The 128,609-nt window shown below is 38.9% G+C and overlaps 1 protein-coding gene across 1 annotated transcript; it reads right to left on the bottom strand.

The window, feature by feature from the left end:
- Positions 1-15,321: 15,321 nt before the first annotated feature.
- PAPSS1 (3'-phosphoadenosine 5'-phosphosulfate synthase 1) lies at positions 15,322-119,581 on the bottom strand. Its single transcript, XM_010373211.2, has 12 exons — positions 119,323-119,581; positions 100,043-100,157; positions 92,337-92,572; positions 85,618-85,756; positions 80,880-80,998; positions 64,407-64,520; positions 61,342-61,453; positions 59,119-59,324; positions 57,917-58,052; positions 49,235-49,503; positions 33,003-33,232; positions 15,322-16,042 (listed from the first exon to the last, which is right to left on the bottom strand). The coding sequence occupies exons 1-12, from the start codon at positions 119,380-119,382 to the stop codon at positions 15,904-15,906; spliced, it is 1,875 nt and encodes a 624-aa protein (XP_010371513.1). The 5' UTR covers positions 119,383-119,581; the 3' UTR covers positions 15,322-15,903.
- Positions 119,582-128,609: the final 9,028 nt, after the last annotated feature.

A 128,609-nucleotide genomic window follows, 5' to 3' on the forward strand; every position in this document is an offset into this window, starting at 1 on the left:
ATGCAATAATTAGCCGGGTGTGGTGGCAGGTGCCTGTAGTTTTGGCTACTTGGGAGGCTGAGGTAGGAGTGTATCTTGAATCCAGGAGGCAGAGGTTGCAGTGAGCCGAGATTGCACCATTGCACTCCAGCCTGGGTGACAGAGCGAGACTCTGTCTCAAAAAGAAAAAAAGCCATCCAGCAGAATGACTCCTTATCCCTAGACAACCTACCACTTCCTGGTCCCTTAATTGCTTCTGATAAAAAAATAAAATACAGTGTGCAGTAAGCTTTTAGTCAAAACACAACATCATCAGTGGAGACCGAAAGCCTGCTGCTGTTTGTGGTTGCTGATGTTTAACAGCCCAAACAGGTTTTCTGGTAATGCTACCATGCTGCTTAGTTACCCTGAACACATTATTTTTTCACTGCATTCACGGTATCTCATATTTTTTACTGTTAAGTACTGCGTGTGAACAAGTGTAAGAAAATTATTGCTTTTTAGTAGCACATAAATTCAGAGTCAGGAATGATGGTGATGCCAAACAGCATAGATTATTTACATAGGTGGCTGAGATTGTGATACTTTTGCTTTCTGATAGTACAATGTATGCAAACTTGGTTTATGCAAAAAAGTATGTAAAATATTGGATAAAATTACCTTCAGGCTATGTGTGTAGGTGTGTATAAATCATAAATGAATTTCGTGTTTAGACTTGAGTCCCATCTCCAAGATATCTCATTAAGTGTATGCAAATATTCCAAAATCCAAAATCCAGAACAGTATGCATTTTACATAAGGGTTACTAAACCTGTATTATCAAATAGTTTGAAAACCCATTATAACTCTTTATTTGAAATGTGTTTTTAAATAGACAAAAAAATTACTTGTCAATTTTTTAAGTTTTGGTATGAGAAAAGTGGTATGGGACACAGACGCATTGTTTGGCAGTAAAATCATGGAACAACGGGAACATTTGCAAACATCCAATTTTAAAATGCTTTGTTCATAGCAGGAGTTGCTTTTGAAAAGCAATTACTTTTACATTCATTGTTAAAACATTACTTTAAACTTAGGGGATGGATTAAGTGTGTTTATATTTTCAAAAAACGTCTGTTGGATAGCATACTACTGACAGCCACTTGTCATCACAGAAAAGAACAGAAAATCTGGAACACTTGTCTTTTCATTTAAAAAGATGCAAATTATACATCTCTAAGTTAATTATTCAGTACTTTGCCATGATAAATGCAGAGAAACTTTTATGGTAATAAAGATTTCCACGATCGCTTCCCGTCTCATTGCAACATCTACTGTTTTATTTCGTTTTCATAAAACTAAGTGCATCCACACAGTCTGTATCACAAAGAGGGCAATATATCAGGATAGGATTGTCGTAAATGAATGAGTGGGGCAGGGCACTGTCAAGCCCACTGCTTGGTGTGATTCTCACTTGTAATAAAGCAAATAAACGACCACAAAATATCTCCTTCCTTCTATCCTTTGCAATGTGACTTTGCAGCTCCTTTCAAAGAGAGAAATTATTTCCCCTTCCCTTGAATCTGGGGTAGCCTTGTGCCTTACTTTGGCCAATGGAGCATGGCAGAAGCACCACAGAGTCCGTTTCAAACGTGGGCCACTAGACTCTTTGTCTGCTTCTGCTCTAGATTGTGGAACTCTGCCACCAGGTGATCAAGCATGGGCTTCTTAGAAATATGAATCCCCAGAGCACTCCTTCAGAGATTCTGATTCATTGGGTCCAGGGATTTATACTTTTATCAAGCACCAGAAGTAATTCTGATTCAGGAGGTCTTCAGATAATACCTCAAAAAAACACTGCAAACCTGGATTATGGAGTGGACTCAACTCCAAGCATATTATCAGAATCAGAAAATACATATGAACTAGGGTTCACTCAGAGCAGCCTAAACTCAGTGGTAAGGTTGCATCAGTGTATGCTCCTGGTGCATGTAGGGAGTATCCCACACTGTGACAATATTGATGCAACAAATAGAAGGAGGACCTCCAGAGAAGAGGAAAAGAAGGGCCCCTGAAGGTTTCCCTGTGTGTCAACTTTGCAGGATTCCTGAGCTTGACTTCAGTTCTGATTTTGTCTTTTGCTAACTTCATGATCTTGGATAATTCCCCTAACCTCTCTAAGCTTTAGCCTTCCTATCTATAAAGTGGGAATTCTAACTGTGTCATAAGTTTATTGCAAGAAGAAAATGAGGTAAGTTACAGAAAGCACTTAATACAGAACCTGGCATACAGAAGGTGCTAACTATTTATTATTCATGTTTCATTATGATATTGTTATCCTTAAAAACCTACTCCTCTTAGAATGTGAAGAAATAAGAATGCTTTTGCACTGTTGGTGGGAGTGTAAATTAGTTCAACCATTGTGGAAGACAGTGCAGGGATTCCTCAAGGATCTAGAATTAGAATTACCATGTGACCTGGCAATCCCATTACTGGGTATATACCCAAAGGATTATAAATCATGCTGCTATAAAGACCCATGCACTCGTATGTTTATTGCGGCACTATTCACAATAGCAAAGACTTGGAACCAACCCAAATGTCCATCAATGACAGACTGGATTAAGAAAATGTGGCACAGATACACCATGGAATACTATGCAGCCATAAAAAGGGATGAGTTAATGTCCTTTGCAGGGACATGGATGAAGCTGGAAACCATCATTCTCAGCAAACTATCACAAGGACAGAAACCAAACATCACATGTTCTCACTCATAGGTGGGAATTGAACAATGAGATCACTTGGACACAGGGCAGGGAACATCACACACTGGGGCCTGTCAGGGGGCTGGGGGAGGGATAGCATTAGGAGAAACACCTAATGTAAATGATGAGTTGATGGGTGCAGCAAACCAACATGGTACATGTATAGCTATGTATCAAACCTGCACGTTGTGCACATGTACCCTAGAACTTAAAGTATATTAAAAAATAAAGTTGAGGTTTTCCCATTAATTTAAAAAAACATCTACTCCTCTCAAAGGGCTAATTTGCATTTCTGGACATCTCCAAATCCCTCAATGGAAGCCTGTCTCACATATAGTCAGACTCTGAAATCAGCCACATCTTGGTTCCTGTCCTCAACTCCACCACATGTGACTTCAAGCAAGTCACTTATAAATCTCAGTGTTTTCATCTGTAAAACAGGGACAACAATATTACCTTACACCATAGGGTTGCGAAGATTAGAAGAGTTAATGTTCAATACCTCACACACTGCAACCCACAGCAAATATTAGCAATTAGCATTATTTCCTCAGGGCTATTCTCCATAAATTCTGAAATCCAAATCAAGAAAATGCACTTGCAGGTTTACAAGAAGCAACCCAGAAATTCAATGGTAAGGTCGCATCACTGTATGCTGTTAGCGCAGGTAGGGAGAATCCCTCAGTGTGATAAGATTGGTGGAACAATTAGAAAGAGGGCCTCCAGAGAAGGAGGAAAGAAGAGTCCCTAGAGTTTTCCTGAGGCACAGACCCTAAAAACAGAACTATCTGGTGTTTGGAGCTGCAAGAAGAAGAATAAATTTGCTTTTGTGGGACTCATGTTGCCAGAAGCTCATCTGTGAGTGAATAATGAAGTTGAGATGTACGTGGTCACCAAAAACAGCCAAACAAACACACAAAAAAAACAGGTCAGGGCTTTGAGGCCCAGGAAGTAATTTAGGAAGATAATAAAGGCATCCTCCCATCTCTATCACCTCTTTTACTACCTAAACCAGACCCTCCTAACCCATGGCCTACAAAAGTGCAGGACTTTCAACTGGTCCCTCTGCATCTTGCTCTTCTGTTCCTTAGCTCCACTCAGCACACCAAAACCCAAATTATTTACTGAAAACCCCACTTGCCTCACACCATACTCCTGGGTAAAAACCTACAGAGGGCTGGGTGTGGTAGTTCGTGCCTGTAATCCCTGCACTTTGGGAGGCTGAGGAAGGTGGATCACTTGATGTCAGGGGTTCGATACTAGCCTGGCCAACATGGTGAAACCCTGTCTCTACTAAAAATACAAAAATTAGCTGGGTGTGGGGGCAGGCGCCTGTAATCCCAGCTACTTGGGAGGCTGAGGCAGGAGGATCGCTTGAACCTGAGAGGCAGAGGTCGCAGTAAACTGAGATCACGCCATTCCACTCCAGCCTGGGCAACAATAGCGAAACCAAACTCCATCTTAAAAAACAAACAAACAAAAAACCCTACAGAGGCCACTCCTATTGGGTCTGATGTTAATACTTCATTCTTACATAGTAGGCTTCACCCTGCTGCTGTGTCCATGAAATTCTTCTCATTACAGTCATAATACAGTAGTCCCCCTTTATCCAAGAGAGATACATTCCAGCACCCCCACAGTGGATTCCTGAAACCTTAGGTAGTACCAAACCCTACATATACTATGTTTTTTTCCCCTACACATACATACCTATGATAAGGTTTAATTACGATTAAGTTAATCACAATGAGATCACTTGGACTCGGGAAGGGGAACATCACACACCCGGGCCTATCATGGGGAGGGGGGAGGGGGGAGGGATTGCATTGGGAGTTATACCTGATATAAATGACGAATTGATGGGTGCTGACGAGTTGATGGGTGCAGCACACCAACATGGCACAAGTATACATGTATAACAAACCTGCACGTTATGCACATGTGCCCTAGAACTTAAAGTATAATAATAATAATAAAAAAGATTAAGTTAATCTGACACAACACATAGCTGTCTATCAGAACACATTTCTGTTTACGTTTTCCATCCACAAATTGAAGGCCTTTTCCATTTTAACTAAGCACTTATCGCTTGCTATTTGAGGTGCCACAGCAAAACTAGCACTACACTACCATGACATAGATCTGGTAACTGAGAGGACTGCAAAGGGGCAGGTAGGGTATGCAAGATCAACACACTGGCCAAAGGGATGATGCATGTCCCAGGCAGGATGGAGCAGGATGGCGTGAGATTTCATCCCAATACTTGGAACAGTGTGCAATTTAAAACAGATGAATTATTCATTTCTGGAATTTTCCGTTTAATATTTTCAGACCATGGGTAACTGAAAATGTGGAAAACAAAACTATGGATAAGGAGGGATTACTGTAGGCTTCCAACTGCCAGAAGCAGGGGGAGGGTGATACTCTCCTGAACATTCTTGTAGTCCAAGTTAGAAGACAAATGTAGCAAAATTCCCCAGACCTTCACATGTTAGGTCTGATTTAATTGCATTCTAGCCAACGCTAAACAAGATTTTTTAGGTTGTTTTAATTTTGCATTCAGAATAAATCTGCCATAGCTGAACATTTTCCCATGTTGGCTTTTTCACTGGTTGTATTTTATTCTTTTTTAAAATATTTTTCTTTTATGACTTACAAATCATTTCCCATATTCTGATTTCTTATAATAAGATTTTCTCTAACCTTTTAAAATCTATTTCATTTTTAAATACGTTCTCAGAACCAGAAGTCTTGGTTCTCTTAAAGGGTCACTTGCTTGGGTAGAGCTAGGATTCTGACTTCCAACCTCCCATAGTCATGCCTGTGGCTCACTTCAATATTGGAATCTTCCACAAATTATTTTTGGCAACCAAAGAGGGAATGAACTGTGTCTAATGGCAAAGGGATGCCAGCCCCGTGAAGTGTGGCAGGGTTGCCTTGCATTCCTCAGAGCTTGAAGAAAAGTTGAGAAAAAAAAAAATGCTAACATTTAAAAGCTTACCTCAAGGCCTCTGATAAGGAGCATGTTTCTGAGACTGAAGTGTTCCTGTCTTTCATATTTTATAACCTTGCCGTTGCAGCAGGAGAGCCATGGAGAAAGAGAGATGGAAGCACGGAGAATGGGAGATTGGCTTGGCCCTGAAAGGAAAATGCCCGCAGTGTTACTTGTTTTCCCACGTTTTCCAGTTCAGCTGAGAGTACAAAAGAAGCCTACAACACGTGAGACTACATGGGCCTTCCCCTTAGTGTCGGAGGGGCTCGTAAGGTAGGATCAACTTTGGGGAAATCTGGAGCTGTCTATAGAAACCTCATGATGTCTGCTAACTTAAAGCCCTGTTTAATTGATTATGAGACTTTCAGCTAAGGAGCCTGAGCTCTCTGGAAAGTGTTCTGTCAATTCCTGCAAAAGCCTTGCATCAAGCAAACTATAAATCCTTAGAGGTAACATGGAAGGAAAAATAACATTAAAAATATTCTTACTGCTATTGTTAGTGGTGGTCTTATTCTGTTCTAAGATTATATGGGCTCTTAGGAACTTCAGGAATTCCTGAGAATTATTTGTGGGAAAGCAAACATTTTTAAGCCTCACTAACAAAGGAGAAACAATTTATCAGAGCCCTAGTTCAGGAGGGGACCATCTTTGTTCTACCCCTGGCTTTAGCTGAAAAGACCGTGTTTACTCTCAACTTAAATATTCTCAAAATGTCCGAGGGATCAGGGCTTTATTCTTTGATTCTAAATAATAACTTCTCCATAAAATCCTCACTTCTGGAGCTGATAGTCAAGTCCAAATCTTATTAAAGTCTTCATTCGGAATGCATATCCAAATAAAAACATATGATAACTTTTCAAAAATTTATCTCAGATTTTATGTCACCAAATATTAAATTTTAGGGTGCATAAGAATGACACAAAGCACATATTTAAAAAGCATATTCCTGGCTTCAATTCAGAAATACCAACCCAGGTGAATTTAATATAAATGGGCCAAGGCCACAATTTGAAAAACATGTCTTTAGACTTTTCTCAGTTAAATACAACCAAACAGAAATTGCTAAATGACATCCATCATGTCTTGTTACACAGCTTGCTGAGGAAGCATTCTTGAGTCTGCCTACCAGACAGAAAAAAAAAAAAAAAAAAGGAATTCTTTTATGGTTAGCAGTGTCCACTCTCTTTTATGAGGAAAATAAAAGCCTCCACCCAAACAAAATTCCATTTAGGTCTCTTGGCCCAAACTTGTCCCGTGGCCTCTGATAGCCACCACAGGGCCTGAGAACGCTGGTAACAAAGCTGTCATGATTAGTCCCAGTGATCATGACCCAACACTAGGGCTTACTATGTTGCCAACCTCAACAGAATCAGGATCCTGTCTATAAAGAACATGAAATAAACACTAGGTAACTCCTAGTGTCTACCTGAAAAGGGAAGAAAGCAAATAAATGTTGAATATCTACTATTATACACGGAAAATTCTGGAATAGGTACTTTCACAGTTTAAAAAATCTCATTTAACAAAACATTATAGATACTATAAATACAGTGCCTGTAAACGGAGCCCTTTGCTTTTGTCATATCTTGTCTGATGATTTTCTAAAAAGATTACCTTTAAAAGTTTCTATTTAATGTAATTGTAATCACTCAAAACTGAGTTTTCAAGTGTGTCTCTAAGCTGTATTATACTATAGTTTTCTGTATTGAGGTCCTTTGTTCTGTTTTGGTTGTTTCAGGCAGCAAGAGAAAAATTTTTATGCAAACTTTGGGCATAATATGTTTAATCCATTTGAGATATTAATAAAAGGAACCAAATCCCTTCCCTATTTTCCCAAAGACAAAAATATTTTTAAAACCCTAAGACCTCAAATATAGCTATTATGTGGTATACGGTGATTTCCCTGAGAGATTGGGACATTAAAATTTTTCTTTTGTTCTCAATTTTTAAAAGGAAACTAAATGCAAAAAAAAAAAAAAATACTAATACAATGCACAAGACACCAATTAAAACATGGGAATCAAGAAGCACAAAGGTGAATGTTCTCATAGGAACCTCGGATCATGTACCCTGTTTCTATGCATGATCTGGGTGTTTCTGCGGATAAACCTGACATTCTGTTTGTTTGTTTTGTTTTGTTTTTTAAGATAGAGTTTCGTTCTTGTTACCCAGGCTGACGTGCAGTGACATGATCTCGGCTCACTGCAACCTCTGCCTCCTGGGTTCGAGCAATTCTCCTACCTCAGTCGCCCAAGTAGCTGGGATTGCAGGCACCCACCACCATGCCCAGCTAATTTTTTGTATTTTTAGTAGAGATGGAGTTTTATCATGTTGGCCAGGCTGGTCTCGAACCCCTGACCTCAGGTGATCCACCCATCTCAGCCTCCCAAAGTGCAGGGATTACAGGCATGAGTCACCATGCCCTGCCTAACCTGACATTCTGGTCATGAACCCTTGTAAATCTGTAACTGCCTGGACAGTCATCATATGTTTAGAGGTGAAAACAACTACTAGAATAATTGCTTATTAAACTTTGTATTTATTTTTATTCTCTGCATTGTATCTATAAACAATATAATTATCTGCATTTTTTTTCCTCTGCATTGTATCTTAAAGCAATATATTTACCTGTATTTACAAGTCTTTAGTTTCCATTACCAGAATTGGGTTGATGGATCGACACAGTGCTAAAAAACTGATCTAGGCTGGGCGCGGAGGCTCACACCTGTAATGCCAGCACTTTCGGAGGCCAAGGCAGGTGGATCACAAGGTCAGGAGTTCAAGACCAGCCTGGCCAACATGGTGAAACCCTGTCTCTACTAAAAATACAAAAATTAGCTGAGCGTGGTGATACGTGTCTGTAATCCCATCTACTTGGGAGGTTGGGGTTGGAGAATCGCTTGAACCCTGGGAGGCGAAGGTTACAGTGAGCACACCAGCCTGGGTGACAGAGCAAGACTCCATCTCAAATAAATAAATAAATATAAAAATTCTAATCTATTCAGTAAACAGATCAGTCCACAAGGCCCCAAAATGAGTCAGACTGAATGTGTGACACTTAACTGAATTGTTTAGACATTTTATAGTCGTAGACATCCAATCTCACTCCTAGAATAGGAGGCAATTGAACAAGCATCACACAGATTTCTTTGACTTTGAGGGGTTAAATCTGCTGGAGAGTTTTGGTCTCTTCCCTTTGTCATCTCCCCCTACCCTCCTTCTTCCCTCCAAGTCAGAGAAGGGAACAGAAAGGCACAATATACAAACTAAACATTATATGTAATGCTATGTTCCCCAAGTCTGTCCCCTTCTTTTAGGTGGAAACTCTGATGTGCGAACCCCATGATGTAGAACTAATTCTTGGTTTGGAGCAGGGGTTGGCAAACTTTTTCTGTAAAGGGTTAAAGAGTAAATATTTTCAGCTTTTCAGGCTGTAAGATCTCTGTCCTAAACTCCTCACCTCTTCTGTTGGATCATGAAAGCAGCCACAGATAAAACATAAACAAATTGGCATAGCTATGTTGCAATAAAACTTTATTTACAGAATCAGGCAGTGAGCCAGGTCATTTGCCGACTGCTGGTCTACAGAACTCTAGCTAGTTTATTTTTTCTCATTGTATTAAGGATATATTCTATTTTAGAGTTCAGTAATTCAATGCTAATTTTTAAAAATATACACGGTTGCCTGATTCCAGTTTATTTCTTGACACTACTATTCTAATTAATCTATCAGGCATTCTTCTAATTGTAAAACTTCTAGCTCCAATTTCAGATTCCTTTAATTTTCTTTACCTTTATCACAACCCAAATTTCCGCAGTCTTCATCTGCTGATGAGTACAATCCCAGCTGAGTTAGAACACATTAGCCTTATTACTTGCTTTAATTAGTGTAAGGTATCAGAAAAAGGTATCCCAAAATATGCCACTTTGGCATAAAAATTATTTTGAGTTGGAGGCATATGAGAATCAACAGATGTAGAAAGAAGTCTTCCTGGAACTTTCCACATCCAACTAAAGCAGACAATTCTGAGAAGCGAGAACTGCCATGAATGTCCTCGCCTTGATGGCCAAGGAGATGGAAGGTCTGCACCAAGGTGGGCCTGAACAAACAAACCTTACTCCATTTGTTTCTCCCACATATTCACCCTCCCTCTATTTGCCACTTGTCTTAGTCCATTTTGTGCTGCTATAACAGAATACCTGAGGGTAGATAATTTATAACGAACAGAGATCTGTTTCTTACGGTTCTAGAGGCTAGAAAGTCCAAGATTGAAGGACTGACATCTGGAGAGGGTCTTCTTGTGGCATTATCCCATCCCAGAAGGTAGAAACACAAGTGGGCACTTTTGTGAGAAAGAGAAGGGGGCTGAACTCAATCTTTTATCAGGTACCTACTTTCAAGATAACACACTCCTGCATGCAGCAGTATTAATCCATGTCTGAGAGCAGAGCCCTCATGTCCTAATCACCTGTTAGGATGCTACCTTTAAACACTGTTGCCTTGGAGATTAAGTTTCCAACACATGAACTTTGGGAGGCAAATTCAAACCACAGCACCACCTTTGAAAGCCTGAAACCCTTTTTCTTTGTTTTGTTTCTTTACCAATTTTTGTTTTGTTTCGTATTTTTTTGTTTTTTTTTTTCATTAAAATGTTATTGGCCGGGCACAGTGGCTCACACCTGTAATTCCAGCACTTTGGGAGTCTGAGGTAGATGGATTACCTGAGGTTAAGAGTTTGATACCAGCCTGGCCAACATAGTGAAACTCAGTCTCTACTGAAAATAAAAAAATTTATCTGGGTGGCATGCACCTGTAGTCCCAAGCTACTAGGGAGGCTGAGGCAGGAAAACTACTTGAACCTGGGAGGTTGAGGTTACAATGAGCTGAGATCGGCCCCATCTCAAAAATAAATACAAATAAAACAAAAGATGCTATCTAAACCAAATTCTAGCCTTTCTTTCAACTACTCTTCAAGAGGTTTCTGCCTTGCTGTGCACTGCATCCATTAATAAACTGGTTTTCTCTTGTTAACTTTTTTTTGGTCTAATTTATAGGGCCCTCACCAGAGAACATGAGTAGATGGAGCATATTTTTTGTCCCCTACAAAAGCTATTGCTGTATAACAAAGCAATCCAAAACTCAGTGTCTTAAGGCAACTACGTAATATCTTTTCGTGAGTCGTTGGGTCAGATGGTTTAAATATCTCTTCACTTTTTCATCATAACGTTCTCACCAGTTCTTGGTATTTATCATTCCAAATGAACTAATAAAATAATATCCTCTAATTCCCAAAATAAATCATTGAGATTTTAATTGCAATTTCCCCATTTATTTTAGAAAGACTGACGTTTTTATGATATTGTTTTTTCACCTAAAACCATGATACACCCTTCCATTTCTTCAGACCTTGTTTTCTGTCTTTTCCTAAAATTTTACAGTTGTATTCAAACAGGCCCTGTTTTTTTTTCTTAATTTTGCTCATAAGCATTTTACAAGTTGCATGGCTATCATTGGGGCATTTTCATTTGTAGTCAATTATTGTTAATACAGAGAATTTTGATTTTTATACATTTATCTTATGCCGACCCTCTTTACTAAAGTCAAATTTAAGTTTTAAATTTCCCTTTCTACAAAATTATATTGTACTTTTCATTTTTCTTTCAATTCTCGATTTAGAACTCTTGTTTCTTCTTACTCTTTTCTTACTATTCCTTACCATGTGCCCAGTGTTGTTACAAGCATTAAATAAAATAGCATATGCCAAGCACTTTGCACAATGGCTGGCGAAAAGAGCAGTAAGCACTCAGTAAATGTTAGCCATTATTAAGAATTTGCTGTTTATTCAAGATGAATTTAAACTTTATGCTATACTTTGGTCATCATCCTAGTCATAGTCATGAGATCTTTTGACTACATGAAGTGGGAAAAAAAAATATATGTGTGGAAAACTCTGGGAAACAGTATACAATTCTATTTCATATTCCCATATTCCTAATACCTGTTAATATCCAGACTATACAAATAATGAGCTAACACATGAAGTACCATTTATAGTTAGTTCAATTCTAAAGATTAAATGTAAGATTTTATGCTTTGATGAGAAGTATCAAATTGAATTTTTTATATGAAAATTATAATGCTTATGAAATGCAGCTTTAATATAACCAATGAACACAATTAAAGCAGACCTTCCTAATTAAATATAACGTTGAGAATAATCTATGTTTCTAATTCTGATATTCCACTACCTATGTTGAAAGACACTTGATTCTGCTTTCCCAAAGTGTTTTAAAATTTTTTTTCTACTACATTTGAATTTATCTATGCTTGCTTTAGACAAATGTTTCCACTTTTCTGCTTTTTCCCCTTGTAAAAATACACTTTAAAAAAAAATCTAAGAAACACAAGAGAAGTTGGACACAAGGAAAAAGAAGTGCGGCTGAACCAAGAATACTGTGTTTTGACTGCCTTTGGATTTGTATCTACCATGTATCACTACAGTCATGTGCAGCATAAGGATGTTTCAGTAAACAACAGACTACATTCCTAGACCGACTACATACCTACAGAGGGTAGTCCCATAAGATCGTAATGCTGTATTTTTACTGTACCATTTCTATGTTTACATATACAAATACTTACCATTGTACTACAACCGCCTATAGTATTCAGCACAGTAACATGCTGTTCAGGTTTGTAGCCTAGGAGCAACAGACTATACCATATAGCCTAGGTGTGTAGTAGGCTGCATCATCTACGATTAAGTCAACTCTATGATGTTTGCACAATGACAACATCACCTTAGGGCACATTTCTCAGAATGTATCCCTGTCATTAGTCACTTGGCTCAATGGGCTAGAGAGTGGTACTATGAAGCAAAGATTCCAAGGTCTAGTCTTGTCAATTTTAGTATCACTGTATTTCTTGGCCAAAAGACTGTATTTTAAAAGTAAATAAATATTAATAAAAGCAACAGTTCTTGAATGCAATATTTCATTTAATTCCTGACTATAACTTTTGCTTCACAAACAAGGAAACTGAGGCCCAATAAAGCTGAAAGTCAAAAACCAAGGAGGAATTAGTGGTTTGACTTCAGAATCTGAATTCTTAATCACAAAACTATACTCTCTTAAACTTTTGTCTTCTGTTTTACCAAAACATTTTCTCCTAGGTAACTAAACTTTTAACTGATTTCTTACTCAAAATTCTTTATTGCTACGATGCAGTAGAAAAGAAAAGCGCATTTTCTGAGGACAAAGTTTGCACTGTGCACCTGGAAAAGCCACAGAGATGATTTAGGGTATCTGAAGAGAGAAATTTCCGAGCAGCAAAGCATTCAAGAGGTGACTTGGGTGCTGTTAAGAGCATTCCATTTTAAAATGCAAAATTCTTCTGCATTTTTCAGCAATTCTGTAAAATACCTAGTAGCCTTCCCATGAATTCTCTTGCTGCCTAAATTATCTGGAGTAAGTTTCTATCATTTGCTACCAAGAACCCTGATCATAACAGGTGGCACGTGAAAAAAAAAAAAAAAAGTGTACTTTTCATAAAATTCTTGATACTGCTATCAATTGGGTGTTGCTGAAAAGATATCCAAAAATGTGGATGCGACTTTGGAACTGGGTAACAGGCAGAGGTTGGAACAGTTTGGATGGCTCAGAAGAAGACACCAAAATGTGGGAAAGTTTAGAATCTCTTACAAGATTGTTGAATGGCTTTGACAAAAATGCTGATACTGATAAGGTCCAGGCTGAGGTGATCTCAGATGGAGATGAGGAACTTGTTGGGAACTGGAGCAAAGGTGACTCTTGTTATGTTTTAGCAAAGAGACTGGTGGCATTTCGCCCCTACCCTAAGAGATTTGTGGAACTTTGGACTTGAGAGAGATGATTTAGGGTGAGAGAGATGATTTAGGGTATCTGGAGGGAGAAATTTCTAAGCAGCAAAGCATTCAAACAGTGACGTGGGTGCTGTTAAGAGCATTCCATTTTAAAAGGAAAACAGAGCATAAAAGTTCAGAAAAATTGCAGCCTGACGATGCAGTAGAAAAGAAAAGCGCATTTTTTGAGGACAAAGCTTGCACTGTGCACCTGGAAAAGCCACAGACGGTCTTAAAGCCAGTCAGTTAAAGAAGCCAGGTGGTGGCTATACCCCGCAAAGTCACAGGTGCAGATCTGCCCAAGACTCTGGAAAACTATTTCTTGCATCAGCATGACCTGGAGTCAAATAAGATGATTTTGGAGCTTTAAAATTTGACTGCCCCGCTGGATTTTGGACTTACATGGGCCCTGTAACCCTTGTTTTGGCCAATTTCTCCCATTTGGAACAGCTGTATTTACCCAATACCTGTACCCCCATTGTATCTAGGAATAACTATCTTGCTTTTGATTTTACAGGCTCACAGGTGTAAGGAACTTGCCTTGTCTCAGATGAGACTTTGGACTGTGGACTTTTGGGTTAATGCTGCAATGAGTAAAGACTTGGGGGACTGTTGAGAAGTCATGATTGGTTTTGAAATGTGAGGACATGAGATTTGGAGGGGCCGGGGCAGAGTGATACGGTTTGGCTCTGTGTCCCCACCCAAATCTCATCTTGAATTGTACTCCCATAATTCCCACGTGTTGTGGGAGGGACCTGGTGGGAGATAATTTAAATCATGGGGGCGGTTTCCCCCATACTGTTCTCATGGTAGTGAATAAGTCTCACGAGATCTGACGGTTTTATCAGGGGTTTCCACTTTTGCGTCTTCCCCATTTTCTCTTGCTGCCAACCATGTAAGAAGTGCATTTCACCTCCCACCATGATTCTGAGGCTTCCCCAGTCATGTGGAACTGTAAGCCCAATCAAACCTTTTTTCCTTCCCAGTCTCAGGTGCGTCTTTAATCAGCAGCGTGAAAATGGACTAATACAAGAAACGTATCCCTACTCCCCAATTCCAAATATAGAGAACAGAATGGCAACTTTGGTACTTACTCACAACTCATGGTCACCAATATTCCCAGTCTACTTGTCTTCCTATACCCACAGAAGTCTGCATTTCCTAACCCTCCTTACATGTGAGTGGGGCCGTGTGAACTGTTTTGCACGATGAACTAGCAGGTGATGTGTGTCACTTCTGATTCAAAACACTGAAGAGTTGGTGTGTAATTTTTATGCTCTTTCCCTCTAAAACCTCTTTTTGACATAGGAACATAAGGTGGGAGAATTTCACCCTGAATGACTAAGGTGAACAGAATGTCAACCTGTATAATCAAATGGCACAAATTTAGAGATGTGTTTCTACAGCATAGTTTTTCCTAAAGCAGTATGTACCCATCTATGTTCCAAATCCTTGGAAACTGTTATACAGGTGTTTTAAGAATATTAGAGAAATATTCAAAGAAACTTTTTTTTGGATGGACTAAGACTGCCTCATTATTTTCCCACTTAAATAATGGAACATAGGCTCCTGCTGTCAAAAATTTCACCGTAATACAGTATTCGAAACTAAGTATTGGATTTCAGTAATAAAAGATGCCTGCATTTTCCCTCTTCCATCAGAAACTTTTTCACAAGGAGGAAAGGGTATGTGGAAAAAAGCAATATAAAATGTATCACATAAGTAAGAAGCCAAAAAATTAATTTTATTGAGTAAAGTTCATTCAGAGCTTACACAGATCATAAGAATACTTTAGATTATAACAGCTGAAAAGATCAATAGCTGACTGGAAAGAAGAAAGGAGGCAGTTTCTATTTTCAATGTAGAAAAAAAAATCTAATTGCTACAGATGTCTTGTAAAATCCTCAAAACAAGGTCTAGCCAAGTTTATTGTTTGGTAATTTTTTCTTTTTTCAAGAGGAAAAAAAGCAAGATTCAATGTGTGTACTACTGGTTACAACTAATACAACAGCTTGAAAAAATCATGAGACAGAAGCATAAATATAATATAAAACGACAAAATTTTAAAATTGTATTGTAGGAATATAACTATAATAAGTGGAAAAGATACATTAAAACCATCAGCGTGTTACACTTGTTCAAAACAGAACTCACAAGGCAGACCAAAACTGATGCAAGTTAAGGAAAATGGTCTGTTTTTAGGAAGCATGTCCAGACAGACAACACAAAGAAATGCCAACAGAGACTATGTGGTCCCCTCTTGTTACTAGTAACGTGTGAAAGGTGGAGTGACTGGGTTAACAGCCTAAGCTTTCTCCAAGGATTTGTAGTATTCCATCAGTACAGTCCAAGCCTTGGGAGCCATGAAACCTTCAGGTGGTTTCTGGCCTTCTCGAGCAAGTTTGCGCATTCGTGTTCCTGAAATAAATTCAAAGTCTTCATGGCTAAAGGAGAGGAAAAAAAGAAAATTATTTCATAATTTTAGAAACTTAGATTTTTAAAAAGCATTTGTTCCTTCTGTTCATATTAGATAAGCTTAATGAAAAAAAATACTGAACATAGTACTTGTGAATATAAATCTGATTTCATATTTGTCACTGAACAAAAAACACCACGCTATTGAATATTACCAATTTTTAGAAACCAGAAAAAAAAAAAGTATGGAAATTTTTATTAAGACCATTGTAGAGTCACACGAAATTGTAAGAAATAATATAGCCAGTCACCACTGTACCCTTCATCCAGTTTCCTCCCAAGGGTAACATCTTGCAAAATAACAGCATATCACAGCCAGGGTATCAGTGTGGAAACAATCTACCAATCTGACTCAGACTTTCCTAATTTTACTTGTACTCATTTCTCTTATACACTTAATACTATATTACTTTATCACATGTGTAGGTTCATGTAGCTGCCACAGTGAAGTTACAGAACACTTCCAAAACCACGCCCATCCCACGGGTTGCCCTTTTATAGTCATACCTGCATCGCCCCTCTGCCCTCTCCTCCCCAGCTCCTGGCAGTCACTAATCTAGAATTAGATTTTTTTTTTTTCTCAAGAAAACACTAAATCTAATTTAGCTAGCACAAATTGAAAACTTTAAAGGAAGTTACAACCTGAAAGGCTAAATTAATGCTGAAATATTAAGAGTAAAATTGAATTTTTTTTTTTTTCTGGAACAGCAAGTAAATAGCAATAATCAATACTATTTAATTGACAAGACACAACAGAGGTAGCATTGATAGTTTTTCTCATCTTCACACATACAAAATCACACAATAGCCCTCAAATCACTAAGCACAGAGCACGTATAGGTATGGCATATATTGATTACCTTAAATTCATCCTCTTCTTTCAAACATGGGAATCAACCTGGATGGCCAACTATGACTCAGCAAGCATTCAGAATTGCCCAGGTCACCAGATCATGAGCCTGTTTACTTCTAGTTGGCAGTTCTATGTTCCTTCCTCTCTTCATTATTTATAGACTTAACCTGAGAACTCAGTGCAATCATAAACTACCAACTGGCCCTGGCTTCTGGAGGTATGCCAAGTATGTTTTAACTAATAATCACACTTCTACAAACCTAAAAGGAAATAATTAGAGGCAGACAAATATTATGCCTAAGACAGCTATGTGAAAGTCATTTTACAATAGCAAAATACTATAAATAACCTAAAGGCCAAAAGATCCTAAATAAGTTACAGTACAGTCCTGAGTAGAATATTACATAGTCATTAAAGTAAGGATGGGATAAGATGCTCATGATGTGATTAATGATAAATAAAATAAAATAACCAGGACACAAAACTATATATAAACATTGCTATGAACTCATAGGTGGAACCTTAGGGAAGTAATTAGAATTAAATGAGGCGAAAAGGGTGGGCCCCCCATGATGGGATTAATCCCCTTATAAGAAAACAAAGAGACAGGAGATTCTTGCTCTTTCCTCTACGTGAGGGCACAGCAAGAAGGCAGCCATCCACAACCAGGAAAAAGGGTCCTCACCAGACACTGCATCTGCTGGCACCTTGATCTTGGACTTCCCAACCTCTAGAACTGTGAGAAATAAATGTTTGTCATCTAAGCCTTCCAGGTTATGGTATTTTTTTATAGCAGCCTGAACTCAGACAAGTATCACTGCTATAATAGAGAAAAGAGAGAGAGAGAGAGAGAGAGAGAATGAATGAGCACATAAAGAAACATACCCTATGTACTCATTGTTGGGGTTTAAAAAAAAGAAGAAATATGCCCAAATGTTAACAGTGGTTATCTCTGGGAAGTGGTCTTACAAGTGCTTTTTATTCTGTTCATGTTTTCTGCAGTTTTCTACAATGATCATTTTATCAATTATTAATATTATCAAAATCAAACAAAAATATCAATTATTATCAATAATTTTATAATGAGTAAAAACTTATTTTAAAAATCTCTATCCAGGCCGGGCACGGTGGCTCAAGCCTGTAATCCCAGCACTTTGGGAGGCCGAGACGGGCGGATCACGAGGTCAGGAGATCGAGACCATCCTGGCTAACACGGTGAAACCTCGTCTCTACTAAAAAAATACAAAAAATTAGCCGGGCAAGATGGCGGGCGCCTGTAGTCCCAGCTACTCGGGAGACTGAGGCGAGAGAATGGCGTAAACCCGGGAGGCGGAGCTTGCAGTGAGCTGAGATCCGGCCACTGCACTCCAGCCTGGGCGACAGAGCGAGACTCCGTCTCAAAAAAAAAAAAAAAAAAAAAAAATCTCTATCCAAAGTGATCATTCTGGCCCCACAACAATTATAATGGCTATTAACACACCTGTAAATGACAGACATTAGCAGTAAAAAATATATCTGAATGGTGCTAGGGACATCAAATATATTCATAGTCAATAAATATTAACTAACCAGTGATAAGGTGGTTTATTTATCTAAGTAGGAGCTCAGTAAATATTTGGTGAAATATGAAAGGATAAATAGGTACATGTATAGGAAAATGTATTGGTTCAATATAGCACCATTCATAGCCCTCAGTGAGTGACTAATCTTTATACTGTGGCAAAAAGGGGAATTTAGCTTTACTGAATACTGTGGTCAACTTGTGCCACTCCTTTGTTTTTTGAAAGACATTAATGTTTTATTCAAATGTAACAAATTAAGAATGGGTCCTAGAAGTGGGTGGCAGAGGGTCTTAAGACAAAAAACTAACATGCATTAAGATGGGATAGGAGTGCTGATATAAATAAGTGAACACATAAATACATAATATAAGAAATGTCAGTTACTGAAGTTTGGGCTACTTCTTCATTCCCTTTTATTAAATCTGGACTATTCATATTAGAAGTTTCAGCATGCCCTTCATAATGATCTCATCAATAATCCTCTTCAGATCTGTCTTCTCTCTGACCTCACTCACCTCCACACTAGTCAGCTTTCCACCATCTTCCTTATCACAGTTCACTGAGTCTAGCTATGAGCTTGTGGGCTATCCGCTCACTAAGGTGGGCTCTAGAACAAGAAAGAAGTGTTATTATTTCCTTAGTGATCTAGGTGGTATATCAAGCTTCTGGTTTCTTCTGTTTGACGTTTGTTATCTGTGTGCTCAATGACTCAACTGCTCATAGGGTTTATATGAGTCTTGGGCTTTTTTATTTTTTTTTTTTTTTAACACCAGTCTCCAAGCATCTCCTGTACCTGACCTACCCCTCTGCCTGATCACTGTTGTCAGTTCGTACAATCAACTTGACACTTGGTTCCTGGTCTAGTTCTACCTCTTAGCTTCACTACTGGCTCCAATTCTGGCCTTTCCAACTTCCCAGTGAGGAACCAGGATTTTAACAAATGCTCCACTCCCCTTTGAAACATGTCTAAGAGTTTTATTCTGGAATGCTATACATATATAATATGAATATAAACTAGTGTGACTCATTTAATCAGTCACAAGAAAAATCAATGTCGGTGTTTTATAATCTCCTTCCTAACTATTAAGCAGAAAGGTACTACTACTTTAATTCAGATATGTGACATCCTCCCCTAGTCATCCTGTCTATTCTTCCTATTCCCTGCATTACCAGGAAGTAGACATACACATTCAACTCAGTATTTCAACTCTCATCTTCTTAGGTAAAACACACTTTACATGTCTACACCAAATTATTGAAGATGATGGATAAAAGGAAAGATTAACAGATATTGCTTCAAAACAAGATGGTTTGATTCAGAGAGTTTGTAAACGTAGGGAGTATCTCCCACCTCTATCCTATTCAATGTGCAAGAAATGTCAAGTCAACCATGATATACAGGCCCATGCAGATGGGCTAGTTACTATAGTTCAAAATAAAGTAAACTATCATCTTTATATTACATAAAGGACTATGACTTAAGGGGAGAAAAACAAAGTTACCGCATGTGAAATGAGCCTAGGAAAATAAGCAAGGCTACGAGAGAAGAGATTTCAAAAACAATCAGGAGAGCTGGAGTTAGAAACAATTTGTAAGTGTATCAAAACTAAAACAAAAACTGAGTTTGAGAAAATGGAGAAGCTCTCCAAAGAAAGAAAACTCACCAAAAGGCAAAGCATTTGTCAAAAAGGTAGAAAGAGAACCAAGATGATTATATGCAGTCATGGAAGAAGGGAAACTTAAAAATGGTAAGGTCACAGAGGGCTTAGGAAGATGACCACAGTAGGGAACAAAATACTGAATTTACAAATCAGAATTTAAATCTTCCTTAATAGAGGAGTTTTAATAGATGATGAAAGAAAGAGATGGAGCAGTGAAATGGCAGAGATACACAATGGAGTTAAGATGTGATTTTTTTTTTTTTTTTAAAGGAAACCAGAGAAGGCTTAACAAGTTATATAGGCAGGAGAAAATAAGTGGCAAGAATGAGAAAGGGGAGGAGGATGAGCGCCAGGAAAAGAAGTAAGAGAAACATAGGTTGGAGAAGGAAGGTCAGGATGAAGACACAGGGAGAGGGTCTTTGACAAGGAGGAGGGTCAGGAGTGATGAAAAGAAGAAAGAGAAGGTGGGGGCAGGATGGAGAGAGAGAGAGAGAGAAATGATTTGGTGTTAGAAAAAGATGTGGTGGTTAATGCAAGACGGTCTTAATTTTCTCAATAAAGATGTCAGGTTGCCTTCTGAGGGTGTGGAGAATCTGCGTGTGAATGAATATATAAAATAATCCATCAATGCAGTTAGTTGACTTTATCACCAGGCCAGAGAGGTTACATCTCAGGACAAGACTTAGCGAGCAGAGCCTAGACAGGAAGTTAAGGGAGTTGAGTAGCTATGGAGGGGGTCCAGATAGCTTTTCAACTATATCCAAAAATGCTTGCTCTAGCCAGATGTAAAATTAAAAACTGGCTTGGTCAAGAATAATTTAACAAAATACTGACTGAACGTGTTTCAGTTCCGTAGGAGGTTCACTTATCGGCTCCCTAAATAAAACTTCATTTTGAAAAATTATGATGCTAGAGCTTTCCGGTCATATACATTTTAAACTCTGGTTTCAAAAAAGAAAAACTTATCACTTGCATAAAGTGCTTGTTCTTGAAGGCAAAGAAAAAGAAGACAGCAGCTTGTTGGATGGCTCTGCCTAACTTTTTGGAAAAAAACCAGACCAATTAAAGTCCTTTCTTTCCCCAGAATGCCAAACTGTCTGAAATCCAGAAGTCTGCTTGCATTCCTTCTGAAATTGCAATTTTAAACCAAGGTCCCTGGGTACCTCTTGTCCTGAAGCTATTTCACACTCCATCTGCCCTGCATGCCACAAGCATTTGTTCATCACACGAAATGGGAGTTTCCGCTTCCACATGGTGGTGGTTCCACTCCACCCTGGCTACGGAAAACACATTTTCCTCTGCCTCATACTTACATTTCTATCTCTGTCACATAAGGATTTTAACTTTTTATCAGAATGTAGGTTCAAGGAGTTGACTCAAGAGTCACCATAATCAAATCATATTTTTCACAAGTACATCTTCATTCAAATGGACATTATTTTACAGAAATAACTAAATTAAAAAAAAAAAAAAACTGAAGAATTTCTGGAATGGGCTAAAATTATCTCTGAACTTCACCTGTGAGTGATCAGGAATCTGCCAGTAGCAGGAAAGGCTACTAAATATGGGACCTTAGGTTTTCACTACAAATAAATTCTAATTTGGGCCATTTCATTATACTAGTTAACCAATCTTCTATGGCACCTGGAAAAAGGAATACAAGGATGTTTGCTTTTTTCCTTCTCAAAACCACTTGGTTACAGATTCTTATAATCTACAGCAGACAGAATGCTAGCTCTTAAAAGAGAAGAGGTTAGAACAGCAAGGAGGGGAAAAAAAAACCCAAATGAGCAGAATATGTGAAACCCTTCATAACATACTAACCACATGTGGCCAGCATCTTGACTAACTCCAAAGTGGAAATGACTCTCAGCCACTTGTTGAAGATTTTAAATCTTTACAACCATCTGCTGTTTCTCACTCCACATACATGGCCATCACAGCCACCATTACAAGTTGCTCACATGGACAAGAGCTAGGGTCAGCAGATGGCCCTTCATGTGTATCTTTTCAAGGTTCATATTCAATTAGACCAGCTTTTTAAAAGTGCTAGCTAGGCAACAAGCAATTCAGAGAAGCAAAAGGGAATTTCTTCTTTGATAGGACGAAAAATAATAGTGGTAACTTGTAAGTGAATCTGTTTTGAGTCTAATTAACTTTTTAATCTAACTTGAAAGTGGGTTACATCAAACATAGTATACATCAAAACACTAAGCATTCTTAAGACTGGGGTTAAAAATGCTCTTCAAAATCAGATAAACATTTACAGCTTTCTTTTTAGGGACTAAAAAGCACTGTTTGATATCATACATGATGAATTTAACAATTTTTATTTTCAAACCAAAGACCAACTGAAAGACATGAAAAATTGAATTATCTAAAATCTAATTAATAAAAGCCACTCATTTGTCATGTTTTCCTCCCCACACTCCAGTCTTCTAAATAAAGGCTAGAGTGCAGCACCTATTAAATATTCAGCCAAATAATGGACTTCCAGGGCTGTCCTAAAGTGTACTGCAAAATCAACTCAATTTCTCAGCAGAGATGATTTTTGCCATCCTCTTCCCCTTCCCCAGGGCAAACATCCTACAATGCATAGGACAGCCTCTCCAGAACAAAGCATTATCTGGCCCAAAAGGCCAATACTCCTGAGATTGAGAAACCCTGCTAATGGGTATAATAAGAAAGCAAGCTTGGGTTGATAGTTTTATAAAATATAAATCACACCCTCGCCCTAAAGGGGCAGAAAAGAAAAAAGAAATCTCAAAGTCACAGAAAAAAAGAAAAGCAGGTAACAGAACAAAACATCACTATATAAGACATAGAGCTTTATAGTTATTTCCTCCTAGACCTCTTTACGTCAAGAAAGAAGGTCAATGATTGGACACAGCTCAGGTCTATAGCCTAAGGCAACATCATGTCCAGATCTCAGCGGCATGTGATGGTACAGATACAGAAAAACTATACTCTGTGTTTTTAAGAGGAGTGGGAAGAAATGGGACAAGGAGATGGATGCTACCTGCCCACAGTGATACCTAAGGACATGAGTGTGTGATAAGGAAGCCTCTTCCAGAGTAGGGGGGAGCCTTCATAAACTTCTTTATTCAACTACAACCAGTGAGACTTACGGCATAGTATGGTACCAGATACTGACAAAGAGCCATTAAAATGATTACAAAGAACTTCTAGTAGCATGGAACGATGCTCATGAAAAGTAAATTAAAAAGCAGGACACAAAACTCTATTATATTATAAACTCAACTATGCACAACTGTGTTAGATGAATGTATAAAGAGAATAAAAGCAAACCACACAGAAAGTATTGGTGACATAGGTGTTATTTTTCTCTTTTTAAATGCTCTCATAATTTTTCTCAAACATATTTTCAATTGGTTGACCTCTTAGGAGGCACTTATCCCATTTACCCCTTATTCACCCAAGAATGCCCTGAAATCAGGGCACCCCACTTAGCCACAAAGAAGAAACTTTCTAGGAAGAGAGGCTTTTCAGAGTGAGCACAAATGACTGGGACCTATTTTCCTTCCACTGGAGGACAAGGGCACCTGTATGGGGAGACCTGGACTGCTCTACATAAGCACTAGGGAAAATACTCTTTCGGGAACCGTCTCATTTGCTCTTTTTACTTTTTTTTTGGTACTGATACTTTACAAGAGTGGTCAAACCTGGTCAGGGCTTTAGAGAGAGAGAAAATGACCTTTGTCCTGTTTTGGGTTCAAAGCTACTTTGGCTTCCTGGCATTTAAAAAAATGTCTTCAACGTAGTCGATTCCAGCTCATCAGAATTCTACACTGGGGGCAAAGCCCAAGAGTACTGCTCTGTTTCAATTGCTGTTTACTGCTCCATGCATATCTCCCCTTCTCCCTCCCTTCTTTCTCCCAGATACTATGGTTGATTAAAAGCAGCATATGGGTATTGCTGGGTTTTATACCAAAAATACCATAATAACATCTCTCTAATGGTGTCATCTATCATTCCTAGTATTAACCACTAAGGGGAAAAAAATCACTTTTATTTTATTTCCAGAAAATGTAAGCTTCTCACCTCTCTAGAATGGTTTCAAAAGAGGGGCTACTGAAAGGATAAAACAAATAATGCATATTTCCATGTCATCTGTTTCATTACTGATTAAAGAAAGTTTGCCATCTTCTATTGTTAGATAAAATATTCTAAAGAGAGCAAAATACACAAAATCTTTTATTAACTGCTTTATGAAATGTAGAAGCAGACTCTTGCCATCCAAACACGTTTGGAATCAAAAGATCTGCTGTACAGAAAACTTAAAATTGTACACAATAACGATGGTGTGTGAAACACGAACTCTTCACTAATTCCATCACACTTTTATACCTACAGTTCTTTCCATTAAAACTCTCTACCCATTACCTGTGGAATTACAAAGGAGGATACTGAACTAAATTGGTTGTCTGTTTTGAAATGGGGGAGGTGAGTAGATTTATGTATTTGATAAGAAAAAACAAAACAGCCTTCATTTAATATAACAATTATACTACAAGTCCTACTGACTGTGCCTCCTGAAGATGCTTCGACGTCAAGCCACTTCCTTCAATCTGCCCACTGCAACCCACCCATATGATACAGATACATGCTTACACACTCACCTCTCTGTCTTTCTTTCTCTTTTCTAAACTCCTAGGTCACTTTTATAACTTTTATGTTCCATGTGGATACTTTCACACTTGTCCTTGGTTTTACAAACACTACAAGTATAGTCATTTTGTAATCTGTATCTGGTAATTCTAACATGAAGTCTCTGCAGGTCTGCTTCTGCTGACTACAGTTTTCATTTTTTTCTTGCTTATGGTACTTTGTTTCCTTGTATCCTTTGTCATTTTTGACTAAAACTGTTCATTAAGTATATATAAATATTTATAGGAGTAAGCCGAGACCTAGGATGCTGATGTGCTGCTCTGAGAAGAGTTTATGTTTGCTTCTGCTGAATGCTTAGAGGCCTGCCTAGTCAAGAACCACAAAAAACTAACTTCATGACTTGAGGGTTTTTTGTTTGTTTTAGTATCACCCAGGTAATATAAGTTTGGTCCATATGAGGAGAGATTCCAGCTTTCGAGCTTAAAGCAGAATGTCCTGCTCACAGTCTCCTAGAACAGGGGAAGGAATCGGGTCCACTTCAGGTTCTCCCTTACACTTAATTAAGGTAGGAGGGAGTCTCAACTGAATGGGAGTGTCTCCTGTTGGGCCCTCCACCTTGATCATGACCAGAGTTGTATTTTCTGTTCCCATCCATACTCTGAGGTATTGAAAATCAATACTCTCAAGTTTGCTAGGTTTACCAGGGCAAAAGCAGCTTCAACGCTCAGCTTATCTGACTTTTCAGCATTCACTTACTGGTTTTGGCCTCACAGTTCTTATCACCATCTTATCAGATCCACAATACTTTTATGAAAATGTTTTATTTAATTCAGCATTTTTAATTTCTTCAGAAAGGCAATCTGTAAATCTAACCTACCTCTTTACCAGAAACCTGAATTTTTTATAACCAATCCACAGTCACACCACCATCTTTTAAAAATTCTTATCAACTCCAGCTCCTACCTTTCAAGAACTGCCTTATCTGGGCCCCGAATATCTCATCATCCTCCTTTGACTCTGTTCTACCTCACTCAGTTCAACCCTCTATGATCCTTCTCACCCAGGACCTTGACATGCACAGATCCTTTTGTCCAGAATACTATTATTCCCTTCTTCATCAAAGGAGTGCCAACTCATCTTCTGGAGCTCAGCACAAACATCACTTACTCCAGGAACCTATCCCCGGTACCTCAGACTTACTCAAACAAGTGCTGAGTTTCCCACAGTCCTCTGCCAAGTACTTATCATCCTTAATTGTGTGGTCAGTGGTTTACTATCTGTCTTCTTTCCTAAAATTTGAGTTCCATAAGGGCGATGACAATATCAACCTGTTTCCAACTATAGTGCCTACAACCTAGCAATGGCTTGCAAATAGTAAAGGCTCCATAAGAAGTTAATAAATGAATAATGCAAAGTGAAGTCAAAGTTTTTACTAATTTCAATAGAATATATTGACCTCAATACAAGATCCAGTATATATAAAATAATTTGATTTTCAAAAGTATACATAGTTATACTATACCTAATTATAATTCAAACGCATACTAGAAGACAACATGATAAGAGTTTAAATTAGGTCTTATCTATTAATAATCATGAAGCAACTCCCCACAATAAAGTATGTGCAAAATTGACAAATACAGGATGAGACTCATTGGTAAATTCGTGCAGTTATAGTCAGACTCTATATGTATTCAGAAGAAACATCAAAATTAATAAAAACAAAGCATTTTATGAATTAACAGAAAAGACAGTTTCCCAATACTCTAACAGAAATACTTGTGTATTGCAAAGACTGTGGCAAGAAAGGGAAAGGAAAGAATTCACACAAGAAACATTTCAGTGGTCAACTTGATAAGACTTGGCTATGAAGAGTGAGGGAAAAGGATAAAGGACTTGAAGGTTCTATATAGTGCGAATAAGAAGTAACTAAAGAAATGCAGGATTTGGGGATATTATGAGGGTAAAGGTAAAGCTGGTTTTGGTCATTTTAAGGAATGGTCAAAGAAGAAATAAATTTATAAAGAAATCAAAGAAGCAAGAAATTTAAGTAGAAATGTTCACTAGTGTGGCAGGCAGAATTCTAACATGGCCCCAATGACCTTTGCCCCCAGTGTTATTACTATCCCATGTTATCGCATCGCAAAAGAGATTTTGCATATACAATTAAAGTTACTCATCAGTTGACCTTAAGATAGCAAAATTATCTGGGTGGCCCTAAGCTAATCACTCAAATTTTCCTGTCTTGTAGCAGAAGGAAAGTCAGAGAGATCTGAGGCATGACAGGGATGCAACATGAGGCAGGATCTACTGCTGAGAGGGAGGGGTCCACAAAAAAAGACCAAAAGTGTCCTCTAGGAGCAGACAGCAATCCTCAGCCAATAGCCAGTAAGAAGATAAGGACTTCAGTTCTGTAACTAGAAGGAACTGAACTCTGCTAATAACAAGGTTCAACTTGACAGTGGATTCTTTTCAGAGCCTTCAGATAAGAACCCAACCTGGTCTGAGAACCCTGTCAAGCACACCCAGTCTTCTGCCCTAAAGAACTATGCATGAGGTAATAAAGGGGTGTTATTTTAAGTGGTGCTTTGTTACACAACAACAAAAAACTAATACGACTGGGAAACACTGATGTACAGGTTTAAAAATCACCCCCACAGAAACCACAGGAACAGATGAGCTCTCCCATGGAAAGTATATCTGAAAAAGCCTTGAAAGATGCCTACAGTCAGAGTGTTTTTTAAAAATGACACTAATAGTACATGATTTAAAGTACACTCTGGCATCAAACACACGAAAGAAATACTGTATTGAAAATGTGGAAATAACCAGACAACAGGCATTTATGTCCACCTACCCATTCATTTACAAATTTCCACAAGGCACTCTCACTCGTGTGTACTCTGTCTGCTTTTTGAGTTTACTATTTCACTAATCTGAATAATTCTGTATCTATCTACCCTAATACAAAGACTTACTTTATAATAGAGGAAAAAAATATAAATAAGATAATTGAATTACCTCTAAAAGTTTATTTGCAATATCTGAAAGAATGAGCTTTAATCTTGTAGTCCTAAAACTAAATTTCCTTTAGTCCCTATTACAACTAATTTGAACCTCCTTAACTTTCTAAATATAAACAGATGATTTTTGTCATAATTCCTATCAACAATGTTTTGCCTGAAATCTTCATGAAGTTTGTTTCTTTTCTCCTAAGCCTTGTCTTACATTGGTATTTAATCAAATAAAAAACAAAACAAATTAATTAATTACATAAAAGCTGGTGCTAAGTAACATCCATTAATCAAACAAAAGACAACCTCATCTGTGCATAATTAATAACTGTTTTCTCACTACATCAAAGGCTATCGCCTTTCCACAAAATTTTAATCACTTTCCAACATATTACCATCAACTTAATTACTTTTGAACACAAACACAAAAAGTTAGAAAACTAAGGCAGTTTTAAAGCTTCCCCAGTTATTACTTATTAAGATTTGGTAACCCCCAAAAGATTCCAAGAAAATGAGCCACTCATGCAACTAATATAGAATTCATCTTTGGAAAATCTTATGAGAACTGATGTAATTATTTAGCTTCTGAATGATTAAAAGAGAAACTTAAAGCAATACTACACAGTTATTTAACCAAATATCAAAGTTATCAAAGGCTTACCAGCACATCAGTCAACTACATACAGATGGGGTTTAGGGTCCTGCGTATGATTAAACCAACTGATCATGCAGAGACCACAGTAATGAAACATTTCGGCACAAGAAGTGTAAAGAAAAGCTCTACTCTTTTTAGTTTGGTTTTGTTTTCATAACTCATCAAAATGGAAATTCACCTAAGTTTTAAGCATTTAGCCACTAGCAGAATAATTTTCTCTCTTCTTTCTCTCCCTTGCCACTATATTAGCAACTTAAGGAAGTTAATCCTAACTCTCAGAACAAGATTGTGTTCATAATCCCTTATACAAAAACTAAATAAATTTTATGCTAGGTGAGAAGCAAAAGGTTTCTGGGCCCAGCAATTCACTTGACATTGTATGTTTTATAGATCTGTAGGAAGGCACTTCTACCCTTTTTTAGTGATTTTAGGGTAGGCAGCTTTTAAAAGAACTACAAATGATAAGGCCTCTCCTCAGACTAAGTAAATCAGAATTTTTGACAATGGCCTACCATAAAAGGGCAGAACTGTACCCAAAACTTTTTTACTTCCCTTAATAATCAATTTATATTTTAAAGTTTTAATCACCTTTTGTGGTAAAACAGTTCAAAGTTTACTATAATTTCTTTTCATTCTTTTTTTTTTTCTTAAAAAACTTTTAAGGCATCCTTTGGTAGAAAAGGTCCATTGGTAGAAAAAATCCTTTTACAACTCTCAGCACATCACTTTTACAGTTGCACTTTTTAGACAGTGAAATCATACTAGGTGTACATATATAGTATATATGCACATACATATATATATTTCTTTTAAAAGCAAAAAAACTCCACATGATTTAGAACTATTTCTAAATGTTTACAAACCTAATTTGGTACAAGGGTAAAAATGTTCTAGTTTGTTGCAAATTTTTCTCTTGGTGTGGTTCAGAAGTATACCAGAATCTGGGCCACATTTCAGATCTTCAGAAAATATAAACTAGAATACCTCCAGTCTTGAATTATATAGGGAACAGTCAGGAGTCCTTTTACACTTGCCTGCCCCAGTTATGAAAGCCTTTTCTGTTCATTCACTCTCATAAGACTTTCCTGTATTTTAGCTACAGTTCACCTCTCAGAAAAGTCGGCTATCATCTAAAAGTATGCACTGTCTCCAGAATTATTTCTGTCATTAATGAGAAACCTAACGTCCCCCAATCTCCACTGGTAATAATAGTACTTCTTTCTCCAGACAACTTATCATTTATTTCAAATAAATCAAATGACAACAAACTTTACATCCATTTTAGAAACCAGAGAATGTTGTTTTAATTTTTTAAAGGTTTCTTTGTCTCTTCTGTCTCCACTATTACAAAATGAGCCACACAATGAGGACACAGGGTCTGGGCTGCATTATTCCTAAATGGGGAACCAACTATGAAGTACCACGGCAAAGGATGGCAGCTTTCAGATTAATGGTTACTAGGCCATAGTCAATTTCCAATTAGTACATGTCAGTAGAGCTGACACTGATAAAAATGTACATTAAAAAAATTACTTGTTTTGCTTGCTGAATTATGTTTGCTTGCTGAATGTGGATTGTGATTTGTACTAAAAGAGCAGGTATACTAAATAAAGGTCAAGCACAAAACAATCCATATGTACAAGTACCTACTAAGGTATAAAAATGACTAGGTCCTCTAGATAATGCAAAGAGCTATACATTTTGGGCTAAGAGGGAATCATCCTGTCCACTGCCTTTATTCCAGAGACATGGAAACAGGGCAGAGAAGACAGGACTCTCAAGTTACATAGCAAGGACAGGGCTACCTACCTGTCACACTACCACTTTAAACTTGCAGAGTGTACTACCTATAGATGAAAGTTAATACAATTCTGTCAGTCAAAGAGAGACAGATACAACGGGTCTCCAAAAGGTTCATGGAAAATGTTCATTATGAAAAAAAACTATGCATGGATTTCAATTTTTCACCAAAATAAACTCACACTAACTGATTATACCATGTCTGAACAGGATCTAATTTGAGGCACTAGGAAGGGTAAGACACCAGTTTGAAAAGAGCCCCTATCAGGGCAATATGAATTCTGCTAAAACTGAAGCAAGAACAAACACCAACTTTATGGTGAAGCTTGGGTAAAAGAATGGTGAAATCACTGATGCTTCAGGAAAAGTTTATGGGGATAATATCCCAAAGAAATCAGCAGTTTACATTTTAAGAAGAGACAAAATGATGTTGGAGATGATGCCCATAGTGGCACACCACATAAATTTTCAAGGAAGAAGTTAATCTTGTCCATGCCCAAGACCAACAATTAACAGTAGAAACAAAAGCCAACACCATAGACATCTCGATTGGTGTGGCTTACACGATTCTGACTGTAAAATTAAAGTTAAATTCAAGTTAAAGTTAAAATTAAAATTAAAGTTAAGCAAACTTTCCACTTGACTGGTGCCAAACCCAGATCAGGTGCAGACAAGAGCAAAGCTGCCAATGGACATTTTAAACAAGTGGGATCAAGATCCTGGTAAGAACTGAGGGAGGAGACCAAACGTGGCTTTACGAGTACAATCCTGAAAATAAAGCACAACCAAGCAATGACTACCAAGAGGCAGAAGTGGTCCAGTCGAAGTAAAAGTGAACCAGTCAAGAGCAAAGGTCGTGGAAACAGTTTTTTGGGATGCTCAAGGCATTTTGCTTGTTGAGAGGGCCAAAGAACAACAACATCTACTTATTATGAGAATGTTGTGAGAAAGTCAGCCAAAGCTTTAGCGGAAAAATGCCCAGGAAAGCTTCACCAGAGTCCTTCTCCACCATGGCAATGCTCCTGCTCATTCGTCTCATCAAACAAGGGCAATTTTACAGGAATTTCAATGGGACACTATTAGGCATCCACCTCTAAGGTCCTAATTTGGCTCTTTCTGGCTTCATTTCCTAATCTTAAAAAATCTTTAAGGGGCACCCATTTTTCTTCAGTCAAAAAAGACTACATTGACATGGTTAAATTCCCAGGACACTTGGTTCTTTTTTATCCTTAGTCTCCAGATCTCCAGATACCCTCCTCCTTCAGTAATGGATTAAATGACTGGTATCATCACTCACAAAAGTGTCCTGATCTTGATGTAGCTTATGTTGAGAAATAAAGTTTACATTTTTTAGTTGTATGTTTTAATTTCATTTTCCACAAACTTTTTGAAGTCCCCTCACGTATGTCTGATATAGTTTGGCTCTGTGTCCCCACCCAAATTCCATCTTGAACTGTAATCCCCACGCAGGGGAGGAACCTAGTGGAAGGTGATTACATTATGGGGGCAGTTTCCCCCATGCTGTTCTCATGATAGTGAGTTCCCATGTATCTGATGGTTTAGAAGTGTGGCGCTTCCCCGCTTTGTTCTCTTTCCTGTGGCCATGTAAATTGTGCTTTGCTTCCCCTTTACCTCCCCAGCCATGCAGAACTGTTACTCAATTAAACCTCTTTTCTTTATAAATTATCCAGTCTCATGTAGTTTTTTATAATACTGTGAAAATGGACAAATACAATGTTCAATACTACCAATAATTTGTACTAAAAGCTTGGGGTTTTTTGTTCTTCCTAAGATCTCTGAAGACAGAAGTTGTGCTATTAATGATTAAGAGCACAGACTCTACAATCAGACTGCCTGGCTTCATATGCTAAGCTACCATTTACTAGTCCTGTGACCTTATACAAGCTATTTGGCCTTTGTATGCCTCAGGATACTCACCTATAAAATGGAGGTAACAGTACCTACTTTAGAGATTGTTATAGAAAATACAAGTTGAGCACCCCAATCCACACTCCAAAATACTCCAAAATCTGAAAATTTTTGAGCACCAACAGGACAAAAGTGGAAAATTCCATCTCTGACACCTTTGCTTTCTGATGGCTCAATGTACACAAATTGTTTCATGCACAAAATTATGTAAAATACTGTATAAAATGACCTCCAGGCTATAAATATAAGGGTATATTTGAAACATAAATGAATTTCATGTTTAGAATTGAGTCCCATCCCCAAGGTACCTCATTCAAATATTCAAATATTCCAAAATCTGAAGGAATTCAAAATCAAAACCACTTCTGGCCCCAGGCATTTCATACAAGAGATACACAACCTGTAAACAATTTAATACTCATAAATAACTAGGACATTGCCTGTCACATAGTGATTGCACAAATATTAGCTAAACTCTCTCTCCATACATAGATTCCCTGGGCTTACCAGACTAATCATCACTAAGTCCTCAAACTACTTATGCTCAGTAAGCTACAGCAGACACAGTAGGCAGAGAAATAACAATACTGTCCTTACAGACTTCAAAACAAAATTCCTGAAACCATGAAACTAGATTCAAGTTTTATTTCTACTTCTAATTTCCAGAATATTGGGAAATTAGTTTTCTGGGTTTACCTTTCTCTGACATGGGTACAACAAAGCCTGTCATCAGTACAGTTGTAAAGATCAGACAACAAGCTAAATCCCTGGGTACAGCTAGACCACAAAGTACTTCAAAGATTTGTACAGAGAATGTAAGACTTACTGTTCAGAGTCATAGTAGTCCATACGCTTCTTTTTCTTGTTGTAAGCTGCAACTCGAAAGGGAACTATTTCCAAAGTGATTAAACCAGGGGCCATCGTCAGCACTTTGGCACCATGACTTGGCTCATAAAGATCCTTCCCTGTTTCTGGATGAGGCATGCCAGCAGGGTCTCGTCCAACAATGTAAAAGTTGGCTCCTGCAACCATCCGTGCTCTGCAATGCCACTGGACCTAGAATAAAAGTTTCATTTTGGATAACTTTGCTTTTATGACTATGTACTTAGAAGTAGTAAGTGGATAATAAATGCATATGCTTTTTACATAATCATTATCAGTAGGAAATCTCAACAAATTTAGATGTATCATCATGTGAAGCCAGAAACAAAACTAACAAAAAACAGTAACAAATCTCCCCCAAACCAAAAGATTAAAACATAAATATTTATGGATATATATGTATATATATTTATGTATTACTTATATGTAAATCTACATGTGTCTAGATGTTTGATTTTACACAACTACCAGATGCCATTTATACAGCTCAAAATCTAATCTCTGAGGTTAGAAGTCAGGATAATGGCTGATCCCTGGAGGGAGGCAACTGCAAGGAGCTTCTGGAATCATGGTAACGCTCTGTTTCTTGATCCAGTATCTGGGTTCTGGTAATTAGGGTGTGCTCACTGTAAAAGTTGAGATATATACACACTTATAATTTACGAACTTTTCTGTATATTACACTTTAACAGGTTAAGAAAAAAAACCCTGTTGGATAAAAAAGACAGGTAAGTACTTACAAAAACTCGTACTGAGAAAATCATATAGCTAATATATAACTAATCTTGTAACATATGCCCAATACTAGCTAAAAAAAAAAAAAAGATTGGTTGTGAGTAAACGGCCATGCTGCATCCAAAACTAGCCTTGAAGCCTCTAGTTTCAGACCTAGTAAGACCTATTATTAAAAAACCAAAATTAGTCTAACACCTAGAATAATGAAACCTCAGAACTTAAAGTGACAGTAAAAGATCATCTCTAGTTCAACAGTCTCCTTAAGATTTGAAGAAAGTGAAGGTTACGTGACTGGTCAATAAAGTTTAGGATAAACTCAGGCCTAGAAATTTGGTCTTAGCTCCCTTTCAGTGTAAGGCTCTATTATTTAGTAATTTATAAAACCATCACTGTTCCATATTAAAATAAGGTATAAATGATGACTACTACACATAAATAACCAAATCATCTTTTATGGTTTTGTTTTCATTTTATGTCTCCCGATAATTTCCTGCATACCAGGTACTTATCTATTTACCAACATAGTTTAGAAAGTGCAACAGTAAGAGGGCAATTCCATACCTCACACCTGAATTGTTGACCCTGAGGGGTTTCAACTTTTTCAGTTGTTTCTACTGATGTTTGCCGGCATGTTTTCAAACAGCATGCTTACACTGTTTTGACTGTTTAATTTTACATAGTACATAACATAGACCTTATTTTCACCTCACTTAGATTTCCTACCACATTTGAGTATTTAATGAGGTTCTTATTCTCCAACAGGTACAGTGATATCAACATTTTTGGTGAAATCAATATTCATCTGTAAAGTGAGGATTATAATAGTATTTATCTCATAGAAGTTTTAAGAAAATAAATGAAACGTGAGGGCTTAGAATAACACCTGGCACACAGTAAGCATAAAATAAATGTTAGCCACTATTGTCTCTTTTAATTCCCTTTTTGTACAACTGTTTTTCCTAAAGATTGCCTTGATTTTTTTCCACTTGCGTAGTTTTCCCAGGTTTCTGTGTACCTTGCTCTAACCTTCTTCATGAGCACAGTTTAACATAATTCCCATGTTCCTTGCAGTGTGGCCATATGACTGAGTACTGACCAAAGGAATGACTACCAAAGTGATATGCAGTTCTTCCAATTGTAGCCCATTAAAAAGCCCCCAGGCACTTTCCTAGTTCTTAGAACGAGGAAGGAACTATCATAGTTCTGAATGAACAATACGGCAAACTATGATGCTGACAGATGTTTGTTCCATATGTGTGTGTGTGTGTGTGTGTGTGTGTGTGTGTGTGTGTGTGTGTGTGTATGCTACTACTTCTTCCACCCACCCTCAGATTCAGCTCTTCACAACAATTCTGATCACTCCCCTAAGTCCCTACACAGTAGACAGACATATGACCTCTCAGTTCAGACTCCTGTAATCAACAGATCAATCAGAATTTTATCTTCAATTAATTGCTCTGCAACTCCACTTAAATGGAAAATCTTTTCTGCCTCATGCAAATTAGAAGTTACTTATATGGAGTTAAATTAAAAGGGCAGTTTAAGTTCTCTGAACTTCAGTAAAACCTAATTTGCCTGTTAAATATCTATGTCTATCATTCAAGTACCCAAAGGTCAATAATCTGGAAATGTTTGACTTAGTTTTAATATATAAGGAAGCTCAGATAATTTAACCTAATTCCTTTTGTCCTTTTAAAATCAGAGAGGAAACTGAAGCTCAGAAAAATTAAGCACCTTACCGGGGGGTAGAACATTATTGGTGGCAGTGGCCAGTTCTAATTTCTAGTCTTGTACAATTACTAGAAAATTTAATTGCTTCTTTGATTTCCTCTAGAGGTTATATGAGTAAATTAAAACCACGAGTCAACAATCTCTTGCAGGTGACCTGAATGATTTTCATTTACATTTTACTGAATGGTTCTCCAATGAGAATACTTTTAAATTTTGAATAAACATGAATAAACAGAACACATGAAGCTCTTCCAAGAATACCTGTTGTGAGTCAACTTATAACCTACTGAAAAGTTACTATACTTTGTAGTCACAAGAATGTAAGTCAGCTTTCATCAATGGTATATCTGGTTAAGAATACAGACCTTAAGAGTCAGGCTATCCTAGATTTGAGTCCTAGCTTTGCCCCTTACTGACTGAGTGTCCTTAAGTAAGTTCCTTACATAAATGCAGTCTTTTAATTTATAAAAATGAGAATAATGCTTAACACCAAAGGTTAATAGAATATTTGAAAGCACTCAAGATAGCACCTGGCCCTCAAGAAAAACGGCCACACACACGGATGCTGTTACTATTATTCAGTGAAACATTTCCTGTGAAACTCAGCTGAATGAATTGCTTCCTAACCAGAGTTTCTAAAGAAAATTCACTCTCTGAAAAAGATGACATGCTGCCTATAAAATGGACACTGAGAACCAGTGAGAGTTTCCTGCAGTTATCTCCCTGACAGACTTAGGTCAAGATGTATTATTTTCTGTTGTTGTTGTTGTTGTTGTTGTTGTTAGTTTCCATTCTTCTGAGATTCCCCATCCATAGAACTATGTATTTTTTTAAAAGGCATTAATGCTCTTATTCCAACAGCATCATCTCAGGTATGTCTTTAGTAACAGTTTTTACTCTAGATTATAAATCACATTTTGCTGCTGCTTCTAGTAATTCGCTATTGTATGCTTCCAGTAATTTGTTATTGTATGCTGGACTTGTGGACATTTAAGGAGTCTGAATTGTATTGTTTTCCTTCAGAGTGTGAAGACTTGATTTTAGCAGGCAGGTTATTTACAGGCACTTCTTCTGTTTTTGAGGCTTGGCATTAGACCCTGTGGGGCAGGTCTAGTCTAGCCTTCTGTGTCATCAATCTTTCGCCTCTCAATTCCAAATCCACCCTCAGTACCTATTCTGTAATAATGGATTAAACTCCTTTAAGCATTTTCCCTTTACAGTGAGCATAGCATTAAGGTCTATCAGTTCAGGACTTTAGAAAGACACTGTAGAAGAAAGGGAGTTCTCTTCCTGGTCTTGATAAGCTGCATTTTGCTTTCTTGTTCCTGCTGTATAATCTGTCAGTGGCGCTGTGTATGGGAATATCTGGCGGCACTCTATTCCAGCAGCAAGCACAATGCACACAGTTCTTCACCGATCTCAAAGCCATGGTCTGAGCCCAGTGACCACTTCACTGTGGCCCTCCTAATGCAGACACTAGTGCACTCTTGTTGCCCCTCCACTCCTGTAAATACTCAGCATGTCTGCTTCAGCAGCTCCAAAATCTCTGCTTCCTTAGCTCAACAGGACCACTGTCCTCTACTTGGGTTCCAACTGGAAATTGTCTCCAGGCAGAGAACCAGGGTAAAGATGGGGTCTATTTTGTGTGTTTTCCATCTCTCAGGGATCATTTTCCTGCACTGCCTATTTTCCAATTCTTTTAAACAAGCGTTTTACATACTTAATTTTATTACCATTTTCAGCAAGAGGGCAAGTCCAATGTATGAGGGCAAAGCCAAGTATCAGTTACTCCATCATAACCATGGCAGAACTCAAATATATTTTGAAAGAGGCGGCAGCGGCATTTTTGTAGATAGATCAGGAATGGAGAATAACAGAAAGAGAGGAGTCAATGATGATTCCAAGATTTTTCAAAGTACAGTAATCAACTTAGATGGGGAGGGGCTATAAATAAAGCAGATATGAAAGGGGTAAAATGAGGCAGTTAACATTTTAAATAAGTTTGAACTATTTGATAATTCAAGTCTCAGGTGGCTGGATATATGGGTTTGAAGTTTAGAAAAGAGATGTGAATAAGAGATAAGATACTTAAGCAAAATAAGCAATAGAGGAAGTATTTAAAGCCAGGAGATGAGACAAGATCATCACAAGGGTAGTATACAGAGAACAGAATCATCATATTGAGATGTAGGACATGAAGAGATCTGATTATTTTCTTAAGAAAAAGGATAGCCAAAAACCATGCAATTTTAACACTTTAGCTACACATTATCAAATCACTTCCCCCAAAAGGTGATAACTGTCAAATAACTTGCAGATCATTTCAGTTTTATCACTCAGAGTGTGACAGTGTAAACTGATACAATCTTTTTTAAAAATAATTTTATGTTACCATTTCAAGTTGGATATTTGCATTTCACAGGATCCAGAAATTCCATTCCTAGAAGAAACTTTGCTCACATGCACAAAAACAATATAAAACAAAAATAGCACACACCCAATAAAAAGGAAATAACATAAATACTTAACAATGGGAAACAGATAAATTGTGGTATATTTTCAGAATGAAATACTATGTCACATATATGACATATATGTTATACAGAAGGCACATGAATCTTAGTAACATAAGTGTACCCATAAGTGCCATAAGCAATGAAAGCAAGTCCCAAAACACAATATAAAGTTGGAAGCAAGTAAAGTGAAACAATATATCATTTAAGCATATGTACATGAAATAAAACTGCGTGTATGTGTGTAAAGATAAGGGAAAAAATACAAAATTCAGGACAGAGATTACTTGGGCGGTGGGGGGCAGTGGATGATGGAAATGGCAGTGTAAGAATGGGATTGGTAGGAGTACCTGTTAGACATAAGTCATATTTATCAGGTTAGCAGCAATTCTATGTTGTTCATAATATAGTCTGTTTACTGGTTTTGAGACAGGGTCTCACTTTGTCACCCAGGCTGGTGTGCAGTGGTACAAAAATGGTTTATTGCAGGTTCAGCCTCCTAGGCTCGGCAATCCTCCCACCTCAGCCTCCCAAGTAGCTGGGACCACAGGGATGAGCCACCATGCCTGGCTATCTTTTTATTTTTTGTAGAGACAAGGTCTTGCCGTGTTCCCCAGGCTAGTCTCAAACTCCTGTGCTGAAATGACCCTCCCACCTCAGCCTCCCAAAGTACTGGGATTACAGGTGTGAGCCACCATGCCTGGCCATTAAATAGTTTTTAAAAATAACAAATACATACATCATCAAAATTAAAAAGAGTAATTAATTCAGAGGCTAATGACAAGGCATCATGTACCACAGATGATGATTAATCCAATTCTGTGCATTTGAGGTCCATTCAAGATATTTTTAGGAAGTAATATTAATTTACATTCCTACCATGTTTTACTTTTTCCAAGTAAATGGGGCAACATTTTATTAAGCTTCAAATTTACCAACATAATTAACAAGATATGTTATCTACACATCATTTAAAATAAACGCAAACAAAGAAATACATTTCTTAAAACGTAGTTCATATTTTACCTAATTTGGTGCATAGGGTTCCTAACTCACACTGCTTAAATGTATTCCAAAGTATATGAACCATAAGATTTTGTATACATTACACAAGTTGGAAAAAAAAATTAAAAGCTGGCTAAATTTAAGAAAAATATTCACAAGATCCAAAATTTCTACACTATTTTAGACATATATATATATTTGAGACGGGGTCTCGCTCTGTCACCCAGGCTGGAGTGCGGTGACATAATCTCGGGTCACTGCAAGCTCCGCCTCCCAGGTTCAAACCATTCTCCTGCCTCAGCCTCCACAGTAGCTGGGACTAAGGAACCCGCCACCACGCCCAGCTAATTTCTTTGTATTTTTAGTAGAGATGGGGGTTTCACCATGTCAGCCAGGATGGTCTCGATCTCCTGGCCTCGTGATTCGCCCGCCTCGGCCTCCCAAAGTGCTGGGATTACAGACGTGAGCCACCGCGCCCAGCCTATTCTAGATATATTTTTAAAGTTTTTCTAAAATGTTTTATTTTTCCTTCTTTTTTATATTCTATTGGCGTTGCCTAAACCATGGATACACTTCCTTAGATAGACTTCATCAATTTCCAGTTCCTTGACCAGAGAAACCTACTGTCTGAAAAAGACATGCTCCCTAAAGATGACTGCTAAAAACAAAAAGTGAGAGACAGGGAAAAAAAATCTAAACTTTCATACTGTATTTTATTCCCAAGCATTAATATGGTATACACTTGCTGATGTTTATTTACTAGGGTACAGTTTAAAATAAACAAAAGAATTAAAGGGAAAAATATCTCCACAAATATGATTCTTTTTGTCATCAACAAAGCCAAGAAGATGCTCATCCAACATGTCAATTCAATGACCTCTACATTTAAAAGCAGGCCAATAATTAAAGGAAACAGGTGGAACAAATAAGGACTGTTTTCCTCTACATACTTCCAATCTCCTACAAACTGTTTTTTATGATAAAGTGAGGCAATTATAGGAAACAAAAAGGAGAAACAATAGGAGGTGACCAGTGAGTTAACATTTTAAAAATAAAACCACTAACATAAATTTATATGCTGGTAATAACCCTACAGAAAGAATAATCTACATGCTGGGACCATGAAACTAAAAAATTACATAATAAACATTACTTTATAAAGACTTTAAAATATTCTTATCACCCAAAGTAGCACAACAGTTGCATTTTCTGGAAGCTGTGGTATTTCATGGACTTGGTGACATAGGTACACAGAGACCCCGGCTTAGTAAGTGTGCTTCTCTATTTATCTTGTCAGTCACAAACTTTCAAGCTTCCAGCATTTCAAAGTCAATGACAAAGCAGGTGTGAGTGCACAGTGATTACCTTTTTAAACAGTATTACACTACTTTGCTCTGCTTATGTGAAAGAAAACTGGGTATAAGACATCTGAAAGGCAAGATTTTGATAATATGTCAAAAACCCCAAGCAATTTCAATTCCAGAAATATTGTGAGGCAAATATGCAAAAAGGTTCACTTTAGGATTCATTACAGGTTGTCAAAAGACAGAAACTAAACCAAAGATCCTTCAATTGGGTGTTGTTATTGAATTAAATTTCCAAACAGCAGGGAACTGTGCCATGATTTCAAAAAAGATCAATATTTAAATTAACATAAGAAGATATTTATAATATAGGAAGTTTAAGAAGCAGTTTTACAATACAAAATACATAATAGAAACGTTGTGGAGAAACGAAACAAACATTCTAGGCCTTGATCTCTATCACAATCATCATGCCCCAGAGAATCTGATTTTGGAAAATCATTCGCTGAATTCGCTTACTAGTGAAACGACAGCAGAAGCATGCAACTCAAGCAAGAGGAGGAATGAGAGTGATGAGAAGTATGGATTCTAAGAGACCAAACGGGTAACACTCTGGAGTGTAAGGCAGGGCTTACACTCTGGAAACAGAATAATGACATCCCCAGTGTGGACCTGATTCACGACGTGGTACAAAATTTCCACACTGCCTTATTCGAGAAAATGAAAAAGCAGGGGAGGCCAGGAGGACCAAATTCAAATAAATAATACTTAGGTTCAACAATTATCTCATTTCACCTTTAGATAGGGTTTGAGAATTGTCTTATCAAAATGGAAGGCAGAATATGGGTTACTAAAAATAAATAACTATAATTAAAATAAACAGATATTTGTCTCAAAATTTCCTTCCCAAAGACATTTGTGGAACTAAGGTTTACTCAAATTTTTACTTAATTTCCATAGTGTGAGTCATACCAGTAAGAATTAGTTAAGTTTACTATCCAATAGTGAGAATAATAGGAAAGTAGTTTCTGATCCAAATTATAGTCAATGCTTTAAAAAATTTATCTATGAAAATTTTAATTCTATAATGGCTTCTCCTTGCCATCCTTCATAGGTTAAAATACCACATGACTAATAAGTCAATGATTGCTGATAGATAAGAACCTCAGTTACATATCTCCACACACAACATTTATAATATAAAATCCTTCAGAGTTAGAATTGTTCTAGATTCATCCCAATATGGCATGTTATTGAGAAGAGTTTCTTAACCTTTTAATTCATGCCCCTTTTTATAAACCTGATGTTTATATACATTCCAAATCCATTTGAAAATAGTGTCTATCACTTATCTCCCCAATTCCAAACCTGGCAAAGACTTTGGTAAATTTTATTTTCAGTAGTTTCTAAAACAAAAACAAATTAAAAACCTACTCTTCAAATTTAAAGTTACATTATAAAATTATAAAATGGACTATACCACTTACATATACCACTACCACTAAACCATTCTCTCCCCACACCTAACGGTTGAGAAATTTCACTGTTCCAGAAATCTGGCAGATTAGATATATGACATTTTCAATTTTTCTGAATTAAAAATACTGAGAATGAATTGAACAATTAAATTTTAAGTCCTACTTAAGTAGTTTTTTTTTATATCTTCACACCAAAATCTGCATTTATTTAAGTGTAATAAATTTTATTAAAGTCAACATTCTCTAAGGCCAACTTTATATACTCAAAGGGTTTATAAAAGAACATCAGGCACAGAAACTTTTTTTTAGTAAATGTTTGAATATTATTTTCTAGACTGTCAAAAATGTATTTGTTTTAATGCTATAAAAATTCCTTAGGAAGTCAAATGCATTATCTAATTTTGCTGTGTAAAAAATCTATACCTTAATTAATCTGATGAGTTCCATATTAAAATATCCCTAATCTTGGTTGTACATTATCTAGCATTAATACATTTTCTTGAAATTCCCAAATCATAATGGCCTGCCTCTTGATTCTCAAGAGATTGGAATTATTTTAAACTCTTCAAGCTGACTGGGAGAATCTAGACAGGCAAGTGAAAGGCAAGGCTCATCCTCCCAGCATATAGATTCCTGATACTGTGGCTTTTGGTCTTCTTTGTACTAATACAACTGATATTCTAAGTGCCTCTATTAAGTTCTATTACTCTGTATTGATACTGAACAGTTGCCTCATGAGAGTCACATTTCTAGTTTGCAAAGCAAAAATTATGAAAGGTACTTAAATGTTTCATTCTTCATCTTGTAGGAGAGAATTAAACATACAAAAACTCTCAAACAATTTTAAGGGCTGAAAGGGAGTCTAGATTATGGAGTCTGAATTATTCATTTTGTATATGAGGTCCAATACAAGACATACAGAATTTCTCCCAAATTTCCTTTATCTTTAAGGATAATGTCTCAATCTCCAAAAAGATATAATACCTCAAATGTAAGAGCTGCATTTTTTTCAGAACAATCAGCAACCAAACTAATTTTATTCTTGGAAGTGACGTTGCCCTGGCTGAGCCCAGATCCCCAGTCAGGTGAGGACAGTATCAGCCCTCCCAGAGTGGGGGCTCAAAGTACAGACAGCAAGCCCAGAAACGCTCAGCCTCCGCCTCTTCTTCCTGCTCCTCAAACCCAGGGGCCCTCAAGAGGCTCTCTGCCCTCCCACTGATTATTATTCTAAGAAAACAGAGGAAGGCAACCATGGTGATAAGGCACTGGAAAATATTTCATGAGGTCCTTCATTGGGGAGAAGAGGAAATTAAACTAGGTAACAATCAACAAGCTCTTCCTAATATGCCAGTCACTGTACAAAATGTTTTATAAATATTATTTAATGTTTAAAGCAAATCAATAAGGTAGTTATTATTCCTGTTCTACAAATAAGAAAACAGGGACTTGGAGAATTCAAATAACATATCCTAGCTGCAAAATGAACTAGTGAAGGACCAAGTCTTTGGACCTGGGTCTGTGCAATCCCAAAACCCACACATTCCTATTCATAATGAGCTACTGACACTGTGTCAAGGACACTTAGGGAGGAAGCTGTATAGATTACCTAGCTGGGACATCAGGAAAACCCGAAAAATCAGACTAACAGACAAATCTGAATTTGATACTGCTTTAGCAAGAAACAAGAAAGAACAAATTCTGAACTGAAACTCTATTAAGAGAAAAAAAAAATGACATTTTTTTCCCTATGAAAAGCAACCTATAACACCTGCAAAATCTGATGTTTCCTAATGAAATAAGTTCAGTTCTCAAGACATAGATAAGCTAAAAGTATATAAAATAGACTACAGGAATCCCCAAAATTACTTTCAAAGTAAATCAACACACTCTAAATGCATTTGTGTTACAGGCCCACAATTGCTTATCCAAACTTCTGAAATCTAAAAACCCAGTTTTGTAACTCACTTGGTAGCAAAACCTGATCAAAACTGAGGAAGTTTCAGTCAGCCCTTTTGCCGATCCTATTTGTGAGAAAAATCATTCACTTCGCTACAGGAATATTAATGTGCTTTAATATGGGGGTACCATCCCAGACCCATCAGGAGAAATAAGTAATACATAATCCTAAAGATTTTGGAAGAGATTGTGAATGATATCATACTACTCAAGAAATTTTGGAACAAGATAAATGAGAAGACAAAATTATCAAAGACCCCCAAAGAGAGTCAAAGGTACAAGTAAAACTTAGGTGTCTATGGCTTGTATAATTAGACTCAGATCTCAAGAAGTAACATCAGTTGCTAGAGCTCTTGGAAGTGTGTAGAGGGAAGAACAAGTTTATATCCTAACAGATACCCTACTCATTGCTCCAAATACTGGTGTAAAGCATGGACTAATTAAACAAGCACACTGGCATCCATGTCATAGTATGTTCTACTGTCCCTGGTGAAGGGTATCCACTCGCTTACACAGAATCAGTTTCTTTTAAAGAATCATTTAACAGTGCATGGGTAATTTTCATGGCAAAGGATAATCTCTACCTCCAACTTCATTTCCCCCCAAATTCAACTGGTAATCCTCATTAAAACTTCATAAACCGAGGGTATATCTGTTTGTAACATATATCCACATTCTCAAAAACATCTTACCTTTGACACTTTCATGTCACAGGTCTTAGAAAGCATTATTTATCCTTCACAAAAATGGACTTAGTATTTAGTGAGATGAGACAAACAGAATTTCCTACATAGTCAATTAATACCTCACAAAGACAAAATGTGTATCTATAACACCATTTTAGCATTAGAAAGTTAACACTTCCTCCACATCCTCGCCTCCTCCATTCCTGAAATGGAATTTAAGATTCAAGCCATAAAATCTTTACAGACTGGAAAATCAGGAACATCCTGTTGATAACCAAATAGGCTTAACAGCTGCTCATGGTTCTGAAAAGCATTTGTGCTAAGGAAACAAATCTGGTACTAATGCCTTCTAAATGACCTACAGAAAACGATTAAAGGAAGAGTCATTGTTTTTATTTTATTATTATTAGCTGGCAAATAAGCATTACTGACAGACTTTTTCCTGATGTCACTGGAAAAGCTACAAAAATGAGGGTGTTTTCTTTATTACAAAAAAATTCTTCACTTATGGCTGCAAATAAGCCAAATAAGTCAAATATACAAGTTAGGTCCTTGAGAAAAAGAGACACTTTTCCTAAGTAGCGCAATCCAACAGCCTAAATACTGCCAGTCTAAAAACATTAAAACACTTCATGGTCTGAAATATTAAGATGTTTACTAGAATTTCTAAAGCTTATTCTTCACAAATTCAGCAGTTAAAAAACCACCTTTTGCTCAGGCATCAGAGCTGGGCCTTCCTGAAAAGAACCACATCTCTTACGCTCACAATTCACACTCCGGACAAGAGATGTAGAGGCAGACACAGCTTTAACGTGCCTCTTAGTCTCCCTAGAAAACCTGGGAGCTCTGTAGGCACCCAGAACAACTAACTTCTTGGCCTTCCCTCCAAATGCCAAAGCCCAAAGTTACTTTGAGGATTCTTGGCAGCAAGGAGCCCTAGAAGGAAAAAAAAAACAGGCCCAAGTTTCAGTCCCAGTTCTGCGTTTCTCCTAGACAGATACTAACTAGTCAGGCTCCTCTGAGCCCTCTAAGCCCTGACCTTTGGTGTCCATCCTTATCAGGCCTGCATTGCCCAACTGTAGCAAAAATCTTGCCAAGTTTGTTTATTGAGAATCCTCTGTTCTCAGTATCTGCTCACCCTCATTATCTGATCAAATTCCTTATCTTCCACCCACTTCCCAGGTATCTGATGATCCTGGCCTGCCTTCAGCAAGAATCCCACTTATCCCAGAATCCCCTGCTTCCAATGTTTCCTCTCAGTAATTTTCCATTCACTTACCTCCACCCTGTCCTTGGCTATCAATCCTCACCTGTCTATGCTGTATTCAGAGTTGAGCCCAGTTCTATACTGAGGTCTTTATTCTCCTGTTGCAATACTTCCTGAATAAAGTTCTGTTTTTATTACTTTAATCACTGTACAGCTCTGGTCTTCTTTTACATACTACAGTTAAGTCACTTAGCCTCTCTGTGCTTCAGTAATCTCACTGGTAAAACAAGAATAAAACCTTCCTCACCAAGTTGTGGGGTAACCTAATGCATGCAAAGCAGCTATTCAGTGAGTGACACATGCATAGGCACTCATAAAATGGGTATTTTCAATTTCTTTATATTAGCTTTATACATTATTAAACACCAAAGGATATCGCAAATCAGGGCTAGGACACACGCTCGGACATGAAACCTGTTAGGCAGTAGTAGGTCATCCCAGGCTCCCTGTCATAATCAAACTCTAGGACTTCATAGACTTATGAAGCAGCCTGGAGATATAGACAGTTCCTTGGATGTGGGGCCAGAATCCTAGAAATGCTGAGAATTTGCAGCAAAGTAGTTTTTTAAAGGAAGCCAATTATATCAATTGCCACATATTGTCATGAGCCAGGCAATGTGTTAAATGATTTACATTGATCCTATTTGCTCCTCTCAACAACAGAAATATAGGCAGATAATAGCAATATCACGAGTCAGGTACTGTAAGAATACAAAGATTAAGAATACATATTATACAAAGAATAACAACCCACACCTCCAGGCTCTGAAAAAAAAATAAGTTTGTTTGGAGATTCCACCTCTAACGAATGTTGCTAGGGCCATCCTAACTCACTATTTTGGAACTCTTATAGGATATTATAAGAATTTATTTCTAGTCTTTTCAAAAAAGATGTGGCTACACATTTTTAAAAATATCTTAATGTTATATAATAATATTACAAATTATGTGAAATTATAGTACATAGCTCTGGAGCCAGATTACTTAGGTTCAGATTTTATCTCTACCATTTACTACTACTATGTGATCTCGAACACAGTTTAACCTCCCTACTTCAGGTTCCTCAGCTGTGAATTGTGAATAACAATAGTACCTACCCTCTTATAAGGATTAATCCTTATAACATAAGTTATAAAACCTAACATAAAACTTAAAACAAATAACTTACATAAGTTATACATTAACTAGCAATCTTTATAAGGATTTAGTTAACATATGTAAAGCATTCAGAATATTGTCTGAAAAATACAAAAAGAAATCAATAAAATATGGACTATCATTATATTCTATTTCTCAATCCTTTATAACTACAATGCATTTACTAAGACTCCATTTCAGTGAAACTGGTTCAATGAGGACATTTTTTGAGGCTGGTTAAGAAATAGGAAAAGTATTACAGAGTGCTTGGCTAAGTAATCAGGACTAAAGGACCAAAATGGCTAAAATGAAAAGGATACTCAAGTACTGATGAGGCAATACACTGCTGATGGGAGTGTAAACTGGTACAACCACATCAAAAAACTGACTGGCAGAATCTACTAACACTGAACAAATACATATCCCAGGACCTGGCAATTCTCCTCCCTGGTATAACCAACAGAAATGTCCACAAAAACACATGCACTAAAATCTTCACGCCAGCACTATTCTTAAGAGCAAAAATCTGTAAAGTGCCCAAATGCCCATCAACAATATTGGGTATAATCACACAACGAAACACCACACAGCCCCAAGAATGAACAATCTGCCACTAATTACATAACAATAGAGGTGAGTTTCACAAGCACAATGTAAAGTGAAAGAAGCCAGACACAAAAGAGCATATGTGGTATGATTTGAATTACAGAAATATTAAAAACCAGCTGGACTTAATGCTGTGATGCAATACTCAGGCCTTCTGCAGGAAGGGAGTGGGCTCTCCAGGTTCTCGGCTGCCAGCAGACAACCAGCAGCTGTCACCCCACTCAGAAATTGCTTCTATTGAAAGGAGAAGCAGCACCCAAAGGTAAGCCCCCTCCCATGGGCAGCCAACCCCTGGAAACACTGAGGTATAATGCCTATTTCCCATGCAACTTTGCACATCTCTGAAGGGCCTTTCCAGAGCTCCCCATGGACTCAACTAAAGCCTCCACTGAGACTGACCTGTAGCTCGACCTCCCCCTCTACAAAATCCTGCTCCCTTCCTTTCTCTTCCCTTCCAGAGGTGTTGATCCCAAGAGTTCTCCCTAAGAGACTTCCTGAACTCTCACCTCACTCTCAGAGTCTCCTCCCAGAGTATCCAATCTTAAACACAAGCTAATTGGGCCTATGATGTTAATGTAAGGGTACTGATGACTCCTATGGGGAGGACAAGTAGTGAACAGAAAGGGGCAAGAAGAAAAACTTCTGGGTGTCGATAAAATTTTTTTTTAATCTGGAAGCCGATTATATGCCGCTGTTTCAATGGGAAAAATTCATTTACTTGCATCTATGAAAGACGTGCTTTTTCTTTTAATACGTCTGCAACTCAAATCATATATACTTTTTCATATATACTTTCTCGTGTGTGTGTGTGTGTGTGTGTGTGTGTATATATATACTTCAATGTGAAGTTAAAAGAAAATAAGACAAATTACGAACTGATCAGAATGGGACAGAATCTTAAAGAACCCTTAGTCCTACCTATACCACTTACTGTGCACTTAAACATAGTCTAGAGAGGTCTCAAGAAGTCTAATGTGAGATTACAAACCACCTGGTGGCAACCCAGGCCCAGAACTGTGCCTGGACTGCTCAACAACAGTCTTGTATTATTTCCACTAGACCATGCTCTTGCGGGTAGTGAGCAGAGTTGAATCTGAGGCCAGGGAAGGAGTTGCTGCAGCTAGCATACTGATACGGTTCAGGACACACTACTCCAAAATACGGCACCTTGGCATTGGAGAAAACAGCAGAAAAAACCAAGCCACTCTCACCTTTCCCTAAGGCAGTCATAAAATGTAGCAGATCTTCCCCTGAAGTAGGTCAAAAGACCCTCATTCCAGAGGTGCCCATCCTATACCTAGAGGAAAGGAATGTGCCTATCTCTGAAAACGCAAGGACATAGAGAAGAATATAAACAAACAGGCTTTGCCCAGCTCCCCTCTTTAACAAAGACCTAGAACTTTGATAATGGGACAAGATCAGTGTTGTTGTTGTGTCTGCAATGTGGCCAGCAGTTACAAGAGGAGCTTGTGGCATAACTTCCCAAACACACCCAGCCCTGTCTGCAGGGAACATCCCCTCCTTCACAACCGGCACTAAGACCCACAAGAGCAAGTGAAACCTCTCCCCACCTTTCCCTTCTCAAGGCTGTCCCTAACATCCAGAGAACATCCCCAATGAGCAGGAGAGGATGTCATGTATGCTAAATGTTTGGAACAGGCCTACACAGCAGAGAAAAAGCAATTGGATGGTGACACTAGCTGTGTTAGTAAGAGTGGCTTTAACACCGCTGCAGTGAAAATCTTACAAGCAGTTTACCTCTGTTGGTCCGGCATACATCATGGGAGATGGGAAGATGGCCACCACAGTCGTCTCAGGATTCAGAACTCCTTCCTCCAACACTGCAGCATGCTGCTTCATACGCCACATCAAAGGAACGTCGTCATCCTTTGTCCAGCCACCCAGAGGGTGGAGGAGGAGGACGGGGCGCCGGTAGCCCCTCTCTAGAAGTTGCTTATGGGTATCCTGCATTAACAGGGCATGTCCATTGTGCACTGGGTTACGTAATTGAAATGCAAAGACAGCATCTGAAAAGAGAATTTCCAGAGTTAAGAATAGCACGCTTCTAACAGATTACCTTCCAAAAGATACGCAATTTTTCTTAAAACTTGATACTTAGGATTAAGCAAACATATGCAAACTCAGAAATCAGAAAACTGGTAAAAAAAAAAAAAAAAAAATGTACTGCTTTGACCATTTACTCCAGGATAACATGACCTATACTTCTACTATACAATATTAAGTAAATCATACTTATCTGAGGATATGTAATATAGCAATCATGGATTTATAAGAATTACTTTCTTGCATTCATGGGAAATGAGAGCAATCATCAGACTTTCTGGTGCTAACACCCTGGATCCACTGCTTACCACAGATATAAATTTTTGGTCTGTGCCTCAGTTACCCATCAGATCAATCCCTCCAAAGGACCTAAGATAATGCTTTACTAAGGGAGACAGAAAGGTAGAGACACATATTTGTAGTTTCAAAAATTTACTTACTGTCCAAACATGCTCACTTACGATTACTCTGCTTGACTAGAACCATATTTTGTTTTATGATCAAAGGTCTGAATTCTAGATTATAGTTTAGCAACAACAATATCCCTTAAAACAATGAAAACTACTAGACAAATGAAACTGGTTAACTCCTTATCTCCTGCTTACAACCCTGGCTTCATTCCTACCTGGTGCTTGCTAGCAGGAGACCTTTCTAATCCGGTTAGAGGAGCTCTGTATTTCGCCGCCCTCACAATACCTGACAAAGCATCATGCCATGCTGATCCAAGGTCGACTCAGAGAGAGGAACAGCCTCTCTCCTCTAACAATCTGTAAGCCAAAATAGTACATTTCCTCCAATTTATTCTCAATTCTGACCCTCTTCTGTTACCATAACAAAAAGGTATCACAGGAAGACTGTGGCATCCTACTTAACTGGGATTTTTTGTTTTTGTTTTGTCACATCATGTAAAATCCAAGATTTACAGCATGATCACTACTCTTGGAAGTTCCTCACGTTACCTTTATACATGAACAGAACAGGGCTGGTTTTCACAAAGGAAATAGCTGATATGACATTAGGTACAAAAAACAGAAAAGTCTTGTTATACAAGCATTTAAAATTATTTTGCTTTGGGATGGGAGGAGGGAAATAGACCTCACATTTTTCTATCCTTCTCAATGTACTTCAAATTTTGTTTTACATATGGATCTTACATTTTTCTATCCTTCTCAAAGGATATAGACCTAACATTTTTCTATCCTTCTCAATGTACTTCAAATTTTGTTTTACATATGGACATAAAAGATCCCAAAATATCCCTTTTGACCACTAGAACTACAGAAACACACACGTACACCCCTCTTCATTTTGTCCTTTTTTTTTTTTTTTTTTGTAGGACCATCGTTTGGTCCTACAAACAATGACTACCCAGTGGCAAGAAGCAAAACAAAAGCCCAAATTTTACGTTCTAAATACCATTCCCCACTTAAATAAACCAGAGTTCCTTGGCAAATGGCAGCTTTTAGAGCTGGGGCAAGGAAAGTACAACATGAGCTGGAACACCTTTTTGTACCACTAAGAAGGGAAGTGCTCAAAAAATAATGGGGACATCTCATGAAGGCTCATCTGATAGACCACAGTCTACACACTAGTGAATAAAGCCACACTATGACAACAGCAAGGACAGGCACCGCCCTCCCCGTCAAGCCCCTCCCAACTCTGCTCTCAGGTGCCTGAGGTCACTGAGCACAGCCCTAGGTACTAGTGATTTACAAACTGTGTCTTCTGACCAGAACTCTACCCAAACTCAGACTACTCTCTCCTCAACCGCCTCTTAGTGCTGCACAGGCACCTCACCAGCAATTCACCATTACCCACCTCAGAGGCTCAGTTTCCTTTCTTGCCCTGTCCTCCACATGTAATGAGTCCCTTCTGTTCCCTACATCTCATTTGCAGCACACTAATTACCAGCACACTCAGCCTTCCTCATCTCTTCACAAGATCTGTCTTCAAACAGGTCTTCTTCCCCTACCCAACTTTACACAACAGCCAGTGACAGGGAAGAAACCCACCAGGGACAGGATGCAAATGCAGTTGGAGACATGCTGAGCCTGAGGAAGTAGCGAAATTGGCCTGCCCTCCAGGGGCTTGCAGTCTAGTCAGAGCAGGGGAGCACAGACGTTACCTAAAAGAGTAAATACACGTTAAAAGGAATATAGTTCCTTCAACTCCGGCAGGACATGACAAGACTCCTTCACTTATTCCTCCACACTATTACCACAAGACTGGTGACAGCACTACCACAGTGTGGAGGAGAGAGTGAGGGAAGGAAAGAATGGGTATCTTCACCTATACATGAGACTGCTGGACTGGATTCATTGATTCAACCAATTCCTTCCTGTTTCATCAAGACTGAGGATGAAACGTGAGCCAAATTCAAACGGCACTTTCCTGATTTAAGTGGTCCTTACCTCTCTACTGACTGACATAAAAATCTACACCACTTAAGGCCTTCTAACTGTGGCACCAACCTTTTATATCTCATCTGCCTCTCTATGCATTTTTTAAAGTAAAAACCATGAAACCCAATAAAATTTGATGAGAAAATCATCCATAAACACACTGTCCTGAAACCATGGTCTTTTGTTTTGTGCAATCTTCCAGTTTTTCTCTTTGTTGCACACATTTTTACACAGCTATAATCAAACATATGACACGACTATTCCGCTTGGCCATTCTGGTCTAACCACCTGTTTCTGACATCTTGTGGTTCTCTTGGAGTCACAAGGCTTACTGCTGGGCCCTATGAAATTCCTTCTTGACAGACTCATTCAGGAAGCTTACCCCCACACCTGGGTTCAATTACTGCACACATACAGATGGCTTCTCTTAGCCACATCTCTTAAGTCCTTCCTTCCGGTTCACCGGACAGACGCATTACAAAAACTATTTCAATATACATTACATTGCTCATTACCTCCTTCTTTCCCTCAATTCTTCTACCTTTCCTATTACTGTCACATCTCAAGCCAAATTTGGGTCTGGTCCCCAAAGCCTATTCCTTCTCCTGTACTGCATGTCTACGTGAAGGAACTTCCCAGTAGAGCAAGTTCTCTCCCTTTCCTCTGGATTTCCTATCATCTAGTCCAGGAGCCAACACACTAAAGGAAACAAGTGAAGTCTGATCCCTTTCCTTCCAGCAGGTAGAAGAGAAAGAAGAAAGTGAAGAAGGTTTTTCTGAGCATGTATGTGTGACAAGGAAGGAAATGAAGATATCAGCATTCCCTGAAAACATGTAGGACAAGCCACAGACCGCTTCATCTAGAGGCGTTGCCAGCAAGGACTGTTGTGGCACGGTGCAGAGCAACCCAGACTCTACTCTTTCCAAGCTGAGTATCCAAAGACATCTGAAGTTCAGCAAATAACTGAATGAGGTGATGAGCAGGACAGTGCTCCTAAATCCTAGTCACCCTTCCTCAGACTTTCCACAACTGTGCTTCACATCCCAGCCCACAGCCAGAGTCCCAGTATCCACTCCAACCACTGAACACAGAATTACAAATCTTCTCGCTTCTTTCCTCTTAACTTCACTGTAAGATGTTAACTTCACTGTAAGACTGTACTACATAGAGCAGTAATTAATAATTCCTTTCTTCCCTCCCACCCAAAGTTTCTATCTTGCCTCTCTACCCCAAAGCTCCAAGAACAGACATTTCTGTTTTTCCCTAAATCAATATAATAGCTAAACAAGACAACGGAACGGGTTGCTAGAGTTGTGTGTGTGTTTAATGTTTGTTTTTGTGGGAGTTTTTGTGAAGGGACCTGGAAGAACAAAGCAATCTGATCTCTCCTCCTTCCTTGGGATTATCATAAACTAACAGTCTTTCTTTTACTTAAACTGCTTGAGAGAGGGGGGAGAAATAAAGGAATAAGAGACGGGCCCCTTGAACAAATATAAAGATATTAGAATTTTTCACAAACTGGTAAATTTATACTCTAAAGCATGGCAGCAATAAACTATTTTCTATTCTCATGACTAAAAATGCTTCCAAATTAAAGATGTTGACTATAAAGCTTTGTGCCAGTATATAAAGGTTCTGTGCCGCTTATTTGCCATTCCCCTCCCCATCTATTCTCTAGTGTCCTGGAGCAGGGAGTGCAGGGGTCCCTCAGGGCTTCCCCTAGATGGGGCTGTTGTCCTCCTGCCTCGAGGGTGGAGGCATTAGCAGGCAACCAGAGGATGGTCTGAGAAAAGTTTTTGGGGAGCTCTTCTCACCACTATCATCTGCCTCAGCACTGTGATTCTGGCTGTGCCGGTGACCCTTCAAACAGCTTCTGCCCAGCGGCCCTCCCACAGCTACAGCTCCCACCTGGCTTCAGAAACACAGATTCCTGCTCTCACCCCTTTGGGACTGACTAACACTGCTCAATGCCACTAGTCCCTGGACACCCCAGCAACTCCTTGTAGGTTCCCTTAACTTTGACCATCCTTCTTTAAATACTCGCTTCATTGAATTATGCTCAAAGCCTCATCTGGGTATGCCTTCTGCTTCCTGTTGGGAGCTAACTGACAAAGGTTCCCCTCACCCAATCTCAGCTCTCTGGCTTGCTGCCACTTATCATTGAGATCCACTATCCACTTCAGAGCCAAACACAGATCTGCTTCTGACTCAGCTTTCTCATGTACCATCCCTAACTTTACTTAAAACATCCTTCTGATGTCTCCATTTACTCACTTAAAATGTAGTTTGTAATTCAGCAACTCTATAAAGCTTTCTCAGATTTATTCAACACTGTACTACCACACACTAGTCTGAAAGAAATTACGTCAACTCTTCCCTTTGCAATCAGCAGGACGCCAATATTCTATGTTTAATAAACACTAACAGGCTCTGACTTGGCATAAGTGAAATACATTCTTCCCCTCCAGGACATTGGTCAATCATCGGTAATTCAAAGAACTTGCCATCTGGAAATGTATCACCTTGCAATCACCAATGTGGGTATGAAAGACTTCTTAATCCTTCCCAGCTACAGAGTGGTCTAAGAACAGTCACACTGATAGTGCTGTGCACAGGACAGTAGCCCAGATGTGGTAATCAAAGTACTTCTAAGATGAGGGGAGGAGGAGGAGGAAGAGGTAAGAAAAGAAATCCTAGATTAAGAAAATAAATAAATAAATTCCCTGCTTTCTCTCCCCTGAACACATCAAAACTGACTTGTTATTGGCTTCCTAAAAGAGTGAACAAGAACTACAAAGTAAACTCCTTGGTCTGTTGCTTATTTGCCTCAGTATAAAAATGGAAAAATAAAATAACACTCCAATTTGTCTTGTCTGATGTAAGGCTAATAATTGGCTCTCAGCTACTTTAAACAAAGTTGCAATCATTCATTATGCAACACATTCTCTAAATGACTTAAAATGCTTGGCTCACAAAGAAGAGTGCAAAACAGATGTAATATGAAAGTCCCTAATTATGAATAATTCCTTGATAAGACCCTTTCAACAATGCCAACAACTAATTTACTAACATCAGTTCCAGATATGAATTCAAATTTTGGCAAAAATTTAAATAACATGGTCACAGCAAGTCCTCCATTAAACATGTTTCTGTTCACCAGCAGAAAACGGAAGAGTACAGATAATAAACTACCAGATGCTTCTGGTTGCAAATCACAGAACACCCAACTAGAAGTATCTTAAATAATTTGAATATATGCTATCTCTTTGAATAAGAAATCTGGAGACAAATGACTCCCTGGTTGGATGATAAACTCACAGTATAAGGACAAAGTTAGCATATTTGGAATTTTCATGAATATAAAATTGTTGCAGGAACTCCAAACATCCAAAACAGGAAGAAAGAGAAGGGTGAAAAAAACAGAATTTGTTTGGCATAAGCCAAACTGTCGGAAAGAGAATCTTTCCTGAAAACCCTCTTCCTTAGAGCTCAATGGCCAGAAATGACTTAATGCACTGACCCTTAAATCACACACTGATAAAAAAGAGTGGGACATCATTATTAACTTATATCAGTCATTATTCATTCCTGTATATTGGGCCTAAAACATGCTAGCAAAAAATAAGAGAAATGAGCTGTTATACAGGCAGCACCAAGTACAGCACTCAAGGAAGTTTCTGTATGAGTAATTTAAGCCAAATATTTGCTTCAAATTCAGGAGTAAAGTATAAAAGGGTAAAAAGGGATCCCACACTCAAAAACCCTAAAGGAGCCAAGAAAGAAATGTGAATGAGTTAAGGAGACTAGGTAGGAACTATGGAGCACTGAAGAGTGGGTGGCCCATCTGAGGCCTCCAGTTCTTAACCCATTTTATTAAGTTCATAACACTTCAAATTTCAGCAGTCTACAGCAGAGCTTAGGTATAAACAGATATTCTTGTTCTAACCTTCACATGAATAAAGTCTAGCTTCAGTTCACACAACAAAAATTAAGGCACCTGTATTACCATGCTGCTCTGAGGAAATGCCCAAGACCAGGTAATTTATAAAGAAAAGAGGTTTAATTGACTCACAGTTCCACACAGCTAAGGAGGCCTCAGGAAACTTACAATCATGGTGGAAGGGGAAGCAAACACATCCTTCTTCACATGGTGGCAGGAGAGAGAATGAGAACCAAGCAAAAGGGGAAGCCCCTTATAAAACCATCAGACCTTTTGAGAACTTACTGTCACGGGGCAAACAACCCCTATGATTCAATTACCTCCCACTGGGTCCCTCCTATGACAGATGGGGATTATGGGAACTACAATTCAAGATGAGATTTGGGAGGACAGCCAAACCATATCAACAACTTAATCTCCTACTACATACAGTACTGTTTAAAGTCCCTTACACATCTTATCTCATTTCACTTTTTAAAGTAAAATGTTATGCTTTAGGTACCATCAATATCCTCATCAATTGTCCATGAGCCTTAGAGAGAAAAGTAATTTCCCCACAAACACATAACTGCTAGGTGGTGAAGCAGAGTCTGAACACAGAACTCTGAATGCCTACCAGGAGCATTCTGGAGTTCGCCGACACTAACACAAACACAAACGAAATGCCTGCTCTTTCCCAGTTGTTCTGCAGTTGCTTGGAATGAGGGTTTCCGGTTCACAAACATGGCTTGGTGGCCAGCTATATACCCCAAAAAGGCAAACACATTCACCTGCCCTTCCTCAGTCACATCCATCTGATTTCTACACAGAAAATATGAAAGAGAGCAGCACCAGTGCTTAGGGCCAAACCATCTCTGCAGTGGGTGGGAATTAATTAGGAGCACAACTGCAGGATGCTTCAAATTTTAAGGCTTAAAAAAGCCTCCCAAATCTACAGTGAATGCTGTTCCCTGATACAGAATCTTCAATTTGCAGGTATAGAAAGAGTATGGGTGCATCAAGGTAAGCACATCATTTACCCACCTCTGTGTCAAAGACCTTATAGCAGGAAGTTTGATATAAAAATCCTGTCCTGGAGTGCTTTATAATATAGAAAGCAATATTATAAAGAACAGCATCTGCAGCTTCTGTATTCTCCTCTTAAACAACTTTTTCTGTTATTGTTTAATGTCTCTCTCTTCTATACCATAAGCTCCTAGAGTACTTATTTATGGATCCTCAGCACATGGCATACTGGCATATAAAGATCCACAAACATTTTTGAAATGAAGTGAACATGATAAAAGTTCCATTGTTCCATTATTTGCTGCGATACATGACATTCATATATTGGAAGTACACAGTGTATATTTGGTGATGTTAGGCTTAACCAGCTGATTCTTCCTTGTTAAGTTTCTTTTACTTCTATAATTCTATACCAAAAATTTGTACCCAAAGACAGTTTGATGAATTGTTTTGAGAATTATTTCTACACACAGTGTTGTTTCTTTTAATTTTTGCTTTAAACAACTTTCTCTATTGTTTAAATCATGGTCATGTTTCATTGGTACAATGGTATGATACAATGCTCATATATCATTATTTGCTATGATACATCACCAAATATACACTGTGCACTTCCAATATATGAATGTCACGTAAAACATTCTGAGATATATGACATTCATATATATGTGTGTATATATATATATGTCACGTAAAACATTCTGACATATAAAGCATATTTATATGAGTGAATTATTCAAATAATATTCTATAGTTCCATTTAGCTTTAACATGTGAGTTTTATAATAAATGAAAGGTAAATTCTATATTAGCATCTAGCTTCCAGAGTATTCAAAATAATGTCAAATCAAGTTATACCACTATAATGAAACTACACGTTAGTTTTGATTGACTACCTTTCTTTACATATTCCACTGCTATATTTACCTGTACTCATCATTGTTTTACATTTTAGTAAGCACTAGAAAAAATCTTCTAGAACTTTCTCTCCAAGCCAGCCTCTATTAGGTAATTAAATCCATGTCTTACCAGCATTCATATCTTTAAATTTCTGCTTTAGCTCAGTAGGAGTAAGACGATACTGATCAAGACCATCATTCCAATAAACTCGATCCAAGACTTGAAGATCTCCTCCAATCAGCCAATCTCCTTGTTCCATAACCATCTAATAGGAAGAAAAAAAAAATTTAATGGAAACGGAGATCAAAATAAGTAAAAACATTTCTCTCATATAAGCTAAATACAGTCATTATAGGCTACTCTCATCTTAAATGAGGTAAATCTGACTTATCAATTAAATTGACATTAGAAATGCTATAAAATTAGAATCGATTTTGTGATTTCCCAGAAAACTTGTGAAATAACTATCTTTACATATGAAAGACAAACAAAAGCAATGTGAATAATTATACCTTTTCAAGTAACAAAAACATTCTTTTCATTATTATTGTACACTGATTAACAGAACAATTTGTAGCCCTCGGTCACCCCACACTCTGTGTTCTCCAATCCTAACCTTTTGAAGAATTAATGATCATTGAGTTAGATACAAATTCATGCCTTCCAATCTCCACACCACCTCAAATTTCTTACAATTTTACTACTTTCTTTCCCTGCATCTGAAAGAAGGAGCTATTACCCTCCAGGACCTGTTCGTCTTCACAAGGCAGCTCCAGCCCTCCTTTTCCCCATGAGGCTTTGGCTTATGTGCCAACAACACGCCCAGCTTCTTTCTCAGTCTACCTTAACACACCTAACAACTGACAGAAATTTGACTTCAATAACATTTCACATACAACATACACATAAAATAAATGAGGTACTTTGATGAGAAATTATATTTCACTGCTTTCACATGAAACCACCCTGGTGAAGGCTCCCTTAGCCTCTACCTCACATGCTCATTATAAGTACATGCCTAAGCATACGACAAGACTGTATACTCCAAGAGCTGAAACACTGTGCCGGTGGTGTCCCTGGCCCTGCATTCCCAGTATCAGCACCTAGCTCAGTGCCATGTATATAATAGAGATTTAAAATATGTTTGCTGAATATTTATCTGGACCAAAATGACAAGAGCATAAACACTCATCACACTAATCTAAGGTCCAATCTCTATTCTGCAAGATATTAACAATTCCAATGAAAAGTCAATACACAGAAAATGCCCACATTTCAGCACAAACATCACTGGCAAATCAAGATAAAATGCAGTGAGTTTTTTTCAGCACCTTAATGTAGGGGTGGTTCTTGCATGTTGTTCCCCACTGTCTGGCACAGCGCTCCTCTTTCCTGTGCTCAAAAAACTCTGGATTGCGAAGAATGGCCACACGGCGGCCCTCATACATCAGAGCAAATGCTGTACAGCCATCCAGCCTCTCTTTATCTTCATGAGTAGCAGTCAGAACTATAGGTACTGACAAGTTAATGACACCTCCTGCAGAGCACAAAAGAACATGAAACACACAGCTTGGATTACTCAACAGGCTTTACTTAGATCCACCTTTCACTTCAGGGGACACTTTTCAAATAATAAAAGGCTGTGGGTCCAGTGACAGTATTCAACTGGTACCTGGCACAGAAAAACGAAAGACAGAACAAGCTACAAGGAACAGAGACAATAAGCAATGAGCTCAGAAGTTAAAAAAAAAAAAAAAGAACAGCAAAAATTAAAAGAATCAAATTGTCTTTGGGTACAACATTTTGGTATAGAATTACATAAGTAAAACAAACTATTTAACAAGAAAGAATCAGCTGGTTAAGCCTAAAATCACCAAATATATATTGTGCATTTCCAATTTTCCAATATACGAAACAGACAAAGAGCTACGTTTCTGGGTCTTTTCAGGAAAAACTTAAATCCTTGTTGATAACAGGATGACATAATAACTACAATTTATGTGACAAGTTGATTAAGTATACTTGAGTATCCTTGAGATAGGAAGACAGAACTATCCAAAAAGTCTTTTTTTAATACAGTCAAATTCAAACTGATTATCAGCTATCACTAACCAAGAAATAAAGACAGCAATGGTTGCATTTAAACCAAAATGTGTTGTCAGTGATACTAAAGGCACAGTCTCAGCATGCAATCTTGCAAGCTGTAAAAATCCTTTTTCTACTCCTCATCTGTAGGTTAGAAAAACAAAATGTGCTCTCATATTCATATTTGGACTATTTATATACTAAAGAAATCATATTTTTGGACACCATGGCATATCTTCTTTGAACAAAAGATGTCAATGAGAATAATGATAACTGCTTGGCTGCTTTTTAAATTACTACCAGTAGGTAAAGTGTAACATGGAAAATGAATAGGTGGATTTGCACCAAGCCCAAGACTAAATCATTATAAAGGAGGTAGCCCACAAGACTCTGTGATTAGTTCCAAGGAAGAAAATCAAAATGCAGTATTTAATCTTTATGTTCTTGTGATAAAGTTTCTTGAGAAGAATGATTAGGAATTATGTTTTCTAATATCTATTTTACCACCCAGTTAAAAGAAGTCACAAAACAAAAAAACTTGGTAGCAATTATAGTAGGGTTCTGTGACATTTAAAAATATTTTCATAAGGTAGTAAATTAATCTTACCAACAGTATACAACACAAAATTAAAGGCTGCTGGATTATAATGATAATATGTTGGACATCTTTTTTTTTTTTTTTTTTTTTTTTTTTGAGACAGTCTCGTCCTTTTGCCCAGGCTAGAGTACAGTGGCACCATGATCTTGGCTCACCACACCCTCCACTTCCTAGATTCAAGCAATTCTCCTGCCTCAGCCTCCCAAGTAGCTGGGATTACAAGCACAAACCACCACGCCTAGCTAAGTTTTGTATTTTTACTACAGACGGGGTTTCACCATGTTGGCCAAGTTGGTCTTGAACTCCTGACCTCAGGTGATCCACTCCCCTCTGGTGATCCACTCACCTCAGCCTCTCAAAGTGCTGAGATTACAGGCGTGAGCCACCGCGCCTAGCCAACATCAATTTCTTTGACCATTTTTTGCTAATGTTTTAAAAGAATAGAAAGGACCACATTTTTAGCCACATATTTCAGAATTTCTTAACTAGGACTCCACAATTCCTCATTAGAAGGCTCAAGCATGAGCTTCAGTACCACCAAAAGCAGCACATACATGCCCTGAGTGGGAAGCAGCTTTCCACAGTGATCAGGCAAAAACAGCATAGAATAACTGTATGTGTTTTACAATCCATCCTCAGTCCTGATCCCCAGATTTCCTTCTCTCTCTAAAATAAATAAGAGTCAGGAAAGGGAAAAACAAAAATGAGGTATCACGATTCACTTAAATAAAGCATTCGGTACTGATATAACTTAGTCTTATAATGCTACCTCTACTACGATGTTACCCTACTACTATTTGTAAACAGTGACAAATCTCTGCAATTATGTAATTTCTCTGCCATATATAATTTTGAATGTAAAATGTCTTACCATCCAGAAGACAATCAAAATGAAGGCACTGCAAGTACTCCCTCTCTCTCATAAAGCCATTCAATGGGGTTGCCCAACCTTCTGCCAAAACCTGCACCCACTGCATATCCACCTAGTAAATTTGAAAGTAAAGCAAAATTTTCTATTGCATATATATATGAGCAAAAGCAGTGATTATCTTCAGGAATTTAATTTTGAAAGCAATGGAAACAAATAGTGTAAGGATGAGTATAGATTATACCAAACTAACAAAGAATAAGGGCACTAGGAAAATATTTCCTTCTCCTATTAAATTTAAATAACATTAGGCCTCCAAGTATTTCTAATAAGGACAGCCTCTCCTAAACTCATGGTTCTCAACCTTTACCTCAAACCCCTGGAAAGCTTGCTAAAATGATGATTGCTTCACCTGCAGAGTTTCTGATTCAGTCAGCTTGCTGTGGAGACCAAGAATCTGTATTTCTAAAATGTTTCCAGAAAATGCTAACAGTGATGATCTAACACTTCGATAACCACTGTCCTTAACCAAGAGAAACTTTACGGCCAGATGAGGTGGCTCACACCTGTAATCCAGCACTTTGGAGGCCAAAGCAGGCAGATCACCTGACATCAGGAGCTCAAGACTAGCCTAGCCAACATGATGAAACTCAGTCTCTACTAAAAATACAATTAGCCAGGTGTGGTGGTGCATGCCTGCAGTCCCAGCTACTTGGGAGGCTGAGGCATGAGAATCGCTTGAGCCGGGAATCGCTTGAGCCCAGTAGGCAGAGGTTGCAGTGAGCTGAGATCACGCCACTGCACTCCAGCCTGGGCAGTAGACTGAGACCATGTCTCAGGAAAAAAAAAAAAAAAAAAGTCATTGGGAGACAAGGAAACTCAAATGACCAATAAATGTATGCAAAAGATGGTTGTTCTCATAAATCATCAGGGAAATGTAAAATGATGGCATCATCAATTCACAAGAAGACTTCGACTTTATCTGTAAAGCTGCATTTTATCTGACAGTTTGGTACCTCTACAGTGCACCCAAGCACACAGCTTATGGTCTCCAAAAGGAACTAGGGCTGGCTGAGTCCAATTATAGGACTAGAAGGTACAAAGTGAGCCTGGAACATCTTACTGAGCCAGGAAGCAAGGAATCTTTCCAAGATTAACAAACTCTTGTTGGAAAGACACAGGCATCGCCCCACTGGCCAGCTAAGACCATTTAAACTTCAAAAGGGAAATATTGGCTGAGGTCACTTGACATACAATAAATAAGAAGAGCCTTGGTCCATCAAGTGACTCACAAAAAAGTGACCATAAAGTACTATATTCTCTGTATTCTAAAAAAAAGGTGTATAGAATTAAGTACCTTCTGTTCTGTGGTCTTGTTAAGAAAAAAAAAAAAAAAAAAAAAAAGGAAGCCACTGCACTCCAGCCTGGGCAACACAGCGTGACTCTGTCTCCAAAAAAAAGGAGAAAATTTAAATAAAATATTTTCCAAGAAAAGTCTCTTTTACCCATGACAGAGTACTCTTCATTTTGCAAGACTATTATTTCTTGAACTTTGAGATTTCTAGCATATCCCAACAGAAAGTTAAAGGACCAATGAACAACGTACTTATCGTTAATGTAAGCTGGATATGCTCATTTTTTAACTGGGCATACAGCAGTGGCTCTCCAATGAGAAAATAAAGCACCTGGCCGAGTGGCATGCAGTAAAATGCAGCCTACTCTTTACTCCCAGAGTATGTTTGTCAATGTGTTCCACTGCAAAATCAAATACTGGTAAAGTATTCTCCTGCTTCAATTCACAGGAAAAAAATCTGTATTCATGGAGAAATTTTTTTTTCCAAAACCTCTGATGGTGGCTACTACTTGTTTCTACTGGAATTCAATTCTAGATGGTATCTGTTAGGGTTTGAAAGTCTGTGTCCTCTCAAAATTCCTATATTGAAGCCCTAACTCCAATGCTACCACACTTAGAAACAGGGCATGTAAGGAGGTACAAAGAATGGCAGTGTGCCTTCCAGATGCTCTGCCAACTGAAGAAATTTGAGAACCAATGAATTGAAAAAACATTCCATTTAGAAAAATCTACTGTCTTTCTGGATTCTAGAATCTGACATGTAAATTTTTAGTCATTCATTCTCCTTCTTCTTCTCTCTGCCTTTATCTGCGTGTATTCACTCCATGCAGTCTGTAAGCAACAAATTCTGTTATTCTTTTGTAAGAGTTTACTGCCTGGGCTGCTCTGCTCTGTAGTTCTCCCTTCTTGTCACTCCCTGGGATGTCCTGGTTTCTGGTCAGAGACCCAATCACACACACAAAGTGCACCAATATAATTTACTCCCATCAGGGATTTCGGTAATGACTTAAAGAGTCTTTCTTCAAGCCTAGAAGTTTTGTTTTGTTTTCCTTTCTCCTTACTTTCAGATGTGGCACTTCCCTGGGTATTTTGGGTTTTTACTATATTAAAAGAAAGGATAGGGAATCTAGCTTCTAGTCCAAATACTTACTTTTAATCTCCCTTTTTTAAAAGTATACATAAATTATACAACTTAAAATTCTCTAAGATTTGAAAATGATAAATTATAGTTTCCATTCTCATCATGATTAACTAAGCAGTTGTATTGGGAAAGACAGCTAATGATATCATCAGAGCTAAGATACACAATAAAATTATTCTTAACAATATAAGATGGAGAGAGTCAAGTTTTGGCAAGGGATTAGAAAACATGTCTAAAGGGGAGAATGTTTACTTAATAACTATGGATTAGTATTTCTTGACCTTTTAGGACACATTATTTCTGATATGCCTAAAGATCTCATATAATATTTGTTCTTTGATACTTCAAAATAAATAAATATTACTCAAAGCAAATCAAATCATAGTAATTTGGGAACGTGGTTGTACAAATTAAACACATTCCCCACCCTTAGAAATTGTGATATATACTACAACATCTTTGCCCCCCAGCTAATACCACCCCAGGCCTCAAATATTGCTGTAAATCACAAATTTAACAAACTACTGTACATAAGGCTGTATCACTTGGTGTGAAAAAAAACGAAGAACTTACTTTGTTAATTTTCAGTGCTGGTAATGTTTCCGCATCTGTTTTTGCCAAATGAAGTTTATTTTCTGGTACATATAGTTCTTTTACTTCATAAGATGCATCCACAGGTACAATATCCTATATAAAAACAGGAGTACAATTTAAATGTCTGATTCAAGAATTTAGAGTTCACCAAAGGGTATCTTAATGAAGAAAATCTCTCAAAATGAAACCAAAAAGTAGCATAAAAGAAGGCTGTGAGTGCTATGTTCCCCTCAATCAATACTCTCAAGCAGATAGTATCCCACATACAAGAAGTAATTAAGCACAATGTCCCATTATCTACTGGGAAATAATAAATTCCTAAAATATACTACATATGTCAAAATCAGGCAACTACAAATGAGAGGTGGCCTCAAGTAAGAGGTAACAACAAAAAGAATTTGGAAACAAGCAAACAAAAACCACCTGAACCATCACACTTATTATCTGTACCATATCACAAAACCATTTCATTCCAGCTTTTATATATACCTTTATCACCACTGTCAGGAGAGCCACCTTTTACCCATGCAACCCAGTAGTCTAGAATGTCAGCTTTACTTCCACCACTGTGGTTTGAAAATCAGAACTTTTTGATCCCACATGAAATGCAGCCTGGAATTTTTATCCAAGCTCCATGTACTCATTTATAAAACACTGGGATGGTGTTTTTCCCCATTTATACCACAAGTACATATTTGTGATAACAACCATCTACATACTGCTCATTAGGAGCTCTTTACAAGGTTTGTTCACAACACTTGACATATCCCTAAGAATAATTACTAAATGTGTTTAATCACTTTAATTTGTTTTAAAACAAATCTGTCAGGTAGCCTCTACAACCATGAAAAACTGGCACTGATGGAGGGCTTTTCATAGATGTGTCCAACACTTTGTTATTCGAAATAAAGTAATTCTCAAAAGAATGAGAAGATAAGCTAAAGACTGGGAGAAAAAATATACTCAAAAGGCATATCTTTAGATAAAGGATTGTTATCCAAAAATATACAAAATAAACAATTAAAACTCACCAATAAGAAAATGAACAACTGAAATTTAAAACTGGGCAAAAGACCTGAATAGACATCTCACCAAATAAGATACAGATTATAAATAAGCATATGAAAAGATGTTCAACATCATACGTCACTAGAAAATTGCAAATCAAAACAAGATAGCACAATATACCTATCAGAACAGCCAAAATCCAAAACACTGACAACATCTAATGTTGCCAAGGATGTGGAGCAACAGGAACCCTCGTTCATAGCTGGTGGGGATGCAAAATGGTACAGTCACTTTGGAAAACATTTTGACAGTTTGTTACAAAACTAAATATACTCTTACCAGCAACTTCACTCCTTGATGTTCACCCAAATGAGTTGAAACCGTACCTCCACTCAAAAATCTGCACAGGGTGTTTAAAGCAGCTCTGTTCAGAATTGCCAAAAGTTGACAGCTATAATGTGCCTTTAGTAGGTGAATAAACAAACTGTAGAACATCTAGACAATGCAATATTAGTCAACTCTAAGAAGAAATGAGTGCCATGAAAACATGGAATAACCTTAAGTGAGAACTGCTAAGTGAAAGCAGCCAATCTGAAAAGGGTACAGGCTATATGATTCCAACTACATGACATCAATTTTGCTGTGAACCTGAAACTTCTCTTTAATAAAGTCTGTTGTTTTTTTTTTTTAAACAATACAAAACAACAAAAAATGTAATTCAAGATGAAAGAACTGGATTTTTAAGGACATTCTCCACTATTTTTCCTGAGGAATAGATGTTCTTTAGAAAGAAACTTCAATTTATATTTGATCTTACATGACATGTTCAGTAGAAAAAAAAAAGGCAGATATGTCAATCGAAGCCAGATGACTTCATGAAAGACCTAGGTGCTACCACTCAATCAATCAACAACTATGGGTTCTGAAAACCTAAAAAGAACTATTATCTTACATTTCTCCTACTTTCTCACACATCCTGTTTCCTCAAAGACTGAACAAGAGACAGTTCAGCAATGGCTAAATATATGCCGAAATCAGGCTCCTCCTACTGGTAAATTCAAAGTCTTTGTCCTTTCTAATAATTAAAAAAATAAATAAAAGAAGAATAAACATCAAGGAAAAGAAAAAGAAATGTTAAAATCAAAAGACAGACAAGAAATAAACACTGCTATACACAACAGCAAATTCAGCCAGCTGCGTTGCTCCTGAGGTGCAGACATGAACGACATTTTCTGGAGGCCCCTTGTCCCTCTATGGTCTCACTGTTCACAGGAGGAAAGCAGGAAAGTGTGTAAGGCACAAACCCGGCACTTCATATACCTGCCAAGTCTTCTGCAATTAAGCTTCCAGCAGGGACCCATAGCCAAAAGCTAACTATTGTGTTTACTGAGGGTAAATAATACATGAGGGCATTAAAAAATAATGGTGAAGGAAGAATGTTCCATCAGCTGCTTCTATGTGCTCTTTGTAGATACAAATATGAATGATACAACCATGCACTAATGGGGCAGATTATTTCTAATGAACCCATACTATAGAGGGCATGTCTTAAATTTTGCCAAGGAGTTCAAAGCAGTGACAAGTAAATACACATAGTTTATACATAATACCAGGAGGGGAAACCACATATAGGAAAAAAAAAAAAAAAAAAGGACTCTTCCTTAAATCTAGCATGAGATATAGCTTATCTTCCAACTCCAGAATTATTTTAATACATCTATTTTAAATTATAAAATAGCAGCAAAGAGAACTTGGGAATGAGAAAAACAAATCACCCTGTATCCCAGATACGGTTATCATTGCCATTTTTCTATCTTCCCTTTGATCTGGTCTCCATCCATAGGCACATCACAGGACAAATGGTAGTTTAGCAGTCTGTACAAAGCCTATTATTTCAAGTAGAAAATAAAAATTCAGAGTCAATTTTTCCTGGAATGACAATATGATGTGCATTAAGTGAACTACACATACATTCCGTATGTTCAATTAGCTTCTTGGATATGTAAAGCCTCCAAAGATGCCTTGAGGCATACAGATTCTCTGCAGCTACAAAGTAAAGAACTGAAATCCTCTATACTAGGGGGAGAAAACACTAAACATAACAAGTTACACAAAAAGTCAGGCACTCATTAGGACTTTTATGAGGAAGAGTATGATACGGTTTCACTCGACACTTACATATTTACATAATCACAAAGCTTCAGGGACATAGCATCTTTAAAACCAACAAGATACAAAAAGCAACAGGGGTCTATAGGTCAGTTATTTCCAATATTCTTATCACTAAGAATATGAAGTAAAAACAGAGGGCAGAGGCTGTTTAAGATCTGAGTTCCAATTCTTTTTTTTTTTTTTTTTTTTTGAGACGGAGTCTTGCTCTGTCGCCCGGGCTGGAGTGCAGTGGCCTCCGGAGTAGCTGGGACTACAGGCGCCCGCCACTTCGCCCGGCTAGTTTTTTTTTTTTTGTATTTTTAGTAGAGACGGGGTTTCACCACGTTAGCCAGGATGGTCTCGATCTCCTGACCTCGTGATCCGCCCGTCTCGGCCTCCCAAAGTGCTGGGATTACAGGCTTGAGCCACCGCGCCCGGCCCTGAGTTCCAATTCTAAGAGTGCAGTCTTAAGCATCTTACAACGTGTCTCCCCAGTTGTTTAAAAAAAAAAAAAATACAAAAAGATACATACATACATGTTACAGGACTGTTGTGACAATCTAGTGACTTAAAGTACCTGAACAGTGGAGGATAACATTAGTGAGAACTGACTACAACACCACACATTGTTCTAAGGGCTTCATGTGAATTTTAATCCATTAATCTTCACATAGTCCCACTTACGAAGGCAGAAGAAACTACTGCTATCCCCTCTTTACAGAGGAAATCGAGGCCCAAGAGAGGTCAACGATTTGACCCAAATCCCTGCAATACTGTCTTTCAATGGACTTAACACAAAAAGAATACTCAATAATTAGACTCCACTTGCTACATGCCAGGAATTGTTTAAGCACTCTGCATATATCAACTCATAGAATCCTCTGCACAATCCTGAGACAGGCACTTTAATTATTTCCCATTTCACAGATGAGTGAATTGAAGTCCAAGAAACTAGACTATATCTTCCAAGGTCATACAGTTGAGAAATACTGAAAACTAAGGTATTAAGTATTTTGTCACACAAATTTTTCTTATTTTCATGATTTTTATTAAACATAATTCCCAAGTTTTTAATCAGCATGTGATCTTTCAATGCGTTGCCAAGGTTCTAGAGAAAAATAAAAGATATTCAATATTTCAGTTAGGCCTAAACAGTTTTACTAAAGACAAGTAAGCAATTTGCAACCGACTGTTCCAAACCCTGCCACTGTGAATAATCAAGAACCTCCATTTCCACTACTGAGTATCACTTAGCAGGATACGCAGCCTGGGAACAAATGACAAAGGACTCCAGAGAAGAGAAGAATCTCATTCTCAACTTCAATGATAAGAAAAACTCTATATAAAACTTTCTTTGCCATCTCTGAAATGTATATTATTGTAAGAATGGGATATCTTTCTGTACGCTGACTATGGGGCTTGACTAGTCTCCCCCAGGTTTACTGCTGAAAATTGTCACAATTCTAGAGAAGCAGAGGAAAGCATGCAGCAGACACATCTTCTGATTTTTACTGGCCACAACAAGGCATGTTTAGCTGGTTTCCTAAACCAGCATCCCTAGTTCAGCTCACAAAGACTGAAGACCAGCAGCAGTGTGCATGGCCCACCGCAATGCTCCAGGCACAGGGCTGGGGCTATTCTCTTCCCTCCACCCCGAAGCCCCCACAACCTAGAGCACACTCAGGTGCGTCTCTGCTTCCTCTGACGAGGTGTTCCAAATAAGAACTCTGCACTAACAAATATTCCCATAGATGATGTCTAGATGTCTACCATTACCTTCCAACCATATCCCCAAGTTAAAAAAAAAAAAGTACAAATAATTTGCGATCAAATCTATCTCCAAGGTAACTATTTTGAACACGAAAAGGACAATATCTATACTGTAAGCCCCATCAAATTACTGAAATGTTTTGTGCACTAATAAAGTTATTCATAATTGAGCATAAATTTTTTATTAATATGCTACTTTACATGTATTAACAAAGGTTATAACCACTTTCTTTTCAAGAAATTTTTTCATTATTTTGTTTTTGAGTCAAAATAACTTTTTCATTAGAAGCATTTCATGAAACTCTTCCCTTTTCAAAATTCACACCAACAATATTTTTAAATGGATTTTAGCCTCATAACTTCAATACAAAATTCTTCTGATACCTAACCAATGCCAAAATAAACATTCAAAAGGTTGCTACTGTTTTTCTCTTCTAAAAAAGATACATAGAGTGAACATTTTGGGAATTAATGCAAAAATAGCATGAATCAAGAGGACCTGGGAGCATCTGCTCAGTCTGTGGAAATGTGTTATACACAGATTCTATGTGTAAAGACAAAAGGACTCAGTCTCTAACAGGAATATAAAAAGAATCTTAAACATGCAGATGCTGCCAGCTTCTAGCACATTCCAGTGACAAATCTCAGTTTCCAAAACCACTACTAAACATCTGAAAGGAGCAAAACCACCTCAAAGTGAGACAAGATATCTGGACAACAGAAAGTTGAAGTCCCTGCCACATAAGCTATCCACTTTATTTGGGATTCATTAGGATTTCCACAGACAGAGCTATTAGAAACAACGTGTTCTTCTTCAATTTGTACATATAAAACCCTTTGTTTCATGAAATGTCCTTTAAAACACAAATAGATCACAAGCCAGGCCAGGAAACAGTCTGCACATACCTGGACACCTCACCTCCAATCTGAAAGGCTCCAGTCACCCAGCACTGAAGGGTGAAGGGGGCTCAGGGAGGTCCTAGGAGTCCTCCTGAGCAGGGGATCAGTAAATGACCCATACTCTACTATTAATGAGAGGTGAATTCTGTAACCTGTAAGTCTAGAGATATTATAAATTTATAAGTATTAATTTAATTTTAAAATGTAACACAGGGTACCCAGAACGTTTTTTGTTTGACTTTGACAGTCTAAGATCTAACATATGTTGTATCCAAAAACAGACAACTGTTTTTGTTTTCACCTGGAAACTGGCAGGCAGGGCAAACAACACGCACTACATAAAAGTGGTAGCTCTCGCCTCTCATTTTAATCTTCCTAAAGAACTCTGAACATGTTAATACAATGATTCCACATTTTAAGTTTTCCTTTAAATACTTTCTGTACTTTTTTCTTGAGCCAAATCTGCCCAACAGATTTGAACACAAGGGCACATTCATATTTTTATGTAACTATTAAATTTCTATTATCTAAACTACATGCATCCAAAGCATGAACACCAAACGACATTCTGGCAACACTTTAAAACTAAGCTGCAAAGTCTGGCTTTTATGTGCAGCATAAAACCCACTTAGAGCACTAAACCACCATTTCTTAAAAAGACAAACCTTTAAATAATTTATAGCACTAGTAAATCTAGAGTTCCTGGTAGATTTTAAAACAGTATTTAAAGTATCACTTTAGATTAAAACCAGCAGCAAGAAGTCTACTTCCTTATGTCATAACAAGCCAAGTTAAAATGCAATACTAGCAGGCCATCTAGTGACCAATTTAGGGTCTAGGAAAATAAAAAATCCTGATTTGTTAGTGTCTTCTATTTTCTTAAATAAATACATACCAAACAAAGAAAGTGAAGATGCTGTGAGAAAATGCTGAGAAATGCAGCCTTTATATGAATGACCACTTTATCTATCCCGATTATATTACATAGTCACAGTGAAAGAGAAGGCAACCCAGAAAATGATAGAGAATTCTTAACTTTATGTAAAGTATCCATGGTAACCAAAGGATCCATCATCCTATATTATCCATTGTACAGCATACTAAAAACATTTTTCTTGGACAATGAAATAAATACTGTATCTTACTGAAGACCATTAAACTCTTCCAGTTACAATTCACTTCCGAACAGTCTCTCCAAAGGAATACAGAGCAACAGATAAAAGCAAACTCTACCTACCACTATTATTTCCATGAAGACGGTGCTTTTCAAACACCTTCATTCTCTGGGAAGTCCCAGACTATAGTACTTTCTTCTCTCTAATAAGAAGTGGTATACAATGGGAAATATATACAGTGTTTGGTCTTTGTCCTCAGTTCTTGGCACAGAGCTCCTAAAACCCTTGAAATCCCCTAAGTGATCAATGTGTCTCTGGAGTGCTGAGGAGAGGACTCTTGGCTGAAGGGCTCCTAGACAGCTTCATGATGGGGACTGGGACCAGAAAGTCCAAGTCACCATCACAGGGTTGAAACTTTCAGCTTCACTCTTCTCCCCTGACCTCTGGGGAGCAGAAAGGCATTAGAGAGATTGAGTTCAATCACCAATGGCCTATGATTTAATCAAACGTGCAACTTAAAGCCTACATAAAAACGTCTAAATGATGGGGTTCAGAGAGCTTCCTGGTTGGTGAGCACACGGAGGTACTGGGTTGGGGGTGGGGTTGAAGATCATGGAGAAAACATGGAAGCTCTGCCACCCCTTCCCTGCACATCTCTTCCATCTGGCTGTTACTGAGTCTATAAGAAACTGGGAGTAGCAAATAAAGCATTTTACTAAGTTCCGTGAGTTGTCCTAGCCAATGATCAAACCTGGTGTGGGGACAAGGTAGGGAGGTAGGAAATCTTGGATTTATAATCAGCCAGGCAAGAAAGTGGGTAGCCTGGGCACCCCATTTGGGCTGGGATCTAAAACAGGGCAGTGTATAGGAGTTAGCCCTTAACCTGTGAGGGCTGAGCTAACTCCAGATAGCTAGGGTCAAATTTAAATTGAATCACTGGATACCAGATGATATCAGAGATTAAACAAACTGGTTATTGTGAGGAAAATAGTCTTCAAAAGTCTTAGAAAACTAAGCTTGAAAAGTGGAGAAAATGTACTTAGCTTATTTTAGAAATAAAGTTGTCATTATAGATAGTATAACCCTTTACCACTTAGATTTATGTTTTAGGACTTACAGAAATCATAATTCACTAGGCAAAATGTGCCTCTTTCCAAGGAAAATTAGATAACCTACAAACACCTTTCTTATTGCGCTTACACAGAACAAGCATTTCACACTAGCTGGGCACAGGTATGAGCAGTTTATTTCTTTAATGAACATTCTTTCCAACCCAGATAGTTTTGTCTTTGATCTGCTCAAGTACTTTAAAAGTACTCAAGAAATAATCTTTCTAAGGTCAACGAAATGCCCATGCCTCTTCCATTTCTTAATCCCAACTACAGTTAGGGAACAACTGATCAAGGAATGTGAAAGAGAGTCAGAGAAAAGATTCTATTTCAGAAATAAACTAGAAATGGAAAGAATCTGGATACAAGTAAAGGCAGTGTAGTAGAAACATGAGTGTGGCCGGGCGCGGTGGCTCAAGCCTGTAATCCCAGCACTTTGGGAGGCCGAGACGGGCGGATCACGAGGTCAGGAGATCGAGGCCATCCTGGCTAACATGGTGAAACCCCGTCTCTACTAAAAAATACAAAAAACTAGCCGGGCGAGGTGGCGGGCGCCTGTGGTCCCAGCTACTCGGGAGGCTGAGGCAGGAGAATGGCGTAAACCCGGGAGGCGGAGCTTGCAGTGAGCTGAGATCCGGCCACTGCACTCCAGTCCGGGCGACAGAGCGAGACTCCGCCTCAAAAAAAAAAAAAAAAAAAAAAAAAAAAAAAAAAGAAACATGAGTGTGTAGGCTGCAGAATCAATCAGAACTGTGTGCAAACCTCACTCTCTCTAACTGAACTATCTGGGAGAAATAACTTCACCTCTGGAATCTGTTTCCTCATCAGCAAAATGAAGATAATTATAAATACTTATCAGTTTCAATATAAATTGGATGCAATAATGCCACTACAGTACCTAACACAGGGCCTAACACATAGTAAGAGTTCAACTGATAAGTTACTATTGATGGTCTCCATCTCTGCCTGTGGTGGTTAATACCATGTGTCAACTTCATTGGATGGAAAGGATACAAACTACTGATCCTGGGTGCGTCTGTGAGGGCATTGCCAAAGGAGATTAACATTTGAGTCAGTGGGCTAGGAAACGCAAACCCATTCTTAATCTGGGTGGACACCATCTAATCAGCTATAAGCACGACTAGAATATAAACAGGCAGGAAAATGTGAAAAAAGAGACTGGCCTAGCCTCCCAGCCTACACCTTTCTCCCATGCTGGATGCTTCCTGCCCTCAAACATCAGACTCCAAGTTCTTCAGTTTTGGAACTCAGACTGGCTCTCCTTGCTCCTCAGCCTGCAGATGGCCTACTGTGGGACCTTCTGATCATGCAAATTAATACTTAATAAACTCATATATATATATATGTGTGTGTGTGTATATATGTGTGTGTGTATATATGATGTGTATATATGTGTGTATATATATGTATATATATGTGTGTGTATATATATATTCCATTAGTTCTGTCCCTCTAGAGAACCCTAACATACTGCCCATGGCATTCTCTTTCAGCACACATGTTTATATATCCTTTTACATAATGCTGGTTAATGTAGGACCCCTAACCTTCACCTCCCTACTCCAAACACATACTCTAAAGCTACATAGATTTAGTTATTATTCCTTGCTTTAAAGCAACATGGTACGTGATATATTCATCCCCTTCACCTCCCCATCTATATTTAGATTGTACTGTGTGTCCTCCCATAACCCACCTTTGGAAAACCTAGCAAATGTCTTTGTGATAACAATGAAGTTGAATGAACTGAATTGGCTACCCGTGGCTAGAGGCAGTTCAATATGAAAAGTACACATTATAGCAAGTCACTTTGCAATGAAGTACAGTGGGCAAATGCACAACTGGCATGTCTAAGGATAAACTTCGAGCTGAATGTCAGGTATTCACTGGTTTCTCCATGTGCCCTAATGCCCACTGGGATTCAACTTAGTGAGAAAAACAACCAAAAGAAAATAAATGCCAGATATAGTTGTGTGTATATGTGTATTTCTTCCTTCAATTGCATTTTAAAATTCTACATCATAGTATAAAAGAAGAGAAATAAATGAATCTATATATGGTCATTCTAGTCTATACACTATAAACAAAATAACAGTGGTGAAGACCAAACATTAAGGTCCATGAGGCCGAAATGTTTATTGCTTAATTCACTGCCACATCTCCAGTGTTCACAAAAGTGCCTACCACATATAGCACCATCGATTAAATTAACTAAAAAGATCAACTAAGTACAACAGAGAAATACACATGCTTTCATTGGGAAGTGAAGTCATTTATTCAGAAAAGCATGTAACAAATATTGAAAAGGAGGGTGATACCAAAAGAAAGCTATCAAATTAAGTAGGCATTTGCATTTCTTCTTTTGTCACCACCCACCTTTAAGATAAAAATTAACAGTTTTTCAAAAGAAAATTTCTCTCTCCTAAATGAACACAATCAGAATTCCTTACTGGATGTAGATTTAATTACATCTCACTTAAGCGTAAGGAGAACACTCCTGAAAGTAAAAGCCAAAGGTGTAAGAAAATGACTGAAATTCTAGATGCAGAATCCAACATGTCCATGAACAAGTTTCTTCATTTCTCTGAACTACTTCAAATGTTTACTGTATGAATAAAATTAAACAACATATGAAAAGAGCTTAACACAAAGACCATTTGGAAAACTACCACAGTAATTCAGGTGAGAGATAGTTGGAAGCTAAATTAGGAAAAAAGGCCATTTCTCCAACTGAAATAAACAGAACAAGTTATTTTAAAAGACAACATACTACATATATATGTCCCTTATAATAAGGACTCAGCAAATGTTAATTTCTTATCTATCCTTCTTTTTCAATGAAACTGTCCAATCATCAGATTGTATAGCAGGCATAATATAGATTAGTATCCATATGAAAGGAAGAACAATTAGCATAATCATTAATTAGGTACAAATAAATTAGGAGAAAGGCATTAACTAAGACCACAGAGATAAGACAAGCAATAGCACCAAACTATGAAGAATTGTGAACACAAATCATCTCTCCTCTTTATTTTATCTTATTTTCAGTGATGTATTTTTTTTTTTTTTTTAATTTCAGATAGGGTCTCACTCTGCCATCCAGGCTGGAGGGCAGTGGCACAATCATAGCTCTCTGCAGCCTCAAACTCCTGGGCTCAAGAGATCCTCCGGCCTCAGCCTCCTGAATGGTTGGGACATGCCACCACACCTGACTACTTTTTAAAAAAATTTTTCGGAGACAGAGACAGGATCTCACTATGTTGCCCAGGCTGGTCTTGAACTCCTGGCCTCAAGCAATCTTCCTGCTTCAGTTTCCCAAAGTGCTGGGATTACAAGTGTGAACCACCACACCTGGCATACAAATCGTCTCAATTCCATAAACAATGGGAAAATCAGTAAGTGTTTTAGAGCAAAAAAGGGAAATGCTTAGACTACACTTTAGAAAGATGATTTTGTGAATATCATAGGATGGACAAAAGGGCACACAGAACTGGAGGTGTGGTAACCAGTTAGGGGAATATGGGATAGTATGGTCCTAAAATCACACAGTGTCAATTTACCTTCAGTTTTTAAATCATCAGAGAAAAAAAAACGCAAGATGCAAAGTCCTGTGCATCACAAATACCACAGGAATCTGTATTTTCATTATATAGAATTATAGTTAAAAACGAACTGAACCCTGAATACAATGTGGAATCCTGGATTGAATCCTGGAACAGGAAGAACGTTACTGAAAAAATAAGTGAAGAGCTGCAAAATTTTCTCAAAACCAAGTTTTGTTTTGTTTTGTTTTTTCCAAGAAAAACTTAAAATTATCCTCCTCCCTGAAGAAAAAAAGAGCTTATACATAGGGAAAGTGTCAAACCCAAAGGATACTATTCTAAATAGGGCCCCAAAGAAGTGATTACGAATTTAAAGAGAGAAAGATGGGAAGAAGATGGGAGAAACCTGTGGCATCCAACATAAATCAAGCTTAATAATCCCATAAACATGTCTGAACTATCTGGAATTTATAGTCAAAGATTAATAAGCCCCATAAAATTATATAAAATGGTATCTATTAAATATGTGCATTTTTCTAGGATTTTATAAAACACTTACGAATCACTAACTAGATATTTAAAAAATCAAAACAAATAATAAAACTGTATAGTCATCCCTCAGTATCTGAGGGGAATTGGTTCCAGGACCCCTTGAGGACACCAAAATCCACAGATGCTCAAGTGATATAAAATGGCACAGCATTCACATACAATCTACATACATCTTCCCATACACTTTATATCATCTCTGGATTACTTATAATACCCAATACAATGTAAATGTTATATAAGCAGTTGTTACACTGTTTTCTTTTTAAAATTTGTATTCTTTTTCATTGTTGTATTAATTTTCCTGAATATTCTCAATCCATGGTTGTTTGAATCCACAAATGTGGAACCCACAGATACAGAACCCCAGATAAAGAGGGTCAACTTTGTAACACTGATATGGCAAATTTCAAATTAAAAAAAGATAGGTTCAGTATACAAAAAAAACTCAAACAAAACTACGATCAAAATGAAAAGGAAAAATACTAGAACTATAGTTTCAATAAAAATGAGATGGATTTAATATCTATGTCTAGAACTAGAATTTTATACAAATTTCTAAGAAAACGACACACAACAGCAACAGAGTAAAACTGAAGAGAAAGGATAAACAATGCATTGAAAACAAAACAGAGATTTCAAAAGACAGCATCACCTAACAAATGAAAAGGCCAGCCAATCTACAATCATAAACTTTCTTGAGCCCATTGCAGAACTGAGGTGAAAAAAAGTAGTGAAACAAGTGACAAGTCCCACCAAGAAAAGACCAGGCACATGAACTGCTTACCTTTAGCAGAACATGGGAGGAAGAGGTGGCTACAATAAAGGCAGGTAAGAGAAAAAGAGCTAAAATGTCTTTAAAACTTTTAAAGGCTGAGTGTGGACTAGTGTGACAGGCTTAGTACAATGGGGGACCGGGGGTACCACACACAAGGGGTCCTGAACTCACTCACAAACATGCCTATGGCAGGTGCTCAGAACATTAATCAGGAGGAGGTCTAGAGACTAAAAAGAGCCTTCCTCAGTGGGGCACAGGCAAAAAACTATGCTCACTCACTAGACCCTTCTTTCATAACCACAAAAGCCTTTAAGCTAATGAAAAAGGAAAGGAAACCCTCAAACCTTCCCAGGGTCCTCTGCTTCTGGGGGAGGGGTGGAAGCAAATATGGTCTGCCAAAAAGAAGGAGATGAAGGAAATCCTTTTGGGCTCAAGATCCTGCATTCATACAAACCAGGTAGCCAGTACAAAACAGATACAAAACATGCTAATGCATGTGAGGAAAAGAAAACTCCCCTCCAAGCCTCCCAGGGTGAAAGCAGAGATTAGCTGTTACGCAGGGAGAGGAAGAAGCACTGAGAAAAACCCACCTCAAGACTCAGGAGCACAGGTCAAGCCTTAGACTGAAGTTGGGCCAGGAAACTAAGAATCATCACCACTTCCCAGTCATGAGCCTAGCACCAAGTGATAAGCCACAGCAGTATGCTGCTGAGAGATGAACAGGAAGAAGACTCCTTCTGTGGTACAGGTATACAGGGAACACTGAGGATGAAGGAGGAACACTAAGAAAAACCCAAGAGGAGGCCAGGCCCCATGCTAAGTACAAGGTAGAAGAGCCCACCACTGCAGAAATTTGAAGCCTGTGATGCAGTAAGAATAACTTCATAAGGAATAAGGACAGCCAAATCCAGCTGAGGGCTAAATCAACCTACTACAATAACAGTATGACAGAAAATGAAACATGCCCATGACATAAACACTACCTCAATCTCTACTGTACATCTAGACACAATGTCCAGCATTCACAAAAAATTACAAGATACACCAAAAAGCAAGAAAAACTACCCACTGTCAAGAGATATGACAAAGAAATCTCAACAAAATGAGATTCAGAAGTAACACACATGTTCAAACCATAAGGCAGGAATTTTTTTTTTTTTTTCCTTTGAGACAGAGTCTCAGTTTGTCACCCAGGCTGGAGTGCAGTGGTGTAATCTCAGATCACTGCAACCTCTACCTCCCAGGTTCAAGCAATCCTCAATCTAGGACTTTTTAACTAGGATTAGGTTAAAGGATCTAATGAAAAAGTGGACAGCATGCATGGAGAGATGGAGAATTTCAACAGAAAAATGTCAAAAAAAAAAGTCAAATAATGAGAATTGTTTTTTAATGATTATCAGAATTTAAAAATTCCTTCTATGAGCATATCAATAGATTGGATACAGCTAAGGAATCAGCAAACTTAAAAATCAGTTGTTAGAAATTATCAAAGCTAAAATGTTAACAGAAAAGGGATGAAAGAAACACAGCATCTAAAAACTGTGGGACAATATATTATTTAACATATGGGTAACTAGAGTACCAGAAGAAGAGTGAAAAAGGCAAAGGAAATACTTAACATGATAATGGCCAAGAGTTTTCAAAAACTAATGAAAAAAAATATGTATCTACCCAAGCAGGTTGGGGAATTCTAAACAGGAAGAAAAAAGACCTAAATCAACTACAAGACCTAGACACATGATATTAAACCCACTAAAATCCAAGGAGTAACAGAAAATCTTAAATTCAGACACAAAAAAAAATCACACAGAGGAACAAAGAAAAGAATCACATTATACTTCTCATCAGAAATGAAGCAAACAAAAAAAAAAATGGAACATCTTTAAAGCACTAAAAGAAAAAAAAAATCTGTCAATGCAGAATTCTATGCCCAGTAAAAGTATTTTCTAAAAACGAACAGATGAGAAAGACTGATAAAAAGCCTTTCCAAATTCATTCCCCTGTGCCTCCCAGTATGCCATGGACATAACTGAAATCATGATTTCTAACACACTTCCTAGGAGTTAAACACTCTTATGTCTGTTTCTATCACTTATAATGTAAATTCCTCAAGGATGGAGACACTGCTGATATATCTTTGCATTACTAGCGCCTAGGACTGTAAAATCTACAGAGGTGGGCTTTTAATCAATGTGTGGTTGATGCTGGATGATGAAAGAATGGATGCTGGGACAGCTTTGGAGAGATGAGAAGGAAGCTAAAAGTAGAACAATAGGATTAGAACAAGAGTGCAGTAGTCATTTAAAAAGAAACCTAGAAGGCAGAGATGACGAAGCAAAAACCTCCTGGGATGTCTCAGTGACCTGCAAATAATGATATCTGAACAGTAAATACAGAGAAAAACATCAGAGCGTATTGATTTACATTATTTATATTTATTCAGCTACAATGTTTGGATAAAATAAATAAAATAGGAAGGAAAGTCCCACATTATCTACCTGGTAGATATAATGTGGAAAAAATCAAAGGCTAAATGTTTATAATATATTCAGACAAAGAAATTTCTTTAAAGTTGTATGTCGAATATATCCAGTAAGACAGACTAGATGAAAGAGGTTTATAAGATACACTAGATGAAAGAGGTTTATTACAGGATTTTGTAGACTAAGAGGGGGTTTGAACTCCAAAACTCACAGTTAGGACAGAATGAAGAAAGATGATGCCTCATTTTCTGTGTACCCCTAGGTCAGGACTTAACAGCAAAGGGTGGATGCATGACAAGGTGACAGGGTAATCACTGACCCAAGACCTCTACCCACACAGAGGCCAGATCCTCTCCAACTACAGTGAACTATGTAACCCTCCAACGAAAAGGGGAAAGGGGACTGAGGGTGGTATGGACAAAGCACAAGGGAAAGAAAACTTCTAAAAACCCAGACTAAAGTCTGAAGGAACCCTGCACTTGTTAGTGGGCCTGAGTACCCTGGAGAACATCAAGCCTCTTCATGCCTCCATATGCCCAGGCACCCAAAGGTCCTTATGTCCTAGAAACTTACATCCTCCACAGGTCCCTCTCTAGAATCCACCCAAAAGGAGATCATCATGTTATCACAAGGAAAATGTGGGCGCTCTAAATGTCTAAGAAAAGTTAACTACTTTGTATACCTCAAATTGAAAAATACAACACTATCAACTTACAGGACTGAACAATCATGGCTGGATTTTCTGTCAGGTATTTTTTTGTGGTAAAATTACTGGTAAAGTACAAGACTGACTCCTAAGCCTCCTGAGGTTTATACTGATGGCGATATTTCATATACCGCACATTCATGGTGTTCCCCAAAACACCTCACACTGACATACAGACACAGAACACTGTTGGCATTTCAAAGCATTTAAAATATAAACGTCACTCAACATTAACACCACCATTTTTTTTTGGAGGGGGAAGATTATGAGAGAGATATAATTTTTCTCTGATGATTCCTTCTTTCATCTTCTCTTACCCGTTCCTGTAGAAGTTCCACAACTTGCTGGACACAGTCATTTACATCACAGGAGTCTGTTTTCAGCACCAACTCAGGGGCTTCTGGCTTTTCATATTCAGAATCGATCCCAGTGAAACCTGTGAAAGGTACCAGATAACAGAGTAGGATGGAAAATAAAATTAAAATTGCTTGGTTTTTTCAGCGCAGACCTCTGCTACGTTGAAGTTAGTATCTGCGCTGTCCTCCAAGTCACAGGATTATAGTAATGAGGTGTCTTTCTTGGGAGATTTCTAATTAAACTTTTTTTTTTTCCTGTACTGGGGGCCATTTTAAACTGCAAAACTACCCAAAATTGCATAAAAAATGTAAAAAATGTGGCACCAAATAGGCTGCACAAAGAAAAACTTTTTATAGTTTGAGAACTAAACCCAGAAGGCAAAGTGCTGTCTTGTCGATTTTCACTGGGAACTGTGTCAGGTGTGTCAGACGTGCTGCACTGACCGTGAAAGTGCCAGGAGTATTGATGTGGAGATTACAAATACATTTTGTCAAGTAGGCAAATTCATAAATATCGAATTCACAAATAGTAAGAATCAATTCTGCTACTTTTGTCACCTTTTCTCTTTCTTTTTTGTCTTAAAAAAATGCCCAAGTTGCCTGTGAAGATGTACGGAATTAATATCAGGGGATCCAAAGCATCTCAATTTCTCTACAGGACATGGACATAAAACCAAACCTGACAAGATTATTTTCTTCTCAATGCAAAAACAAACACTAAGTCAATCTGTCCAGTATATTCATAAGAATTATCCGTGGACAAATTGAAGCTCTGCAGGCTTCTTCTGCCGTCAGATAACAAGTGTTAAGTCAAATCAAATACTATTTGCTTAAACTAAACATAAATAAGGATAGTAAATAGATCACAAAATAAATTACACAATCAAATAAAATTTTAGTAATAACCACTATTTAGATTTTTCCTACGGTATATGTGTTACCATATAACTGCTAAGGAAAGAGCAAATAGATGACAATCGTCCAGAGAGGGTTAGCCGAGTTAAAGATAGGCTATTCCTATCTTATACCCCTGACCTTACCTCACACGTAAGTCATTCAAGGCTTGTCTATCTTGGAAAGCTTAGGTCACTCTTAGGTTAGAATGGTATGCATGAATTTAAAATCATTACCATTAATATTAAGAAATACAGCTAGCAAAAGAGTTCAATAATATATACTACAAAACTACAGCCCACTTATTTCATTTTTTTCTATTTCCTATTTCTAAGCATCCCTTGCAGTCCTGAACTCAAGAAAAAATTTCTGCATTACCAGTATTCCCATGTAGCAGTGGGTCACAAGAAAATGGCTGGGGAAAAAAAAATTCCGGTTAAGAACACTAATTGTTAAGCTCTGATTCTCAAATGCGACGATATACTGGAATTACCGGGTCCCGCCCCATGAGATTCTTATTTCACTGGTCTGGAGTACAGCCTTGGCACTGGATTTTTAAAAGTTCCCAGAGAAATGCTTACATGCAGCAAAGCTTGACAAGCACTGGGTTAGAAGAGGTGGCTTAACATTTTAGAAGCCCTGGAGTTCTCCTACTAGATAATTTATCCATAAGTGATTACAATGATAAATGTAAATTATGAGGAAAAACATATTTAAGTAGGTAATAAAAACTATCTTAAGTAGTCATCATGAAAATAATCGAGATAACATAATGAATGATGCAAGGATATACTGACTGTCCAATAAATGTCACGTAAAGGTCTGTAACAGCCTGAGGCCCCGTGAATATACACAATCTTGTCTGTCCTGGAATGTTTACCATTACAGCTTTGAAACAGAGTTGATAGGGAACTTCTTAAGCACCATTTACAAGTAAAAGCTTTTTAAAAAAATAAGCGACTCTACAATCAGGAACTCCAGCACCATGGCAAACCTAAATATCAGTGTATGCATACAGACACACACACACACACATTAACCAAAGGAACATTTTATGAACCTCTACTCAGGGGAATATAGTCAACAATTGAGAAAGTAAACAAGAAACTGGACTAATACAAACACACTCCCAGTTATAGAGTACAAACTGTAAGAGACTCAAGAGCATTGTGGACAAGGTCTTATTCATATTGAATACCTGGCACCAAATACATACCTTGCAAACAGAAAGCTGAGGACTAAACTTTCACTGTTTATCTTGCCCCAATTCCTGTCTAAGGGGCCTGGGAAGTCATGCCCTACAAACCATAAATTTTCATCAGATAGGTTTTATTTAACCCTATATATCATGACTTCTTTTCCAACCTGACTCTGGCATAACATTGCAAGACAAGAAGAAAATCAAAACATTCTCCCCAAAACATATTTCTTTGCCATATTTTGAAATGGTCCTGCAAAGCTGTTTTTTGTGGGGGGAAATTTGCATCTTTGAAGAATCTTTATTAACAAAACTGTATTTTTTTCTTCCAGATCCTCCCAAAAGAGATTAAGATCTGAACAGGAAACATCTGTCATCTACTATCTCTAAGGGTAGCCACCGTAAGACTTCAAAAGAACTTTGGTCTCCACAATCTTTATCTTAACCTGAACATTCTCTTTCTATCAATCCCAGGTCTTTAGACAAACCCAACCAATTGTCAACCAGAAAACTTTTAAACTCACTTATATCCTAGAAGCCACAAGACAACCTGGCTTTGAGTTGTCCCATCTTTCTGGACCAAACCAATGTATTTCTTTTATGTATTTGATTGATGTCTCATGCCTCTCTAAAATGTATAAAACCAAGATATGCCCCGACCACCTTGGGTACATGTTCTCAGGACCTCCTGAGGGCTGTGTCATGGGCCACGGTCAATCGTATTTGGTTCAGAATAAATCTCTTCAAATATTTTACAAGAGTTCAACTCTTTTCGTCATGAAAGCATTGGCAAACGTGTGTTGAATATTCCACTCTCACTCCACCTTCTCATCAATCCAACAAGCATTAACTGTGTGTGTCACAGCTATATGCTTTAGGTGATGTACTGTGCTAAATTCTAAACACACAAAAATGTTCACTATGATCTCCCTGCTCACAAGCAGCTTACTCCAGCCAGGATGACAAACCTTCTTCCCTCACCAATCCATTCTTGCAAAAACAACAAAACCAACTACAATTAAAATAAGTAAAAGGTTTAGACTTTATTTAGGATCCACCATTTTGCTTTTCTGTGCCAAATTTCTACACAAAGACTGATCTGAAAACTGGCCACTGAGACAGTAATATAGGAGGTGAAGGGTTAAACAGGTTTTCCTCCAATTGTCCTAAATTATTCTGGTCAAGCAGCCTGCTCTTTCTAAGTCAAGAAAGTAACAGCTTAATGGGGTAGAGGGTTGACAGGCAGGAGTCCCCATCAGGGAACTGATTCTCCATAGTCGCATTACCTGAGGTCAGCCTTGCCCATGGAACTAATGTTACCACAGCAGATGGAACTTGACCCAACTGCCAAAGCATTCCCAGGTCCAAATACAGAAGAACCCAGAATAACTACCATTTTTCTTCCCACTCTATCTTTTTCTTTTCAGGGCCAAAAACTGAATGCCAAAATCTATCATTGAGAGAGTTCCTAGGAGTTCCTGTGACAGTCTCAGACTATCACATTCCCTGCTGGGAAGGCAAACTTAAAAGTTACCTGCAGGACTCACTGATTCCTAAACAATGCTATCTTTAGTTAGTTGTTTTTTTCTTTTTTTTTTTTTTTTTTTTTTTAAATACAGCAAGTCCTTTGTTTCTGTTAACAATAATAGAACAGGACAAGTCAAGGAATGTCTACAAGATAAATAGTATGATTGATATCAAAGGCCAGAGCAGAGCTGGCTTCTAAATTTCTCTCTCGATGTCTAAATGTCCACCACAGTTGAAACTCTGGGAAGCGGACCATAAAACCTAAAAACCGAGGTATAGAGCTGTCCCTTGGTAATCATGTGGATTTGTTCCAGGACTCCCTGTGAATACCAAAATGTAAGGATGTGCAAGTCTCTTACATAAAATGGTGTACTATTTGCATATAACCTATGTTCATTCTCTTATATACTTTAAATCATCTCTAGATTACTTATACCTAGTACAATGTAAATGTTATATAAATAGATGTTATACTATATTTGTTATTTATACTATTTTTTAATTGCTGTATTATTTTATATTGTTTCTTCTGGAATATTTGCAATTCACGTTTGGTTGAAACTACACACGTGGAACCCACAGATGTGCAGGGTCAGCTGTATATATTTTAATAGAATCAGTGATATGTTAATTCAATCTAATTCAACAATGGTACATGAAATGAATAAGGGACCATTCCAAGGATTGTAATAAAGTACAAGGCATTATCCTCGTCATCAAGATGCTTATCATTCAGGCATTTTTTCCAATAGCTATGGGATTTCCTCCATTTTCCCTGGAACAAAGAAAGTAGAATTGGTGGCAGCAGGCAGTTGACGTCCAGCTTAATGTTAAGCACCTAATTTTCTCAAGTAGGTTTTCACCAACTCTCAAGCCCCAACTCTGGCTACTGAACAGGATTCCAAAAGGATCAACAAGACTCATTTAGCCCAGCACCAGGCACTGCTGCTACGCCTGAGGGATAGAATAGTGTGATAAGGACTACATTCTCTCCTCAAGGAGCTCCAAGTTACTCTAACACTTCCAATCTCTTAGAAAATATCCTAAGCAAAGTGAAACTGGGAAGAAAATATTACTGACCTTTAATTTCTCCTGCCCGGGCTTTTTTGTAGAGTCCTTTGACATCCCTCTGTTCACAAACATGCAGAGGAGCATCAACAAATACTTCAAAAAACGGTAAACTTGCACCCTCATGAATCTGCCTTGCATTGTTGCGATCCTTAAAAAAATAAAAAATAAAAATAAATAAAAAATGATCACGCAAATCAAAAAGGTACTATGTTAATACTACAAATGAGTAAAAAGTGCTTCTCATCTAATTTAGTGGGAAATAGACAAAATTTATGTTTTTAAATATAAACTGAAAAAAAATCCAAGAAATTATTAGGTTAATTCCTATTACTCGTGACAATTTTAAAAGGCACACTGTTCTACTAACCCAGAATACTGGGGAGTTACAGAAGGAAAACAATGAATGCACCACAAACTCTTTCACCCAAATTCTATGTGGATCCTAAGCCAAAGCCCAGCTTGAATGCAGGTGTCATCAGGCTTCTCTCTAAAGTCACATTCAAACCCAGCCTAAGCTGGCATGAAAACAACTGCACGAGAAAGATTCATTCAGAATCCTGAGGCTAGTTTCTTTGCCAAATGCAAGCCCCCTGCAGCCACTTCTCCTCTCTAACACTCCCAAAACTTAACTTTTCTGCTCCTAACTCCCAACTCTCTAGTAACCACCCTTGTAGTTCCCTCTAAACCCTCCCCACTCTGTCCTTCGGAACAATGTTTCCTTCATAAGTCAATCTTTTCTTCTTTCTGGTCTTCAAAACCGAATTCTCCCTTTGTTCCACATTTATACTCCATTAACCAAAGTGTAGTTGTCAATATTTTCAAAGTTAGTGCCTGCAATTTCTACCATCCTTTTTCCACACAGCTCATTTTAGCATTTGCCACCTTCCTTGGTCCCTCTGACAATCCTTATCTACTTCCACTCTGACCAGATGACCATACTTCATGTTTCAAAAAAAAAAACAAATCCCCAAGCATAAGATCTCAATCTCTTCTCTTTCAAGCAAAATCTCTTCTCTTTCAAGCAAAATCTCTTCTCTGTCATACAAATTTATCTACATACTAATGATCCTTTTCTCCCTGCCACTTCTATCTTCACATATTAGGAATTCCCTTCCCTTTCATGGCCTCCTACAGGACCTTGTTCAACCCAATCTCTCTACTCCACTTGAAATCTTCAGCATTCCCCCTTTGCTGGGTTCCCTGCTCCCCAGCAACAAACAAGTACAAGTCCCTTCATCCATTTAAAACAAATGAATGGCTAAGGGCAGTGGTGCAGCACGCTTATAGTCCCAGCTACTTGGGGAGGCTGAGGCAGGAGGATCACTTGAGCCCAGGAGTTCCAGGCTGTAACACACTACAACTGTACCTGTGAATAGTCACTACACTCCAGCCTCAGTGACAGAGTGAGATCTTGTCTCTAAAAAAATTTTTTAGCGTAATGAACTAACAAATCATACAAAAACTTTTCCTTAACAACAGGTACTTTTCAGTATTTAAAATACCAGGCCTCTTTGCTGCTTTCCCACTGTTATGCCTATGGATGCCTATAATGTTATTCCCTGATCTTTCCTAGGCAGACTCCACCTGGACTCCTCCTACTTCACCCATCCCTTAACACTGGAGTTGCCCACACTCCCGCCACAGCCCACTGCTCACCTTACATAGTTCTTGCGCATTTCTCTCAAGTGCCTTCACAGTATAAACTACAACACATATATCAACACTGAAGCTTGAACCCTGAACTCTGTCCTGAAATTAAACACACACGCCCAAATTCTTCCTATGTCCACCTGCATATACCACAGGTGCCAAAAACTAAGCATGTCCAAAACTAAATCCAGTCCCTTTTCTCTCAAGTTTGCATTCTCTCCTATACTTCCCAAATCAAGGAAGACCACACTACACACCCACAACCCTAAGAGTGGTTCCTTCCCTTGCCCATACATTAATTCAATCACAAAGCCCTACAGATGTTACTTCTAAATATTACACCAACGCAGTTTGCAATCTTTCCCTATTCCCTAGTTCAACCTCAATTCTCTTGTCTGAACAACCTCAACATATTACTGGTCTTCTGGCTTCTAACTTGGATATGCTCAAAGCCACAGTCTACACTGTGGCAAAGGATGCAAATCTGACCATCTTACTAAACTCTTCAGAGACTCCCTGCCACCACTGGGGTAAAATCCAAGTTTCTTAATGTGAGGCATCAGCCCTATACCTGGCACCACCATTCTCAGTCTTGCACTTGATGATCTATTAATAATACTTGCTTGGTCAGGTTGTTTCTACCTTAGGCCTCCCCACACCACAACCCCACCCCTACCAGCAAATACTCAACCCCTCTCTTCTGGATAAACCAATGTGCTTCCTCACAGCACATCTCCATGGTGACCTCCTCCAGGAAGGCTTCCCTGCATGCTCAGGCTGATGAGGCCCCTTGCTTTCTCGGGGCTCTCAGAATACTCACTATATATGATCATAGATCTTATTCCAGTATATTAAAATCATCTCATTAGCTTTACAATGTCAGTGTCTGGAACAGCAATTAAGCTATGATCTTACTATTCTATTCTTTTAAAGGAAAGTGTCACCGAGTTTCTATCCATGGCTCTCATCTTATTATATACTCTTCTGTATCTAATCGTCCTCATCTAGGTTTCAACTAATAAAGTTAATGATTCCTAAATGTAGATCTCAATCCTAGACAACTTTCCTAAACTCTAAAACCAATTTCCTACATGGCCCAGTGGTAATCTCCACTTAGACACTCCACTAGCACTTCAAACATAATCCACCAAAAATGAAATATGCATGTCCTCCTCTCCTATCCTGTACTTCATAACTCAATCATACCAATCTTTATTCAGAAAGCACCATACTTCATTCTGCGTCCCCCCCACCAACCATCAGCAATCAAGCAGGAACCAGGTTTTGCTGATGCTACTCAAGCCTCAAGAGCCCTCAAATATGACCCCATCGTTACTAGTCCCATTGCTGCTGCTCAAGTTCACACCCTCTTCCCTGAAGGAGCTGGTGCTACCACAAGCCTCCTGGTTAGTCTCTTACCTCCAGACCATTCTCATTCCAGGCTTCAAGGATGACCTCACTCAAATGCAAACCCAATGACACCAATCTCTGTTATAATCTCAAACTATTAACTCCTTTTGGGGCAAAATTCTTTCTGAACAGTCCAGAAGTCACCACCTAGCCTCTGCAAATCGATCAGCTCCATCTCCCCTCACAATCATCTTTCATAGCAGTCACAGCAACTTACCTACAGTTTCCCAAAAAAAACAAACTGTCTCACATTCCATTGAGCATACTGTACTGTCTCCTCTGTCTGAAATAGTTTTCTCCCTCTGGTCTAACTAGTATACTCTGATTCATCCTTCATGACTCATTTCAAGCAGCAGCTCCTCTGTGAATCTTCCATAACACCTTTCATATATATCTACTTCATCACTTGCCTCAAGATACTATAACTCTTCACATCTCTGCATTCCCACCAGACTGCCAACTCCTTAAGAATAGGAACTATCAGGTTTATTTTTAGAACCAATATGCCCAGTTCAGTGGTTGACATGGAAATACCCAATAAACATCTCTTGAATGAACAAATATAATCATGACTGTACAGAAAAATACACATGTCCTGTATTACATGTTTCAATCCAAATATTTTCATGGATTTTCAGATGCCCTAAACATAGTCCAAACCTCATTATTAGTGCCTTTATAGATGAGGTCAACAAAGATTTTGCTCCACACTATATAATCAAGGAGGCCGCAAAGCAGATCAGCACACACTCTTAGAGACCCAGGTGTCTGCTGACAGCACTCCATAATGGGTATTATAGACCTCCCCTTTTCCGAGAGCTGCAAGATTCCCACCAGAAGGTATAAGAATGCCAATATCATATTTTTATGACAACTGTGTATATCCAAGGATTCAGGAACTCTAAATAACTCTTACTATGCTCCTATTATTTAAACACTTTAAACTGACATATTGGCAATGATCCAAGGGTTTCAAGAAATGGTTTTTACAAAATGTTTTAGGACTCCTGCCATGGTTCAATTAAGTGAACCTGTGTAAATAATACTCAATCTAACACTTATCCATAATTTTTACAGGTCAAATCTTGTTTTTTTTAAAAAAAAGTCCAAGTAACCATAAAAATTCATGATACGGTACTAGAATTGTGCTAATATATTACATTTATTGAATAGTTATTACATGCCAGGCACTGTGCTAAGGCTTTAAATACATGACTTACCTAATCTCCAGGGCAACCCTATGTTGCAGGCATTACTTGAACTGAGGGAGGTTAAGTGTGCTGGCCAAGGCCACAGCAGCAATAACTGGCAGAGCTGAGATTTCAACCCCTTTGTTTCTTTGGAGTTTCAACTCCAAAGACCCTGCCTCTCACCTCTATACTAACTCGCTTATTCACTGATATCAGGGCTTCCCAAGGGAGTATGCTATTGTCCAACAAACACTAATCATATAATATGGTCCAAGAGCCAGGCTTGGCATCAAGATTACAAAGGCGAGTAAGACGCGGTCCCAGCTGCCAAGGAGACAGTGGAGTTTTGAGGCAGCATAGCATCTAAGCTCAGGAGATGCACTATCTGGGTGCAAACCTTTGCTCTTCTACAAGTATAGTGTGTGACCTTGGGCAATGCACACCTTTGTTTCCTTGTCTCCCCACTAGGAGACAAGAATTACTTTAGTTAATTCACAGAAAAGCGCTCTAGCAGTTACCAGAACACAGTAAAGTGTTCAATAAATGTTAATATTACTATCACTACAGCTACTATCAGTATCACCAGTCAATGAACTGAGTTTTTAAAAATAACATATGCATACCTACAACCATCTGATCTTTGACAAACCTGACAAAAACAAGCAGTGGGAAAGGATTCCCTATTTAATAAATGGTGCTAGGAGAACTGGCTTGCCATATGCAGAAAATTGAAACTGGACCCTTTCCTTACACCATATGCAAAAATTAACTCAAGATGGATTAAAGGCTTAAATATGAAACCCAAAACTATAAAAACCCTAGACGAAAATCCAGGCAATACTATTCAGGACACAGGCATAGGCAAAATATTTCATGACAAAAACATCAAAAGTAATTGCAATAAAAGCAAAATTTGACAAATGGGACCTAATTAAACTACAGAGCTTCTGCACAGAAAAAGAAACTATCATCACAGTGAACAGACAACCTACAGAATGGGATCAACAAGGAACTTAAGCAAATTTACAAGAAAAAAAAACATTAAAAAGTGGGCAAAGGATATATGAACAGACACTTCTCTTAAGAAGACATACATGCAGCCAACCAATATGAGAAAAAGCTCAACATCACTGATCATTAGACAAATGCAAATCAAAACCACAATGAGATACCATCTCACACTAGTTAGAATGGCTGTTATTAGAAAGTCAAGAAACAATAGATCTTGGTGAGCTAGGGGACAAAAAGGAATGCTTTTACATTGTAGATGGGAGTGTAAACTAGTTCAACCATTGTGGAAGACAGTGTGGTGAATCCTCAAAGACCTAGAGGCAGAAATACCACTTGACGCAGCAATCCCATTACTGGGTATATACCCAAAGGAATATAAATCACTCTATTGCAAAGATACATGCATGAGTATGTTCACTGCAGCACTATTCACAATAGCAAAGACATGGAATCAACCTAAATGCCCATCAATGATAGACTGGATAAAGAAAATATGGTACATATATATCATGGAATACTATGTAGCTAAAAAAGGAATGATATCATGTCCTTTGCAGGGACATGGATGGAGGTGGAAGCCATTATCCTCAGCAAACCAACACAGAAACAGAAAATCAAACACTATATGTTCTCACTTATAAGTGGGAGCCGAATAATCAGAACACATGGACACATGGGGGGAACAACACACACTGGTGACTGTTGTGGGTGGGCATGGAGAACATCAGGAAGAATAGCTAATGGATGCTGGGCTTAATACTTAGGTGATGGGATGATCTGCGTAGCAAACCACCATAGCACACCTTTACCGATTTAACAAACCTGCACATATAGTCCTGAACTTAAAATAAAAGTTGAAGAAAATAACATAAAGTGTTGAGGTACCTAACCTAAGTCTCAATGTATGGCTAGAAGTCAGCTGACAATGTGAGGGAGAAGAGTGCTTTCCAGGCAGGGAGGAAACAAAAATCCTGATATAAGAAATGACATAATTTTTTCAGAGAAATACACAAACATGGTTTGTTGTTGCTGCAATCTCTAAAATAAAAGGAACTATGATGCAAGCTAAGAACAACAAATTCTGAGCAAAGAAGCCATGGTAGGGCACATGTTAAGAAACTCAGATTTTCCCCGGAGTATGACATCTGTCAAGCATTCACTACAGGTTTATTAAGTCGAAAATTCGAGCTTGAAATAATTTGGTCATTGCCTTGAATTCAACCACTGTGTTATACTTCAGGGCTTTTTTAAAAGCAGGTTTTTATCAAAACCGGATTTACTTAGAAAGTCACAGCATAGAAATGTTTTAGGTTATTTTAATCCTATGTTTGAGGAACAAAGAGATGGTAGCTGGGGAGGAGCAGAGTTAGCCTCAAAGCACATATCAATGTTTAAAGTATGTGCTTTGCCTGGTATCATATTTTTAGTAAATGTAATCAGAAAGGCAATGGCACAAAAACCACATACCTGAGTATAAGGTGATATGAAACTTGTGATGCACACTAAGCCAGCATCTGCAAACAGTTTAGCAACTTCTGCGATGCGTCGAACATTCTCTTCTCTGTCTTCAGGACTAAAGCCAAGATTTTTATTGAGACCTTGACGAATATTGTCACCATCCAGAGTGTAGCATGGAATACCATGGCAAACCAGGTACTCCTCCAAAGCCATGCTCACAGTAGTCTTTCCTGCTCCAGACAAGCCTACAATTAAACAGTCCAAACAGATTTCATGTGTAAAGTTAGAAGGATAACTACGTAGTAATACTTTTTTTTTTTTTTTCCAGAAACAGAGTCTCGCTCTGCCACCCAGGCTGGAGTGCAGAGGCTGCATAGCGCACTGCAGCCTCAAACTCCTGGACTTGAGAGATCATGCCTCAGCTTTCTGAATAGCTGGGACAACAGGCACATGCCACCACATCCAACTTATTTTATTATTCGTAGAGACAGAATTCTCAATATGTTGCTCCAGCTGGTCTCAAACTCCTGGCCTCAAGAGATATAAAAAATTTTAATCACAGGACTAAATATATTCATTATGCACAGCAATCTCTCAGTAATGTTCTTATCTAATATTTCTCTTTAAGATTTACTTCTTACCTAGGAAAATACCTACAGTTTAAACATAATAAGAGTTTAATGAAATATCTATGAGCAAAGGTATCAGAAATCACTGATAAACTTCAAAAAGGCTTAACTAATTTTATTAGCAGACATGGTTGGGAATTCACTTTGTCCTCTCATTACCACTTTTCTAAAGCAGCAAGCCAAATTTTAAAACAAAGTCATAAGCCCAAATTATTTCTGGTGAGGGAAGAAAAATAAAGGACAAAAGTAAGAAATGTTACAAAGGTACCTCCATTTTCCCAGATTGTCAGCACTCACAAACCACCTTGATACAACTATCTGAGAGTCCAATTTATAATATAATTAATCTTAATAGAACACCCTCATCTCAACTCACCTTCCTATACCAACTGTGTTTACTCAGTAAACAAGGAGGAGAAGGAAAGAGTACATTTATGCACAATTACTTGCCAACTTGGCAAGTGTCATAACCAAGATACTTCTAAAGCAAGATATAAAATACTAAAGTCTAATGTACCAATGCTCTTGAAAGAATTCATGGTAGTACAGAAGGCTAACTGGAATAAAAAAAAAAATAGAGAGGGCTCTTTTTTGGTTCCATATGAAATTTAAAGTAGTTTATTTCTAATTCTGTAAGAATATCAAATGATAGTCTGATGGGAATAGCATTGAATCCATAGATTACTTTGGGCAGTATGGCCATTTTCACGATACTGATTCTTCCTATCCATGAGGTTGGAATGTTTTTCCATTTGTTTGTGTCCCCTATTATTTCCCTCAGCAGTGGTCTGTAGTTCTCCTTGTCCTTCACATCCCTTGCAAGTTGTATTCCTAGGTATTTTATTCCCTTTGTAGCAATTGTGAATGGAAGTTTATTCATGATTTGGCTCTCTGCTTGTCTATTGTTGGTGTATAAGAATGCTTGTGATTTTTGCACATTGATTTCGTATCCTGAGACTTCACTGAAATTATTTATCAGATTCAGAAGTTTTGGGACTGAGACTATGGGGCTTTCTAAATGTAGAATCATGTCACCTGCAAACAGAGACAATTTGACTTCCTCTCTTCCTATCTGAATACCCTTTATTCATTTTTCTTGCCTGATTGTCCCGGCCAGAACTTCCAATACTATGTTGACTAGAAGTGATGAGAAAGGGCATCCTTGTCTTTTGCTGGTTTTCAAAGGGAATGCTTCTGGCTTTTGTCCATTCAGTAAGATATTGGCTATAGGTTTGTCAAAAATAGCTCTTATTATTTTGAGATATGTTCCATCAATACCTAGTTTATTGAGAGTTTTTAACATAGATGTTGAATTTTATCAAAGGCCCTTCCTGTGTCTATTGAGATATTCATGTGGTTTCTGTCATTGGTTCTGTTTATGTGATGGATTGCATTTACTGATTTGCGTATGTGGAGAAAATTTTTGCAATCTACCCATCTGACAAAGGTCTAACATCCAGAATCTACAAGGAACTTAATACACAAGAAACAACTCCATCAAAAAGTGGGCAAAGGATATGAACAGACACTTCTCAAAAGAAGACATTTATGTGGCCAACAAACATATGAAAAATAGCTCAGCATCACTGATCAATAGAGAAATGCAAATCAAAACCACAATGAAATATCATCTCATGCCAGTCAGAACGACTATTACTAAAAAGTCAAGAAACAACAGATGCTGGAGAGGCTGTGGAGAAACAGGAACGCTTTTACACTGTTGGTAGGAAATGTAAATTAGTTCAACCATTGTGGAAGACAGTGTGATGATTCCTCAAGAACCTAGTACCAGAAATACCATTTGACCCAGCAATCCCATCACTGGGTATATACCCAAAGGAATATAACTAATTCTACTATAAAGATACATGCACATGTATGTTTATTGCAGCACTATTTACAAATAGCAAAAACATGGAACCAACCCAAATGCCCATCAATGACAGACTGGATAAAGAAAATGTGGTACATATATACCACGGAATACTATGCCAGCCATAAAAAGGAATGAGATCACGTCCTTTGCAGGGACACGGATGGAGCTGGAAGCCATTATCCTCAGCAAACTAGCACAGGAACAGAAAACCAAACATCACATGCTCTCCCTCATAAGTGGGAGCTGAACATATAGACACAGGGAGGGGAACAACATACACTGGGGCCTGTCGTCGGAGGGGCGGCGGGGTGGGAAGGGAAGGGGAGGGAAAGCATCAGGATACATAGCTAATGCATGTGGGGCTTAAAACCCAGATGATGGGTTAATAGGTGCAGCGAACCACCATGCCACACGCTTGCAACAAACCTGCACGTTCTACACATGCATCCCAGACCTTAAAGTAAAATTTGAGAGCATCGATATAGTGTCAGTTGCTTTATCCATTAAAAACCGATATTAGGCCAGGCGTGGTGGCTCAAGCCTGTAATCCCAGCACTTTGGGAGGCCGAGACGGGTGGATCACAAGGTCAGGAGATCGAGACCATCCTGGCTAACACTGTGAAACCCCGTCTCTACTAAAAAATACAAAAAACTAGCCGGGCGAGGTGGTGGGCGCCTGTAGTCCCAGCTACTCGGGAGGCTGAGGCAGGAGAATGGCATGAACCCGGGAGGCGGAGCTTGCAGTGAGCTGAGATCCGGCCACTGCACTCCCGCCCGGGTGACAGAGCGAGACTCCGTCTCAAAAAAAAAAAAAAAAAAAACCGGTATTAATGACTATAGCCAGCTGCATTTTCCAAAGATGGCTGCAACTGAATATCCCATCCTACAAGTGTCTACAATGTGACTTTACTACTGTCACATCAAGAGGTACTAATTCCCTGCCCTGAAATGTGGGCTGGCTTTAGGGCTTACCTGTAGCCAAAAGAATGTACTGAAATAGTGACACAATGATGTGTGACTACTAATGCTAGGTCAGAAAATGCTATGCAGCTTTTCTTTGATCACTTAATTTGGGAGACGCCAGTGACTCAATCCCTCGAGACCACTATGCTAACGTGATCCTAAGCAGGTGTACCAGCCAGTCTCAGCCCGCTAATCTCCCAGCTGACAACCAGCAGCATCTGAGTAAGTCATCTTGGATATTCAGCCCACCTGAAACTTCAGATGGCTGTGGCTCAGGCCAGCATGACAACCACCAAGCAAGACCTAAGCAAAGCTGCCTATCTGAGCCCTCTTAAATCCCTTACCTTCAAAATGGTAAGCAAAGTTAAATGCCAATTGTTTTACAACACTGGGTTTTAGGCAAATTGTTACACAGTAACAGTAAGTGGAACAAAGGGACGGTGGCTGGGGTGAAAGAAGCTGTTCTTGATTTCTTCTGAATTGTTTTTAACCACCAATTGAGCACCAAGTATCAGGGGAAAAAAATCTGAAACTCTAAACTTTTATACAACAAAAACAACCTAAATTATAATAAACATGTCTGTTCATATATACACGTGTATTTATATGTTTTAAGTGCATATTTAATTTGAAGCAAAGAATAAGCACTGTTGAAATTGAATTACTGACATAAACAGTTTCAGTTAATAATTACAGTCAACAGAGCAGTCAGAGGAAATTGATAATACAAGATAAGCAATCCAAATCTAAGATACAGATAACTGGTATACCTGAAGAGTAGAAACCAGTTCTACTGGGTTGAATAGTGTTCCCCAAATATTCATGTACACCCAGAACCTCAGAAGGTGACCTTATCTGAAAATAAAGTCTTTACAAACACAATCAAAGTTAAATTAAGAGAAGGTCATACTAGATTAGGGTGGACCCTAAATCCAACAGCTGGTGTTATTACAAGGCTATAAGACAAAAGCAGAGATTGGAGTGATCCGTCCACACACCAAGGACTGCCAGCCACCAGCAGAAGCTAAGAGGGGAACAGAACAGATTCTCCCTCAGCACTTACCGGAGGAACCAACCTCACCACAAACTTAATTTCAAACTTCTAGCCTCCAGAACTGTGGGAGAATAAATTTCTCCCTCCCATTTTGTGGTTAATTTGTTATGACAGCCCTGGGAAGTTAATATACCAACCAATGTAGAAACACAAAACAACAAAATTTCTCTAAAATAAAATCTGATAAAAAGTGAACCATGTCTAGGAAAACAGTATACAAAAATCACTCAATACCTTGGGCAGATCCAGGTTAAGCATCTGAATTGGAAGAAAAAAACAAATCTTGACTTCCATGTCCAACATCATTATCAAAAAACATATATATATGAAGGCTACAGAAGATCTGACACCACAACTGACAAGTTTAATCTATTATACAGAATACTGCACCCATCAGGGGAATACATATTCTTTTCAAATACACGTTTATGAAAACTACAAGTTTTCCAGGTCCACATGGGAGGAGCTTGAAAGTCACCATTACATCCGAACAAGTAAAAACCTGAACAGAATAACTCTTCTTGGATCCATAAGCGAGGGGAGGAGAAGGGGCAAACCACTGCCCCCATGAATGGGGAGACAGGCAAATGCAGGGAGTGACGATTGACTGGAGCAGAGACTCACTGTGGGGAAAAGTGCTGTGGGAACCAGGATCACACAGAAAAACCTAAACTGTAATTGATGAATGAATTAAGGCTCAGTGTGGACAAGTCTGAGAGTTAAAAATTTCAAAGGAACCTAGTTATAGGGAGGTCCCCACAACATTGTGAGTTTCAACTCCAGGAGCTCAATCAGGTTCTCACAGTAAGTACTGAAGAAAAATCCCCAAGTGCTTCCATTCTGAAATATACCAGAGCACCAGACTTTTTTTTAACAAGGACTGAACTCAGAAGAAACTATTTAACCAAAGCGTAAACTGCTGAGGTTTTATTGGAACCTAACTGACCTGGGGGAAGGGAAATACCAACTCCAGCCAACTCTAGCCATCCTGTCCCAATTGAAGGCTTAGGGTCAGGGCAAGGTGATGACTGAAAACTTATTACATACTAGACCATAGAGCAAGTACCAAAAAATCAGATAAGCTTTATTTATAAGTATCATTAGTGATGAAATAAATGGAAAATACCATGTTTAAGAAAAAGAGTACCCAATATTCTAAATATCAATTTTCCCCCAAAATTAACCTAGATACAATGCAATCCCAAACTAAATAACAACAGAGTTTTGGGGAATTGCTTAAATCTATTACAAGATTCAGACAACACTAAGAGCCAGAAAAAGAAAAAAAAGGAAGTCACAATGAAAAAAAAAGGCAACACTGCTGATAAAGAACAAGGTAAGAGGACTTAACTCCACTGTCTTTCAAGATTTATAAAAATATAGTAACTAAGAAATGTGGCATTAACAGAGGAACAGACAAATATCAGTGGGACAGAGCAGAGGGCCCACACATAAGTGGAGACCTGATAACAGAGCAGACACTGCAGATCAGAGAAAAAAGATACCCTCATCAATCTATGTTCTTGGGACAAGTGATTATTCACATGGAAAAAAAAGAAAATGAATCTGTACCTAACACTATACACAAAAATCAACTGCAGATAAGGACCTAATTGAGAAAGACAAAAGCCTCTATTTCCCTGTATTTTTACAGGGAAATAAATAATTCCTTAGTCATCCAGATGAAAAAAGGAAAGCTCCTAAAAAGAAAAAGCTTATTAGACTCACACTTCTTCAAAAACATTTAATGCCAGAAGACAACAGAGTACTGTTTTTAAAATTCCAAGACCAAGAAAGTATGAACCAAATATGTATTTTACCCAGCCAAGTTGGCATGAAAGATAGTCAGACATTCTCAAACATAAAACCTCCAGGAGTTCAGAACCTAATGGAAGGCCACCTTGCAAAAATTATTTAACAAGGATATACAGACAATTAAGACCATTTAAATAAAGAGCTCGTGAGTGAACATGTCATAGTAAAAGAACCGATGGTGAGCTACCAACTACTGACCCATTAAGTACTATAAACGTTGGCAATAAAAATGTAACAATTTAACAATGGAATTAAGAATGAAGAAATGGGAAGAATGGGAGAGTGTATCTGCTTTCATACAAAAACAGACCTGTCTAAAAATGAAACATGATTAAAAAAAAAAAGAGTAATTTCTTTGCCAATCAGCACAAACTTTTAAGAACTGGTAACAACCACTGTTGACAAAGACACTGGGAAATAAACACCCTCCCATACTGCTGGTAGGAGAGTAAATGGGGATAAAATTTTAGTGGGCAATGTGGCAAAATGTATCAAAATTTTAAATATAATTCATAGAAGTGAAAGCATCCATCATTTTTAAAGCTACTTCAAAATCTTTATCAATTCAGTCACTCACTAGCCTGCTATGACTAGACCAAAAGACAGACTCTATAGAAACTAACACAATAGAAACAATCAAAGGCCAAAGCAAAAGCTGAATAGAAATTCACTTTGTGAAAATTCTTACCACTCATTTTTTCTGGTTATACCATGCTATGGTTTGAATGTGTCTCTCAGAGTTCATGTGTTGCAAACTTAATCCTCAATGCAATAGTGTTGAATGATGTGGTCTAATGGAGGTGTTTAAGTCATGAGGGCTCCACCGTCATTAATGGAATAATCCATCTATAAAAGGGATTGAGGCTGTGAGTTCAATCTTTTGTTCTTTCTCACTATGTGACTCCTTCTGCCATATTATAGACATAGCAAGAAGGCCCTCGCCAGATGCTAGTCCCTCAATCTTGGACTTCCCAGCCTCCAGAACTATCAGAAATAAATCTCTATTCATATAAATTACCCAGTCTCTGGTATTCTGTTACAACAGCATAAAATAAACTAAGACGTATACGGTTTTCACTGTTAGCTTCTTAGAGCAGAATCCAGATCTTATTTGCACTCAGAAGTGTGTAGAATGAGATTTAGTATCTATGAAAAAGTAGTTTTAAGGTGCATTGTGGTTTTTACCTTTATTTAACAGCAATCCTATAAAAGAACAAAAAAAATTACAAGAAATGTTATTAAGCAACTATGTCAGTTATACGTCATGATGCTCCAAATACAAGAACAGAGGTCGAAATTTAAATATGCCTATGCCTAGTCCAAGGTTACTTATAGGCACTATTTTTAAAATAAATTGCTTTATCTCTTTTGACCATACCTGTTAGCCAAACTGTGCAACCACGAAAGCCACCTCTGGTCCCCACCACCTGACCTCTCTTGTTCCTGCTGACATGATGGGCTTGGTAGGTGACGTTGGTTGCTCTCTGCATTCCCTAGAAAAAAAAGAAAAAAAAAATTCTAGTTTACATGAGTCCTTTAAAAGGCAAACACATATTCCTTGCAAACACACAAAACTCCATGTAACATGCCAAAAGCAAAGAAAAATATAAAACAGTTTTTCTTTTCCTGAGAGTACTGGCATGGTGTTTACTGCTTTATACATGCCAACTGATTTAATCCTCACAGCAACCCAAGGACATAAGTACTCTTACTACTAAGGTTTCACAGACAAAGATTTTAAATCTGAGAAACGGTAAATAACTTGCTCGAGATTCCAAAACTAGTGAGTGGCAGACTCCAGAGCCTAGTCTTTTCACACATTCATTTATTCATTCATCCATTCAGACAGTATCTACTGAGGCCCTACTAGTATGCCAAGTGAGTAAAACAAGACCACTATCCTCAATTAGCCTACATCCCACTGGGGAACAATATAAACCAATAAAACTTAATTACAACATCAAAGAGTGGTAAGGGCACTGCAGAAAAATAAAATAGGGTAAAAAAGGAAACAGAGATGGGGAAAGAGTGCCTCTTTAGAGAGGACGATCAAGAAATGCTAAGAGGGTGACATTTGAGTAGACTCCCAAAGAAAGTGTGAAAGAGATGCCTATGGGTATCATGAGATAGCTACTTCTGAAATGAATAAAGAAGAATGCACTGGTTATAACTTCATGTTCTCCCAAAGCTGCTTAAAAAAAAAGCATAAAATTACATAGGCATCAAAGTATCTGAACAGGCTTTCCTCCAAAGAAGATATACAAATGGTCAATAAGCCACATTATTTAAATAATATTCAACATCATTAGCCACCAGAGAAGTGCAAACCAAAACCACAATAAGATATCACTTCACACCCACTAGGATAGCTGTAATAAAGACAGATAGTAACAAGTACTGGTGAGGAAATGGAAATATTGAAATCCTCATACATTGGTTGTTGGGAATATAAAACAGTACAGTCATTTTAGAAAACAGTAGCCCCTCAAAATGCTCAATACAGAGTTATCATATGACCAAACAATCCCACACCTACATTATACTCACAAGAAATGAAAACATGACCACATAAAACTTGTACATACATGTCCATAGCAGCATTTTCAGAAACACATTGTTATTATCATTACCACGTTGTACAACAGATCTTTCGAACTTATTCCTTGAATCTAAATAAAATTTTGTACCCTCTAATCAACATCTCCTCCAACCATCCTCCTCAACCCCCACTCCACCCCAACCCTCACAGTCCCTGATAAACACCATTCACTCTCTACTTCTATAGGTTCAACTTTTTTAGATTCCAAATATAAGTGAGATCACATGGTGTTTCTCTTTCTGTGCCTGGCTTATTTCACTTAACATTATCATCCATGTGGTGACAAAATGATTTTTATCATTTTCAAGACTGAATAGTATCCCACTGTGTAAATATATCACTTTTTTTTATCCATGTATCAACTGATGAGCACTTAGGCTGATTTCATATCTTGAGTATGGCAAATAGTGCTGCAATTTGCAATTAACATGAGAATGTAAATATCTACTCCACATACTGATTTCACATCCTTTCATTATATACCTAGTAGTGGGACTGCTGAATCATATGGTAGTTCTACTTATAATTTTTTGAGGAACCTCCATATTGATTTCCATAATGGCTATACTAATATTCCTGCAACAGCATACTAGGATTTTCTTTTCTCCCATCCTCACCAACACTTTTGTCTTTTTTTTTTTTTTTTTTTTTGAGATGGAGTCTCGCTCTGTTGCCCAGGCTGGAGTGCAGTGGCCAGATCTCAGCTCACTACAAGCTCCGCCTCCCGGGTTCATGCCATTCTCCTGCCTCAGCCTCCCGAGTAGCTGGGACTACAGGCACCCGCCACCTAGCCCATCTAGTTTTTTTTTTGTATTTTTTAGTAGAGACGGGGTTTCACCGTGTTAGCCAGGATGGTCTCGATCTCCTGACCTCGTGATCCGCCCGTCTCGGCCTCCCAAAGTGCTGGGATTACAGGCTTGAGCCACCGCGCCCGGCCCACTTTTGTCTTTTTTATAATAGTCATTCTAACATGTGCGAGGTGATAGTTCATTGTGGTTTTAATTGCATTTCCCTGATGATTAGAGAAGTTGAGCTGATGATTAGAGAAGTTGAGCCTTTTTTCATATACCTGTTGGCTATTTGTCTATCTTCTTTTTAGGAATGCCTATTCAGATCCTTTGCCCATTTTTTAATTGCATTGTTTTCTTGCTATTGAGTTGTTTGGCTTCCTATTCTGGATATTAATCCCTTATCAGATGTATGGTTCACAAATATATTCTCCCATTCTGTAGGTTGTCTCTTCACTCTGTTGATTGCTTCCTTTGCTGTACAGATGATTTTTAGTTTGATGTACTCCCATCTGTCTATTTTCATGTTTGTTGCCTGTACTTTTGAAGTCACATCCAAAAAAAAAAAAAAAAAAATCACTGCCTAAACTAGTGTCATAGAACTTTTTCCCTACTTTTCTCTAGCAGTTTTAGTTTCTGGTCTTACATGTAAATCTTTAATTCACTTTTTTTTTATATATATGAGGTGAGATAAGGGTCTAACTTCATTCTTTTTCACACAGATATCCAGTTTTCCCAACACCATTTATTGAAGACTGTCCTCTCCCCATCATGTATCCTTGGCACCTTTGTCAAAAATCAATTAAATATAAATCCATTTATTTGTATCTGGGCTTCCTGCTCTGTTCTATGGTTTATATGTCTGTTTTTATGACTGTATCACGCTGTTTTGATTACTACAGCTTCAGAGTATGTTTTAAAGTCAAGTAATGTAATGCCTCCTGCTTTGTTATTTTTGCTAGATTGCTTTGGTTATCTGGGGTCTTTTGTTTCATACAAATTTTACAATCGCTTTCCATACAAATTTTAGAATTGCTTTTTCTATTTCTGTGAAGAATCCTTGGACTTTTTATAGGGATTGCATTGAATCTGCAGATCTCTTTTAGTATGGACATTTTAACAATATTAATTATTTCAATCCATGAACACATATAATGTTTCCATTTATTTCTGTCTTCGATTTTTTTCATCAATGTTTCACAGTTTTCAGTATACAGGTCTCTTACTTCCTTGGTTAAATGTATTCCCAAGTATTTTATTTTTCTGGTAGCTACTATAAATGAGATTGTTTTATTTCTTTTATAGGTACTTCATTGTTAGTATATAAAAACACTACTAGTTTTCTAATGTTGAGTTTGTATTCTGCATCTTTACTGAATTTATTTATTCTAACAGTCTTTTGGTGAAATCTTTGTTTTCCACATATTTAAAACCATGTCATCTGTAAACAGGAACAATTTAACTTCTTCTTTTCCCATTTGGATGCCTTTTATTTATTTATCTTGTCTAAGTGCTCTGTCTAGGACCTCCAGTACTACACTGAATAGAAGTGGCAAGAGTGGGCACCCTTGTTGTGTTCCTGATCTTAGAGGGAAAGCTTTCGACTTTTCCTGTTTTTCCATTGAGTATGATGTCAGTTGTGGGCTTGAAATATATAGTCCTTACTGCACTGAAGTACATTCCTTCTTTTCCTAATTTGTTGAGAGTTTTTATCATAAGAGATTAATGAATTCTTTCAAATAACTTTTCTGCATCTATTGAGATGATCATAGGTTTGTCACTCTACATTCTGTTAGTGTGGTGCATCACCTTTATTAATTTGCATACGTTAGCCAGGCACGGTGGCTCACACCACTAATCCCAGCACTTTGGAGGCTGAGGCAGGTGGATCACCTGAGGTCAGGAGTTTGAGACCAGCCAGGTCAATGTGGAGAAATCCCGTCTCTACTAAAAATACAAAAATTAGCTGGGCATGGTGGCATGTGCCTGGAGTCCCACCTACTCAGAAGGCTGAGGCAGGAGAATTGCTTGAACCCAGGAGGTGGAGGTTGCAGTGAGCCAAGATCACGCCATTGTACTCCAGCCTGGGTGACAATAGCAAAACTACATCTCAAAAAAAAAAAAACATTGCCTATGTTGAACCATCCTTGCATCCCTGAAATAAATCCCACCTGATAACAAGGAATGATACTTTAATGTGCTATAGAATTCAGTTTGCTATGTGTTCAGGATTTCCGCATCTATGTTCATCAGGGACATTGGCATGTGATTTTCTTTTCTTCTGGTGTCCTTTTGTGGCTTTGATATCAGGGTAATGTTGGCCTCATAAAATAAATTTGGAAGTATTTCCTCTTCAATTTTTTGGAAGAGTTTAAGAAAAAATGGTGATATGGTTTGGCTATGCGTCCCCACACAAATCTCATCTCGAACTGTAATCTCCATGTGTGGAGGGAGCAACATTGTAGGTGGTGATTAGATCATGGGGGCGCTTTCTCCCATGCTGCTCTCATGATAGTGAGTTCTCACAAGATTTAATAGTTCAAAAGTGTGGCACTTCCGCCCTTGTTCTCTCTCTCCTGCCACCATGTAAGATGTGCCCTGCTTCCTCTTCACCTTCTGCTATGATTGTGAGTTTCTGGGGCCTCCCCAGCCATGCAGAACTGTGAGTCAATTAAACCTCTTTTCTTTATAATTTACCCAGTCTCAGGGAGTTCTTTATAGCAGTGTGAAAACAGACTAATACAGACTGGCATTAATCCTTCTTTAAATGTTTGATAGAACTCGACAGTGAAGACATCCCTTAACAAATTATTGTCACTATTGTTAATAGTCTTTTAATGTTCATACTAGAGATATAAATTATTGACACATGACAATTACAGTATTAATTCCTAACTTGACTGTGGATTTACTTTTAACAGTGAGTTTTATACTTTCTTGTTACTAATTAGCATCCTTTTATTTCAGCTTGGAGAACTCCCTTTAATGTTTCTTTTGAGACATGTCTGGTAGTGATGAACTCCCTTAGCTTTGTCTGGGCAAGTCTCTATGTTTCTCTTTGTGAATTACGGCATTGTTGAATATGGTATTCTTGGTTGACAGGGTTTTTTTCCTTCAACACTTTGAACATGTCACCCCACTCTCTCCTGGACTATAAAGTTTCTGCTGAAAAGTCTGCTGCTAGCATTTTTGGAACTCCCTTATATGTGATTTGCTTCTTTTCTCTAGCTGCTTTCAGAATCCTTTTATTTTTGACAGTTTAACTATATGTCCTGATGTAGTCTTGTTTGGATTGAATCTGATTAGAACTTTTGATCTTCCTGTACTTATTTATACCTTTCCCCAGATTTGAAAGTTTTCTGTTGTTATTTATTTAAATAAGCTTTGTAACCCTTTGTCTTTCTCTTCTCCTTGGACTCCTATGCCTCGACTTTTTGTATTTTTGATGCTGTCCTATAAATCCTGTAAGCTTTCTCCATTACTTTTCATTCTTCTTTTTCCTCCTCTAACTATGTAAGAAATCTGTCTTCAAGTACAGATTACTTTGCTTGATCAGTTCTTCTATGGATGCTCTCTATTGCATTTTTCATTTTATTCATTACATTTTTCAGCTTTATAATTTTTTATTTTTTAAATAATTTCAATCTGTTAAATTTCTCATGTTGCTCATTTACTGTTTTCCAGAGTACACTGAATTATTTCTATTTTATTGAGGTTTGCTGAGCTTCCTTACACAATTATTTTTTAATTCTTTTTCAGGCAGTTCATGTATCTCCATTTCTTTTGAGTCAGCCACTGAAAGGTCAGTGATACTTTTGGTAGTATTAAGTCTCCTTGTTTTTTCACATTTCTTGTTGTCTTATACCAATATCTGTACAGTGAAGAGGTAGGAACTTATTCCAGTCTTTGTAGGCTGGCTTCATCTAGGAAGCACTTCACCAGTCAACCTGTCCAGAGAATTCGGGGAGGCCATCTGGCATGGTGCACAGGCAGGCTTGCTGCTGGAGTTTTCTGGGAGGCTGGCCTGGTATCTGGGTCAGCAGGTAGGCAGGGCTCAGCTGGTACTGGAGTAGATGTGGAGGCCTAGGTCTACAGGGGTTGGTCTGAAGCCTACCTAGAATCATAGGACCTGCTCTGGAGCCATGGGGGCTGGCCTAGATGCTCGGCATGTGGGTGCTGGCCTGGAACCTGGGTCCACAGAAATGGTCCTACAACCTGGGTCCATGGGGGCTGGTCCAGTGCTGAGATGTATTGGGATGGTACTGAAACCCTGGGTCTCTCAAGTATGGGGTTGCAGTAGCCAGCCTGGAGGGTGGGGCCACAGGGAATGGCCTTGTATTGGGGCAGACCTGACACCAAGGGCTGTGTGGGCCAACCTGGCTCTCAGCTGGTCTGAAACCTAGAGAAGGCCTGAAGCTGGGACAGCTTGGAGCCTGTATCCACAGGTGCCTGCCTGTGGGAACCAGCCTGGTACTAAAGGGAGCTCTGAGCCCAGGGACACTGGGGCTGGCCTGGCCCTAAGCCAAGTCTAAAACTTGAGTCAATTGGGTCTGGCCTGGTGGTAGGGGTCAGAGGAGCTGGAACCTGGGACTGCAGAATCCTGCTTAGTATCAGCATAGGCTTGGAGGCTCAATCCATGGGTACCAGCCTGGAGTCTGGGGTTATAGGGACCTGCCTGGCACTCGGTTTCACTGGGGTGGGCCTGGTGTTGGGTTCCAAGACAAAATCTTATGCTCACTGCCCTCTCCCTCCCCTAAGCAAAGGGTGTCTTTCTCCACATTGTGCTGCCTCAGGTGGCAGGCTAGGGGCAGTGATATAGATCACGTAAAACTGTTCTTTCTACTCTCTTCAATGTGTTTTTCCTGATTTCTCTGCTACATGCAGGTGCTGTCACCTCTTACCTGGCTTCCTTAGCTTTTATTAAGGTATTTTTGTGCAAGAATAGTTGTTCAATTAATGTGTATGTGGGAAGACAAGCACTGGGAAGTCCCATTCTATCATTTTGCTGACCTCCACCAAGACACAGATTTGATTTTTAAGGAATTAAATTTCTATCCAAATCTTCAACTTCCATGAGATTAAGGATCTCTTTTCCTATCTTCCCCTTCACAATCCTGTACAGTAGAAATGCTATCTCCCACACATCTGAATCTTATCGTTACCAGTGTCTAAAAAATCCTCTGGGACAAAAGGGATAATTTGACAATTCTCTTAATAGGTATGTCACAAAAGCTGCACCCCTTTCCATCTACTCATCTCATTAACAATAATTACTTATACAATTATTAATACTTTATTTCCAATAAATTACTTTTACATATTTAATAATCGCTTACAAAAAACTGTAATATGAGTCTCTAGATTCATTTCTTTTCAATAAACTGATGAAGCAAATGCAAGTTACCAGTTCCACACTTCCAAGAACTTAAAAAAAAAGGCTTCAGAAGTAGACATTTGTATATCTTGAGAAGCAGTAGCACCTCTTTAGTTTTAACTCCCATCAATACCAGCTAAGGAGGAAAAGGGAGCTAAGGTCTCTGCTAAAAGGGAATTGAGGAAGGTGCTATACACATTTTGCTGCCTATACTGGTAGAACCTGTTTGGTTTAGTCGTTTTGTTTGAGGATTTTTCCAAGTTACTTTGCTCTTTAGACAAGAAGAAACATGTATCTAATCAATTATAATTGATTTTGGTCCTGTGAAATATCTTCTGCTTTTCTTATCAAATCAAGCTAGAATGCATAACAATTATCTGTCAAGCTATAAACTGCTGAGAATATGGTTGTGAAAAAATATAGACAGGATAAGTAGAGACCGTCTGTTTTAACCTCTAAAAAGAATGCTCCCTCAGTTTCTTGCCTCCTGCATTTAAAAAGATTCTGGCAGCAAACATAGTACTCTGGATATAAGGAGTTTTTTTTTGTTTATGTATGTTTGATATTGTTAAATCAAGTTAAAGCTAAAGCTTCCTCTTTACATATTTTAAGTTCAGCCCAAAGGTTTCTCCATATGTAGTAAACTGTAACCTAGTTGGAGATATAAACAGACTGTAGCCACACTTGTGCCAGTCACTGAGTTTTGGCCAATCAAATGTGGCCAACTGTTCAAAGCATGTTCAAATAAGCCAAATGCTGAGCTATAACCAATTCAGTTGTTTCTGGACCTCACTTCCATTTTCTGTACACCACTTTCCTTCTTCTGTACATAAATCTTCCACCACGCAGCTGCACTGACTCAGGAGGCTGCCCAATTCACAAATCGTTCTTTGCTCAAACTCTTTTAAATTTAATTTGGCTAAAGCTTTTAACGGTATTTTTCATATTAAAAAATAAACTTTAAAAAATTGCCACATTGTCCTACCTCCCAGTTTTTCAGAGTAAATCAAACAGCACTTTTATAAAACTACTGGAATTGAAACAGCCTTTGCAAAAATTGTAAGTGAGAACATTGTAACAGTGAAAAAGACGTGATCTAACCAACCCCCATCTTGCCTTGAACCTCCAAACTGCCCTTAGGTATTGCTGGGTTTGGGCCAAGCTAACTTTGGGAGAAATTTAGTTTTTAATTTAAATGATAATAGTACTTCCCCAAAAGTAAACCATCTTTTAAAGCTAATAAAAGACCACCAGGTTAGGAGATGAGAGGAGCCTGAATTCTCCTAAGGTGTAAACATAAATGATTACCAGTCACTGCTCCAGAAGTCACAAGATTTTCAACTTCCCCAGTTACTCCTGCAGATGACATCACTATTGTAGAATCTAAGATTGGCCTTTTGAGATGTCTTTTCAGGTTTTTGCATTTCTGACTACCAATGGCTCCACCTGGACCTACCAACCACCTGTGTGCTCCCACCCAGAAGCGGACTTAACACACTAGGACTATTTTCCACACCCCTATTATTACATCCCCAATGAATTAGCTGCACCCATTCCCTTGCCAACCAAACTACCCTTAAAAAACCCTGGCCTCCAAATTTTGAGGGAGGCTGATTTGTTCAATAATAAAAGTCTTCTGTTCAACTGGCTCTGCATGAATTAAACTCTTTCTCTACCGAAATTACCCTGTCTTGATAAATTTGCCTGTGGGCAGCAGGCAAAAGGAACACATTGGGTGGTTACAGAATTGCAAAGTGGTAGACTTATGCCTGAATTTTTAGACTCCGCACGGCACTTAAACATGTGATCTTCTACTTCCCCTTTCCTTCCTTCTGCACCCACTTCAGCCAAATCCTTTCTATAATTCTGAGGAAACATGGTATTAATGACTCATTAAGGGTTGAGAGTGACTGAGTTCCTTTCACCTCTAAATTTTTATTCTTGGCTCTCTGGGTTGGAATTTTTTTTCTAAAGTATATTTCTATACTGAGTCTTCTGTGCCCTAGTTTCCACACACAGGAGAAACCAAGCTTATTGCTTAATAGTCTGGGTGCTTTGTAGAAATATATATACACACACACGTATATATACACACATATATACATATATATACACACACATAAGTATGTGTGTGTGTGTGTATATATATATATATATAAAATCTGGCTCAGTGTAAGTATGTGTACCTAGGAAGTCCCTGTAACATTTACTGCCCATATCATTCATTTGTTATTTATGTACCATTAATACATTTAGGTGTCTTCTTGTGCCTATATATTTTTACTTCCTCAGGAAAGTAGGTCAAGAACTATGAGTGTCCTGCTTGGGGTCAGGTTCCAGGTCATGCTGAGGTCCAAAGGGAGAAAGTGGATGAGCAGATAGCTGAAAGAACACTCAGGGGCATAGGGAAGTGGAAGGTAGTTTTATTCAGCAGCTCTCTCATCAGCAGCCCACTCACATTAGCTCTCTCACACTGTTTGCCTTGTCTCTACTGCTTAGTCCAGCAGCTCCCACACATAGCTACGCAGCCGGCTCGCCCTTCAGGGTCAGCATCTTAAATCTCTCTCTCTCTGGGTGTGAGCAAGCCGAGCTGTGTCCTGGCTCACTTCTATCCAGCTGCAAAGATGGACAGCTCCAGCTCTCTCTCTCTCCTTCTCTGGGGGCAAGTGCACCCATACAATGTCAGTAGGGCAATTATACGTTTTACAGACAATAGTGGCTTAGAGCCAAATGATGAGTCTTCTTATGTCATGGCTACATGACTGTGATAACAAGTGGAGTTATACACCTGTGCTGTAAACTCGCTGAGTCATTCTGGATGTTTACCTTGGCCTATCCTTGACCAAAAGCACAGCCATGTTCTTTACAGTGAGTTACAATTATCCATATTTTCCACAATGCCCAACTTCCTTTGTTCCTAGTTAGTACTCATAAACATTAGATACAAGACATTTAAAGTATGGTTTGTTTTCTCTGTGTATCTTGCAAATGAAATGATGACTGATACTTGGAAATCTTAAATCTAGCAGAAATGGAACAATTCTTTCCAAGACCATTTAATACTTTCTACATTTAGAACTAAATGACTAACAATCCTGTCACTAAGCTAACATTGCATGGCCTCTGATATTTGTAGTATGCATTTTCTGTACATACTACAAACATCTGTCCTCGTCAACCACACAAGTGGCCCTTTTTGACCCATTCTAATTTCCACATGGCCATTTTGTTATTTTACCCACTTGCCTATGAGGAAAATCAACTTCTCTGTGATGCTATTTAGAGAATTTCAGATTTTGTGAATTTTTCATGATTTTATAAAGAATTGTGCATTTTTAAGTGAAATTTATAAAGACACAAAGCATATACCAAATACTAAGCATAATTCTGGACTTCAACGTCTTTCATCCATCCTACCATCCACCCTAAACTAACTGCTAAACAGTGTATTACTCCAATGAGAAATCCCTGAAATGGCAACAGGTACATTTCTTTTATGTCCCAAGACACCATATGGATAAAACTGAAGAGATGGTAACAATATGGATAAGAGACTGTAGAATACAATGAAAAGAAATCTTTAGTTCACAGAGTTCTTGATAATTAAAACCTTTAGTTCACAGAATTAACTGATAAATGAAATTAATCTTGTAAATATTAATAAGTCAATGATAAAAAGCAAGTGAAGATCCTACAACCCTGGAGGATGTTGAGAAAACAACTTGAAAAGGCTACTCTTAAAACTTTGCTACTACAAAATATGTTGTGTAGCAACACTGGCATGGCCTGGCTGCTTGTTAGGAAGCAAATCTCAGGCCCTACTACAGACCTCCTGAATCAGGACTAAGTTACTACCATGTTTATCTCATCACTACCATCTGTCCTACATACACTCTGCATACACATTACGGCTCTCCAACTCTTCTGTTAAAGATTAAAGAACTTTTAAATATGTAATAGGTTTTTATATCCGTACCTTTAATGGAAAGGCCCTCTATTCCATTATCTTCAGCTGGGAATTTTGGCCCTAAGACACTCCTAGAAGTCAGAATGGGCCTGGGACTATCTGTTCATTCATTATTTGTTGTTTGATCCTTTCTAGACACTCAGGACACAATAAAAACAAAAACATTTCATAAAAGGAACTAGTTACACATAGGTAAATAAAGAAATCACTAATCTGTAACAGACCCTGTCTCCTACCACAAACACAGTGAGGCATTCACCACACATACAAGGGAGGTTCAGAGACTCGGGAGCCAAAATACACTAATGTCCACCTCAAAGGTTGAAATTAACTATTAAAACCACATAAAAGTATCCACAAAAACTTATACACAAATGTTCATAGCGTTTATTCATGAAAGCCAAAAAGTAGGAACAACCTAAATGTCCACCAACTGATGAATAAAGAAGATGTGGCCGGGCGTGGTGGCTCATGCCTGTAATCCCAGCACTTTGGGAGGCGGAAGCAGGTGGATCATGAGGTCAGGAGATGGAGACCACCCTGGCCAACATTGTGAAACCCCGTCTCTACTCAAAATGTAAAAATTAGCCGGGCATGGTGGCATGTGCCTTTAATCCCAGCTACTCGGAAGGCTGAGGCAGGAGAACAGCTTGAACCAGGGATGCGAAGGCTGCAGTGAGCTGAGATTGTGCCACTGCACTCCAGCCAGGCGACAGAGCGAGACTCCATCTCGGGGGAGAAAAAAAAAAGATGTGTCATTATCCATACAACGGGATTTTCTTCAACCATATATTGAATGAACTATTTAAAAAAAAAAAAAGGAGTCTTGCTCTGTTGCCCAGGATGGAGTGCAGTGGTGTGATCTTATCTCAGTGCAACCTTCGCCTCCTAGTTCAAGTGATTCTCCTGCCTCAGCCTCCCGAGTAGCTGGGATTACAGGCACATGCCACCACACATGGCTAATTTTTTTTTGTATTTTTAGTAGAAACAAAGTTTCACCATCTTGATCAGGCTAGTTGACACGTTGTAACACGGATGAAGCTTGAAAACATTATCCTAGGTGACAAAAGCCAGATACAAAAGGCCATAGATTATATAATTTCATTTCTAGGAAAGCCCACAACAGCATAATCCATAGAGACAGAAAGTACATTATTGGTTGTCAGGGGCTAGGAGAAAATGTAGAGCCTGGGGAATGACTACTAATGGGTATAAGGTTTCTTTTTGGGGATATGTAAATATTCTAAAATTAGATTCTGGTGATGACTGTACAACTCTGGTTATACTAAAAACCACTGAATTGTACACTTAAAAATATGAAAGACAGTTCAGGCACAGTGACTCACGCCTGTAATCCCAGCACTTTCAGAGGCTGAGGCAGGCAGATCATGAGGTCAAGAGATCAAGACCATCCTGACCAACATGGTAAAATCTTGTCTCTACTAAAAATACAAAAACTAGCTTGGCATGGTGGTACACACCTGTAGTCCCAGCTACTTGGGAGGCTGAGGCAGGAGAATCACTTGAACCAGTGAGGTGGAGGTTATAGTGAGCCAAGGTCGCACCACTGCACTCTAGTCTGGCAACAGAGCAAGACTCTGTCTCAAACAAAAAGAAAAAAAAATATGAAAGACAAAAGCAGAGGGAAGGTCTGCAAGCATCAACGTAACTAGAGAGAACAACAAGAGAAAACAGCCCGCGCAATGGCTGCATTCATCCAAAGACAGACACTGAATTTCTCTACACAATGTCTGGTATTTCTACCATCATTATTCAGTTAAAATTTAACTGTGTCTTTAGGAAAAGATATGTCACAGAAACGATTATCACTGGCAAGATTTCTCTCCTTGATCAAACTAGGCAGGCTCCTTCTGAACCCTTTTTCAACTGGGCCCTATCCTTGGGCATGTCTTCAAGAGTCGAATTTTAGCAGAAATCCCCCATCCTCGATAGCTGACCAAACTCGTCAAGCTGCACCATCCCCCAGATGATGCCTGATCACCTTGGCCTGCCTGCCTTCAGCAAGAACCCTGTTAAATTGTTTTAGTCAGAATACTCCCTAATTCTTAATGTTTCCTCTCTTAGTAATTTTTCATCCACTGACCCCCACACCTCTCCCTCACCATAAATTCCCACTTTTCCTCATTGTATTTGGAACTGAGCCCAATCTCTCTCCCCTACAGCAAAACTCCATTGCGGACGTCTCTATAGCCACTGCAATAGTCTCCCTGAGAACATTCTCTTTACTATCACTTAAATAAATACCAAAAAGAAAAGTCATTCCCTTTATTTGAACTAATTACTTAATCTGATTTCAAAACAATTCAGGATTGGGGTTTTCCTGTCTTGTTATTGGTATGTTATGAGTAACCGATCCACCTCAGAGTAAGAAATGGCAAATTCTAGGCTGATGGGGGGAAAAAGGCCACATCAATTGGATTCTTTAATTGGATTTTACATTTGCATTTCAGATTTAAGAATTTTTTTAGACATTTAGGTTTAAGAAATCTTTTCCAATAGATGTTAGAATTATCCCCTCCATACACAAGTAGAATAACCAAAAATATCTCCAGAACTGCCAAATGCCCCCTAGGGCTGGTAAAATCTCACATGACTGAGAACAACTAAAGTAGAGAACTACTCCTCAAAATTCAGCGTAACACACCCAGGCTGGGAAGTATATTGACATTTCAAATCTGAAGAAGCAACTATGCTAAGGGGAGGCTAATACTGCTGGACACGCTACCAGAAGCCAGGGTGCAAAACTGCCCAAAACTAAAATTTCAAAGTAGCCACTGACTCTAGAAATTACCTGTTCTTGGGAACAGAGTAAAAATACCCGCATACATAAACACACAGATAAGTAGGAAAAAAAAAACAAAGCTTCATCTAGATCTGTACTGTCCAACAGAGCTTCCTGAGATGATGAAAATGTTCTATACTGTGCTGTCCAATTCCTGTGGCCACTAACCACATATGCAGCTCTTGAAATGTGGTTACTGCAACTAACAAACAGAATTTTTTACTTACTTAATGTTCATTAAATTTCAATTGCCACAAGTGGATCATGAACTGGACAACACAGATCTAGACCTTACTATCATTCGTCTTATTGCTGTTGTTGGTAGAAGTTTAAGTTTCCCTTTTCATCAGGCAATTTTTTTAGTATCATCTTGCCAGGGTAGAAAGATCAATTCTCTGTTAAACCTGGGGGTGGGGGAAATAAAAGACCAGTGCCTGCCCCTGAACACACCCAGGCAAATCCTCTGAAAGACAAGTATATTGGCCTCTTGTTTGGCTGTGTGTTCCACTTCTGTGTCCTTATTTCATTTTTGTATCATCTGAGCGTTCAGCTAAATCCAGAAGGGGCTGCTGGCCTTCTATGAAAAAGATCCACATATAAGGAGACAAGCTGTTTGGGAAAGACAGAATTGGTAAAAGAGGGAATTATTTCATTCATTTGGTTTAATTAACTCTCTCTCAGGTAGAACGTAATATTCATAAAACAGGACCCTTCTCTGTCTTTTTACCACTGCATCCTCAGGACCTGGAACAAAGGCACAAAGTAAATGTTAAACATTTGATGAACTAATAAATAATAAGAACAAGAATAGTACTCCAGTGCCAGGAACCACAGTTTTATAAATATATTAACTTCTTTAAACCTCACTATAATCCCATATAGTATGCACCATTAGCCTCACTGTGAAGTATGTTTTATTATCTCATTACAGACGAGGATACTGAGAGATGGAGGGGTTAAATAATGTTCCCAAGATCACCCTGATGGTAAGTGACAAAACTGTAATCTGAATCCTCCCACATATGGAGTTTATTCCCTTACTTAAGCTTTTTTAAGATACTTACTTAAGCTTTTTTAATGAATTATCTAAGGATTTCAATATCAGAGCTACCGAGCTACTTCGCATCCTGCCCCTAATCCCCAATTTTGTTGTATCAGGAAAAGCTCGGTATAGATACAAAACATCTATAACGAAATATGATTACACGATACGTATTAGTAGAGAGAATGCAACACAATGCAGAAGAGCACAAACAATTCAGCCCATGAACAAGTGAACATTATGTATCTATAAGGGCCACACATTTCACACAGTTAAGGTAAAATGCTCCAAGGCTCTGAACATTTCAGCCCCTGATAAAGGGTAACAGGCATCCCAGGGAGAAGGAAAGGCTTGTATAAAACCATGAGGATGTATGATATGGATGGAAAGTTGGGCTGGAGCTATGGAAATTTAGGGAGTTGTAAGAGGGGAATGGAAAAGCAAACCAGAGAGAGACTGTATATGCTTCTTAATGTCATGCCCGGTTTCAAACACTTCTTTTAGCACCCTACTTCACTGTAAGGCAGATCCAACAAGGGACTCAGCCCAATATGATTCTACAAAATGGGTAAATGATACCTGGGCCTGAACTGAGTGTCCCAAATTTCCCTCAGTCCAACTAACACATCCCCAAGGGCAGATGAAAACTGGTCCCATTGGAGAAAGATTCAACTGGATAGGAAACGATATTCATTGTATCTGATGCTTTATCAGACTGAAGTAAGAGGCAGCTCTAAGAGTAAGTCAATTTCTTGGTTTTTCTTCACTATTCCCACAGGTATACGGACAACTTTAACTTTCTGTAATTCTAACCGTTTCCCAGAGCTGAAAGACTACATTTTCCCATCTCTTTGCCTATTGTCTCCCACGAGTACACTTCCTTTACCTAATCCTTAACAGGAGCTATTACCCAAAGCTTAATATTTGGTCTCACATTTATTTTCCTAATACTCTTTAACTCAAATTTAACCATGAAACCTTTACTTCCAACCTCAGCACAACTCAATTTCTATAACTATGTTATCCACATGTCCCTACTATTTGAAATGTGGATACTATGAAGGGAAATGTGTACTAACTGTAAAAAAAAAAAAAAAAAAAAACTCCATATTTTTATAACTTTTTATTAATTATGATAGTGTTGAACTTATACTAACATTGAAAAACATACTGAAATGATAGTATTTGGGATATAGTAGGTTAAACATATTACTGAAATTTATGTCACCTGTTACTTTATACTTTTTAATGTGGTGTCTAGTAAATGTTGAATTATATACATGGCTCATATTTCCTCTAAAACTATCTCTACTAAGGTTGTCCCTCAAATGCAACAGGTTTAAAATGGGTCCACCACTAACAAGCTCCATGACCTCTCTGTGCCTCAGTTTTGTCATCTATAAAATGGAAATACTAATTGTAATAGAGGATGATAATAGTAAGAACTAAGTCTAATTGTCACAATATCTCTGTGAGGCTATCATTTTCATTTTATAGATGAGCAGACAGAGGCACAGAGAAATTAAGTGACCAGCCAAAAGTTACATAGTTAATAAATAGTGGAGTCCAGATGTCAACCCAGGCAGTCAGCTCCAAGCTCCGGCTTTTAACCACTGTCTCTCATGATATTCACCCTCAGAAATGTAACAAAAACTCAATGGATTAATATAGGTAAAACATTTCAAACCGTTCCTGGCACACACTAAACTCTCCTTTGTGTTTAATATCACCCTTACCCCCGTGCCCAACCTACTTCCCAATTTCCACATAGGTAACAACCTTTCTCCCCACTTCCCAGACCAAAACTTCAGGTTCAACTTTTAACATTTCTCCCTTTTTCATCCCCTATATCGAGTCAGTCCTCTCTACTCTTCCTTAAATGTTTTTAATGCAGCTACTCCTCTAGTCCCACTGCCACCTTACCCCAGCCCTTCAGCCCCTCACACTGGATGAATTAACAAGAACATAAATAGTGCTCATGTGCCAGGTAGGCTTCAAATCTATTAATTCATGTAAACCTTACTATAACCTTATCTGGTCTCCAGGGCTTCCCCATCTGGGTCCTACCGGGTCTACATTTCTTCAGCAGAACATTCTTCCTGGATTACCAATTTTATCCTGTGATAGGAATTTTAAAGGTGTATGGGTTCTTCACACTTGTGCCTATTAAGCTGATTTAAGTATGAGAGAGGGAGAAACGATGGGTGTTCCATGAGGGAGAGAAAAAAATTGTAAGGATCAGAAAATTTAAAATTCTAGCCCCATCAAAAATCTCCCATAGAATCAAGTCTTCTCTGCAGACAAACATAAGACCATCACGTAGCCCCAGCCTCCCTATTCAACCTTACCTCCACTTCCCAACAAAAACTCTCCAGAGCAGTCAAACAAGTTTCGTCAATGCTCCTGGAGTAAAAAAATAGTAATTTTTATTCCCAACACTTCTCCACGAAGTGCCCCCTCTGACTCAGAACGCCCAGGCGAAACTAATCTCTCCTCTAAATTGCAATAAAACTTCTGTCTTACGCCACTCACTGTGTACCACAAAGACATATTCACCAGTTGGCAAATGTCACAACCCCAACACAGACCATGAACTACCAGAAGGCAAGCAGTTTAAGTCCCACATTTTTCACCACCATGTCTAGCACAAGTCTCTACATAGAATACGCACCATGTGGCAAATGTTAATAAATAAATAAGTAAACAAATGGACAATGTAACAAATTATGTGTAAATACCCCAAGTTAGCCAACCTTATTTCCCTAACCATGAAATACCTTAAGGTAACAGGAGCCAAACCGAGTCTCAGTTTCAAGGCAGTGGTTTCACTGCGCTTTCAAATTCATGATCTGTCTTCTTTGTTCATCAAAACAATCCCGTGAAGTACATACTATTATACCCTTAAGTCAACTGAGGTTCGAATAAGTAATGACTTTCTTCAAGATCACACAGTCAGTAAATGGCAAAGCTGGGAAGAGAGACCAGGCCAGGAGTCCAGTGCTCTTTCCACGGTTCTAATTCATCTTTTAAATCTCCTTCCCCTCCTTACCATCTATAGAGTTAAATAAAAGGAGAGAGGAATCAGCAGACAATTCTTGATAACAATAACAGATGTGGTAAATTAATGACTTCCAAAGAACATTTGCCTGAAATTGCTTTTTTTTTTCTTTGATTCATCAAAGGCAAGTAACGTTTTGGGAGACACTGCATTTAAACCTCATTATTCCATTGGACTGTGAAATAACATTTCCATCTAAACCTAAAACCAGTTCCTTTCCAGACTCCAAAGATAGGCCCTCCCCTGCTCCACACTTACAAAGGAAGATAAGGCTGTTTCTCATCACAGAGAAATTAAGGAAGTAAGCAACGTTATGAGGACACAGCACTTTACAAACTCCACTGGCAGTCGTTACTAAACGTTATAAAGGACTGGTCCCACACCTGACTGTCACCAGGAATGGAGTCTTTAAAACTCCTACTTGTTAAACATTCCGATTTAACACAGAGACACAAAGAACCTCAGTTCAGGGCAGTCTCAAGCCATGAATGACCACATTGTTGGGTACTCTCCCTTCACACTGAAACTCAGAAATGGAAAGACATGGAGATGGACCCAAACCTGGGCCAACCGCACTGGCAAAGCCAAGAAAAACCAAGAATGCGTCGAAGGCGCCCGCCTCCGCCTCCTCTGCAGATCTTCAGGCCACTCCAAGGGATGCAGGAAGCTCCAGTTTCTGCAGCCCCAGGTTTCAGCGCCCTGAGGTTTCAGCAGCCGCCAGCTCACGTGTGAAGGATTTTCCTGGGGGTCTTACCTGAGCGCAGGCGCTGGGGAGGGGAGGCGTTCTTCCCAAGAACGGTGGCCCAGACAGCACGCTGCGCCAAGCCAGGGCGAGATCCCCACCCTGCGCCGGGCCCCTCTGCCTCACAACCACTCACGGCCCCAGTCGGGAGGCGCCGCGGTCCCGGAACCCACCTCCGCGCTCCTGGAAGGATGCGGAGGAGGCGAGAGAGAGGCGGCAGCTCCGGAATGAGCTGCTCCCACAGCCTCTCCGCTCCTCGCCGTCTCGCCCTCCTCCCCCACTTACCCAGTTCTGCGCGTTATTGCTCAGCTTGACTTTCTTGCACAGGCTCCCGGGGATCTCCATGACCGCGGAGCGCGCTGGGCAGCCGGGGTTCTCTGCGCCGGGAGGGTAGCAGGAGGAGGCAGGCCAGCGAGCGGGGCGGGGCTGGAGGGCGGGGCCTCCTCGCGTCCAGGCGGGCGCGCGCTGACGTGAGCACGCGCCCGTGCTCGTGGCCTGGGTTGCGCGGCGCACGCGGCGCGCCTCGGAAATGGGTCCGGGGCAGAGGTCTGCGGGGAAGGGCGAAGCGCCGGGATAGAACCGGAGGTAGAAGCTGGGGGCGGAGCTTCAGCGCGAGCGCGCACGGCGCTCCTCCTTCCAGATCCCGATGAAAGGGCGGGGCCTGGGATGCAGTCGTGGACCGTCACGCACCTCTGCGGCTCCGAGCCTATCTTTGAGCTAGCGCAGAGCTCTAAGAGCGAGTATCAGCAGCCAGGAGAGCGGCAAGCAGAGTGCGCGGCTCGCCACGCGCGGCACTCTCTCAGCAGAGGCTGGTTTGGAGGATGCTGACGCGGGCTCCTGCCCCTTTGGCTGCCCCTCCACAGGCTGGCTGACGGCCTCCTGTCCGCCCCTTCTGTGCCCCTGTCCTGGCCAGATGTTTTAAGTGTTTTACAGCTTTGCAAAGGGAAGAATTGATTTACTGAACAGCTCATTCTCCACATTTTAATGCTTCACTTTAAAATTCTACTCAAGACACGTTTTTGTTTGTTTGTTTTTTTGAAACGGAGTCTTGCACTGTCGCCCAGGCTGGAGGGCAGTGGTAGGATCTCGGCTCACTGCAACCTCTACCTCCCGGGTTCAAGCGATTCTCCTGCCTCAGCCTCCCAAGTAGCTGGGACTACAGGCGTGCGCCACCACGCCCGGCTAGTTTTTGTATTTTTAGTAGAGATGGTGTTTCACCATGTTGGCCAGGCTGGTCTCGAATTCCTTACCTCGTGATACGCCCGCCTCAGCTTCCCAAAGTGCTGGGATTACAGGCGTGAGTCACCGCGCCTGGCCTCAAGATAGTTTTTAAAAAGATGTAAAAGCCCGATTTCTTGACATCAATAATTAATATCTCAACCAGATTAGTGATTATTTATAAGGTACCTCCCTCTCCAGTTGGAGACCTCCCTTCGCATCAGATTTCTGTGTAGTGCTTCTTACCGACCTACGCCGGAAAGGGGCTTCTGTATTATTAGTAGCTACTCAGGAAATCCCTAGAGGGCTGAAATCCAGGACCGGGGAGGCCGCAGGTAACCCGGAATAGAACGCCCGCCTACGGAGGGCATTTTCAAATTCACCTAATTATTCCAGGGCTAGTTCGTAGGAGGATGGGCTGGGGACATGAGAGAGTTTCCTCCAGAAGTTGTCTTCCCTCCACCCCCCATAAATCTTGAGTTCTCTTTTCCGCAGCTTGCCCGGGTACCAAGAGAGTTGCTTGCAGCTCTGCCCCTCTGTGACACAGCCGCTCTCCGCCCCCGCCCATCACCAAGATCTGAGGCTGCTGCTGCTGCATGTTAGTGACTAGCAAATCAACCACCATCACCAAGACCTGAGGCTGCTGCCTGTTAGTGACTAGCAAATCAGCCCCCCATCTATTTACCCCACTGCTACTGTCTTAAATTAGCCCCCCCGCCCCATATCCAACCTGAGTTATGACTAAGCCTGTTCACTGGACATCCTCCCACCTATGCAGCTGCTCTCCACACCCCCACCACACACCCCATTCTTGCACCTGCTGTCAGAGTGGTATTTCTGAAACAGAAATCTGAGCTTGTTACTTGACTACTTGAAATGTGAATGGTTCCCTTCAGCTTTTTCTAGGGAATTTTTAATCCGGGGTTCATATATAGAACTGAATTTCAATATAATTCCAAATTCTACCAATAACAAGAATGAGCTTGGAAGATCTCAAGTTTCATATGAGAAAATAAGGCCACATCTGAAGTTAGCCATTTCTCTGAGTTCTGGTTCTTATAAGAGGGAAATGGTATTTAGTTATAACGATCTGGCCCTGGGAGTGATCACTGCTGTGAGTTTGACCTTATTTCTCCTAAGAGTTAAAAGACTATTTTTTAAGGTAAAATATATCGTAAGTTTACATTGATACTATCCATCCAAATTCATGATTCCAGATACGGGTCATGCAAATGAGCCAGAAACATCTTGTCAAACAGGAAACATAACAAAAGACTATCAAAAGCTACTTAGATTATGTCAAAAGGACTCAGAAATCAATTTAAAGAAATTTTTCCATGTCAAAGATGGGAGAATTAAAGCACTAAATGTACTAGAACTACAAAATATTAAAACGTATCAAATATGTTTAAACCTAGGTGTTTGTAATGATGATTTTTAAAAAATTTATTGTCACTCTTAGAGAATGCTAAGAAACCAACTCATTATTTTGAAAACTGGTAAATAAAGGGGATTAATTAAGCATTTAACTCTGCTTTCCCTGGACTGTCAGGGACCCAAAAAGTTGATAAGGAGACCTTTCTCTTTACAGAAGTACCACTAATAAATAAAGAACAAATGATATAATTTTAATATCAGCACTTTTCATCTTCTACTGAAGTAATGGATAAAGACAATGATCCTCTGTATTAGGGTTCTCTTAGAGGGACAGAACTAATAGGATACATACATGTGAATAGGAGTTTGGGAGTTTATTAAGTATTAACAATCACAAGGTCCTACAACAGGCTGTCTGCAAGCTGAGGAGCAAGGAGAACCAGTCCAAGTCCCAAAACTGAACAACCTGGAGTCCAATGTTCAAGGGCAGGAAGCATCCAGCACGAGAGAAAGATGCAGGCTGGGAGGCTAGGCCTATCTTGCCTCTTCACATTTTTCTGCCTGCTTTATATTCACTGCTAGCTGATTAGATGGTGCCCACTAGATTAAGGGTGGATCTGCCTTCCCCAGTCCACTGACTCAAATGTTCATCTCCTTGGGCAACAACCTGACAGACACTCCCATGATCAATATTGCATCCTTCAATCCAATCAAGTTGACACTCAGTGTTAACCATCACAAGTCCACCCCTTGACAACTTGAACCCATACACATCTCCTGAGATCATTCATAATCTTCAAATAAGACAATAATGAGGTCATAATTATGTCTAACATAACTGAACTATCCTTTGTACAACTGGAAATGCAGTCCCCAACCCACATACTATTACATAAAGTTAGCAATACTTAAATGCTGATATGAAGTCAATAAACCTTATGTCACATGATAAAGGGAAAGGACATAAAATAAAGATATTTTCTTAGTACAAGTGTATACATGCACAAACATGTTTTTAAAAAAAGAAGGAGGAAATACTCATGACAGTTACAGTCCTCGTTCCTGTAGCTGGTCACGTGGTCATAGCTGATACTGATGACTACCTTTTTCTACTACCCATTCTGTATTCCCTTTGCCTTCAGCAAGCACCTGAACAGGTTGTGGCTTTTTTTTTTTCCTGGTGGAGTGACCCAAACCTTCATCCCTGAAGGGTCTGGCCCATTTGTAGTCCTGCCTTGATTGGGCTGTTGTAGTTTCCCATTGACCTTAATCACAGGGTAATACTAAGATTCACCCTAATTGATTTCCTGTGTTCCATATGTACTCTTCCTTACCTCTGCTGTGGAATAGTAGACTGATTTCATATTGATAGTCTGGGTCAATCACCCAGCTAACATTGCAATTCCCTTCTTAGTCTGTTAACTTAAAGGTAGGAGGAGCCCAAAGTGTCCAGGTGGCCATCTTAACTTATAGTTTAATGGAATTGTTGTGTCTCCTGGTGGCAGCATTCCTCCCTCTGGAACTAAGACCTCTAGGCCAGCAGAATGTAATGCCACAGGAACAGGAAGCAAAAATGTTACTAGTGGATCACTAGGGTGATGGTGAGTGGTGCCACTTCCACTTCCACCCCTTGATTCCTGGACCTGTGAATCCTGGCTATGGGAGAAACAGTACCATATATTGGACGCTGATTCAGAGCCTACACGGCCTTCTGGAGATCTTTGCCCCAGCCCTGCAAACTATTGTCACCTAGTTGGTGGTGTAGTTGTAATTTCAAAAGGCTATTCCACCGTTCTGTCAACCCAGCTGCTTCAGGTTGATAGGGAACATGGTAAGACCGGTGAATTCCGTGAGCATGAACCCACAGCCACACTTCTTTAGTGGTAAAGTGAGTGCCTTGGTCAGAGGCAATGCTGTGTGGAATACCATGATGGTGGATAAGGCATTCCGTGAGTCCACTGATGGTAGTCTTGGCAGAAGCATTGCATGCAGGATAGGCAAACCCATATCCAGAGGAAGTGTCTATTCCAGTGAGGACAAACCTTTGCCCTTTCCATGATGCAAGAGATCCAATGTAATCACCCTGCCACCAGGTAGCGGGCTGATCACCTGAGGAATGGTGCCATATCGCGGGCTCAGTGTTGGTCTCTGCTGCTGGCAAATTGGGCACTCAGTGGTGGCCGTAGCCAGATCAGCCTTCGTGAGTGGAAGTCCGTGTTGCTGATCCCATGCGTAACCTCCATCCCTGCCATGATAACCACTTTGTTCTTGGGCCCATTGGGCAATGACAGGGGTGGCTGAAAAAAGAGGCTGAGTGGTGTCTACAGAATGGGTCATCCTATCCACTTGATTATTAAAATCTTCATCCACTGAGGTCACCCACTGGTGGGCACTCACATGGGATACAAATATCTTCACAGTTTTTGACCACTCAGAGAGGTCCATCCACATACTTCTTCCCCAAATTTCTTGGTCACCAAGTTTCCAATCATGCTTCTTCCAAGTCCCTGACCATCCAACCAAACCATTGGCTACAGCCCATGAATTAGTATATAATCACATATCTGGCCATTTCTCCTTCCATGCAAAGTGCATAGGCAGGTGCGCTGCTCAAAGTCCCACCCACTGGGAGTATTTTCCTTCACCACTGTCCTTCAGCGATGTCCTAGAAAGGAGCTGTAGTGCTGCAGCTGTCCACTTTCAGGTGGTGCCTGCATATCGTGCAGAACCATCTATGAACCAGGCCCTGGTCTTCTCTTCCTCTGTCAGCTGATCATAGGGAACGTGACATAGGGTGGCCCATGACGCCACCAGTGCAGGCTGGGGGCGAGGTGGCAGGGTGGCAGGAGTGGGGACCATGGGCATTTGAGTCACTTCCTCATGTAACTTACTTGTGCCATCGGGACCTGCTCAAGCCTGAACACAAATATACCACTTCCATTTAGTGATGGAATGCTGCTGTGCGTGACCCACTTTATGGCTAGATGGGTCAGAAAGCACACAGTTCATGATAGGCAGTTCAGGTCACATGATGACTTGACCCATAGTCAAACACTCAGTTTCCACCAAAGCCCAGTAACAAGCCACGAGCTGTCTCTCAGAAGGAGAATAGTTATCTGGAGAAGATGTCAGGACCTTGCTCCAAAATCCTAGAGGCCTCCACTGTGAGTCACCTGTGAGACCTGTCAATGGCTCCACTGCCACCTCAAGCACCAATGGACCTGCTGGGTCATATGGCCCAAGTGGCAGAGCAGCTTGCACAACGGCCTGGACCTATTACAGAGCCTTCTCCTTTTCTGGATCCCACTGAAAACTGGCAGCCTTTCGGGTCACTTGAAAAATGGGACAGAGTAACACATCCAAATGAGGAATGTATTTCCTCCCACATCCAAATAGGCCCGTTAGGTGTTGTGCCTCTTTCTTGGTAGTAGGAGGGGCCAAATGAAGCAACTAATCCTTCACTTTAGAAGGAACACTTTAACAGTCCCCACACCCCTGGACCCCTAGAAATTTTACTGAGGTAGAAGATCCCTGAATTTTAGTTGGATTTATTTCCCACCCTCTGGCACACAAATGTCTCACCAATAAGTCTGGTGTGTTTGCTACTTCTTGCTCACTTGATCCATTCAGCATAATGTCATCAATGTAATGGACCAGTGTGATATCTTGCAGAATCGAAAAGCATTCAAGATCTCTCTGAATAAAATTATGACACAAAGCTGGAGGGTTGATATACCCCTGAGGTAACAACAGTAAAGGTGTATTGCTGGCCTTGCCAGCTGAAGGCAAATTCCTTCTAGTGGGCCTTATGGACAGGAATGGAGAAAAAGGCATTTGCCAAGTCAATGGCTGCATACCAGGTACCAGGAGATGTGTTAATTTGCCCAAGCAATGAAACAACATCTGGTACAGCAACTGCAATTGGAGTCACCACTTGGTAAAGCTTACAGTAATCCACTGTCATTCTCTAAGATCCATCTGTCTTCTGCACAGGCCAAATGGGAGAGTTAAATGGGGATGCCGTAGGAATCACCACCCCTGTGTTTTTCAAGTCCTTGATGGTGGCACTAATCTCCACAGTCCCTGAAGAGATACAATATTGTTTCTGATTTACTAGTTTTTAAATTTACTTTTTGGTTTGATTTACTATTTTTCGAGGTAGGGGCAACTCAAATGGCTTCCATTTGGCCTTTCCTACCATAGTAGCCCTCACCCTTCCAATCAGGGAGCCAATGTGGGGGTTCTGCCAGCTACTGAGTATGTCTATGCCAATTATGCATTCTGGCATGGGGAGATGACCACAGGATGAGTCCAGGGACCCACTGGACCCACTGTAAGTTGGACCTGAGCTAAAACTCCATTAATTACTAACCTCCTACTCTTTACAGGAAATGCACGAGGGGAAAAGAAAACACACACACAATACTTTTAAGTGTAAACAGCCTTTATTCCAAGTATATGGCAATACAAATATAATAAACAAATCACAGCAGGAAAGGGAGAGGGCATATATATGTGCACATATGTATATATAACTGTGTGTGTGTATATATATGTGTGTGTATACACACACACACACTCACCAGACTATGGAGAAATCATCACCAGACTGGGAAGCAATAGCCTAGGCTTCAGAGTTGGCCACCCATTTGGGCACAGACAAGGAGGGGTCTCGTGGAGCTTCAGTGTGGTCTGGGACCCTAGCTCATTTGTAACGAGTTGTTTGGTATGAGGCCCAGTCACCAGGGCCCTTCGTGCCTGGCTTCAAGGAACACGAAAAGGTCAACTTGTTTTTGCGATTGTCTTTTGTTTTTCAAAAACTAACATACAGGAACAGATTTCTCTGAAACAATGCTGGATGAACGCCTCAAGGGGTTCATGCAATCTGTTCCGGGACTTGGTGACCATTGTTTCTGTCCATGTTCAATTGAGTTCAGATTTAATATTTAACTTTTCCTCCACACGTCCATAAGCCCCAACTTTAACTGGAGGACCACAATGACGTTTTGGGTCCCCTGGAATCAATGTCAGCTCAGAGCCAGTGTCCAGTAGTCCCCCAAATATCTCATTTCCCTTTCCCCAGTGCACAATTACCCTGGTAAAAGGCCAGAGGTCTCATTGGGGAAGGATGGGAGAAAGATTCACTGTATAATTTGTCAGTAATGTAGTAGGGTCCTTCCTTAAGGGACCCGGCCTCCCCTTCATTCAAGGGGTTCTGGATCTGTAAACTGGCTCAAGTCTGGAAATTGATTGAGGGGCATGATTCTCTGTTTTTATAATTCAAATTAGTCTTTTGTCCATTCGACCTAGAATTTTTCTGTTTGTATAATTTAAGTAGGAATGCAGTAGGCTTTCTATCAGTTTCACTTCTAGGAACACCATGATTAATTAGCCAATGCCGGAGCTCTACACCCGTCAGACCATTCTGATTGCCACTTCGCCTCTGCTATCCATTATGTTAGCTATGCCCACCTTGCCTTTGACAGTTGAGTGCCACCACTTGGCCCCTGCCACCTCAGTATCCAATTATTTCGACTGTATTTAAATTTTGCTATTGAGTGACTGCAGTTCCCACTGTTAGATCTGACATACAGAGAAGAGCAATTACAGGGCTCTTCAAAAATGCAGGCGCTGCCCTCGCAAATCTATTTCACAAGGCATTGGTCCAGAATATATTTTCCAGATCCTTCCAACTGGGATGAGTAGTTCTAAAGTGACTAATCCACTCCACCATCCCAATCTCCCTAAATCTTTGGATCCCTTCCTCTACATTAAACCAAGGGAGATCAGACATTTCCAGCTCGCTTGCAGTGGGCCACCTTTTAATCCATGTTTTAGCTAACCAAGCAAATAAACTATTAGAACTTTTTTAACTCCCTGAACTGCAACATTAAATGCAGAATCTCTGCTTACGGGGCCCAAATCAATACATTCAGGCTGATACAACTCTATGTTCCTTCCACCATTATCCCACACCCTTAATATCCATTCCCATGCTTGTTCTCCAGATTGCTGTTTATATAAATTAGAGAACTCAGGCCAGGTGTGGTGACTCATGCCCATAATCCCAGCACTTTGGGAGGCTGAGGTGGTCTGATCACGAGGTCAGGAGATTGAGACCATCTGAGACCAAGGGGGCCTGCCCCTCCACACCTGTGGGTATTTCTCATCAGGTGGAGATGAGAGACTGAGAAAAGAAATAAGACACAGAGACAAACTATAGAGAAAGAACAGTAGGCCCAGGGGACCGGCACATTCAGCATGCAAGGACCTACACCCGCACCGGCCTCCAAGTTTCCTCAGTATTTATTGATTATTATTTTCACTATCTCAGCAAGGGGAGTGCGGCAGAACAGGGTCAACAGGGTGATGTGGGGAGAAGGTCAGCAGGAAAACATGTGAGTAAAGGAATCTGCGTCATAAATAAGTTCAAGGGAAGGTACTGGGCCCGGATGTGCACGTAGGCTAGATTTATGTTTCTCTTTACCCAAACATCTCAGTGTAGCAAAGAGTGACAGAACAGTATTGCTGCCAGCATATCTCGCCTCCAGCCACAGGGTAGCTTTGTCCTATCTCAGAATAGAACAAATGGTCGGCTTTACACTGAGACATTCCATTCCCAGGGTCCTGCGGGAAACAGAGGCCGTCCTCTTATCTCGACCGCAAAGGGCCTTTCTCTTTTACTAATCCTCCTGAGCACAGACCCTTTACGGGTGTAGGGCTGGGGGACAGTAATGTCTTTCCCTTCCCACGAGGCCATATCTCAGGCTGTCTCAGTGTGGGGAAACCTTGGACAATACCCAGGCTTTCTTGGGCAGAGGTCCCTGCGGCTTTCCTCAATGCATTGTGTCCCTGGTTAATAGAGACTGGAGAATGGAGATGACTTTTACTAAGCATACTGCCTGCAAACATATTGTTAACAAGGCACATCCTGCACAGCCCTAAATCCCATAAACCTTTATTCAATACAGCACATG

The sequence above is a fragment of the Rhinopithecus roxellana genome, chromosome 2, assembly GCF_007565055.1.
Source record: "Rhinopithecus roxellana isolate Shanxi Qingling chromosome 2, ASM756505v1, whole genome shotgun sequence".
Taxonomy (NCBI): domain Eukaryota; kingdom Metazoa; phylum Chordata; class Mammalia; order Primates; family Cercopithecidae; genus Rhinopithecus; species Rhinopithecus roxellana.

Excerpts from the sequence above, each read along its gene's own strand:
- PAPSS1 (XM_010373211.2), bottom strand. The coding sequence starts at position 119,382 with ATGGAGATCCCCGGGAGCCTGTGCAAGAAAGTCAAGCTGAGCAATAAC. Across the intron at positions 100,158-119,322 it reads GCAATAACGCGCAGAACTGG|GGAATGCAGAGAGCAACCAA; the intron begins GTAAGTGGGGGA and ends TTTTTTTTCTAG. Across the intron at positions 64,521-80,879 it reads TGGAACTTCTACAGGAACGG|GATATTGTACCTGTGGATGC; the intron begins GTAAGAGAAGAT and ends GTTTTTATATAG.